General features: G+C 51.0%; 3 protein-coding genes across 13 annotated transcripts; all 3 read left to right on the plus strand.

Annotated features, from left to right (window-relative positions):
• The first annotated feature begins 2,298 nt into the window (after nt 1-2,298).
• Ccdc187 (coiled-coil domain containing 187) lies at nt 2,299-63,393 on the plus strand. Of its 10 annotated transcripts, none has more exons than XM_087899862.1 (28): nt 2,299-2,494; nt 3,530-3,793; nt 7,005-7,501; nt 11,482-11,574; nt 13,298-13,390; nt 22,464-22,580; nt 23,069-24,234; nt 24,684-24,778; nt 30,976-31,045; nt 31,187-31,547; nt 31,802-31,973; nt 35,255-35,367; nt 40,509-40,594; nt 40,885-40,998; nt 41,478-41,602; nt 41,723-41,796; nt 43,038-43,144; nt 43,623-43,816; nt 44,621-44,708; nt 45,302-45,448; nt 46,251-46,381; nt 48,535-48,677; nt 50,260-50,348; nt 50,569-50,638; nt 52,564-52,694; nt 53,046-53,140; nt 53,573-53,649; nt 54,138-63,393. In XM_087899862.1, exons 3-28 carry the CDS (start codon nt 7,057-7,059, stop codon nt 56,150-56,152), a joined length of 6,411 nt encoding a protein of 2,136 aa, XP_087755988.1. In that variant the 5' UTR covers nt 2,299-2,494; nt 3,530-3,793; nt 7,005-7,056; the 3' UTR covers nt 56,153-63,393. The 10 variants fall into 10 exon arrangements, with proteins under 10 accessions (XP_087755988.1, XP_087755989.1, XP_087755990.1 ...); XM_087899863.1 differs by having other exon boundaries at nt 3,752-3,793; XM_087899864.1 differs by lacking the exon at nt 3,530-3,793.
• A 401-nt stretch (nt 63,394-63,794) lies between these two features.
• Nucleotides 63,795-93,336, plus strand: Qsox2 (quiescin sulfhydryl oxidase 2). Its single transcript, XM_048452758.3, has 12 exons — nt 63,795-64,143; nt 74,159-74,259; nt 75,938-75,986; nt 77,205-77,310; nt 77,527-77,617; nt 79,936-80,081; nt 81,341-81,475; nt 81,635-81,764; nt 84,420-84,542; nt 85,224-85,374; nt 89,096-89,284; nt 90,759-93,336. Exons 1-12 carry the CDS (start codon nt 63,795-63,797, stop codon nt 91,289-91,291), a joined length of 2,103 nt encoding a protein of 700 aa, XP_048308715.2. The 3' UTR covers nt 91,292-93,336.
• Nucleotides 93,337-94,387: 1,051 nt separating this feature from the next.
• Lhx3 (LIM homeobox 3) lies at nt 94,388-102,262 on the plus strand. Of its 2 annotated transcripts, none has more exons than XM_048452765.2 (6): nt 94,388-94,475; nt 98,419-98,590; nt 99,344-99,546; nt 100,028-100,179; nt 100,275-100,443; nt 100,993-102,262. In XM_048452765.2, the coding sequence occupies exons 1-6, from the start codon at nt 94,388-94,390 to the stop codon at nt 101,412-101,414; spliced, it is 1,206 nt and encodes a 401-aa protein (XP_048308722.1). In that variant the 3' UTR covers nt 101,415-102,262. The 2 variants fall into 2 exon arrangements, with proteins under 2 accessions (XP_048308722.1, XP_048308721.1); XM_048452764.2 differs by lacking the exon at nt 94,388-94,475 and adding an exon at nt 96,158-96,251.
• The last annotated feature ends 38,676 nt before the right edge of the window (nt 102,263-140,938 follow it).

Consider the following 140,938-nt stretch of genomic DNA (forward strand, 5'->3'; position numbering starts at 1 on the left):
GTACAACCCCTTCCTTTATCTCTCCTCAGGGGCTAATGGGGTTGGGGTTGAGAGCCCGGGTGTAAAGCCCCACCCGCACTCCACCCACAATCCCGCACGGGGCAGCAGCACAGATAAGGCCCCTGCTGACACTGAGTCTCCCAGGTGCTGTGCAGGGATTTGTGGGGAGGAGTCAGGGTTTCTCTGGCAACCCGTGTACAGGTCCGCCTCCCTCCCTGACTCAGCCCTGGGCTCCTAGACTCTTGCCCTTCCTGGCTGGGCTTCGAGTGAGTGAGTACCTGGGAGGGGATCCTAGCAGATCCGTGCCCAGTCTTCTCCAGGTCTCTAGGGGAGGGTCCGGGAAAGAATGGTATGGCAGAGGTGGGCAGGAGGAGACTTCGGTTTCTCAGCTTCCTCAGCCTGAAGTAGTCTTGCCCCTCCATTCTGCAGGTTTGCTCTTCACTGGGTTCAGGCCACACTGTTGGGGATCCCCCCACCCCGATTGTCATGTCAGTTGGAGGGCTCTTGGCACTACGGCTTGGCTGAAAGTTCTGCTTGAATGCCCCCAGAGGGCGGGGTTCTGTGTGTTGAAGGCTAAGGGAGCACTGGATGGAAACCCAAAGCTGTGCCTCCCAGACCCCTGTTCTGACCCCTTCAGGGAGGGTCGTCCACAGGCTCCTTTCATAGTATGTTCCCTGGCCAGGACCTGGCATAGTGTAAGCCACTAGGAGCAGAGCTCTGAGGGCTGCCATTCCAGGAAGTGGTGTGGAAAGTGGATCACGGCTAAAAGCGAGGAGCCAGAGCCTGGTGACAGGCTGGAATAAGTCTGAGTGCCCCAGACGTGGCCTGCTGAAGAACTGTTGTCAACAGTAGCCGCTGAGGACTACCAGGGGCCTGGTCAGCAGGGGCTACTGCTGTGGGCTGTGAAGGTGGGGCAGAGGAAGGGTACCAGTTACTGGAGGGGTCGGCAGACCTTTGTTTCCTGTGGAGCAGGCTTGTGCTGGTGGTGGTGGGTTGGGGTTTCTTCTTGTTGTCTTCTTCACTCTTGTCAACATGGGTCCCCAGTCATCTCTCTCCTTGGGGGGCAGGGATAGCATCTCCCAAGCTTTAGTGGGGCTTCTGTGTCACGGTTGCTAAGCAGAGGGGCTTCGCGGGAGCTGGGCTCTAGGGGTGGGGGGATGGAGGAGTATTCCTGGCATCTGTGCCTGCATCTCCTGCCAGCCACCTCCTCTGAGGAGAGGACAGCCATGTGTCCACTCCACTTGTCTGCTTCATCTCCATCCTTTCAGCGCCTCCTCCTGCCTGTTTAAACGGCAGCATCCTTCCCAAATCATTGCTATTGTTCTGGCTCCTTCCCACCCTTGCAGCTGCCACCTCTGTGTGGCCTTTGTCTCCTGGGGCTCAGATCAGACTGAGGCATCAGCTGGCTTCCCTGGAGAGCAGTCGGTGTTGGAACAGGCTGGAGGGCTAGAAAGATGGATTTAGAAGTGCACCCAAATCAGACACCCCCTACGGAGCTGGCTAACCCTCGTGTGTGTGTGTGTGTGTGTGTGTGTGTGTGCGCGCGCCTGTGCTCGTAGACATGTGTGTGTGCATTTGTGTGCTATGTGTATGCTGTGTGTCATGAAAGAGAATTGTGTTTATACACAGGGTGCCCCTGCCATCTGCCTGTTATTCCCGGCTGTGACCTGCTTTGGCCTGCAGAAAGTAAGATGCTTTTGTTAGAAGCCTGAGGCTCCACTCCTTTTCCTGGCCTTCAGCACTCTGGTGTGTTCAGGGTAGGGCTGTGGCAGCTGGAGGTGTTGATCGGGCTGTAGTCCAGGCGGTCATGTTGGCAGTTGGGTGCCATGCCAACGTGAGGACGCCAGACTTGAGTCAATGTTGCTGCAGAGTGCGCTGAGGTATCAAGCCCTAGGGGCCCCCAGGGTGGTGGGTGTGGTGCCCTGCTCCTCTTCACGGTTCACTGGCTGCCCCCAGACTGCGCTGGGTTTTGCTCTTCCAGGGAGGAGGCGGTGAGAAATAAACAATGGGGCTAATTAGAGTCGTCGCAGGTTTCCAGGAGAAAGCCCCTCCCCACCCGCTGCCACCTGCCCACCCAGACTGTAGCCTAAACATAGCATATGCTGCGGGTTGAAGCTTGTGTACTTTTTGCAGTCGCAGGGGACTGAGGGGAGGTGCCTCTTGGGCTATGCTGTCGAGTAGCTGTCACGCTTAGCTGTATCTGTGTGGTTTATAGAGGAACGGGACAATGAACTGGGTCCGGGCCAGCATTCCTGGTCCTGGCATGTTTTCAATTATTATCCTATGTCCAGCCAGGTGAGCACCTTGTAATCTGTGCACTTCTGACCTCACAGGAGCCCTCCTAAGGCTTGGCCCACTCTACTGAGGAGCATACTTAGGCCGAGAGCTCTGAATGACTTGTTTGAGGTCACTGGAGGGAGCCCTCCTTCTGCTGGACAGAAGACTATTCTGCTGGATGTTCCTATCCCTTCCCTGACAAGAAGCTGCTCCTCAGGTGAGGTTCTACTGGTCCCGAGGACCCCACAGGTGGCTGCTGCTGCTGCTGATCGTGAGAGCGTGGTGGGTGGATTGTAGGGAGGATTTAGTATTCTGGACGATGACCCAGCCAGGACCTTAGAAGTGTGACCTGGTCCCTCTGGTACAGTGAGCTTCACAAGGCTGTCAAGGTATGATGCAAGGTCAAACTCACCAGTGGCTAGCCCAGTGCCTCACAGGGAGCTCTGGGAATGCTGTAAAAAGGACACGCCCAGTGCTGGCTGCTAGCGAGGCTGTGCTCATCCCTAAGGGGACCCTGCCCTTTGAGGGAGGCAGAAGGGGATCTGGCCAGTAGGATGGCAGGGGACCGCCCTCCCAGAGAGGTGAGGGAGGATGCAGGAAAGATGGGGATGTGTAGCCTCCAGAACTGCACTCGGACTTCACAAGGATGGAGGCAAAGGGAATGGGAAGTGCCAGGAGCCCAAGAGCAGGGTCCTGAGGTTCAGACCTCCAGACCTTGCGATGTGTTTCCAGGTTGACTGGGATGCTGCTGGCACTAAGAGCAGGCGTGGCCTGGGGGGGAGGGGCGTGTGCTATTCTTTTCCTGGGCAATGCTGTGCCCAGAGGCCACAATGCCTTACTCCTAGTTACCCTATGGCAGACACAGTGCAGTTCTGTCCGGTCAGCTGCCGGAGCAGTCCTGGGGCAGGATGGGCCGTTCTATGGATTTTATCCTGCCATGGACTGGGTAGCGGCAGAGGGCACGCTGACTTTGACCTTGGCCTCGAAGCTGCAGCCGAGGCCTCGGGGTGAATCTGGTCTGTGAGAATGACACAGTGGCAACCTCTACTGAGCTGTTTGCCAAGGCTGCGGGAGACAAGGGAGGGCAGAGTGCCAAACCTGTGGGGTGGCATGGGAGACAGAGGGATAGGAGCTCCTGGCCTGCAGGATGGTGGCACTGCTCCCACACGGTGCTCCCACACGGTGGGTGGGAGCCAGACTGCAGGGGCTGCTGCTGCTTTTGTTCACTGGGTTATATTTTTCTGCTCAGCAGGGTTTTGCTTTAATAACTTCAATAGTTGGAAGCTGCAGTCAAGTGCTTACTTTGGATAATCTGCTCTGTTTACGGTGTGGTTTCTTCTGGACAAGTCAAGCCCCAGTTAGTGGAAACAGCTCAGCCCTGCGGCAGCTTCCTGTGGGTTGGGAGTAGGGATGCTAGTCCAGTGAGGAAATACTGTCCCCTGGGCTCAGAACCACCCTGTTCCTCTGCCTCTAGGAGAACATAACAGGACCTCACGGGCTCCCTGGTGCAGCAAAGGTAACCATGATTCAAGGGTGTTGTGTGTCCGATCTTTTCCTGGGGAGACGCAACACTCACTCCTGATAGGGAGCCCACAAAAGACCAAAGTAGGGATGTCACCCGAGTCCAGCTTGAGGAAACAATGAGTTTTACTGGGGTTACTTATAGGAATATGGGTGAGGGGTGACTTACAAGAGCATAAATGAGGGGGCTGGAGAGATGGCTCAGTGGTTAAGAGCATTGCCTACTCTTCCAAAGGTCCTGAGTTCAATTCCCGGCAACCACATGGTGGCTCAAAACCATCTGTAATGGGGTCTGGTGCCCACTTCTGGACTGCAGACATACACACAGACAGAATATTGTATACATAATAAGAAAAAAATAACTTAAAAAAAGAGCATAATGACTCAAAAACAGCTAAATCACCAAGGCCCACCTCAGCATAGCTGACAGCTCACAGAAGCTGGGAACCTGGAGCACACTGCACAGTCTGGAGGCAGCTCAAAAGAATGTCTTTTCCAAGTGACTCTGGTCTAAAATTCTTCTAGGCTGCTTGGCTGGTTTCTGCTTCTCCCAGACAGCTGTGCTTTGAAGTTTGGCTTCTCTGAGAGAAGTCTTCTATTGCTTACTCTGGCATAAGGGGCCTGGTAAATCTGGTAGATTTCAGGGACTTCCTGAATCTATTTTGAGTTGTATGCCTCCCTACCTAGAGAGCTTCCCTTCAGGTTGTAATGTTTCAATATTGGTAAAAACTGTTATATAAACCTGGTTTGGTGGTGGTGGCACAGGCCTTTAATCCCGGCACTCTGGAAGCAAAGACAGGCAGATCTCTGTGAGTTTGAGGCCAGCCTTGTCTACAAGAGCTAGTTCCAGGACAGGCTCCAAAAACTGCAGTGAAACCCTGTCTTGAAAAACCAAAAAGACAAAAACAAAAACAAAACAAAACAACACAACAACAGCAACAAAAAACCCTGTTACATAACATAGTTCCAAGCCCCTGGAGATTTGATAGCCCTAATACTTCAGGGCTGCCCCCACCCCCAATCTTTCAGGCAGCAAGATTGGAGACAGGATAGCAAGGCTGCAGAGGCCCTTCTGGGAAGGCTTTCTGGAGCAGAGAAGTCTAAAGCAGAGTTCTCTGAACCCTAAGGGTAGTGTGGTCATTCCGTTATTTTGCTTCCTCATGTCCTGGTTTGGGGTAGCATGCCTCAGTCTGGCATAATCCTAACTGGCTCTCTCGTCAGAAGTACATGCCACCTCTTGGAGCATGTTTGAAAAAGCCTAGAAGGCTTACATGTTTTCCAGACATCTAAAAATACCCGATGCCACCCTGCAGTTTGCTCATAGAGACCACTGGTCTCTTAAAAATGTCATCTAGGAACACATGCATGGGGTTTGCTCCAGGTCTGCCCATGGGAGCTGATGAGCCCAGGCAGGATGACTCTATGCCAGCAGTCAAGGCAGAACCATGTAGTTACTACTGCCAAGAGGAATACTTGACTGTTCTAGTAGACCTGGGCCCACGGGTGGCAGGGCTCACCCACCACAACCCCCTGCCTCAGTCCCACAGCAACGTCAGACCCCTGTCACGGGTGCGCTGCTCACCTCACTAAGGGTATCACACCCGCAGACCTTTCTAGAAACAGCCAGCTAGAACGCCTCTTCTCCCTCAGCCCTGGGAAAGCAGTAGAAGGAAAAACTGGCACCAGGTCTGTCTAGGGCCCTGGGACTCAACTCTGGGTCCCATCTTTTCTGTACCAGAATGTCCTGGCTGTGAGGGAGCGCCTAGGAGCTGGTGGGATACAGGTAGCCTCCACTCACAGTCAGGCAGTCTGTCCTTGGGTTGCTGTCTTCAGGGATTTGTGTTCCTTTCCCTAGATCAGACCCGTTAGTCACAGTCTCAGGAATGGAGTATAACTCAGAGGTAGACGCTCACCCAACAGACGCAAACCCTGTAAAACCATCCCCTGCACCGTTAAGGAACAGAAGCATCAAGTCTTGGATATTTTTCATGCTGTGGTCTTCTGTTCTCTGGGAACTCTTGGGAAGAAAAGCCCCAAGTCCGGTGGGATTCCTGATTCTGTCCGCACCTTCCCTCCCCGGCCAACAGGGAGGGGGAGGTAGGCAACAAAGGGCCTGTGAGGCGCCCACAGTCCTCTGGGTGGGGCGTGGTCCCTGGTGTCCAAGGTTATCCTGCTTAGAGCTGGGCTTTGAGTTCTTTGTGTTTGGAACTGTGCTGAGCACAGGGCTTACCAACCACAGAACCCAATCCTTCCCACCATATTGACTTTCAGAAGTCTCTGTTGAATGTGTGCTCCCCAGAATGTCAGGGGCAGCTGGAAGCTGGCTAGAGCCACACATTGGGGTTGATGCCTCAGGCCCTGTCACTCAGTGACACGGGGTTATTATGCTGTCATGGGTCACCTGGAATTCTCTCTCACCCCATGAGAAGCAGCCCATTAGGAAGTCCCATAACCATTGTCTACCCAGGGCTAATACTCATTGTCCCTACCCATCTCTAATGACTGTTCTGAGGGCCAGAGGACCCATACTGGACAGTACCCAGAGCAAGGCAGTAGCCAGTCCATGATGGGTACTGGGTGGTAGACCTACAGGCTACCATGTGACTATACCGCTAGACCTGGGCCCCCAGGTGGTGTGGCTCGTCATCCTTACCCTCCTGCCTTGGTGCAATGCCAACCCCAGCCATGGGTGTGCTGCCCACTTTCCGAAGGGTAACCTGGCAGACCTGCCCCGGGGACAGCCAGCAAGAAGATCTCTACTCCCTCAAGGCCTCAGGGAGAATGGCCAATCGGAAGGCCACCATCAAGCCCAGGTAGTGTTTGTGCAGACATGAACAAAACTACCCTGTTACTAGTCCTGTGGTCACCTTCCCCCAGGGGCGGCGTCTTTGTGGGAGGTGGGAAGATGCGGAAGTCGAGTGTGTGGGTCGCTGACCAAAGCCTGCTTGTGCCTTTGGGCTTGGCCTGGCTCCTCCTAACCTCAATTTATTCATCCATAAATTGAACTTATCACGGTACCAACCTAAAAAGGTTGCGGTTAGTGTCTGAGAATGTCAGGGCATGTCCACGTGGTGGTGGCGTTTTCAGTATCTCCTGTCTTTCTCGGGCTTGAGGTAGAGATAAGGAGAAAGGGGTGCTGGGGATTACAGGACTCCACCTGAGATCTTCCTCTCTGATTGGCTGTGCTGTCTGTCACTCTCTCCAAGGGAAGAAGAGTTCCATCCTCATGAGGCCAAGGACAGCTTTCTGAGGTGGCCTATGCTTTCCCGGAAGCTGGGGACTCTTGGGGCAGCTCCTTATGTGGCCTGGTCTGATTGTATCAAGGAGCCAAGCCCCTACATGAAGACCTGCAGCCTGCCCGTGTGGTCTCCGTGCTTGGACACCAGGGATGCAAGCAGCTCCGTGTCATCTGGCCGACTCTCTGGCTCCTCAGGCGGGCATGATTCATGCGCACTTTTCCATGGGCCCTGGAAAGAAAGGCCACCCCTGGTGTTGGGGCCTCAGCGTCAGCCCAGGAAGAGCAACCCTCGTCTGGAGCAGTTGAGGGACAAGATCCGGGCCCAGGCACAGTGGCAGGCTAGCTGCGCCTCCCTGGGCACCTCTGTCCCCTCTAGTGCCTCGTGCCTCTACAAGACCTCCTCGACAGGGCTCCGGAAGAAGACCCCGAGGGTGACAAGTGACCTTCGGGTGCCTGCTTGCCCAGGTCAGTGGCTGCTTTGCCCAGGTGGTGTGGACCACAGACTGTGGGAAAAGGGGAGGGCTGGCAGGAAGGTAGTGTTTCAGACCAGGCTATGGTGGTGACTGAGGCACACGGGTCAGACAACCCTCGAGACAGAGCTACGTGTCATATGTTCCTAAGGCCCTCAAAGAGGTTTGAGGTCTGGGATGCTAGTGAAGGTTGAGGGGGAGCTTCTGCGCTGAGGATTGCACGAAGAAATTCATCGTGGTGTCAGTGAGATGGGAGGGATGGAGCCTTGGAAGACAGAGACCCAGAGGGCCTGTGGGAGATGGAGGAGGGACCTCATTTCCTGGGAGTGGGATCTTTGTTTTGTCTCTGCAGCCTTGGGGGCTGTTTAAACAGACCTGGGTGCCATCAGGTGCAGCCAGCAAAGCCCATCTGCTACCCACAGCAAGACAGGTTGTGTTTTCTGAAGTGGGAAAGGCAGGTGACAGTTGCAGAGACACTGGAGGCCAGGCAGCTGCTTAGGGGTTTCTCTGGGGAGAGAAGGATCTCTTTTCTAAGGCAGTAGGTTTGTTTTCAAAAACCGTGGTAAAGTACAGAACATAAAATTAGTCACGTCACTGTTTAAAAAATTGATTACATTTGTTTATTTGCGTGTGTATGTATATGTGTGTGGGAGCATTGCCACGGCCCAGCTGTGGAGGTCAAGAACGGCTTGCAGGAGTTAGGGGCTCTTCTATCATCTGTCCTGGGAATCGAACTTAAGATGTGAGCCTTCACAGCAAGCCCCTTCGCTTGCTGAGTCATTGCACCAGTCCCATCTTTACTGTTTAAAAGTGTTCTGTTCATTGTAGGCACCTGCTTCTTGTCATGCAGCTGTCACTACCATCCTTTTCTAGCATGACCCGTCCTTCATATCCAACCCCAACAGCTTTATCCCCTCCCCAGCCCCTGGCATCTGCCTCCTTCTGCTTCCTGTCTCTATGAATTTGATGACTCTGGGCACCGCATAGAAATGGGAGCCCATGGGACTTGTCCTTCTGTGACTTTCTTTCAAGGAGTACTTTTTTTTTTTTTTTTTGGAAAGTACAGAGGGAACAACAAAGTTCATCACCAGTGGTCGTGTACCTTATCACCAGTCGCTATGTACCTTACCCCCACGATTGCCCTACTCTGCTCTCTGAGATGTGTGTTAGTATACACTGTGACAAAATATCGGAAAAAAAGAATCTAGAAGAGGAGGATTTTCTTTGGCCTGTGTTTCAGAGGGCTCTGTCCATGGTCAACTATTGTTTCTGGGCCTGCTATAAGGCAGAGCATTATGGTGCAAGGGCGTGGTGGAGACAACCTGCACACGCGTGGTGCAAGGGCGTGGTGGAGACAGCCTGCACACATGGTGCAAGAGCATAGCGGAGACAGCCTGCAGCCGTGGTGTGAGGGCGTGGCGGAGACAACCTGCACATCACACAGTGAACTTGAAGCAGAGACAGAGATAAGGACGCAGGGATAAAATGTACCCTGCAAAGACACACTCTGTCCTCCTCTCAAGCGCCCCTAGCCTATTTTGGCTAGAAACCCATCAGTGGATTAACTCATTTCCAGAATTAGCATCTGGTCACCTCAGATACTATCACCATTTGGGAATCAAGCCTTCGACACAGGAGCTTTTGAAACCTGTTAATATCAAAGCCATACCATTCATAAATCCACTTAGCCCATCTCCAAGAAGCTCAAAGTCTCTAGCATTGCTAAAAGATCCAATCGAACTTTCCTTTGAGACTCAAGGCAGAAAGTTTTGTTTTTCTAAGATACACTGATATGGACCAAACACGTCCATTTCAAAGAAAACAAAGAAACATCAAGGAGGTGTTAGGCCAAACTGAGGTTGAAACTATCAGGAAAATATTATATCCTATAGCTTAGTTTTTTTTAACATATGTAGTTTTGCCTGTGTGTCTGAATGTGCACTACATGTGTGCCTGGTGCCCATGGAGGCCAGAAGATGGGCTCATATAAACGCATCAGTATTTGCTGCCTGAAGTGGCTGCTGGGAGTCAAACCAGTATCTTCTGTAATAACAGCTAGTGTGCTTAATCACTGAGCCGTCTGTCCAGCCCCTGTAGTATGTAGTTTGTGTCCAGCATTTAGGGTGCACGGGAACATGATGTGAGCTCCAAAGGGCTTGGGCAGTCCCACCTCTAAACCCTACTTGCTGCAGCCCCCACGTTCTCTCTCCTGGGCTGGTTGTGCTTGCTGCTGGCAGCTTTCCTCAGCACGTCTACTGCCCTGGAAGCGCTAACTTCCTAGGGTCTCTTTTGCAGTTTAGATTTCATCTGCAGAGCTTCAGACTGCATCCTTCCAAGGGCAAATAATTTGCAGGAATCTTGGCCTTGCCTCCCAAGACTTTGCTTTGAAATCTCATCAGGAACCTCCAAAGTTCATTATCTCTGTGTTCTCTGTGCCTCAAAACTAGCATCACATGGACAATGCTAAGGTCTGCCACCAGCCTAGCAGTAAGTGGGCCCACTTGGACTTTAGCTTCCGTGGCCTTTGAGTGCCCTCTGCAAGCAGGCTGCCCCAGCAGCTCTCTCCTGAAATTAATCTTCTTGCAGATCATCCTTGGCTCCAACTTTGCGAAAGGCTCTTTTCAGGTCAAACTGAAGGCTTTTCAAATCCTTCTCTGCTTCTTGCTTCTGATTTTCACTTCAAACCTGGCTAAAAGCCAGCGATACCCATGCTATAGCCTAAACACTGGGTTGCTTGGAATTTTTTTCTCTGAAATTAAATAATTCATCACCTTTAAACTCAGCCTCATACACAGTCTCAGAGAGAAAGCAAAACGGAGAGTTCTCTGCTACCATACAATACACGAGGTCTCAAATCTAACTCCTTGCAGAACCCAGACTCTCAAGAGCACAGGCTCTATTGTTTGCATTGCTATCAGTACTGTGGCCTCTGTGTTTATGCCAAAGTCACCTCATGTGATGGCTAATCTCACCTGAAAACTTGATGAGCTGTAGAATCACCCGGGCAATAGGTTTATGGGAGATGGACTTTTAAAAAAATTCCTTGGGTTGGAGAGATGGCACAGTGGTTAAGAGCCCTGGGTGCTCTTCCAGAGATCCTGAGTTCAATTCCCAGTAACCACATGGTGGCCCACAACCATCTGTAATGAGATCTGGTGCCCTCCTCTGGCCTGCAAGCATACTTGCAGGCAGAACACTGTATACATAATAAATAAATCTAAATAAATAAATAAATGGTCCTGCCAGATGGCGGTAACACATGCCTTTAGTCCCAGCTCTTGGGAGGCAGAGGCAGGTGGATGTCTGTGAGTTCGAGACCAGTCTGGTCTACAGAAGGAGTTCCGGGACAGCCAAGGCTGTTACACAGAGAGACCCTGTCCTGAAAAAAAAAAAAAAACAAACAAAACAAACCACAATAAAACAAAGCAAAACAAAGCAAAATCCTCTGTGTGCATGATGTATGTGTGTGGTAGCATGTGTTCCATGGCAAGCGTGTGAAGACCAGAGGGCAACTTCGTGGCATTGGTTCTCTCCTTCCACCGTTATGAGGGCTCTGTGGATTGAACTCAGGTTACCAAACTTACATGGCTATGCGGTTTTACCCTCTGAACCATCTTACTGGCCCTAGGATTATCTCAGTTGTATTAATTGAGTTGTCCGTGATGGGTGGCACCATTCTCTGGGCTTGGGTCCCAGACTGTGTAAAAAGAAGAAAGTTGGCCCGTTAGAGGGCTCTGCTCATAGTTAGCCTGAGAGAGCTTCCAGGACAAGATGCTTATGCTGACTTTGATGAGACTTCTGTGTGACTTCTTAGCTAGTCACTGTGGTATGTGTCCAGATGGCCTTGTGGGATGCGTTTTCTGGCCTGAGGTGTTGAGCAGAGGAACAATTTAAAGGCTTCCCAGGGCTCTAAACCAGAACTCCATTCTGGAAGTTACCTTGCTCTGATCTCTTCTTTTCATTCTGCTGGTTCAGGCATTCTTCGTGCAGCTGAACACAGAAGCAAAGACCGGGCACCTCTCAGCCTGAGACGGGGGCTGTCAAGGAATCCCCAGCACCATGCTTCAGGTGAGTGACTCTAGGTTGGACCCTGAGACTAACAAGGACACTTGTGGTTAGAAAGGACCCTGGCTAGAAAGGGGTCAGTCAGGGAGTTGACAATATTCTGCTATGCGTAGGAGCTTGGGTTCTTACTCTCTGCCTCTCCAGTGAAGGGGTCACGGTAGGAATGGGAGCAGGTGCTGTCTTCCAGCAAAGGCATCCTTTGTGCAGAGAAGGGCCAGGCCCTTCCCACAGCCTTGTAGGCCTATTCCACTCTGAACCCATACCTCGAGATCCCTTCTAACCATGAGGCTTGCTGTTCCATTTTGTAGATAGAAGGCAGTGCTCAAGATGACCTTGCCTGGCCCTGGGGGTACTGATAGATGGGTGGTGGGGCTGAAGACTTTCACATCCCGACAGCTATGGTTTGGACCACACTTCTGATCCACAAAAAAGGAGCCTGGAGAGAGAGATAGCAGGAGCCTCAACCCTGTCTGAGGATGTTGGGCTCAGGGGCTGCTGGTTAGACTTCATGTGTAGACATTTAGGAGGTTTTGTAGATGCAACAGAGGGGATGGAAATGGAGAGGCACAGGCCATTTAGGCACAGGCCAGCTAGGGTAAAGGCTGGTCAGTATTCCAGCTGGCACCTGTTGGACAGCAGGCACAGGTGTATTGGGGCCCGCCCTGCCTTGTGGTTGCAAGTCAATGGCAGAAGTAGGCAGGGTCTCAAGCTGGCTGATGGACAGGTCAGACAGAACCTTTTTGAGCCTTGCCCTATCTTCTCTCTCTCTCTCTCTCTCTCTCTCTCTCTCTCTCTTTTTTAAAGATTTATTTTATTATTATATATATAGTGTTCTGCCTGCATTATGTCTGCAGGCCAGAAGAGGGAACCAGATCTCATTACAGATGGTTGTGAGCCACCATGTGGTTGCTGGGAATTGAACTCAGGACTTCTGGAAGAACAGTCAGTGCTCTTAACCTCTGAGCCATCTCTCCAGCCCCCTATCTTCTCTTCTGCCTTCCACAAAGTCCTGTTCTATCAATTGTCAGATAAGCCATCTTTTCTTCCCAACCATGAGTGTGGCTGCTGGACTCCAGGTCAGGTACAGAATGCAGAAGTCACAGCCCTCCCAGGCCCCCTGGTCCCCAGCTCTTGACTGTCACACTTTCCCTTCCTTTTCCTCTGAAAGCAACATATGCAGGAACGCCTCGGACCTACTATTCTGCTTCCTGTCTCTGTAGCTCTGATGACGCTGGGCATGTCACATGACAGGAATCCCACAGGACATGTCCTCCTCCTCCCCCTTCTTCCTCCTCCTGCTTCTCTTTTCCTCTTTCTCCTCCTCTTAGTGTTCTTTCTCTTTCCTGTTTAGACAGGACCTCACTAGTAGCTTAGGTTGGCCTTAAACTTGTCTTCCTGCTCAGCCTCCCAAATGAACAAGTTTACTCTAGTTGGCCCCTGAACTTGCTTTGGAGCTTTGAAGAGGCTCTCTCCCATCAGAGTGATGTCAACATGTCTGTCAATCAGAATGGACTCTTAATTTCCAGCCTCTATTTTCCTTCCCTGGTAGGAGTCATGTCCAGGGCAAAGATGCTACGCCTGGATTTCCCTGGGTCTTGGTTCATTCAGTCATTCATTCACTCAGCAAACACTAACCCAGGAACTGGGATCAAGGTGAGCGTGTTGCCTGCTTGCAGGTTGTCTGATTAAGGTTCCTTGCTCCCTCTCTCCCCTTCTCCTCTCTCAGTTCCAAGGACAAACATCAAAAGGATCAGAAGTGCTTCTTACAAAAGAGAGACTCCAAAGTCATCTGTCCCCCGCAGAACTGTCAAAGGCAGAGGTGAGGTTTGCTACTTGGGACCACAGAGTCTGTGATTCTAGCTGGTGAGGGTGACACAAGGCTCTTGATTCTGTGTTGGAGACATGGCTGCCAACTCTACCACGTGCAAGGAAGCTTGGGGGTCTTGGGATCTGAGGATTTCTCGTTGTGAAGCGGAAGTCCACAACTCCCCAAGTGATGTGAGCTGTCCTTTAAGCCCCTATAGATGGGAATGACATAAAGCCATTTGGCCACACGCCAAATGCTGTCATCCTGTTGCTCTCTCAGTAACATGCTGGAAAGATGGGGAATGTGGCTCTCTCCTTTGTCTGAGGTGTGTGGACACTTTGCTGTGTGCCTTCCCTGATTTGGGATCCGGGATTATAGGTGAAAGCATGTTTGGCGGTGGGCTCTGTGAGCTGCCTGCAAGTGTTCCGCCCTGACCCATGGGGATGGCTGTCAGTTTTATGGCAGGTCCTCAGGGGATCTAGATAGTGACCTGTGGGTGGCAGGTGAACCCGGTGGGCTTCTATCTAGGGCACCTCCTTTATTGAGCTTGGATCCTTTTTTTGTTTTGTTTTGTTTTTTTTTGTTTGTTTGTTTTTTAAGACAGGGTTTCTCTGTTTCAGTACTGACTATCCTGGGACTCGCTCTATAGACCAGGCTGGCCTTGAATTCACAGGGATTTGCCTGCCTCTGCCTCTGCTTCCTGAATGTGGAATTAAAGGAGTGTGCCACCACTGCCTGGCCTGAGCTTAGATCATTATACATATCCAGCCTCCCAGTCAGGGAGTTTGTGGGGGTGAACTGAAGGGCTCCCTCCATCTAGCTGGATCCGTGAACCCCAAAGAAAGGCCACATGTGAGTGTTTTCAGATGTTGGGGGGTCAGGAAGAGTCTAGGATGTCTTTGAGACATGCTGAGAGAGAGGTAGGTTGGTTCCCATTTTGTAGATGTGGGAACTGAGACCCAGAGAGGTTTGGCAGCCTACTCAGGGTCACGTGGGCAGAGACCTGGGCTGGGCCTTGACCCTTCTAGATCCAGGCCTGTGCTCTCTGCTAGAGAGCCAGGTGTATTTAGAAACCATGCCTGAGCCCTTGTCGAGCCCTCCTGCTCCAGCAAAACCATTAAGACTTCCCAGGTTGTGGAGATCACTTCCCACTGGGGTTGAGGTCAGTTTGTCAGGACTAAACATGAAGGCCACACAGGGCCTGGGAGAACTTTCTCCTGCCTCAGTTCCCCCACCCCTATGAAGTCACCATTCTGGAGCCACCAGCATGGGTAGTATGTGCTCTGTGGACACCCTCACCTCCATTTCAGCTCAGGATCCTGCCGTCTCTGCTCCCAAGCAAAGCTGTGTCTTCTAGGGTAACAAGTTTCTGCCTAGCCTGCTGCGTCTTAGCAGAGGATACACACAAGTCTTCCATCTGGCCAGAGGTGATACAGGGTGGGGAGGACAAACACCTTTGGCACCCAAGAGTGAGAGACACAGAAACTACAAGAAGGTTCTGGAAGGTGCCCTGAAAAGACATAAAATACAATCACCTTCCGTATCATCAACATCTCCCCCCCCCTCCCGCTTTCTGTTGTTTTGTTTTAATGGCTTGCTTGAAAAATGACCTGCCGTCCGCCTGACACAGGGTCAGAGGGCGTGCCACCGGCGGCATTCATCACCGTAGTCACCTTGTCACCCTGATGGTAGTGACCATTAGTTTCTGTCAGTGACGAAGCCACAGCTGGGCTAAGGAGAGATGAGTTTGGGTTCAGGGGTCAGAGCCACAGGACTTGGGAATTGGATGAATTAGAAATTTGCTGTAGTTAACAAAAAATTAAATCACAATAGATATAAAATATTCATCCATCCGGGCCAAAGGAAAATGAAGCCCGATATTTAATTTCAGATTATATCACCTCGCTTTGCATTTTTTATCATAGATTAGGTCGGTCTGGAGCTTTGACAGGGCACTTGGGGACTCCATCCATTTCCACAGATTAAAAATCCTCCCGTAAAAAAATTAATTGCCATTAAACTGCTCGGCAGAAGAAAAAATGTGCCCATCAGGACCCATTTATCGACCAGGACTCCTCCGGTGGGCTAATGGGGAGGCTGGATAACTGTGAGAGGCCAGTGGGGGCCGTCTTCCCTACATGGGGCCTCTGGCCCGGCGCCTGGCAGGGAGAGCACATGACCAGGTGGATGCGGCACATAAAGGCAGGACTGAGAGGCTTCTTGGGAAGATCAATCATCATCATCATCATTTCCCCCCCCATCCCCCCCCCGCCCCGCCTACTGAAACCCGGGTGTGACAAGCCTGGCCAAACACCTCACCCTAAGACTGCAGAATTCCGCTCCTGTTCTCACCTGCCTGTGAAGGCAGGAACCATGCCAGGCCCTGTCAGGAGGCACTGTTAAACACAGTCCTCTCTTATAGATGGAGAAGTCTAGGCACTAGCCGTATAGCCGTGGTTGATGGACAGCAGCTGGGATTTGCCCCAGGTCTGGACTATGAGGCCCCAGGGTTAACCTTTCTTGGCCTGGTGTCCTGTTCTGCAGCAGCCTGTCTTAAACTGTCTCTGTTCAGTTATGCAAGCCTCCGCTAAAACAAAAGCACATTTGCATCCTAATGGGATGCCTGTGCTTGTTTATTTGCATATTTTGCATAAAGGATTAAATCTCTGCTGAATATTTGATAATGCAGGATGCAAAAGCATCCTTGAGGTTTTTCAGACTTGATTGATTTTCCACATAAATATGCGTCAGGAGTGTGCTTAGGGCTTTTTCAGAAATTGTTGGAAATTCTGTCCTAATCCCCAGTCAAAATCCACTTGACAGGTTTTTGTTTTTTTTTTAAGTTTATAACTTAAGTGTTTTACCTGTCTGTATGTATATGCACCATATACATTCCTGGAGCCTCTGGAAGCTAGAAGAGGGTTGCCGATACCCTGGAACTGGAGTTACAGGCAGTTGTGAGCCACTATGTGGGTGCTGGGAATTGAACCCGGGTCCTCTGGAAGAGCAGTCAGTGCTCTGAACCACTGAGCCATCTCTCCAGCCCCTTATGGATTTTTTTTAAAGTGAAACTCAAGTCAGCAATTCAAAGAGCAGTTTTTTAAATTTTTTTTTATTTCATTGACCTATATATTTTTTTCTGCTCCCCTCCCTTTCTCTCCCCTCCCTTTCTACCTCTCTCGTGGTCCCACGCTCCCAATTTACTCAGGAGATTTTGTCTTTTTCTACTTCCCATGTAGATTAGATCCATGTATGTCTCAGGGTCCTCATTGTTGTCTAGGTTCTCTGGGATTGTGATTTGTAGGCTGGTTTTCTTTGCTTTATGTTTAAAAACCACTTATGAGTGAGTACATACGATAATTGTCTTTCTTTTTTTCTTTTGGTTTTGGTTTTTTGTTTTTGTTTTTGTTTTTCAAGACAGGGTTTCTCTGTAGCTTTGGAGCCTGTCCTGGAGCTAGCTCTTATAGACCTGGTTGGTCTCGAACTCACAGAGATCCACCTGCCTCTGCCTCCCAAGTGCTGGGATTAAAGGCGTGTGCCACTGATTTTTTTTTTTGAGCTAATCTTGTTTCCTGTTATATAACTGAAGGTGTTTATGAGTTGTTGAAGTTCCTTGGTAGAATTTTTGTGACTGTTTATGTAAGCTATCATATCATCAGCAAATAGTGAGAATTTGACCTCTTCTTTACCGATTTGTGTAAATCAGTAAATAAAAGGAGATCCCCTTGATCTCCTTTTGTTGTCTTATTGCTCTAGCTAGAACCTCAAGAACTATATTGAATAGATATGGAAAGAGTGGACAACCTTGTCTTGTTCATGATTTCAGTGGGATCACTATGAGTTTCTCTCCATTTAGTTTGATGTTGGCTGTTGGCTTGCTGTATTTTGCCTTTATTTAGGTATGTTCCTTGTATCCCTCCTCTTTCCAAGACTCAAAGAGCAGTTTTAAAAATCAAATTCTCTATGGGGCAGTAGTGGCACACACCTTTAATCCTTGCACTTGGGAGGCAGAGGTAGGCAGATCTCTGAGTTAAAGGTGAGTTAAAGGGACTACAGAGAGAAACCCTGTCTTGAAAAACGAAATCACTCTACCACAATATAATTCAGCTGTACTGATTTGAGACTCATATATTGATGAATGGTCATAAGGAAATATAATTTTATAATAAAACCACTTTGTCTCTAGAAAGACAAAATACTTCGTGAGTATAGTAAAATCACTGTGGTTTATGAGATGCAATGATCTGGGATCTAGCTGAGGCACTTCAGCTTGTATCTGTTGGAGTTGTGTGGAATGACGGCATGCACAGTGTATCTGCCATGGGTTCAGAACTGAGGCTGCTGTGAATCTTTGTGATGTAACATGGGGAAGCACTGCCAGAAACATCCTGGATTCATGATGCATTGGATTTTTAAATTGATTTTGCATTAAATAGGGTTTCCATTGCTGTGAAGAGACACCATGACCATGCAACTTTTATAAAGGAAAACATTTAATTGGAGCTGCCTTACAGTTTCGGAGGTTTAGTCCATTATCATCATGGTGGGACACAGTGGCATGCAGGCAGACATGGTTCTGGGGAAGGAACTGAGAGTTCTACATCTTGATCTGGAGGCAACAGGAAGTAAACTGTTACACTGGGTGTAACTTGAACATAGGAGACCTCAAGACCCACCTTCATAGTGACACACTTCTTCCAACAAGACTGCACCTACTCCAACAAGGCCATACCTTCTAATATTGCCATTCCCTATGAGCTTATGGAGGCCAATTACATTCACACCACCACATTCCACTCCATGGTCCCCATAAGCTTGTAACAATATCATAATGCAAAATGCATTTAAAAGTCAAAAGTCCAACTTCAAAAGTCCCCATAGTCTATCACAGTCTTAACAATGTTTAAAAGTCCAAAGTTCAAAGCCTCTTCTGAGATTCATGCAACCTCCTAACTGTAATCCATTATGAAATCAAATCAAAAAATAGATCACATACTTCCGACGTTTAATGATACAGGACATTCATTACCTTTCCAAAGGGGAATATAGTGACGAAATACTAGACCAAAGCAAGAATGAAAAACAGCTGGGAAAACTCCAAACTCTGCCTTTCCATGTTTGATGTCAGAACACTCTTTAGATCTCCTTTCAGCTTTTTTGACCACAATGCACTTCTTCCTCTTGGGCTGTTCCGTTCCCTGTTAGTAGCTTTCCTCAGCAAGTACCCCATGGTTCCAGCGTTGCCAACATCTTGGGGTCTCCAAGGCAATTCAGGCTCCATCCCTGACGTATGCCTTGGTCTTGGGGCAAGATCCTGAGGTCATCACTCCCTTTATTCCATTTCCTAATCTGTTTATCTCCGTGAACACAGGATTTAGCTTCATTCCACTTCCTGGTTCCCCTTTTCTCAATCCGTATATTTTGCTTATTTCCTTTCTCAGCTTGCTTCTTTTCGTTATAAATCTACATTAGAGTTAATGCTAGTAGTAACCACATGACAGAGATAGACTCTGTCTATCTAGATGGTTTTGAGATTCCTTTAGCTGATGCCATTAACCCAGAACTCTTCACTTTCACCTCAGGTATACTTTAGGACAGGGCAAAAGCATTCTGTAACTATGGACTCTCAGTGTGTTCTATGGATGTGCACTGCTGCATCCATAGTTTACAACAAGTTCACAGCATTTTTACACAGGCTTCCACAGAGCATGTGGGCCTGTGTATGTATGTGAGTCATGTGAAACTGAGCATTATAGCTTGTGAATGTGCAAGAATGAGCCTTGTAAATATGAGCCTTGTAAAATATTACATGAATGATCTCTAGGCAACATACTAAAATTCTTCTCCTCTGAAACCTCTTGAGCTAGGCTCCCAGAGTTCATCAAACCACATTCAGTACCACCGTCTTCCATGCTCCTACTAGAATGGTCCGTTAAGCAGCACTTTCTAATTCTAATTCTTCCTTTCTAATTCTTAGTCCCAAGGTCCATATTTCTTCTAACCAAAGCAAGGTGAGGCCTCTCACAATACCCCAGTCCCTAGTACCAACTTCTGTCTTAAGGTTTCTATTGCTATGAAGAGACGTAACAACTATGGCAACTCTTTTTTTTTAATATTTATTTATTTTATTTATTATGTATACAATATTCTTTCTCTGTGTATGCCTGAAGGTCAGAAGAGGGCACCAGACCTTATTACAGATGGTTGTGAGCCACCATGTGGTTGCTGGGAATTGAACACAGGACCTTTGGAAGAACAGGCAATGCTCTTAACCACTGAGCCATCTCTCCAGCCCTATGGCAACTCTTATAAAGAAAAACATTTAATTGGGGTGGCTTACAGTTTCAGAGGTTTCATCCATTATCATCATGGCTGGCAGGACATGGCAGCACACAGCAGACATGGGGCTGGGGGAGGAGCTCAGATGTCTACATCTTGATCTGTAGGCAACAGGAAGTGAACTGTCCCCTACATTGGGTGTAGCTTGAGCATAGGAGACCTCAAAGCCCACCCCCCACAGTGACACACTTCCTCCAATAAGATCACACCTACTCCAGCAAAGCCACACCTCTGAATAGTGCCACTCCCTATGTGTTTATAAGGGTCCATTACATTCAAATTACCACAGATGCTGTGTGTTTAGAAACCTTTTCCTGTAGCCATTGTTTTCTGCCCCCACATTTCAGTTTTGCAGAGCTAGCTGGACTGGAAGTGGTATGTCTGTGTCTTTGAGTATGCAGCCCCATATGGGACCAAGACCTACAGTTTAAGAAGCTGGGGCCTAGAGAAAGCATGGCCTGGAAGCCTTGTCCCCATGCCGGGTGTGGCTGGGTGCCCAAGAAAGGTAGTTTCAGGGCTGGAGAATTGAGTAGCTTGGAACAGCTCAGTGCAGCAGAGTTCTTTCGGGCTGAAGAGATCACTCAGTCTGTGCAAAATAGGGCTTTGTTTTTCTTTGGCCTGGATAGGTGACTATTTTACAACTATCATGATTTAACTACTTTTTGAGAGGTTTTTTAATTTTAAAATATTTAATTTAAATTTTATGTATATGGGCATTATGCTTACATGTATGTCTGTGCACTACTTGCATGCCTGGTGCTCAAAAAGGCCAGAAGAGGGTGTAAGCTTCTTGGGAACTGCAGTTAGTGAGCTGCCATGTGGGTGCTGGATCAAAGCCAGGAAGCAGCCAGTGCTCTTGACTGCTGAGCCATCTCTCCAGTCCCCAATGGCTTAATTTTCTAAACTATGGCAGATTGCTAATTCAGTTCACAGCTGTCAGGTCAGTGGAGGAGGACTTAACTCAGGTAGACTGCCCTCAGGGGTCAGTACTCTGGATCATCTGAGCTGTGATGTGCTAGCCATAGGAAATGGGGCAAGTCCTGCCTGAGTCCACGTGGAGACGTGATTCCAAGCCTCAGATAGTGTCACCTTGAGCAGGAGCGTGGGTGGAGTGGCTGGGAACACACCAGGTGTGATCTGAGTTTTGCAGAGCTGGTTGGACCCAAAGTAGTATGTCTGTGAGCGTGTGTGTGTGAGAGCCTGTGTGTGCATGTGCATTGCACACCTGCGAGTGTAAAAAGCGTGTGTATACGGTTGCTTGTGCATTTGAGTGTGTGATCATGTCTGTGAATGCATGTTTGTGCATTTGAGTGTGTGATCATGAGTGAGTGCACATTTGTGAACATATGAGCATGTGCGAATATGTAATATGTGTGCTAATGTGAATGAGCATATATGAATTACATGAGCCTGTATGTGAACATGTGAGTATGTGGATTATCATGAGTGGAGAACCTGTGTGAATGTGTGAGTGTGTGCAAGCATGTGAACATGTGAATGTGTGAGTCTGTGTGTGAGTCTTGTGTAAGCCTATGTAAGAAAACTGTGAACTCACTGTGAACTATGAATGGGGCAGAGTGGAGAATGTTTGTCCCACGAGATGGCCTTCTAGAAAGAATTGCATACATTATGATAGTTGAATGCATTTTAAAGCAAGGGCATGATGGGTGTGCCCTGGCATGTCCACATTCTCTGGAGACAGAACAGTTTTTCATTGTTGTTGTTTGTTTGCTTGCTTTGTTTTATTTCTCTGTGTAATTATCAGCCTGGCTGACCCGGAACTCACTCTGTAGACCAAGGCTGGCCTCCAATTCACAGAGCTCTGCCTGCTTCTGCCTCCAAATCCTGGGATTAAAGGCGTGAGCCGCCACCACCAGGCAAGGAAGAACATCCTGTGGTCTGCCACATCCGAAATTTGCAGTAAGTTCACAACTGTCTTGCACAGGCTTCCACGGAGCATGTGGACCTGTGTGATCCTGTGAGTTATGTGAGCCCATGCGAAACTGAGAGTGTGTAAAGCTTGAGAGTGTGTAAGAATGAGCCTTTCGAGCACATGGGAAAGTGTAAATGAGTGTGGGTGAAAGGCACACTTCCTTCCTGTTTTTGTGGGGCCCCGTGACTGGGGTCGTCATGGTGGCCAATCCGTGTTGGTATTGGTGGTTGCAATCTGAGATCATGGAGTAAAACCTTGATTGGCCATGTTTGTCATATGACTGTGTCTGTTAAGGGCAGCTCGGCCACGCCGGTCATTTATTTCTGACCGTTTAGGAGGCCTAACGCCATCTCTGATCCTGGCCCCATTGCTGTGACTCTGGCCAGCTGAAAGAGTATATTAATTTCTCTGTGGTTGTGACATGGCTGCTGTTGTGGCCCTGGCAGGAGCCCCTGGCTGAGTGGCTGGTTACGGGTGTCACCCGAGGCTGCGGCCTTGCCGTTGTTCTTGGTCAAGTGTGGCCTGTGTGCCGAGGCTGGTGTGGAGTGGTTTATGGGGAGAGTTGTTGGTCAGGGAGTCTTTGTTACCCTCGCCATTGAACAGGATTCTGGGGTTCACCATCAGTTACCCTGGGGTGCTCCTCACCCACACTGGCTAGTGACTAAACATCTGGCTTTGTTCCCACAGGGGTTTAGATGTGAGGGGTTTCCCTGTGAGCCCTTGTGGGGTATGCCAAGTTGTCTCCAGAAGTGGAGTATGAACCATTGCCAGTGGTCTGAGGGCCGTGGTCCAGCTGTGTGTTTTCTATTTAAGATTCTGAGTTGACTGGTGTGTACGCCTGGAGAAAAGGACAAGCCCTGGTGAGGCGGCTGCTTGGGCCCCCTCCTGCCCTCTCTCGGCTCCAGAGCAAGGCCCCCACCACGGAATTAGGTACCTCTTGCCTCAGCCTTAGCCTGCTGTGTTTTGCTATGGCATTTGTGGGTGGGCACAGAGATTTCTGTGCTGCCCCCCCGGGGGGGGGAGGGTGGTAACTGGGCAACCTCTCGAGATTTCCCTGAGAGATGGACATTTGGGAATAATTACATTTACAAACCTGAAGAGAGCTTTTCTCAGCTTTGAGAGCAGATGTGCTACTTGGGCTTTTGTGAAGAGAGCGAATGGAAATGACCGCTCCTGTGCTGCCTTCCGTGTACCCCGCCCTTCCGAGTACTCCGCCAACACACGTGGAGCTGGTGGCTCACTCGAAAGCAGCACTTGCCCTTCTGTGCACTGATCATGAGGGCGGAGACTGAGAGGGAGCTTGTGGGGCCAAGGCCAGGGTCTCCCTGGTCATCTCTATGATGCCCCAATGGAGGAGCAGGTCTGTTCTTTCCCCCAGTCCACAGACTCCAACACTCCTTCACTGCCCGTCTTTTCAGGCTCTGACAAGGAAGCAGGAACCATCGGGGACACATCTGTCCACATCTGGTTGTCTAAGCCTCCCTGTGCCCGTGGTGACCAGATGGTTTCGGAGCACACACCCAGCCTGGCTTCCCATGATCAGTCAGGAACTATCCAGGGTGCCATGGAGATCCTACAAGACCTGCGCAAGCAAATCCAGACTGGTCTGGAGCTTGCCAGGCGCCCCAGGGTGGCAAGGAAGCTCTCATCATCAAAACCAAAGCCACAGAACCTGGCAGGGAAGAGCCAGCAGGGACCCCAGAGCTCCTGGGACATTCAGGGATCCTCAAAGAGTGCTTGGACTGCAACAGAAGGGAAGTGCTCTTCCTTGGGCAGGGCTGGAAATTTGCACAGCCAGCAACACTGGAAGAAAGCAGCGGCTGAGCGGGAGTCTTGTTCACAGAGAGCCTGGGCAGCACAGGGACAGCACACCTCCTTCCAGAGGCCTGGAAGCACCCCAGAAAAGCCAGGCTCCTTCTCCCAGCGTCCCTGGAGTGCCCTGGCTTGGCAAACCAGTCCACAGAGGGCCTGGGAAAATCTAGGACAGGATCTCTCCTTCCAGAGTTCTGGAAGCCCCCCTAAAAAGTCAAGCCCCTTCTCACAACGACCCTGGAGTGCTCTGGCTGGCCAAGCTTGTTCACAGAGGACTTACACAGCTGGTACAGACTGGGAGATTCCTGGGTACAGCCCAAGGAGCTCCGTGGCGAGGCCACATCCTGCTCTCCAGCAGCCCTGGAGTAGTGCCTCTGTTCAGAGTCCCTACAGTAAGGACAAAAGTGCTGGCCCTCCTCCCTCAAAGGTCAAGCCAGCTTGGCCAGATCTTGCCCAGGACTTCCCTCAGAGCAAACCAGCAAAGGAGAGAGACACACTGGAGACCCCACCCTGTCCTAGGCTGCAGCAGTCTCTGGGCCGGCCACGTATCTCTGAGTCTTTGCGTGACTTCATGCGTCAGAAGGCCCAGGCCCGACGCCAACAGGCCATGGAGCAGAAGGCCTTGGCCGCACACGCTCTGGAACTGCAGAACCAGCGGCTGCAGGAGGTGTATCGAAAACAGCGAGAGGCCATCCTTGGCAAGGCTGTCCCTGTGGTTTCCCAGAGGAGCCCTGGCATCGTCACCTTTGTTCCCAGTTCCGTGCAGTCTGGGGTATGTGCTGGGTGGGTGACGAGAAGGGAATTAGCCAAGACTTTGAGCCTGAGGCTCTTTGCTACCCCTGCCTGCCTACTGCCCATCAACAGGTGGGTGGTTGGGTGCCACTGGGGGGTGAGATGGCATTGGGTCTGGGCAGCTTGCCGGAATACCTGGGATGGAGCCAATGTTAAGGAGAAGAGGCTAGGCATGGGACACCTTTGTCCCCGGCTGGGATGGTGGCAATGTTGGGGGATGTTCCTAGTTGAACTTGGTTCCTCTTTGATTGTTTGGGGGGAGTTCCTGCACAGTCCCCACAGATAGACAGGACTAGAGGGACCTATTTGCCTCTTCACCCCTAATTCTTTGAAATGCCCTGAGAATCCAGGCTGAAGCCCTGGTAGAGGCTGGAGCCTGACTCTGACCTTAAATGAGGGTGTGGGTCTTATGTGTCCTCTCTGGTTTAGGACCTGGAAGCCCCTGGAAGTCTCGGGTCCCCACTGCAGAAGTGGAGCAAGGTGACATCTGGCATGGTGCTTGGGAATCAAGAGGATCCAGACAGGTGGGTGGGGTTGGCAGGGATACTCTGCCTGGGCAAAAATACAGGGAGCTCGGAGGGGAGGAGGGGAGGATGGATGTTGGGGGCTCTCGGGACATTGCTCATGACAGTGTGGCTTCCTGGGGACTGGCTGTGGCCACCCCAGTGCTTTAAAGAGAAGACACTGCTGTGTTTTGCTGAGGTGGGAAAGTCACTGTGAATAGATGCAACACATTTGTGTATATACGTGTGCATGCACATAAATGGACTTGGTGTGTATACAGTTCCACACGTTTGTGTGTTTGTAGGCCAGAGGTTGACTTCAGATATTGGCACTCAAGAATTATCAACCTTGGGTATTTGAGACAGGGTCTCTTCCTGGTACCTGTGTCTTACTGATTAGGATAGCCTGGCCAGACAGTGAGCTCCAGGAATTCTCCTGCCTCTGCTCCCCTAACGCTGGGATTATAAAGATGGAGCACCATGTCTGGTTTTGTTTTAATGTGGATTCTGGAGAGTAAATCCACGATTATATGGCAGGCATGTTGCTGACTGAGCTCTCTGCAGAACAGCCTTTTTGTTTGTTTCTTGTTTTTTGTTTTCCAAGACAGGGTTTCTCTGTATAACAGTCCTGGCTGTCTTGGAACTCACTTTACTTTGTAGACCTGGCTGGCCTTGAACTCACAGAGATCTTCCTGACTTTGCTTCCCACGTACTGGAATCTTTTTTTTCCTTTTTATCTATCTGTCTGTCTGTCTGTCTGTCTATCTATCTATCTATCTGTCTGTCTGTCTGTCTGTCTGTCTATCTATCTATCTATCCATCTATCTATCTACCTATCTATTTTATGACTGCATGTATGCCTCCTAAGTACTGGAGTCTTTTTTTTCTATTTATTTATTTATTTATTTACTTTATGACTGCATGTACGCCTATGTAAGGATGTTGTATCCTGGAACTGGAGTTAACAACAGCTGTGAGCTGCCATGTGGGTGCTGGGATTTGAACTCAGATCCTTTGGAAGAGCAGCCAATGTTCTTAACCACTGAGCCATCTCTCCAGCCCACCTTTTAAAAAACTCTTCTTCTTTCTTTCTTTCTTTCTTTCTTTCTTCCTTCCTTCCTTCCTTCCTTCCTTTTTGTTTGTTTTTGTTGGGGGGGTTGTTTTTCAAGATAGGGCTTCTTGGTGTAGTTCTGGCTGTCCTAAAACTTGCTCTGTAGGCCAGACTGGCCTAGAACTCACAGAGATCTGCCTACCTCTATCTCCCAAGTGGTGGCTGCCCAGAACAACTTATTTTTAACATATAAATGCATTTAGTTATTATTGTATGTATGGAGGTGAGGACATGCTGTATAACTTGCCTGTGGAGGTCAGAAGACAACTTGGTGAAGGTGGCTCCCTCCTGCCACCTTCACATGAATTACAAGGCTTGAACTCAGGTTGCCAGGCTTATGTAGCAAGAGCCTTTACCCACTGAGACATTCTGCCTGCTCCCAGCCTATTTTAAAATGCACAGGATGAGAACACTGTGGTCTGCAAATGTTACCTGTCTGTTGCCTCCAGCATCCCTATCAAAAGGTAGCTTCTGACACTTTCTGGCAGTGGTGTCCTGAATGTCCTTCCCTTGGCTCCTTGTTGGGAAGATGCAGATGCAGCTTTTGTAGCCTGCTGGTGCACCAGGGTCTCCTCACATTTCCTTTATCCAGTGCTGTGACTCAGGTTAGTCTCCCATGCAGCTACCCCAAGGGATGCTCCTGGGATCCCTGCACCTGTCTGAACATCTGCCTTTGTTTTTCCTGATGCTCTCCCTGGTGTTTGTGCCATACAACAGTCCAGAGCAGCAAACCCCTAAATGCCGAAATACCCAAAGGAAAACAGATTCCTTTCTTTTTAAGGATTATTTATTCATTATATAGACAGTATTCTGGCATGTAGGGCACCAGATCTCATTACAGATGGCTGTGAGCCGCCATGTGGTTGCTGGAAATTGAACTTAGGACTTCTGGAAGAGCAGCCAGTGCTCCTAACCTCTGAGCCATCTCTCCAGCCCCCAAAACAAATTTCTAACATTGAAAATTAAATTCTGGAAACACACAAAAATTAGAGTCTTTAAGAGACATATTGACATTTCAAAGGGAGATTTACTTGAGAGACATAAACGTAGCAGAACATTTCAGAGGCCACTCTATACAATATAATAGGTAAGCAGGACACAGGCACTTAGTACTCAGGGACCCTCACAGTGAATACATGGTGGCTGTGAGCAGGCAGGCCGCACTCAGTAGGAGACAGGGCACTACTTGTGTGGCTGGGTACCCAGCCTTCTCCTCTTAGTCATCTGGATAAGGGATAGATAAGCCATCCCCTGGGGAGAGATGCCACCCAAAGGAGTGGGTTCCAACAGTTTAATCTTTCACCGAAGTGGGTCTGTAGGAAGGACATCTCACAGGCCAAGGGGGCCTCGGTGTTTCCTGAGTGCACACTTTGTGCACCCAAGCCAGTGTATGAACGTGCTCTTTCCAGAGCCACACTGGCAGAAAGCGCCAAGCAATGATTAATTAGAGCTCTCTAGACGTCTTTATGAATTTACATCTCCCGCCCTGTGGGGATGTGAGTGAAGAGAAAACACAAATGAAAGACAACATTGACAAATCGGATGTGGGAAAAGAACCACACAGAATAAAATGAGGCAGAATGTGAAGGGTTTGTGATGAAGGCCACAGAGGCCACAGGGCGGACATGGACAGCGTATACAGGCCATCTCTGAGAGATGCTACCTGCCTGGCTTGGGCTTGTTTGGGAGTCTTAGTCATGGTGGGACGCTTCTGTTTTTCTGTTAGGGCCTCGCTTCTTGGGGACCGTTTTCCCGTTCATTTCTTTCAAGGATCTCCCAAATACTGGACTTTGGAGAATCCCTTGCAGGCACAAATATGTCCCCAGGATTCTAGGCATTCTTCGGGATGCAGGAGTCGAGGCCATGCAGAGAGCAGAAGGATCCGAGTCGCAATGCCTGGCTTGCCACCCTCTCATGCAGGCTTCCCCCCTGAGGTTTTCCGGACACGAGCTCCTAGGACTTTGGTTTCAGTATTCAGAATTTTAATATTTCAGGGCCAGGATTTTAGACTTATGAGGAATTTATTCTTTCAAGATTTCAACATTTGGGGTTGTCATTGGCACTGAGTACCTGGAAGAGGATTTCACCTGTGTGTCCAGCTCCTAACCCATTACTCCTCTCCTGGGTAGCCCACCTGCTCCCATCACAACAGGCTGGAAACACATGGCCCAGTCACAGGAACCCAGAGGTCCACCCCAGGATGATGTATGGGGTTTGTTGTGCACTGTGTTTCTCTATGGAGTTCTTTGAGGAATCTGCAAGCTGTTTGCTACCGTAGCTTTAGCATCTCCCATCCCTGTCAGCAGCGTGTACCCTTCTTTCCTTCCTCCTCTCTTCCCTCCTTCCCTCTCATTCCTTTCCCTCACCATCAAAACAGGACAGCTCCTCCCCTCCTCCACCTCTGGATCTTGTCAGCCACTCCTTGACCTGGTCTCATTCTGGCCACCTGCTAAGGTACTGTGGCCAGCACAGGAAGTGGGGGAGGAGGAGTCACAAGAGATTGGCAGCTCCTCATAGGAAATGTCCTGCCCTAGGCTCACTAGGGATGTTCGTGGGTATGTTTTTGGCAATAGTGTTGGGAGGAACTTTGAGATGGCCTCCTTGGTGCCTGCTTCTATCCCTCTGTATGTACCTTTAGTCGGATGGGATGGATGTTCCTCCTCCTCTTGACGCCTCTCCCCAGCTCCCTCCTTTCTTCTGCTTAGTCTTTCCCTGGCTGTATCCTGGGATATCATACCTGAAGCGCAGCCCAGATGCCTGGATCTGTGAACTTCTAAAGCAGCTTCTATCTCCAAATAGAGGAGTACTCAGGTCCAACCAGTTGCCGTACCCGTGGGTAGCCCTGAGCAGCCTGCATAGCTCCTCCAACATCCTGCAGTATTAGAGGGGGTGTCCCCGTCACTGTGGGAAGCTGTAGACCTGTCTCTCTTTACTGCATCCTGGCCCTTTTTTATTCCCATTTTCTAAAACTCTACTAAAATACATATAACATTTACAACAATAACCATTTTTTTAAATCCTCAATCCATCTGGATTGTGTTTTAAGTTTATGCTTAACTGATACATAAAAACATAAAAATTGTACATATGGATGGATGGGGTACATGTGGTGTTTTGATACATGCACACATTGCATGATATTTAAATTAGGTTAAATGCATCCATCTCCAAACATTTATCATTTCTGTATGATAAAATATATTTAACATCCTTTTTTTTTCTAAGCTTTTTGGTATTGTACGGTATGTTATCATAAAGGGCGGTTAGAATAACTTCAACTGTAGCCCAACTGATCGGCGTCTCGGCTTCTTTCCGCTGGAGTCTCACACACCCTCCCCTGGTCTTCTGTGTTGGGAACTGAACCCAGAGCTTCACATCTGTTAGACAGCCCTCTACCACTGAGATATATCCCTCGCTTTTGTTTATTTATATATTTACTATGCCCTGGCTGTCCTCAAACTCACCAAGATCCACCTGCCTCTGTCTCCCGAGTGCTGGGATTAAAGGTATTTACCCCCTTCCCAGCCTTTAAAACAACAACAACAACAACAACAAACTAAAACAGCCCCTTATTAAGTTTTATTAAGTTTATTGAGTTGCCCAGGCAGGCATTAAACTCTTCCTTCCTCGGTTGCCTAGGAAACTGGCTTTTTCAGGCCTGTGCCTTCACCTAACTTCTTTTGTTGTTTGTTTTTATTAGATTTTTTAAAATTATTATTTGTTTGGAGACAGGGTCTCATTGTGTGGCTCTGACTGGTCTAGGGCTCAGAGAGATGCCCCTCCCCTGCTAGGCGGGATTAAAGGCGTACGCCATCACATTGTGCAACTCTGACTGATCTGGGGCTCATGGAGTTGCTCCTCCACCTATCACATCAGCATTTGCTCTTTGTTTTAGGTGAGGGTCTCACTGTGCAGTTTTAAGTTCACAGTCCTCCTACTTCAGCCTCTCAGAGTGCTGAGGTTGCAGACACATACCACCATGCCTGGTTTAACTTTTAGGGGCACAGCCAGGGGCATCAATTCGTATTACTGTGCAGTCATCACCACCATCCATCCTCAGAAAGTTCTCTTCTTCCCCCAGTGGATCCTCTGTCCAATTAACCCCAACCCAGAAGCCCTTGTCAGTCCCTGGCATCATCTGTCTGCTGATCTGATGGCCTATCTGAACTCAGTCATGTGGACTCCTGTGAGACATGTCCTTTTGTGACCGATGTTGCTCAGCTTGATGCCTCTGAGGTTCATCCCTAGTGTATAGCAGGGACCATTCCCTCTTCCTTCTTAAAGTTGAGAAACATCCCATTGTGAAGCACGATTAATGAAAACCCAGAGACAGATAATTAAAGGTCAGAAAAACAAAACAGCCAGCCACTGACTATGACCACTACCTCAGTCCAAAACGGTGATCCTCCCTCCAGGAATCTCAGAATGAGACTGCGTGTAAGAGCTGTCTCCTCGCATTTTATATTCCTCTCTAGGGTTGGTATTAAAGGCATGCACTGCCTGGTTTCTATGGCAAACAAGTGTGACTACTGGGAGGAAAGATGTGTGTCACCACTGCCTGGTCTGTAAGGCTGTCCTGTGGGGCTGTTTTACTCTTGATCTTCAGGCAAGCTTTATTTATTAAAATACAAATGAAACATCACTACACCATTGTGTGGATGGGCCTCGTGTTGCCAAACCATCATCTGCTCCTGGACCTCCTTTGTTTGTTTGTTGTTTAGCATTGTCTGTTGGGAGCATTGCTGCTGGAAGCAGGGCGTGCAGACATCTGTTCACACCCTGACTTCTGGTAATTTTACCCAGAAAGCAAATTGCTGGCAGTTGTGTTCATTTGGTGTTTGGTATGTGAAGACTCACCAGACTATTTCCCAGAGACTGTGGAGTCTGACATTCCTGCCAGCATGTGTCTCCATACCTCACCACATTCTGTGGAGCCACGTGTGATCTGATAGGTGGTGTCCTAGCCTTGACCTCTGGTCCGTGGTGAACCCTGACTCCCTCACAGATGACCTCATTGTCTCTCCTTGCTGCACACGTGTGTTTTGCACATACGGTTCAACGCCATGGTGCTGGAGATGAGTGTCCAATGACTCTCCTCTCTCTGCAGCTTCTGTCTGTGTTTGAACAAACCATGGAACCGTGCTGAGACCCAGGACACTGGATGCTCCCGGGAAGGCGTGAGTGGTGCCCCTCTGCTACTGTCTACTGAATCCTCCCCTGACCCCATGAAGCTCCAGGACCTGCCCGGGGGGCTATGTGTCTACCTGGACCCCCAGGACACTGAGCATCCTGGCCCATCGGGCCTCCCGCACTTCCAGTACAAGCAGGCCCGGCTGCAGGCACTGGAGACCATGGCCGATGTCCTCAAGCAGCGTATTGACATCTTAACCACCAAGTTACACAAGTCGACATCGCCGGACACAGCTAGTGACCTGGCCTCGGACGTGCCGCCTTTGGGCCCCCGCACAGCGCCCACCACCCCCACTCTCACGCCTCCCTCTTACCTCAGAAGTTTAGTGTCTGACGGGAGCAGAGGCACTCCCCAGGACTGGGTGGACATGCAGGGCAAGCCCCTTCTCCCCAGCACCTACTTCCAGGACGGTGAGGTGCTGCCATGGAGCCCCAGCTGGAAGCCTCAGAGCTCAAACCTGGGGACTCACACTGAGAGCCAGCCCCAAGGTGGGACTGGGCAGTGGGCATCATGCCTATTGGCTGATCCTTGGGCTGGGAGCAACGGGGCCCCATTCCTTTTCCTGTCTGGGAAGCAGGATGGGAGTTACCCAGACAATGAGTATTGGCAATAGCTGATACTCCCTGAGTGACATATAGCAAGACCATGTTGGGGGAGGGGGGAGGTTCTTCCAAAGCCTGCTGCCTATCTGCCCTACCTTCCCAAGGGGCAAGAAGGCCAGCAAGGCCTCGATGCTCTGCAGGTCCTGTATCCAGCACCCCTGCCTCAGTGTCTCAGGTTCAACCTTGCCTTGCCGGCTCATCAAGTCATGGCGCCCTTTCCAAAGGTGCCATAGAGGAGAGACACCGGGAGCTGGAGAAGAAGCTGCAGAGAGAGATGGCTACCCTCCAGGCCCTCGGCGCCTGCATGAGGAGGTGAGTCCGCCCCTCACGTCGCCTGTGGAGGGTCCTCGTGTTAGCCTAAGGTCCACAGCCCCCATTCTGGGTGCATCGGGCCGGTGGAGAGGGACATGGGTTGTGCTGATTCTGACGCTGGCCCACCTCACACATCTGGTTTACCTCTGGCCTGAGCCACTCTGGTCAGGGAGACATACTCACCGACAGACACTCCTTTGTGCTGGCCCGTAGTTAGTGGGAGATGCATTTGTCCTAACTTCCTTGTTGATTGCTAGCAAGATGACTGTGTCTGAGGATGCTGACCCAGGGTTCGTCAGCCTGTCTGGGTTCACCATCCCAGGAGTTCTTAGGACTTTTCCCTGTATCATCTTCTGGCTTTGTCCCCATCCCTGGCCCCAGCCTTTTCTCAGTGCGGTCCACACAGGAGCTTAAGATGTCCCTTCTGTAGTCTTTATGACCCTCACAACCATCTCACCCTGTTTCCTTCCCATTTCTGGAAAGGTCTGTTCTGCCCCCACCACACTCAGCCCTTAGTGGCTCCACTAAATCCAAGGTTAGAGAGGACCCCATAGGGCTTTTCCCTGTAGGAATCAGCAATTGGCCACCAGAAAGCTAATGGCTTCCTCTATGTGCAGCCGTGGTTTCTGTCCTTTCAAGAACTTGGAAGTATGTTTGGTCACTCTCCAGAAAACATTCTCTGCCTCCAGTATTTCCCAGCACCTGCCTACTGTCCTTCCGCCTGGGCCTTACCCAGGGCCGCCTCCAGCATTAGAAGCTCTGTGGTCCCCAACCCCCACCCACCCCCCACCCCCCACTTCTTGGGACTCTTTGTGCCATGTGCTGCCCACCAGAGGGACAACCTATGTCCTTCTCACTTTGCCGTCCTTAGACTGCGGTACCCTCAACAGGTAACTCCAGCCTCTCGGCGGAGCTGTGGCCAAAGCAGAGGTGCATAGTCTGGGGGAGACCGGGAGGCCCCTGTCTCCACAGGGCTCAGCTGGCTCTGTGTCTGTGCTTGACAGAGTTCACCAGAATAACCTGTGACCTCGTCTTGGTTCCCGGGCACAGGGGCTATGTTGTACTGCTAACTACAGCCTGAGCTGCCTTCCACTCGGCAGCTGGTTGTCTTAGAGGGTGGCCCCTCTCATGCAAGCAGAGGCTCTCATGCCAGGGGTGAGAGCGGAAGCCACATACGCAGAACAGGGAGAACGAACTGTAAAGGGGGCTGTGGTTAAGGCAGCTGCTGCGTGGAAGCTTCTTCACTTCTGGCCCAACCCTGGGGAGGGTGTTTCTGTCAAATCTCACTCAGCTGTGTGTTTACCTTGATCAAGTTCATACTTTCCTCCCCAGGTCAGGTAGCCAAGCACATCCACCTACAACAAAAGATCATGTGATCTCCCCAACCCCCACCCCTGCTCTTCCTGGAGCTGGAACACTTCCTTCCAGACGCCTCCCCTGCCACCTCACTAGGAAACCCACCCCTCCTCTAATGAACCTCTTGATAGATCTGGTGTTTCCCAGATGGTAGAGCCTGTGTCATCATTGATGCGTAATGGCCATTAGGGGGCAGCATTGTGCTGAGGGTTTCCTCAGCTAATGCGACAACCCCATAGACTGTTCCAGAAATTGGAAAGATTTAATTTCAGTATCCCAGGTTCTTACAGGCTAGGTGACCCCAATGTCCCAGACTCAGGCCCAGAAGGTCCTGGTGCCGATATTCCTGATACAAAGCCACATGGGTTGTGGCTTCCCCTCTAGGGGTATCCCACTTGTAAAAGTCTCTGGGCCACTTTATCTTCTCCATAGTTCACCCTAAGAACCACCAATAGAGTTTCCTAAATGCTAAAATATAGCTCTCCGGGTGGGCACATACTGTCTGTGGGCTGAGGCTGGACATACCTGTGCCATCTTCCTCCGTGTTCCTGCCCCAGAGGAACACACCTGTGTGGGTCCCAGAGTTCTACAGGACCAGTACAAACAAGCCCCATAGCCAGGAGAGACCAGAAGAGACAGAAATCATACTCAAGTTCTGTTTCCCAGAAAGGTGGGGCCCAGGAGAGCAAGAAGGTCACTTGCTGGCGGCAGCCAGATGGCCCTGCCGTGTTTCTTTTGAGGATCGAAGTCAGCCTCCCTGCGTTCCAGGCTGTGTTTCCCCTTCTGTTGCCCTCAGCTGCACAATCAGGCTGAGTCTGCAGAGGTGGGACCCTCTCCCCCACCCCACAGGCACTTGGTGATGGGTGAGGGCCCAGTCTGTCACCATTTTCTCACAGTTAAGGACACTAGGGGTCTAGCCAGCTCTCCGTGGGACTTGGTCCTGTTTATCTTCACACTTAACTCCATCCCATTGCTCCTGCTTTCCGGAAATTCCTTCCATGTCTGTGTTCCCACAGTGCCTTGCAGCCTTAACATATGTCCATATGTTCAGAAAGACCTTTACTCCAGGCAGGGGTTGGGTATGGTCATGCCGTACCGTCGCCTTGCACAGCACCTGAACTGAAGAAGGCCAGAAACAGAGGCCTGTGGGCCTCAGGGGCTGCTGGACACATGCATGGGTGCCATGTTTGGTGATTCAGGTGGAGTCCAGGTCACTATGTGCTAGGGACAGATGTGCCTCGGGGAGAGTGAGCTGAGGCTGTGTCCACCGCCCACACCAGCCAATTTACATACTCATCCTCTGTGTTCCAGAGCCTTCTAATCCCTGCACCTGCTGCAGGCCCACCTGGACCAGACAGCTTGCTGCCCACTGTGGCCACTTTGACCTGGGTAAAGGCCATAGCCTTTCCCATCTGAGGAGGGCAGCTGCCTGAGACCATGCAGAGGAAAGAATTAGGGTCCTTCGTCATGGCTGTACCTCTCCCCGATGGCCCAGCTCTACATCACAGGCACATCAGTAGGGCAGAGTCACAACACTAGGCGTGAGGTGTCTCCTCCTTCCACACAGCCTTGTGGGTGTGTCCGTACCAGCCAACAGGGATGAACGGGATAGCTACATTGGCACAGTGGGCTGTGATTCCACCTGCAGAGCTGGTGGTGATGGAGCTAACGCTGCACACTGGTTAGGCTGCTACACACACACACACACACACACACACACACACACACACACACATTGTGACCATACTTGACTGATGGACCAGACCTTAAGCCCCTCAGGTCTGGCTCTAGTCACACTGCCTGGGTCCTAGAGCTGCTGGCGGCCATAGGAGCCCAGATTCCTGCCGAGTTAGGGTACTTAGGCTCATCCTCCCCCCCCCCCGTCCTGATCCTGATTTACTCATCACCTGCTCACTGTCTTCTAGCTCACTTGGGGTACCAGCTGCACCAGACCCCACCTGTGACTCCCTTTGGCAGGAGGAGAAACTGGAAACCAAAAAGGCAGGCTTGGTAACACCCTGGACCACCCAGAGCTGCGGTAAGGGCGAGCCTGCAGATAGGCCCTGGGCTGGCTGGTCGGGTGGCCAGGGGGGCCTCCCGTGGGCCTCTTCCACTGCCTAGCTTGAGCTTGATCTCGCAGGGTTAGAGACCTTGTTCTGTGTGGACGGCAGCCACATGCCCGTATTAAAGTGTTTTGAGGCTCTCCAGCCCCCACCGCCGACTCTGCTCCTGCTGCGCCTGTCATGACGTATGCCATCACTGGTCTCCAGAATAGCCACACTCCTGCAGCCCGAGAGGGCCACCCTTCTTTCCTTCCTTATGTCTGTCACCCAGGTTATTCCTTTTGCTTGGTTCTTAAGTGTCCTTGTTCCTAGATTTCAGCTGAGGGAACTCAGGGCTGAAGAGCTGGCACCTGGAAGGGGTATGAGGCATTCTCTTGCTGACCACAGAATCCCTGGGGGAGCTTCCCCGCCCTCAGGGTGCATCAGACTAGTGGTCTATAGGCTGCAGGGATAGTCTTCCTGCACAGCATGGCCAGGAGATGGGTGCCAGGTTTGAAGAAGCCTGAGACTCTGTTCACTCTTTCATTGCTATCTGCTTATTTTCCGCAGAAAACAGGTTTTGAATATGGTAGTAAGATACCCCGTAAGCCCAGCCCTTAGGAGACCGAGGGGAGAGGATCACAAATGTAAGGCCAGCCTTGGATGCACAGTGAGACCTAACGACCAAACAAGTAACAACAAATGCACACACACACACACACACACACACGCACACGCACACGCACACACACACACACGATAGGTAAACGTGCCGGAGATATAGCTCAAGCATAAAGAGCTTGCCTAGCATGTATGATGCCGTGGGTTCAGTCCCCAGTACTGCACAATGGAACTGAAGCAAATAGCAACAACAAAAGTGATCATGCCTGTCTTAGAGAAACATTAAATGTGACTCTTAGTTCTGACCAGACTCCCCAGTCAGACAGCGTTACCCTAGGGGAGTGTAGGATAGGCGTCAAGGCCTGAGAAGGGCCCAGGCTTTCCCTCCAAGGTAGAGCACCAGCAGGGTGGGTGAGGAGTGTCTCATATTGGGTTCAGAGCTATGGACATAGCTGGTAGGAGTGAGTCAACTCATATGTGTGAGCTGAGTGTGTGTGTGTGTGTGAGAGAGAGAGAGAGAGAGAGAGGGAGAGGGAAAGAGAGAGAGAGAGGCTACCAGCTCTACACAATGTGAGAACCAGCAGGTAGAGTCTTCTGGCCCCTGGATCCTAGGGTAGGATATCTGAGGGTCTTCAGGCAAGAGCTGCCAACTCTCCTAGACTCCAGGGCTACAATAAAACCTCAGGGGTCCATGGACTTAATTGCTCCTGCCACACAGACTGAGCATGACATCACACTTGACACAGATCAGAGCTCAAGCCTCTTTTTTTTTTTTTTTTACTCGCCTCATTGCTGTGACAAAATGTCTAACCAGAATTAAACCTAAGGGAAAAAAAAGTTAGGTAGAGACTGTCGTAGTGGAGAGCCAAGCGGCAGCAGCTCAAAGCAGCTGGTCACACAGCATCATCGGTTGGGAAGCAGAGATGACCGACGCTGGCGCTCGGTCCAGAGATAACTGGTAGGGAGGGATGTTAGGACCCACAGTCAAGGTGGGTCTCTCACCTTAGCCTACTCTGGATAGACCCCACAGATTTGCTGAGAGACTTGTCTCCCGAATGACTCCAGGGCCTGCCCAGTTGACAGTGTTACTTGGCTCTCCAGTCTGTTTCTGGGAGGCTGCTCTAACAACCTGGACTTTCGATGAGCAGGGAAGTGTGGGCTCATGGTTCAGAAGGTGGGAAGTTAAGGGCACAGCTGTGGGCTCCTGCAACCCCATCAGCAAAAGGCCACAGAGCTAAACACCCCATTGGTGCTTATTTCTTTTCTTTTGAGGCAGGGTAGCCTTTATATAACCCACCGTGTAGCCAAGGGTGACCTTGAACTTCTGATTCTGTTGCCTCTATTTCCCAAGAGATGGGATAACAGATATGTGCAACCAGACCTTGTTTATGGGGTACTGCAGATGGAACCCCAGGCAAACACCTAAGGCACTACCCTCACGCCAGCCCTCCCCTTTATAATCAGTCCATTCCTGACTTTCATGTAAGGCTTCACCGCTTTATAGATAAGGCTTCATCAGTTATTCTGTTACCATGGCTACTAAATGTTTACATGCATTTGAGAAAAATCATTTAAACCAAAGGAAAACCCTATCTCTCAACAGAAAGTGTAGTCCAGAGAGTCAGTGAGATTTCCAGAATACCCTGGGCTCTGCCCACCCCGGCTGCGTTTATACGCTCTCCTCCTCCAGACTGACTGGGCAGGATCTGCTTTTGTGCGGGAGTCAAGAGCAATTCCTGATCACAGCGAGGTGGCCCTCTCCTTACAAGGCGGGTATCCCGTTGTATCCCTCAGCCTCATTTGCTGTTCCCGAAGCAGAAGTGCTGGTCAGTCACGGGAATGGCAACGAGAGTTCCAGCCTTTAATATATACAAGCAGCATTGTCTGGCGGAACTTTCAGAACTTCAACACCCGGACATCCCTGCTCAGTGGGATGTCTGTTGATGGGGGATATTGTGGTAGCTGTCAGACATGTGGCTGCCAAGACCTGGAACTATGAAGAGGTGGGGCAGAAAATGTTACATTTTAGAGAGAAAGAGAGAGAGAGAACATGCTCACATGCATATGTACAGGCCAGAAGCCAACCTGGGGTAATGATTCCTCAGATACCCCCAGCCTGGTTTTTAAGACAGAGTGTCTCGCTGGCTGGAACTCTCCATTACAGGCTAGCCTGACCGTCTCGTGAGCCCAGGCTTTGCTTTTGCCCATCTCTGAAACATTAGGATTACATGTGCAGGTCACCACACCCAAGTTTTTTTTTTCTTTCTTTCTTCCTTTAATACATAGGTTTTGAAGTCAAATTTGGGGCCCCATTTTTCTCCCCTAAATGTACAGAGATAGACGCCATCTGTGCCTTTGACTGCTTCTCTGGGGGCAAAGCTCTACCCTCAGGCTCAGCGGCTCTGCCAGGGACAGAGAAACCAGAGTCTAAGCATTCTTGCTGTCATTGTCCTTCCTGCCATCATCCTGCTGCCATGGGTGCTGGGCTCTCATGAGGCCAACTTACTGGGTTCCGCTACTTGTAGCAAAAGGAGCGGAGGGCTGCCTTTCCACCGCCCGGCTCACGGATAGCTTTACCCGAAATAATTACACGGAAACTGTAGTCTTTTAAACACTGCCTGGCCCATTGTCTTCAGCCCCTTATTAGCTAACTCTCACATATTAATTAACCCATTTTTAATAATCTGTGTAGCACCACGAGGTGGTAGCTTACCGGGAGGATTCTAACTCACATCTATCTTGGGCAGGAGAAGCATGGCGACTGCCTCATTGTCTTCTTCTTCCCAGCATTCTGTTCTGTTTACTCCGCCTACCTAATTTTCTGTTCTATCAAAGGGCCAAGGCAGTTTCTTTATGAACCAATGAAAGTAACACATAGACAGATGACCTTTCTCCATCAGCTACTGGCCTTAGGAGGTGCTGAATTCTGGGAGCTCCTCCATAACTGTCTTTTGAGGGGAGTTAGGGATTAAGGCACTGGTGATCTCAGCTGGGGGCCTGACCTAGTTTTCTTCTGGGTCACAGATCAGTACCCAGGGACATGCAGTCTGTGACCTGTGGGGTGCTGGTATGGCCCAAGAAGACCAGGAGATACCCCCTCAGATGCATGGCTTAGAGGCTTTGGGCTTCAGTCTTTTTTTGTTTTGTTTTGTTTTGTTTTGTTTTAGTTTTTCGAGACAGGGTTTCTCTGTGGCTTTAGAGCCTGCCCTGGAACTAGCTCTTGGAGACCAGGCTGTCCTCAAGCTCACAGAGATCCACCTGCCTCTGCCTCCTGAGTGCTAGGATTAAAGGTGTGCGCCACCACTGCCCAGCTGGGCTTCAGTCTTTAGGTACGTGGAAGGGTGATGGAGTTAGGTACCTGCTCTGGCCTTAGAATCCTCAAGGGCCTGGACATAGTAGTGACACCTCTTCTCCAAAGGAACTAGAACTCAGACAACCCAAGAGTTGTGCCCAATTACACAGGGGTCCTCCAGGAGTCCTCGAGTGCTCGTTGTAGGTCTTATGGCTGCACCCTGCTACCCCCTGATCTTTTCTGTCATTGGCAATGCCCAGGGACTGTGTAGCTGTTGTTCTCGGCTTTTCATCTGCTCCTTCTCTGTCCATGATGGCACGCAGTCTGCCAGGGAAGACGGTTCTCCTTGGGCAGAGGATTGGGATTCTCTCTGTAGCCCTCCCTGTATCATGACTAGACTTTGACTGAGGGCCATCGAGGACCATCAGGAACTCATCCAGGCCAGAGGGTTCAAGTCAACCATCTTCTGAACCCTCCCCTAACAGATAACTCTTAGCACAAAGGAGGCTGAGGATAAGAATAAGGTCAAGAGGGAGACAGAGCCAACCCCTGAACTCACCGCTTCCGCAGAGCTCCCCTGCTGGAACCCTCTACAGGGTAGTGAACACCAGCAATGTGTAGAGCCTTGGCCATGGGGGCATCAGAAAGAAAAGAAGCCTGTTCTGCTACCTTGGAGATTTTGTAATCTAAGGGGGAACACCCTAGAATTCCAAGGAGTACCCTGAACTCACCTCTGTAGCACATACCCACCTGAGCACCACTGTCAGCTACCGTGGCTTTCGGGCCCTGTTAAGCTATTGTGGAATCCTTACATGGGTAAGCTGCATCCCCCCACACACAAAGGCTCTGTTTGGTCAGTGATCTGGGGTCCTCTAGAAAGTGCAGGACGGAGCGGAGACTGGTACCTGGGTCTGTCTGGTGGCTCCTGTCACCTATACTAACTCGATTCCTGCTTCTGAAATGAATGGTGGGAAGAGGGAGGCACAGCGAGCTTGAGAGAGGGAACACAGCCACGTGGCAGCCACGCCATCTCGAAGGGCTGCAGGGAAGGGGTCCTTCTTGAAGTGCTGGATACCAGTGCTGTCCTTGCGTCGTGTGGGCTTTCCCTCCCGGCCTCTGGCCTCAGTTTCCTTGCAGGCCAAGAAGCTGTGAGTGCTGAGGCTCAACCAGGAGAGAGGCTCAGAGCATACCTGCCACTCAGGTGCCCTCCTCCGTGGTCCGCAGGTCAACAGGAGCCCAAGGGGCCACATTCTGGAGGGCACCTGACCAGTTTTCAGCTGAAATCCTTGCGCTTTCTCCAGTCACTGAAGGTATGCCCTATCCCATGATACTAGGCCAGTGACCGCTGTGTCCCCTTTGGGCGTCTTCTGTTTGGAGATTAGCTTTGTCCCTAAGGCTGATTAGAAGGCTCCAAAACACAGAACTGAGGGTTTAGAAGCAGCCCCCACCCCTGGTGCTCAACCCGGATAGGGAAGTCCCAGGTAGAAAGAGTAGTCATTTGCTAAGAGGGGCAGGCAGGCGTGGGATCTACCAAAGTGATCCTCATAGTCTGTCGCCAGCAAGGTACAGGTGAACCCTGGGGTATGGGTTCTCATGACAGCTGGACCAGCAGAAGCAGGAGCAGGCGCTTGCCCTTCTGCGACAGCGGGCAGAGCAGGAGGTATGGGAGACGCAGATGGCGCTAAATGAACTTCTCTTCAAACACCAGCTGAAGGTCAGTGGGATGCCCCTTCTGAGGCTTTGACTGGTGTGCTACGCCTGCCCAATGGTCCCTTCTACCCCACCCACCCTGTCTGAGGTCCTTCTAAAGTGGGCACCATCGCATGGATACAGAGAGGCATCACTAATCTAGGAAGGAGCACAGAGCCACATGAATTGGGGGCCGTGGGCTTGTTTGAAGGGATTGGAAGGTTTGGCCACTAACGTCCTGGGAGCACCCACACTGGGGTGCCCATGGCTGGTTCCAGACCTGGGTCACAGATAGGGGTCGTTCCCTCCCTCTCAGCCCAGTCTGGGGTCTGTTAGGCCCTGAGCAGCGAGGTCTCTGTTGGAGCTCAGAGTTTATGACCTGTGGTATGTGTGATATACAAACCCCAGTATGCCTCTCTTGCCTGATTCTGGGATCCAGTCTGGCCTGCCTGGCTGTGAAACCTCCTCTCTCATGCTTTCCAACATCAGACTCTTTCCTTGCAGCAGCGGATGGAGAAACCCCTAGTCCAGCAAAAGCCAGAAAAGGCTTTGAAGCTGGAACAGCAGCAGACGTGTGGTGGCCTAGAGCCAAGCACACCGTCTCTCAACACAGTGACAACCAGATCTAGGTGAGGCCAAGGCTGACACCAGATGCCACCCCACAGGGTAGAGGAGGCCGAGGGCGGGCTTAAATTCAGGTTTCAGGTGCTGACAATGACAGTGACCTTTGGTGGTTTCCTGACCTTCAGATCACCACCCTTTTCACATAGAGACAACGCGGAGTCCTTGAAGCATCCTGAGGAGGCAAGGGCAGTTTCTGCAGGTGAGCATCCTGTGTGATGTGTGCTGGCAGGTAAGGGGTAGGACAGGGCTAAGAACCTTGTAAAACCTCCCGGATGAGCTTTGAGCCTCGAGGAGCTAGGTATGCCAGCCTACAGCTTCACCCCTAGCCTGACATGGCCACTTTCCTGGAAAGCTTGGCCCCTCTGCTCATTTCTGGTGGCCATAAAGTATATTTATAGACTTTTGATGATCTCCACACTCAGGCTTTTGCTGGAATATGCCACATGCTCTGTTGCTAGTTAGACCAGTTGGTGACAGAATTGCTCAGATCTACCCCCATGTTCGGTAACCTTTCTTCTTTGTTTCTACCTATTATTGACTGGGAGACACACTACAGAAACTTCAGATTGTAGGGTTGACTAGACCCCTGGGCAGTTCGATTAGTGCTATAGCACGTAAACGTTTAGGATTCTGATAAGCTCTTGATGAATTGATCTTATTGATATGGAGACACTTCTGTAGTGTGCTTTGTTCTAGAGTTCACTTTGTATGTAAGTTTAGTTGTGATTTTGTTTGTTTGTTTGTTTGTTTGTTTTGGGAGGTGGGTGGGAATACTATGCTTGCATCTCACCTTGGGCCTCCTAGTCTGGCATGGAACTCACTGTTAGCCAAGATTACCTTAAATTTCCAACCCTCCTGCCTCTGCCTCCCAAGTGCTGGTTATAAATGTGCATTATTATGCCAGGCATGGTGGTGCATGCCTTTAATTCCAGCACTCAGGAGGCAGAGGTAGGCAGATCTTTTTGAGTTCGAGTTCAGTCTGATCTACAAGAGCAGATGCCAGGACAGTCAGGGCTGTTACACAGAGAAATCCTGTCTCAGAGGGTGAAGGAGAGGGGCACCTACTCTATGAAACTCACTATAGCAGGGTGGTAGGCAGGGGTCAGCAGCAAGGGAGCTGGGTTAGCAGGGAGTCTGGATTCTGTGTGTCCCTGTGCCAGCTTAGTGCTAGACTCAGGACATCCTTCCTCTCTGGCCTCAGTGTCTCTTTCTGTGTGTGAGAGGAAGGGCTGATATTCTGAGAACCTTGTGTTTGGTCTGGTCCTGTGTACAATTGTGGGATCCATTTCAGAGTTTAGGAAACAAGAGGCCACTAGTCCCTTCCAGCATTGCCTTGAGATCTGGTGGGAAGCTGTGTGTGTATGTTCTTGCCTCGGACATACTTCATTTGGGAGGCCCTTCTTAGGAAAGGCCCTAAGCACAAGTTAATGGTTCCCTCAGGACCTCACCAAGGCCTGCTTTCTGTCTCGGAGCCGGTACAGCAGGACCCAGCCCCCTCCCAGCTGGCTCTAACCAAGTTCTACCCTTCAGACAGAACCACCTACAAGGTACAAAGAATGGGGCATGATTTTAAGGCTTTATGATACTGGTGGTGGGTAGTGGGTCCCCGCTGGCCCTAATCTGGGGAGGGTCACCCCGTCATCCCATTGTTCATCCTTGCAGTTGGTAGCTACCCCAACTCTTCCTCTCACCCTGGGTGATAGCTAAGGGTGGGACAACAGGGTGCTTTGGACAGGGCAGTGCACAGCCCAGCCTGCCTTGCTAAAACTGCAGAGCATTGACAAGTGTCCTGCCTAGCTTGGGATGGGCGTGAGTCCAGGATGATGAGGACACTGCCTGCCCTCTGGGAGCTTACAGTCAGGAAGAGGTGCCTTGCCAGGAAGGGAGCATTATGAGGGGGGTAAGCTGGTGGGCATTTAAGGAGGACTTCTTGGAGTCTGTAACATCTTCCTGAGAGTTGGGACCACTCCCAGCCCTTGAGAGGATCCAGCAGTGACAAGACTGGGTTGGTCTGTATCTCTGCAGTGGAACATAGAGAGACCAGAGCCAGGAACAGAAAGGTCCAGAACCTTCCACCGCTTCACTATTGCAATGCTCGAGCAGAGTCTGAGAGACGAAGAGCTGCGTGCCCAGCACCAGGCTGCAGTTCTCCGACTGCGTGAGATGGCGCTGGAGGAAAAAGCCCGTGCGGAGCTGGCCTGCCTGGAGCATCAGATAGGGTGAGCTCAACGTGTGGCTGGTTCTGCCCCACCCCATCCCTGTGCCCACCCACCCACCCACCACACCCAGACACAGACACAGAAAGATGGTTGTAGTGATCCAGGCAGGGGTAGGCATTGGGAGAAATTTAGGGAAGATAGTAAGTGTCCCCAAAAGACTAAACGAACAGCCATTGTCCCTGTCTCTGTAGTGTCTGCAGTATTTCCAGAGTGTTCCATAGTGTTGCTGGGGGCTTAGGCTTCACACGTTGCTGCATGCCAGGAAGCCTCACGTCACCACATACGTGCCAGCACATGGGCATTGCAGGTCATCAACATTCCCTTGGCCCGTCTCTAATTACAGACCTTCGCTGTGTAGCCAACGTTTTGCTATTATGACTACCGAGAAACTTTTTCCTTAGAGTGATTTCTTAGACATAGGACTTTCATATAAATGAGATGCATTCAGAATCCTCTGGTCTTGCTGAGGCCGGCCTCCGGGGGTTCCTCTATTCACAGCCCACCACCACCCTGGGCATGACATGTCCTTAGTGTCAGTGGGGAACCCCTTGTCTGGATGTAGTCTGCAGGTGGGAGACTCCGTCACCTCAGGCCTTTGCACCCTAGACCATGAGACAGTCCTCACCTCACCATGGTGGGAGGGAAGATTGACAGCCTAGGCTGAGGCCCCTGGGGCTCCCAGACTCTGCTCGGTGGAGGGACATCTAGGTGTACCTGGCTGCTGGAGCTCTCTGGTCCTGCTTTGTGGATCTCCCAGTCTAAAGAGACTCTCAAGACTGCCTGTGGCTTTTTTTTCTTCCCTAGGTGTTTGGGGCTTGTGGGTCGCGAAGCGGCACGGACCACTTTGTGGGAAAAGCAACAACAAGCCCTCAGCAGGCTTGAGAAGGAACGGGTAGGCACGGGCAAGGAATGATCACACAGAAGCAGGCCTGCAGCGCCCCCAGTGAGGGCACCAGAATGCCCCTGTGTCACAGAACACCTTTGAGCTCTTGCCACCCTCCAGTAATGGGGCCTGGAAAAGCCCACAGTCAGAGGTCTGCAAATCTAAGTGGCACATGGCCCTATGTCCCTGAGTCTAAACCAAACTTAATCTCCTGCTAACTGTGGCCTGCGCCGTGTCGCTTAGCCTCTGGGAGCTTCAAGTTCCCACTGAAGAGCAGTGTCTGTTTCCGAAGTCTTGTGAGGCTTTTATAATAAAGGGGTGGTGCAGAGGCAAGGCAGTAGCCAACACCTCGGGGGAGGGGAGGAGAAGGAGAAGGGAGGAGGGAGAGAGGACTCCATATGGAAGTCATTGGTGCATGAGCACCCCAGCTTCATGAGTTCCCTCCTGCCCAGACCAAACCCAGAGAAGAGCAAAAGCTAAGAGGCTGAGCAGGGAGGGCCAGGAGGGGAGAGGTGGGTCAGGCAGCACGAGAGGCAGAGGCCCCTGGATGTCCCCTCCCTGCCCTGGGGTCCTAACTGGAATTTTCCCCTCCGGAACTTCAGAGGGAAATCCAAAAGCTGAAGAAGGCGTACGTGTCCCTGCACCGTGGCAGAAAGCAGCTCCTGCAGCACCAGCAGTCTATCCTCGATGTGCAGAAGTCCGTGGCTCACTTGCGGCAGGAGCTGCAGGCTCGGACCCAGGTGCTGCAGGTGAGCGCTCCCAGCGTCTTCGCCTGGCCCCTTTGTGTCCCACCTGCCACTCTTGGTGGAGAGGGTCTGGGACAGGATGCTGGTGCTGAGGGAGAAGATGACCTGCCTGGGGCCCCCGGCGGGAGGAGCCAGACCTCCAAGCTATGGCAGTTATTATAGACCAGGGGGAGAAGAAAGGCCCTGTGGGAGGTGGAGAGCCTAGTGGGAGTGGGGGTGAAGGGGTAATGATCTAGTTCAAGGAGGTTCAGGTACCACTCAGATGGGCCAGCAGTAGCAATGGGGACCTCTGTGTCCCTAGCAGGCCTGGGGTGTGCTGGAGAGGCCAACCGCTCAGACAAAGCATCTACTGTGTCTGTGGAGCTGAGTCCCTGCTCCCCTTACCCGGATAAGAGCATGAGAGGGTATATGGATGAGAGCAAGGGACCCTTGGGCACTCTGTGTTTCCCTAACTCTGTAAACAGGAGGATAGTGACCTCACTTCTCTCTGAAGCACCTGCCATAGGCCAACCTTCAGGAGAGGGGGCTCTGGACTACCTGACTCTAGAGTTCTCTATGCCTCTGGGCGACTCTGGGCAGAAAAACAAGCTCTGTCTTCTGTCTGTTCCTATCAGCAGGTGTATAGGCCTGGTAAGGGACAGGGCAGCTTGTCTCAGCTGGTGTCTACTCCTATGGGAGTGTGCCATCTACAGTGCTAAGGGTGCCCTGCGGTGGCCACTGCCATGTGCTCCTGCCTCCTGCTTTTCTGCAGAGGGCACTAGCTGAAGGTGGCCATCCCAGGCTTGCCCTGTGCTATTTTTCCTAGACTTCCAGCTCCAGCATCAAGGTCGCCTGGGAAGGGGTCTCTGACCCAAATCAGAAAACAGAGGAACACAGACCTGGGAGCCCCCAAAGCCACAACCCCCAGGAACTCTCGGACAGCTTGAAAGTTGCAAAGTGAGTAGGGGAGGGTTGGAGTGAGGGAAGATGGCCCTGGCACATGCCATGACAAGCCTTTCGTGTATTTGTTTTCTGCTGCGTGGTTCCATTTCACTCAGCTGCTCCCAGGAGGATGGGGCGGGGGGTAGAAGTCATTGGAGGACAGGCCTGCCCTGAACTCCAGGAGGATAGGGGTAGAAGGCATGGGAGGACCAGACCTGCCCTGAGCTCTGGGAGAATAGGGGTAGAAGGGCATGGGCGGACAGGCCTGCCCTGAACTCCAGGAGGATAGGGGTAGAAGGCATGGGAGGACCAGACCTGCCCTGAACTCCAGGAAGATGGGGGTGGAAGGCATGGGAGGACCAGACCTGCCCTGAACTCCAGGAGGATAGGGGTAGAAGGCATGGGAGGACCAGACCTGCCCTGAGCTCTAGGAGAATGGGGGTAGAAGGGCATGGGCAGACAGGCCTGCCCTGAACTCCAGGAGGATAGGGGTAGAAGGCATGGGAGGACCAGACCTGCCCTGAACTCCAGGACAGATCAAACAGCCGCCACAGTTACTGGCTCTGTGGTTGAGGGATATGGGCATGTGGAGCTCCCTAGAGCACCTCTGTGGGGTTAGGGTGACAGCGCACACAGATAGCCTGGCTTGGGGCAGCAGAAAGCATGTGCGTGACCACTCCAGCCTCTGGGACTGCTATAGGAGTTGTTCTATGGCCAGCAGCAGCTGGATGTTCTTTGAGGCCTGGCCATTTGCAGCACAAGGCGGTGAGGTTCCTACCTATGTTCAGAGGAGGGACATGAAGCGTGTCCCTTGACCACTGATGGGTGAAAGAAGCAGCAGGCCTCTCCCCAGAGGATTTTCCTGGCTTCCCCATGCTGGAAACTGTGGCAGACTTTCTCAGACCACCAGCCCACAAAGCAGGACACAGAAACTTATTATTAATGAATGCTTGGCTTTATCTTATGCTTGTCCCACTAGTTCTTAGAACTTAATTTAACCTGCTTCTCTTCGTCTACGTTTTGCCTTGGGGCTTTTTACCTTTCTTTCATTCTGTTTGTCTTACTTTCACTGCTTCCTCCTGGCTGGCAGCTGCCTGGCTGGCCCCAGGTCTCTCTCTCTCTCTCTCTCTCTCTCTCTCTCTCTCTCTCTCCCTCTCTCTCCTCTCTGTCTGCCAGCCCCTCCTATCCCTCCACTGCCTTGCTATTGGCAGTTCAGCTTTTTATTAGACCAATCAAGTAATCAAGTGCCTTAGGTCAGCAAAGCAGCACATCTTTACGTGAACAAATGCAGCACAGATAAAAGCAGCATATCTTTACAACATTAGACAGACGCAGTGCAAACAAATGTAACAGCTTGTACACAGTTAAAGTACCAGTCCGCAGCAGGAAACACTCTGCCCCACCCTGCCCAGCAGCACTGTTGGGGCGGAGGAATCTATAGATGGTTCTCATCCTGGCAGACCCCTCTTCCCCAGGCACCCACTGCCAGTCCTGGGAAGACTGTCACCACCCAGGTTCTAGCGATTAGTTGCTGGGCTTTCTCCCTCCACCTTGAGGGTGGGGTTGGGGATTGAATGAGCCCGTCTCTATGAATCACCTCCCTCAGTCTGGCCTGTAAGAAAGAGGATCCTCTAGAGCTTTCTCTGGTACCTCTCAACAGCCTTGGCAAGAACAGTCACTCTGGACCCTCCTCTCTGCGCCTGTCAGCAGAGTACAGACTGGGCCAGGATAGCATGCCTGTCCTGGCCATGAACGGGACCTACAGCACTTGATGCTGGTGAAACTACCAGGACCCAGAAGCTGCCCTCAGGCAGCTGCCCCTTCTTTTGAACCTCTAGAGTGTCCCCAGGGCTCTAAGAGGCAGGCTGACTGGTACCCACATGATGGTGGGCCCAGGCAGCAAGGAAAAGGATCAGAGGCTCCTAGGCCCCCATCCGTGCCCCATCGCAGCTGCTCCATCAGAGGCCCAGGCCCTGCTTGGGAAGCTGCTGGATGAAGAGGGACCAGGAGCCTGTCTTCTGCTTGGCCACTGGTCATAGTTGCCCCTGGATGTAGCTCAAGGTGTTTCTAGGGACAAGGACTTGTTGAGTCTTGTGGTCAGGGATGGGCACCCTGGCTGGAGCGCTGGAGGTCCACTCACATCTAGTCTGCTCTGTCTTGTCCTGCAGCCTTTCTCCAGAGCAGAAGGAAGTGGCACCTCCCCAGGCAACTTCAGCTGCAGATAAGCTCCTGCAACCTCGGAGGCTGAAGTGGGCAGATGTCACACCAGGGACAGGAAGCCCATCTGTGGAGAGTGGACATGACAGCCAAGGTAGTCCAGGGCAGCGGCAATGACCAGCCAAGAACATATAATCGCTCAATCTGTCGGTGCCAGTCTTCTGTGAGGGAACATTAAGCTTGGGGCGAGACAGTCCTACATACCAGGCCACCAGGCCAGTGTGTGACCTGGGCTACCCAGGCCTCCCTGAGCACATCTGAGTTGCAGCAGAGTGCCCATTGGACCACCTCACCACACTCGGAGACACAGAGCGTGGGGTGTCACAGGAAATTGCCCAGGCAGGCTCTCCTGCAGCAGAGGGCTCCTGGCAGGAGCAACTGCTCAGAGCTAATGTGGCCGGCCATCACTGCAGGCCTGGGACTGTCAGAACACAAACCTGTCAGCAGCAAGGCCTGGCCATGTCCCCCTGCTGCCAGGTAAGGACTGAGACTGAGCATGCCCTTCCCTGACATAAAGGGAGTTCGTTTTCCTGGTTCAGGGCAGAAACATAGTAGGACGCAGTCTAACATGATTCCTGGCTGTCCCTCCCCATCTTGCCGTGGCCTGGTAGATTTGCTTTCTGTCCCCCCAAGGAAGAATCCAGGAAAATGAGGGTGCTGCCTCCAGCACACTCTGCCTCCATCAGTCCACGGGCTGCTGGTGTGACCACTTGGCCTGTGCCCCATTCTGCCTCCACATTTCTCCTCCCCTCCCCGACCTCAGTCTCTTCCTTATGATGAGATAAATGTCGTATTCACTTTTGGAGGCTGCCACACGGAGTTCTGCAAGCTGAATGACTCAAGCAAATGTGTGCTCTTGCATTCTGGAGACCAGAAGGGGAAAAAAATCTATGTTCCCTCCAAAGGCTCCAGACAAAGGTCCTTCTAGCTCCTTTTGGTTCCAGATGGTCCCCGGATCTCTCCCTGTGCCCGTGTGCCCTTCTCTTTTCTCCTGTGTCCATTTCCTCTCCTGTTTCTTTTAGAGTCACGACCTGCCCAACTCTAAGATGGGCTTGTCTAGAGATTCTTTTTTTTAATATTTATTTATTTATTATATATACAATATTCTGTCTACGTGCATGCCTGAAGAGTGCACCAGGCCTCATTACAGATGGTTGTGAGCCACCATGTGGTTGCTGGGAATTGAACTCAGGACCTTTGGAAGATTTGGCAATGCTCTTAACCGCTGAGCCATCTCTCCAGCCCCTTGTCTAGAGATTCTTAATTATATCTGCAAAGGCCCTCTTACAAATAAGGTCTCGTTCCCAGGTTTGCAGGTTATGAGTTGAGCACAATGTTTTTAGACCCCAGAATACTTAAGCACACAGTTTGGGGGACACAGTGTGGAGCTATCCCCACCCCAGACACTAGCATCTATGGTCAGTGATGGTGAAGAGGTTTGGGCACAGGGGCAGAGAACTAGACATTATGACCGGAATATGAGGCAGGTGTGGAGGGGAGGGTGTTGGGAGCAGCAGCGCGAGCCCTAGGTTACGTGGAACTCTGGCACTTAGAGATGGGAAAGCAGTAGAGAGCCTCATCTAGCCTCCAAAACAGCAAGCCATGTGGTGTATCTTAAGTCCGGGGTTCTACACAGGCTGATCAGCGTGAGTGACCCCAGGAATTGTGTTTTTCAGGGCCTGGGAAACAGCCTTGTGTCGCTCCCCCTGGTCTGCTGTGCTTGAGCTCTCTGGACTCCGAACATCAGAGACACTCAGCCTTTCCCGTATGCAACTCTCAGGAAGTCCCTCTCCCCAGCCCTGCTGGTTTGGGACACCTCCAGTACCATTCTCCTAGTCTATAGCTTGATCTTGGTTGGGACTCCTGGGTACCCATGAGCTAGCGCCCGTGGTGCTGGTGGCCCTGATCTTCCTAGTCCTTGGAGTTCTGTCCCCAGGTGGCTCCTGGACTCTCGTCATGTCTCTCCTTCTATCTTGTTGACACAGGTCATCGAGAAAGATGATAACCCAGTCTCTCAGCCGAAGCCACAGGAGGCCAAGGAACTGCCGCCTCCAGGTAATGCCCCTGGACACTGTCTGTGGGCCATCCCTGTGTGGATCTTTCCAGGAGCTTCCCCCACATCCAGTGGACCCTGTCCAAGGCTGGTGTCCGGCGGTCAAGCAGAGACAGGGAGGTCCCCAGGGAAAGCCGAAGAGGACGGATGCTCATATCCCCTTCCCAAGACCACAGACTCTTTCGTGGCTAGAAGACTGGCTGACTCTATTGCCTGTGGGAGGTGACTTGGCTTCTCCTCTGGGGACATTAAAGACAATACTTGGTCTGGCTGTTTCAGCTGTAGCTTGGTTTAATCTAGATGTTTCCAAGAGCATAGAAACCAGCCCCGCCAGAAGCATCCTCATTAGCGGACACCAGTTGTGTCCATATCAAATTCTTTACTTTCTGAACCATGCACTTGGCCCTGAGGCCTCCCTGAGGGCAGAACTCCTGATCTTCAGGGGGGTAGGAGAGTCGACTTCTCACTCTGGGGGTTGCCCTGGGGCTGACATTGAGGGACTGGCATGGCCTGGCTGGCTCTCTGTGGGTTGATTCCACCTCTGAGTTACCCTGGATTGCAGCCCTAGGTTCAGAAGCTCCACCCCTCCACCCACTACTCAGCATCGACCCTCAGAAGCCAAATCTTGTCAGACTCTGCGCCACTAAGGCACTCTTTGTATCTGGGGCTGGAAAAAGTGAATTCCAAGTCTGTCAGGATAGAAAGAAGCAAGACCTTCCCAGTGCAATAGGATTATCCAAGAGGGTGGAGACAGATGGGCTTTCCCAGGGGTCCACAGGTGACCAGGGTGAGCAGGGGACAAACAGAGGACATTTCCATGGCCTTCCTGTCTGCTGAAGCCACATCTCTGTTGGCTGTTGTTCAGGGCTCTGTGGACATTTGTTAGGCCTGGTGCCACTCGCCGTTCGTGTCACCGGCTTCTGTCCTGTGGCCATGTGTAGGCTAGCTGTCATGTACTGAAGCCAACCAGTACTTACACCACACCCAGGGAGCCAGCTGTCTCTTGAGGTGAGCACACTCATTACCCACCCTGCAGGAGAAGAGACTGAGAACTGAAGCACCTGGACCGTGATGGTGAGCTTGTTAGTAATGGTTCAGGATGCAGCTGTCTGACCGGTGCTAGCTGCTCTCTAGTCAGAAGATGGCTCCTGTAAGGAGCACACCAGTATGGCCATTAGAGAGTCCAGGGTCCTACCTGCAATGACCCTGCCACCTCAGCCTCCATCCCAGGCTCCGGATGAGCGTTTAAGGCAACATAGCTCTGGTCCCATAGGCCAGTGGCCTTGGGTCTCAGGATCCCAAAAGTCTACCAGGGTCCAGGCAGGACTCAGATCTAGGAATACGGAGGTCTAGCCTGACTCTGCTGTGCCCTGCCTTGTGCCCACTTGGCTGGTCTTTTAGACTGCTATGGAAGACCCTGCCATGGCCAAGCCCTACCCTTGCCTGAGTGCCCATGCCCCTCACAGCGCTAAAGGGCCTCAGCACAGTGCTAAGATAAGGAGAGGAAGAGCCCTAGCAAGGGTTCCCAGCCACCTGGGGGAGGTCCCCAAAGGTGGGAAAGAGGGCTACACAGTTCTTGTTTGTTTTCTGAGACAAGGTCTCACTATATAAACCAGGTTGACCTGGAACTCATTGTGATCAGCCTGCCTCTGCCTCCCAAGTTCTTGTTTTAAGGTGTGTGTCACCAACTGAATTTAAATTTAAAATGATTTTTTCTATGTGCTTCACCTCACTCTAGGACTTCATATCACTAACTATCTAACAGGACAATCTGGGAAACACATGATCACATCTTTTAGGTACTCACACTAATCAAATGCCACAGTCCAGTCTTGCATCCATTTTGAATTTTCAGATATTTTTCCTGGGAGTCACCCCCCCCCCAAGATCTATACATGCCAGTATTCACGGTCTGTTTGTCCTGCAGGAGACCTACAGACCAAGCCCAGTGCAGCCTGGGTAGTAGAGAGACAGCCTACGGACAGCCATGCTTGGAGCTTGCATGGACCATGTGAACAGTCCCTAAGTGAAGATGGTCCTTGTCTTGAAGAAGCCAAAGTGAGTCAGGGTGTGGTCATGTGCTGTCTGCAGGCTCTGGGGGCATTGGCCTGCTGTGTGGCCTCCGGAGGCTGCCTTGTACACCCACGAGGCTCTCATGGGATGAGGGCTCAGAGGACATTCCAGGTGCTCCATACAGTTCTGCCAATTGCAGGTTCTGTAGGTTTTACCTCGCACTCAATGCTTGAGCAGAAAGAAAGCCTTCCCAGGGTGGAAGGAGGTATTTGATGATTGGAATCTTTGGGGCCCTCTTCAAGGACCCCTTTTGTCTCTGGAAGCACACACAGCCTTTGATCCCCAACAGAGGAGGTGGAGGAGGCCCTAATGTGTTTTCCAATGTGTTTCTTGCAGGTGGCTGAAAAAAGAACAAGTCAAGGCCTGGATGATTCCAGAAGCACAAAGGGGGAACCCCAGGAAGAGGCACACTGGAAGTCAGAGCGGCAAAGGTGTGGAATGTGGGTAGGGTAAGGCACTGAGGCGTGGAGAGAGACAGTCTCAGTCAGCATTTGGGACCTCTTAGTGCCTAGACCTCGCCCCCATCCCTCCTGAACTGGGCCCAGCTGTACACCACTGGCTCTGACTCTCTCTTGGTATCAAAGTTGTTGCCCAGTGAAGGCCCAAGACACAACTGGGGGACACAGGTGTCTGGAAGTGTCTCCATCTGATGTCCCCCACCCCCTCACTCACACTCCCACTGTCCTCACCCTCCACCCACTTCCCAGGCAACCCTGTGTGGTAATGGTTGCTTCCAATGGTGGGTGATTGGCAGGGCTGTTCATAAGAGTGTCATGGGGGTCACTGACTGTGAGCCCTGGGGCCAAGGCAACGGGAAGGCAAGAGTCCTTCCCTAGTGCCAGGACTTCACCATGTGCTTGCAGGAGAGAAACCTGTCAACAGGAGAACCCAGACATCCCCTCCACCTACCTGGAAGCTGACCAGGAAGCTGCTTCCCCAGGTGAGGCTCCCATCCCCTTAGGACCCTCACCCCCATCCCTGGGCTATCCAGAGACCCTTAAGTCTTCACTTAGAGGTTATTCAAAACCAGTTCTTAGATCAAAGTGAGGCTTTTCCATACTGCCTGGGGTGGGATGGGGAACGCTGCTGACTCCTCTTCACCCCCTACCCCCCGCTGTAGTCTGAGTCTAAAACTTCAAAACAAGCCAAACAGAGCCAACCACCAGATCTAGCAACAGCTGAGGTGGTATAGGCTGAATCCAGACACTGAGGGGTCGGCACATGATGACCCACAAGTAGGAAAGGGGCTGGGACAATTACCTAGGGGTCATCAAAGGACTGAGCACACTGGCACCGACTGTCACTGGTACCAGCGCCCTTGTTAGTGTCTTCTCTTGGACCATCTTTTCGGTTTGGGACTGCTTCGGGGATAGTCTACTATGTGGGGTGTGGCAACTGTGAGCCACTCCCTAATTCAGTTCCTCTCAGCAGCTCCTGTGTCCAGCGAGGAGGAGGCACAGCCTGCCTGGCACCTAGACAGCCCTCCGTCCCAGCCTGCTGCCGTATTGGACACGCATTCTGAGTCTGCTTCTAGAAGCTGCTCAGGGTCATCGGAAGCCCCCGCCTTATCCCTCACCCCCTCAGCGGGCTCAGCAAGTAGCCTTTCCTGTTCATCGCTCCAGGAGTTCCAGAAAGCCACAGCCACCCTCGTCCATCTTTCTAACAGCTCCACATCCTTGTCTAGCTTGGAAGCTGAAGATACCCTGCATGCTGACCCCAGCTGGTCTAGGGAGCTTTCTGCTCATGATTCCTGGGAGGAACCCGGCCTGCCTTCCTTCTGGGGCCACCAGGGACTTCCTCGGCTGGAGGGGGCTCCTGGGGATGTAGGTCCAGTGACCCTGCAGAAACTGGAAGGCAGGGGGATCAGACCCCTGAGTGGCTTCTCTGAGGAGGCAGCTGTGGCAGGAGACTTAGAGCCAGGGTACAACTCACTTCAGGCAGGCTGGCTGTTGTCATTCCCACGTGTCCCTTCTCCAAGACTGGGGTCCGAGTTGTCAGAGTCCTCCAGTCAAATTTGGGATGAGAACAATGAGGAGAACCTTGAAGAACCTAGCCCTGGTGTTGAGCCACCTTTAGGGAGCTCCTTGGCTGCAAGTGGTTCCCTGGACATGGAAGACAATGGAGGGTCCTATGCCACTCATACCTCCCCGGGATCTGGGGAGGAACAAGAAGCTTCCAGAACCTGTAGAAGCCCAACTGGGACATCGAATACAGGGAAAACCATGCAGATATCTCCTGTGGCCACCTTCACAGTGTTCCCACATCAGACCCCTTTTACTAATGACTCGACTCTGCCACTGTCCTTCTGTGTGGACACGTCCACCTTGGAAAAAACAGATCCCAGTAAAGAAAACACGCCTCCTGAGGCCTCTGTCGGCCACCAGGAGGAACCACAGGATGCTGACACTGGTCCATCCGTACAAAAGAAGCCCCTACAGGCCTTGCCTGATCCTAAGGCCACCATGACCCCAAAGGCTCCTTCTGAGGACAAAGCTCCCCTGGTCACAGAGGTAGCCAGTCCCTCATATGTAGAAGGATTCCTGACTGAAATACTGTCTCCTGTGGATGAAGAGCTATCTTATGGCAGTGGGGACCTTCCATCCTCCATCCACAGGGACGTTCATCTCCCTTCGCCTCCTCCAACTCCCCAAGCAAAGAGTGATATAAATGAGCCCAACCCCAGCTCAGAAGACTTCCCTTCTCCGCCTGAGGAGGCCATGTTTCCAGGTGACTCACTGGACACCCTAGGAGAGGATATGTCCATTACTGCTGAGGATATGTCCTCCTTATCTGAGGGGGCTCTGGAGGAAGCCCTTTTTCAGGGTCCCCAGAAGTCAGGGCACTGCCTGGGAGCACCTGGGCACAGTGGTAGCCTGGATGACTCAAGTTCAATACCTCCCTTGAGTAATTGGGTGGTCGGTGCCCCTGAGATGTCCCCAAGATTGTCAACTCAGCCCCTGAGTCCATCCCCAGTGACTTGTGTGGCTAGAGAGAATCTTGCAGAGACCACAGGCAGTCAGGGAAGATCCTGGGAAGCAGTGCAGTGTTCTGAGGGTGCAGAGCATCAGAAAGGTATGGAACATCTCTTAGACAGAAAGGCAGCCACATGTTCACCCTCCTGGTTTGGACTCTCTGAAAGCCCGCCCTCAGACCCAGTGCCCTCGGTGGTCAGTGGCCAGGCTGAATCCCTTAAACACACCAGTGTGAAGACAGAAGGCCAGAGCTGCTGGACAGAGGACCAGCCCATGCTCCAGGATTTGTTGGACAGACAGCAGCTCTGTAGGAGAGACTGGGCTTTTAACCCTGCCTCTGGTGCCTGTGTTGATTTTCCAGGGACAGGAGATGCTGGGCCAGTGGATGTGGTGTCCACCCAGCTCAGCAGGAGGATCTTATGTAACTCTCTGGCTGCACTGTCAGGGCTGGGCCCTGGAGACAGCCCCTAGGTGATGGGAACTCATAGACATCTGACATGTGACTGTGGTTGTGTGTGTGTGTGTGTGTGTGTCTGTCTGTCTGTCTGTCTATCCTTTCTATACAAGAACCTGACTTGAGAAAGCAGGTCTCCCCATTGTGGACTGTCATACAGAATGCTCACACTGCCTTTGACTGGCAGGATGGTTACCTGAAGCAGTCAACAGTCATGGGTGAGAATCTCTCATGTCCCTTACAGGCTGGCTCTGTCTGTATTTCCCTGGGCAAAGTGTCCACACTTTCTATCAGGCTCTTGAAGGGTCCAAACCTCAGAGATTGAGGCATGTACATCAAAGGCTGTGTGGGATGGTGTCCAATGGCTGGCCAAGGGAAGCCCAGGAGGTCAGAGGCTCCAGCTAGGCAGTGTGGGAGGGGGAGTGACCAGAGTGCATGGAGGAACTGTCCTGGGCTTTGTCTCAGCCTGTGAATGCCCAATGTTCACCTACCTTTGACGTGGTGTGTGTGTGTGTGTGTGTGTGTGTGTGTGGTGTGTGCGGTGTGTGTGTATATCTGCTACATGTGTGCAGGTGTACTTGGATTCCCAGGAGAGGGTGTCAGAAGTCCAGAACTGAGGTTACAGGTGGTTGTGAGCCACCTGATATGGGTGCCAAGGAGCTGAGCTTAGGTCCTCTGGAAGAGCAGGGTGTGTGTGTGTGTGTGTGTGTGTGTGTGTGTGTGTGTGTGTGTAAGCGCATGCCATGGTCCCTGTGTGGAGGTTTAGAGGACAACCTTTGGGAATTGGTTTCTTCTGCAATGGGTTCTAGGGATCAAACTCAGCTCATGAGGCTTGCATGGCAAGGGCTTTACAGGCTGAGCCGCCTGTGCCCAGTTTGTTTTATAAACACTGGTTCTGGGAACTGAATGTAGGGCCTCATACTTGCAGGGCAAGTGCTCTATCAACTGAACCATCTCTTCAGTCCCGTCTCGAGCTTGCTATGTCTCCTGTTTCCAACAGAGTGTTTGTGACTGGGGGACATTAGTTCATCCCATGGAGATGGGGAGTGGATACCTGGTCACCCTTGACAAACAAGGCCTAGAGCTTGTCCCCAGGGACTGAGAGTCTCTCCTGCTCTTGATATTTTTGCTCTCATGGGACTGAGACAGTAATTTTCTCATGAACACAGTGAGTGGGCCCCGAAAAGACATCTTGTCCCTTAAAGGCCTGGCTGACTAGACAAAGGCCTAGACTGCCTCCTTTCTTCCCTGGGGCCCTTCCAGGACAGAATGACCAGAGTGGTTATTGAGAGTGTGGGCAAGTGACACCGGTGGCTCTTGTAGAAGGGAGCAGTGGCCTTTCATCACAAGAATGCCGCTTTCCCTCAGGACACACATCCAAGGACTTGTTGATCCAACCCCGCAGGATATGCTGTGTGAAAAGAAGTCACCGGCTTAATCAAGAGGAGGAAATCTGTTTGCAGTGTCCAGGCTTCATCCAGCTTGGGGCTGGGCTCACCAGGAGTCTAGGGTACAGGATCTCTACAGGAAGTGCAGTGGCCCAGGGATGGGCTCCTTTAGTCAGCCCCCTAGAAGAACAGAACAATTTGGGGGCACATATGGGGTGAAGACAGGCCGCTAAAGCAGTGACTTCCGTCAGGGAAAACCTCCTCCTCCCTCAGTGGTCTCTGGCGTGTTCCTGAGGGAGAACAGGTGCCTGCCACTTACTCCTAGCAGCCCCGTAGCCAAGTGCTGTCCCAACCAACTGTAGTTGCTGGGTGCTGGCACACAGCCTCAGACAACAGTGGAAACATCTCTGCTTTTTTAGTTCCTTCGGAGGCTTTTCTGGGACCCAGAGTGATTAGGGGCACAGGCTGTCTTTAGGGATTCTAGGGTCTCGTACTAGAAACCCTGTAGACTCCTCTGCCTGGATGCCCCATGCAGGTGGGAGTGTCCCGGTACATCTTATTCGCGCAGCTTTGTCTCCTTGTCTTCAGTACCTGGGGAAGTGGTACTGTGTGTATGTGTTTGTATATAACTGGGTTTTGCTCTATAACCTAGGTTAGCTTCGAATTCAGTAAATCTCTCTGCCTCAGCCTCCCAAGTGCTAGGATTATGGGCATGAGTTGCCACACACCCCAAAGGAAGTGGCTTTTACACAAACCCAGAAGTCTTTTAGAAGAAGCAGCTTTTGACTCTGTTTTCTGAATCAGGCTTGAGCAGGATTTCATGAGATGGGACTCACATACATGGTTGGAACTCCTAGAGGTTACTTCTCCGTGTCTTAAATCAGCATGTGCGTGCATATGTATGTGCACAGTGTGTGAATGTTTGTATATACATAGGTGTACCTATCTATTCATCTATCTATTCATCTGTCATCCATCATTTACTAACTTTGTTTTAATTCCCTGTTTATTGATGTTTGCTGGGTCTCATAAAGGCGTTGTTTCCCAAGTGCATCATGTACTTCGACTATATTCATCCTTTGCCCTGATCTCCTCCCTCCCCCACTCCCCTTCTGTCCCTCAGTCTCGCTCACTTCTTACTTTAATCCTGAACAACTGTGCTGAGGCGTAATCTGTGCCGATGACATTGGTTTGTGCTCCATGAAAAGGCTGGGTCACTGAGCTGGCGTTCAGTTCATGACCATGGGAAATTTAGTTCACTGATCATGAGAAATTCCACACGTGAAAGCAGTAGAACACTTAACACAGTAGCCAGGTAACATGTATGTTTCTGTTTGATATATAGTTTTTTTAAAAATAAAGGGACTATTGAGTAAATAGTCTAAAATAAGAAGAAATTATCTTCAGAAATTTTTTTCTCACCTTTATACTTCTGTATATACCAAGATAGCCCCTGCCACCCGGTACTGAGGATTGGACCAGGGCTTCAGCACAAGCTAGGAAAATGTGCTAACACTGAACTACATTTCCAGCCCCCTTCACTTTTTTTTTTTAAGCATTCATTTACTTGTATGTGTATAGGTGCCACAGTGTCTGTGTGCGGTCATGGAACGATTGGCAGTCAATTCTCTCCTTCTACCACATGGATTTTGTGGATCAAATTCAGGTCGTCAGACTTGGCAGCAAGCACCTTTGCCCACGGAGCCATCTCAACGCCCATTTTACTTCTTATCAGCACCTGGAGAAAGAAACTTAAGACCTAGAGGGACAGGTTCTTAGGAAACACCCAGGCTGGTCTTGCACTCCCTCAACCTCCAATTCCCCCTTTCTCAGCCTCCTGAGTAGCTCAGGCCTGCGGTGCTCAGCTTACATTTTTAACACTGATTTCCAGTGTTGGGAATGGAATATAGGGCCTAGTATAGAGCCAGTGAAGTGTTCTACTGAGTCCCATCCCCCACCTCCACTCCTGCCTATCTGCTCTTTTAAAAAATTTGTACAAAAAGATTTTAGTGCGTGTCTTTTGTCTGCATGGATGTATGTGCACCATGCATGTGCCTAGGTGCCTGTAGCGGTCAGAAGAGGGTTTGAGTCCTTGGAACTAAAGTCACAAACATCTGTGAGCCACTAACATGGGTGCTTGGGAATCAAATCCTGGTCCTCTGCCAGAGCAACAAGTCCTCTTAACTGCTGAGCCGTCTCTCTGGACTCTTCTAACCAAGTGGTTTTCATTTTTGACTTTTTGGTTTTTTGGGTTTTTTGGAGACAGGGTTTCTCTGTGTAACAGCCCTGACTGTCCTGGGACTTACTCTGTAGATAAGGCTGGCCTCGAACTCACAGAGATCTGCTTTTGGCTCAGCCTGTAAATGCCAATGTTCACTTATATTTGGCAGTCATGGGTGAGAATCTCCCATGCCCATTACAGGCTGGCTCTGTCTGTATTTCCCTGGGCAGAGTATGCACACTTTCTATCAGACTTTTGAAGTGCTGGGGTTAAAAGCACGTGTGCACCACAATCTTTGGGCTGCTAATCAAATTTTATAGATTATAATTCACATACCATAGTTTTCTTTTAAAAATGTACATATTAGCGACTATTAGTATTGTCACAGAGTTGTGCAGCTGATTTCTTGGGTGAGAAGAAGGCCCCTTGTGGGTGTGGATTCCCGATAGGTGAGCATCCTGCTAGCCTTAGGGACGTGAGTCCAGTGCAGATCCATCCAGAGCTTGGCCTCTCCCACCAAGGCTCAGATTCCCAGCTGTAAGGCATGATCTTCTCTGACTAGCTTACGGCCTCTGGGGAACCCAAATTTAACAAACAGGTAGAATGGGCAAGCCCCTTGGTGCCAAGCAATCAGATTTGTCCTGCCTCTGCTGCACACTTTGGTGCTGGTTTTCAGACCACTTAAATTCCTTTGAGCCCCTTCTGTGAAGTAGAATCCCTTTCCCAACAGTTCCTTGCAGACTCACAGGGGCATCTCAGTCTCTTAGCTCCAGTGAGCTGCTTGGTAAGTTAACTTTTGTCCAGTAGGCCCAGTAGATACATGGCTCCAGGGATCTGCCAACTGAGATCCTGCACTAGGTTTCCCAGCTGGTACCAGAGCACAAAAGAGGTTTGGCCCAGTCTGGGAATATGTACTCTTCTGTGTACATAATTTTTTTGTTTGTTTTTGGTTTTATGAGATAGGGTTTCTCTGTAGCTTTGGAGCCTGTCCTGGAACTCGCTCTTGTAGAACAGGCTGGTCTTGAACTCACAGAGATCCGCCTGTCCCTGCCTCCCAGGTGCTGGGATTAAAGTCACGTGCTACCACCGCCTGGCCTGTGTACATAATTTTAAGACACATTTCTGACCTACAGCTTTCCTATTGACTACCCTCTGTCTTTTTTTTTTTTTTTGAATGAGTTGGTCTGTAATTTTTTTTTACTTTTTTTTCTGTTTATCACTAACCCCTTTGGATTTATGAGGCTGAGTGAGAGAAATTATGTATTTTACACACACATGTTTGGCATGGTAACAAATCTTCCCCATTAAAATCTTGCAAATTTGCCTCAAATTTCATAGCACCCCCGTGCCCCTGCCTAGTCTAGCTTCATGGGGGTTGGTGGGGAAACCTAGGCCCATTAGGACTACACATACCGTACAGCCAGGACCGCCCCAGAGCCACCCTCCCTGGGTACGGAGCAGGTGCAGCAGACTATAGCCTTGGCATGGTGTCCTTGAAGGGAAGCTGGTGACAGGAAACTAATGAGAATCAGGCCAGGCTTTCTAAAGGCTGCTGTAGATGCAGGAGCCAAGCCGTAAAATTACTCTTGTGGGCGGAGAGAAAGTATATCCACTGAAAGTGCTAGACACATTTCATCTAGCTAACATGCGTGAGCAGAGCGCTTTGGCATTCATATATGTATTGACCCGGGTGAGCTTCAGCCCAAGGTCCCTCCCTCCAAGGTCTCAGGCTGTACCCGCCCTGGTTCTGATCCTTTGTAACCACTTGGGTCAATAAATCTTGACTCGAGCCTCAGGAGAGGTCACTATTTTTCATAGAAAATGGTTATTTCTCTGTTAACCCGCACTTTTGCTTTTCCTGTCATCTGTCTCCATCGGTGACCTGCTAAGAAGTTTCCCTTAGACTGTGCTTTCAGCTTTCCACACCAAACTGTCACATGACTTTCCCAAACCCCCAGGGTTCCATTGCCCTGCTCCACCAAGACAGTTACTCTCAAACACACCCGAAGGCCCCCGGGCTTTTACAAGTGGATGAGAGCCGTGTCCTTCCTGGATCACAGGGTGTTCTAACTGTGCCTCTTGTCTGAACCCTGCCCCAGGAGCTTGTCATCAGTGAGACTCAGTTGCAGCAGGAGACCCGCAGCCCTTGTGGTCCCTAGCAAGCCGAGGAGTCTCCTTTTCCTTCAAGGATTTCCATCTAGGTAACTCCAGATCCTTGACTTTGCCATAGATAAGAATTTCAGGATTAGCCAGACGGTAGCGGAGTCGGAAGAAAGCAACAAAATTTTGCAAAATTTTGCCGTAGTGGTTAATAGAGAGATGCTCAGCGAAAGAACAGGGCACACCTAAGCCAGGGTGTTGGCTTCTCAAAGACAGTCATAGCCAAGTGGTTTAGCAATAGCCATGTATAGGATTTCGGAGGCTGCCAGGGCTTCTTGCTCAACAGGTTCCTAAGGGATTTTCCACTTCTCTCTTTCCCCCTTTTCAACAAGTGAGATTATAGGATGGTTCTGATGGCACGTTGTACGGGATTACAATCTGTTAAAAACAAAACCTTGGGCCACAAGGGGTTTGAGACACATCTTTTCTTGTAAATGGGGTTCCTTGTGAGATTCCTAGAAACCTGCAGGTTTAGATTGAGAAGACCAAACAAACATGGCTTGCTACTACTTTAACATCTTTATTTGAAAATGTTGTCTGTGTGTCAGCAAAAAGGTTAATTGCATTGGAATTCTTATCAGTCAAGACAGACTTCAGCCAGAGTCACTTCCTCATATCCCAGACGCTTTCCCTGTCCTATCCTGCCTTGTCGACTTTCTTGCCTTCTGGTGGAGTTGGAAGCTCTACCTGAAGCTCTTCTGCCTCAGACAGGCCTTGTCCATTCCCACAGACCAACCCAGGCTTAAGCAGCCAGTCCTCTCAAGCCTGCTTCCCCCAGGCAGTTTCCACAGCAGTCCTGCTTGCTCACCCTCTGGGGGCCATTAAACACCAAACAGCTTCTCTGTATTCGTCTCCCAGAAAGTGTCTCTCTCCCTTTGCCTCAAGCAATTCTCCCCACTCCACCCCCAATTCCCCCCACCCTCACTCCCTCTGCTTCCCAAGGGCTCAGCAGCCTTCCCCTCAGGAACTTTGTACAAAGAGATGCCTGCATGCTCACATATACCCACCACTCGCTCTCTTGATCTATACGACCCTGGGCACTGGGGCTTGGGTTGGATTATATGTTCTCTCCAGTGTTTGGCACAGAGCAGAACATTAGCACGTGGAAATAGACTAAGTAGCTGTGGAAGCCAGGCATGGTGGTACACATCTGTAACGCCAGGGTTAGGGAGGCAGGAGGACAAGGAGTTTAAGGTCAGAGTCAGCTATATAATGAGTTCCATGCCAGCCACAGAACCCTGTCTGAAAAAAGAAAGAGTCAGGTTTACTTCTCCCTTCTACGATCTTAGCAGGAGGCCATCTGATTTTGCCCTGTGACTCTCCCATATCCTCTGGGTTATAAAAAGAGCCAGGTGATCATCGTGGACGTTTGAAATTGACAGATAAAAATCACAGTTGGCTTATAAATCCAGGAGTAAGAATTTCAGGTACATAGAGAATAGTTTCTGAGTCTACTTATGCCCAATTAAAAATGCATTTCAGGCTGAAACTTCTGGCGTGGTGATTACTCAACCTCAACTTCATATTCATCTTGGCATGGGCTATGTCCCCCTGCTAAATCTGGCTACCTAGGCCTAGGCCTCACAGTCCCTTGGGTGAGAAGTACCTGTCCTTGGGAGCTAACTAAGATTGGGGCAGTGCCAAAAGGGACCCAGAGCAGGGGCGGGGCCAGAAGTACGGGGGCGGAGCTGGCCTAGGGAGTGAGGCGGGGCCTGCACTCTGGGGCGGGGCAAAAAGAGAGAGCGAGGCCGGACCTGGAACGATCAGGGCTCGGGGTGGGGCCAGATCACGAGGGCGGGGCGAAAAGGACGAGGGGTGGTCCTTGAGAGGACTAGCTGATTGGGGGCGGGGCCAATGCCCGGGGGCGGGACCGGCGCGCGCAAGCACGTGATGGCGGTTGCCAGGGTGAAAGGTCGGCGCGCCGGCGGCACTCCCAACATGGCGGCGGCCCGAGCTGTGGCGCGCGGCTCCGGAGCTGAAGCGTGGCGGCCGCCCTCTCTCCGGGCCGCGCGGCTGCTCCTGCTGCTGGCGGCGGTGGCGGCGGTGGGGCCCCGGGAGGGTGGCGCGGCGCGGCTGTACCGCGTGGGCGTGGACGCCGTGTGGTTGCTGGACAGCGGCAGCGTGCGCTCGGCCACGGGCAACAGCACGGCCGCGTGGCTCGTGCAGTTCCATTCGTCTTGGTGCGGCCACTGCATCGGCTACGCGCCCACCTGGCGAGCGCTGGCGGCGGACGTGCGAGGTGAGGGTCCAGCGCGCCGGCCGACGTCCCTCCCGCGCGACAGCTGTGCGGGTCGCAGCCTCCGCGGGGGCCGATGGCTTTCCTGAGGTCGCCAGCTCTCAGACTTCATCCTATCCCCAGCCTCTTATGCTGGCCACTTCCTGGCCAGCCTTGACCTTCCCCGTCCCCAGCAATTACTTTCAGAGCCTGCCATCGTCTCCACTCTGGAAGCGTCCCCGTTCCTGTCAAACCCCAACCTGATTTGCTAGGTAACCGGCCATATGGTGGACTTCGGGCCGAGAAGCTTAGAAACCCAGACACTAGGGACTGCTCTGCAGAAGCAGAAAGTTTGCAAAGCGTCTTCTTGCTGGACTTCTCGTTCACTAACCATAGCTTTTGAGAAATCCTGCCTTTCTTGGTGCTGAGTTACGTTTGCAGACCTCAACCTCTTCCAGCAGCTCCCGAAAGTGAGATTTAAGTGACTGTGCAGTAGCTTTCCGAGCACTGGCTGAGGTTTGGCTCCAGCCGCTTGCTACTGTTGAACTAACCTCTAATTACAGATCTCACAGGGCAAGACAACAAATTGTTGCTCTTCTTCCTGCACCTTTGCCTTTAGGTCTGCTGTTGAGCACTACTGTGTTTTTCTTTAACAGATCTGCAAAGAGCCTTTCCCAAGTACACAATTGCAAATGACTGTTTTAAGATGTTTACCTTATCTTTCCTCGCTGTTGGGGCACTTTATTTATTTATTTATTTTTTTAAGAGTTTCATAGTATAACCTAGGCTGGTCTGGAATCCACTGACTTCCTGCTTCTTGAATGCTAGGCTTTTATTTTATGTAGAATCTAAGGGAATTGTTCTCTTGGGTCTGAAGGTTTTTTCTTTCTTCCTAAAATTTATTTTGTTTTGAATTATGTGGGTGTAGATGTGTGCAGTTTTTTTATGGAAGCCGGAGGTGTTGGATCCTCTGAAGTTGTAGAATGTAGGTGCTGGGAATCAATTCCTGGTCCCTGCAAGAACAGAGTGTGTTTTTAACCTCCAAGCCATCTCAAGTTTTCTTAAGTCCCTGGCAAGCACTAGTCGCAACTGAGACCAGTGACTGAAAAGACAGAGTTTATATTGTGGTTTTGGTTTTCACTTTTTTTTTTTTCAAAGCCACTCAGTAGTAGAGAGGACTTTCCTGTTCTTGATACTTGTCAGTGGACGTGCAGGTGACCCTGGCAAGACTTGTTGACAGCTCTTTTGTCTATTTTGGTTCTGACTTTCAATCTAATAACGGGCTTGTAAACATCATAAGCCACGCCAGATGTTATGAGCGGGCTCTTCTGTAACCAGACCAGCAGGGGTTAAGATGTCCCTGGAACTTGAAAGGAAGACCGTTCCGAAAGTGCCACAGTGAACACCCACAGTTAATGCTGTGGTTGACTTAATGAAGTGGAGTTGCCTTGAAAGAGTGGCTGGCTGCCAAGAAGAAGGGCCTGAGACTGACTGTAGGTCTGGGGAAAGAGCTGACTGGCAGGAACAGGTGAGAACCTGAGGAGGGAAGCAGGGCCCTCAGAGTATGTTCGAATGTGAAGCAAGTCACCTGGGGATTTGGTAGACACCCATGTTATCGGGCTCAGCCTAGGCTGCTGGGTGGGTCCCAACATCCTGTCAGCACAAGCTCCAAAGATGTCAGATCACCTTTGTAAGGGATCCTGCGTAACTGCTAGATACCTGCAGAAGTGACAGTGTCCCACTTCCTGGAAAGGTTTTGACTCTCACCCCTGTCCTCCTGGGATTCTGAGTTCAGTTCCTCTTCTGTACCTTGTCTTGTGGGATTCTGTGCAGAATATGGGAAGCACTAGACCCTCTGCCCCGGCCTTCACTTGCCTATGCTCCCTGCTGGGGCTCCCGGCCTGGGTCATCCAGCAGCAGGGAGTATGCTTAGCCACACAGTCTATGGGCCTTGCATTGGGTTTTCCCCAGGTATCTCTTTCTGTCCCCCTGAAATAGTACCCAATGGTTTCCCCCCCCCACCCTCTGCAGTCCCTACCAAGACTCTGGTTGGATTGGCTTTGCTGCCATGGGTGGGGATTGGAACTAGATGGTGGCCTACACCTGCTTTCCTGCCCCTCAACTTATCTAGTTGGAGTAAGCAGCTAGAAGGTCTGTAGAGGGAGGGCTTCCCCAGCTATGTGTCTTTGGTTCAGGATGCCTTTCACTTCCTCAGAAGCTTATGAAGGTGTTTCTTTGGCTCTTCACTGACTTTTAGGGGAAATAGTGGTTTTCCTTGTGACAAATAGGTTAACAAAAGGTCTGTTCATTGGACCCAAAGGCTGTTGTAGTACTTACGTGGCCCTGGCTTAGGCCTATCCCATCTTAAGTATTTCCCAGAACAAAACCTGCTAGAGGTTTTGAAATCTTTTATCCCAGGCTGTTGTGTTTGTCTCAATCTGGATTGGCAGTTGGCACCTGTGCTTACTCTCCTGGCCACTGAAGGATTTGTGTAGATGCCTAGGAGAACAGGAATGTGCCTGAAGAATGAGCCTGTGTCCCTCTGAGCTCTCTGTGATCTTGGGGCTCTTCTCTCCCCTTCGGTACATCTTGGAGAGTAGAGCAGATCTGTTGTTGGCCCTAAAATTCTTGGTGAAGGTCTTGAAGGGGCACAGGAGACCTGGCAGGTCATCATCACAGCATCTAGGATGAGTCTAGAACTGCTTGGCAAGGAGGTAGCCAGTCTCTATATTGCAGGTGTTGGTGCCTAGGTGATAGGCCAGGGCCCAAGTGCAGGCACAGGTGATTCAGAGCCCCACTGGCACACTTCCTATGTCTCTATGGAGGAAATTGGGAATTGAGAGTGGGTGGTGTTAGACAGATAGATGGGCACAGAGTGTGCCATCCACAGGTGGAGGGCTGAGTGCTCTGTCACTGTTGCCAGCAATAGCTGAGTCTTTATGCCTTCCGCAAGGTTCCTCATTCCCATGGTGTCTGGTGTCTTCTGAGTGCTTAGGACACAGACTCTTGAAGATGACTGCTTAGTATTTTTTTTTAATTTATTTATTTTCATTTTATATACATTGGTGTTTTCCCATGAGTGTCAGGTCCCCTGCAACTGGAGTTACAGACAGTTGTTAGCTGCCATGTGGGTGCTGGGAGTTGAACCTGGGTCCTCTGTAAGAGCAGTCAGTGCTCTTAACCACTGAGCCATCTCTCCAGCCCCGACTGCTTAGTATTTACGGGGTGCCTGTTATCCATTTACTGAGAACAAGTAGAGAGGGACACTGGTGACAGTAATTGCTCAGGGGTGTGGCAGGACTGGCAGGGCCCAGAATCCTGGAAGCTACAAAGGGCAACCACTGTTTGGTGGATGTCACAGCCATCTGGTCACTTTACCATTAGCCAGGGCCAGTTGCCAGCTGGCCAGAGAATGTGCCTCTCCAAGGCAGCTGCAGTTAGCATGCAGTTAGCATGTGAGGGACCTCAGCTGCTCGTGTGTTTTCAAATAGCCAAGGGGGTTTTACTTAACAAGACTGGCCATCCACTCACAGGACTGTCCCCACTGCATATCAGGTCCCGGGCAGTGGACTGGACCCAGTCATCACAACAGTTCCTTCCTTGTCTCTCCAGTATGTGCTTTACTATCTCACCAACAAGGCTTGTTACCCTCATTCCCGTACACCCTTGAATGCTTAGGGCCACATTGTTTTTCAGCTTACTAAGACTAAATAAACCAAGTGCTAAGAATGCAAAACCTTGAGACCCAGCCACTCCTGGTGAGGCTGGGGAAGAGTGAGGGCCTGGTTCCCACACTGGTGGTACTGGTGGGTAGCAAGTGTCAGAGAGAAGGTTCTAGATGTCTGGAATGTAGGCTTGGAGACTTGGCTGTCCAGCATTTTGTGAGGGTGAAGAAGCCATAAAAGAGCTAGAACAGTCCTGCCTTGTCTTTGAACCTAGAAGCTAATTCACTTGTAATCATTTTCTAGAACCAATGGTACTTGCTCACAAATCAAGATTTCCTCTGCTTTTCCATTGAGACATGGCAAGTGATGGGGAAAGTTGAATCTGTTCATTCAGCAGTAGAATTACTTGACAAATAAATATTTTACAGATATTTCTAAGCCTATAGTACTAAAATAGCTAAGCTGAGTACAAGCCAGAAATCACTTGTAATTTAGTTATCCTTCCCTCTCGCAACCTCTGCCTTCCATGGGGTCCCGTTCCCACAGAATGGAGGGGACAGCCTGGCTGGTGCAAACAAACAATTTGCATTTGATTTCTTTTAGTATGACTTAGTATGGTGTCCTGGCTAGGCAAGGCAGGCGCTGCTGAATGAGGCACACACCCCATAGCCAGCCTTTTCAGGGTTCCGAATCCCATTTTTGGTGTAGTAGGTGCTGTGTCTTTTGTTTGCTGTGAATACTGTCCATCTGCCAGCCTCAGGCTTCAGGCCTCACAGTTTCTAACCGTCACTGCCGTCTGTTGCAGCTTCCGCAGGGTGCATAAGCTGGTTTTTCCCTCATGAGATACCAGGACACATGCCCTTTTCCCTGGATGCCCTCTGTCAAGGGGCACTTTATCCAAGTGTGGCTCTGCAGGTGCCTTATCAGCTCACCAGGATCTGGAGAAGCAGCTGGACAGGTGATGCTCATGTGAGCGTAGAGCTGGACTTTCTCTCAGCGTTGGCAGTTGGCAGTGCGGGCTCTGAGCTAACTCTCACACCTCTTCACCCAGCTCCGCTAGACTGAAGGGAGCAGTGCACAGTGCGGGCAGGGCCCTGTTCTTAGAGGGACGTATAGTACTGAGAAAGTAATTGTAGGACTAACCTGCCCGTGCTAACGGAGCTGGGTTGGCAGTTGGGGAAGCCTGGTGCCCTCTGAGGAGTTGTCCCTATGACTGGCCACAGCACGGACAGAGAGTCCAGACAGGGCACCAGGTCCAGAGAACGTTAAAAGGGTGGTGACCTGGTAAACAGTGCCCATCCTGCTCCTAAATGACAAGAAACCAAAAACAAACCATGGTTTTATACGACAGAGCAGACTGCTGAGAAGGTCTGGATAAAAGTCAGAAAAAAACTGGGACCCTAGGAAAGGCAAAGTAACTCTTCGTACCCTTATTGATAGAGGATAGTAGGCATTGCCCCCCACAACCAAGGGTCTGGCTGGTGGTGGGGAAGCAGAAGAAAGTTATACCTTCTAAGGTCAGCTCAGGGGCTTTGCAGCCCTTTCAGGCCTGTGAGGTTTCCTGTAGACAGAAAAGAGGCAAAGCATACTCGTGATGGTCCTTTGCACTTTTTAATCGTAGAAGGAGGGATGATTTGTTTGAGGCAAGGTCTTCAAAGTAGCCATCCTCTTGCCTCTGCTTTTTGATGCTGGGATTCCAGGTGTGGTGTGTACCACTTCACCCAACCAACTGTATAGCTAGATTTGGGCCAATGCTTACCCTGAGGCAAGGGTAAGGAGTGATTCTTACAAGGAGACTTAATGACCCATTGCATCTGAGCCCAGGGTATGGTCATGCTCCCAGCCTGGTCAGCTTCTGCCTTCTGGCTGCTTTCATCTTCAGCCATTGTGGGCCTCGGGTCCTTTCCGTCTCATACTAGAACTTCATTTCACAGGAACTGGTAATCCAGGGGTGTCTGGGTGACTGTTGTTCGTTGCTCACTAGCCCTGGCTACTTAATGTGAACTCCACATTTACCCAGTCAGTAAGATGCTGATGGGGTAGGTCAGCACTGACACAGCTTTGTCCTAGCCACATGCTGTCCCTAGTAGTCTTGTAGTTTGATCCTCCAGTGTCCCTCTGCCCACACCTTCAGTGATCTACTGAAGGACATTGTTAGCGTGGTGACATGGGTTCCCTCAGTGAGAATCTGCGCTCTCTCTCTCTCTCTCTCTCTCTCTCTCTCTCTCTCTCTCTCTCTCTCGGTTTTTTGGGACAGGGTTTCTCTTTTAGCCTCAGCTATTCTGGAACTCAGTCTGTAGAGCAGATTGGCCTCAAACTCAGAGATCTGCCTGCCTCTGCCTCCCAAGTGCTGGGATACAGCATGCACCAGCACACCCAGCTTGAGAGTCTGCTTTTATTCTTTGGAAATTATGCTTTGATGCTACAGGGTGGACTCATGGTAAGTATTTCCATCACTGGCAGATGACCTTGTTACCGATTGTGTCTGAAGGAGATAAGCTCCATGTTCATTGCTCCTTCTCAGTGCTGCAGCAATGGCTTTTTACCATGCTAATGAGTCACCAGACTGTTGAGACAGTGTGGGCAACCCAGGGCTTTCTCATTTCCAGCCAGCAGTTGCCCCATATGGGACCAGAGGGTAGCAGATCCCATATGATTGAAATGATTGTTGTGAGGCTGAACAAGAGAGAGCCAGTGGTGTTTCCATTGTACCTATGTGTGACAGTTGGAACTGAGGAGGAAGACTGGGCATTTCAGGAGAAATGCTTGGACAGCCAGCTGCGGTCACCACAGAGGCAGGGCTCAGAGCAGGCCAGGCCAGAAGTGGACATTGTGATGCTTCAGTCCCATTGCTCCAACAACATGGGAAGGAGGACTTGTTCCCGGCCCTTGTCTGTGATGCACATGCACTGTGTGGTAGAATTTGCTCTCAAAAGGCCTGCTCTTCTGAATCTCTGAGGTCAGAGGGCATTGTCATTAGTAAGTATCCTACAGATGCTTGGTAAGAAGACCTTTCTCTGAACTAGAGAGGTCTCAGCCTTGCTTCCATGGCCTAGCCATGTTGTTGCCCTGGGACAGTCTGCAGCGCTCACCGGCTGATGACTGCTGTGCTGCTCATGGTCCTCACCTTCACCGTCATGCACCTGAGTGTCGTGGATGCTGTAGTGGTGTCCCCTTAGGGACCTGGAGGGAGACAGGAAGAGGACCCAGCCAAGGGAGCAAAGGGGGTCCAAACCCAGGATGAGAGATCTGACAGAGTGTTGTGTGACCGTGGAGACCTGTAAAGACTGTGGTTTGAAGCCACAGAGTTCTGTGAGGTCCTGTGTGAGCTCCTGCAACTGTTTGCACAAGGCTATACAAACTTATTCTCAGGGGCACAGCTGAGCTAAGAGTCTCCCTCCATCTTGATAGTATGGCTCACTGCGCCTTGCTGCTTCCCAGAACCCAGGTAGTAAATTAGCACTCAGAAGCATCAGCTTCCCCACATGCCCTCCTCCTTCCTTGTCTCTGTCCCGGTATCTTTGTCAGGAGAGTTGGTTCTGGAGTTCCCTCTTTCTTCCTCATCATGTGGGTACTTAGAATTCAGTGTCCTCTGTACAGAGTAGGGCCGGGTTGGGAAAGTGTGGATGAAAAACCCACAGCAGTGTTCTGTGCTGGTTATACTGCAGGGCCAGGAGGTTGCTCATGTATCTGGGGAGAGAGCCGACCATGGCAATGAAATCTGTGAATCAGCATGGAGGCCTTGCTCTGATGAAGAGCCAGGGTGCAGTTGTCAGCGAGCACTGCTCTGCATTCCCAGTGGACTAGGCTCTTAGTGCCTTCAGTCTTCCAGATGCCGAGCCATATCAGGAGGGCTCCTGTGTTCAGTCTCTAGCACTGGCCTATATTTAGGGGTCTTGAAAGAGCATAACCAGCCAGTCTATGATCTCACACCCAGGAGGCTGAGGCAGGAACATTTCAAGTTCAAACCCAACCTGGGCTACCTAGCCAGAGCCTATCTCAGACAAAAGCAAACAAAACAAATAAACAGACAAACTACAAAGCTGGCTCTGTAGTTTGTCTTGCTGAGCACTGTCCCTTACAGCACTAGGAAACCGTCTTTTCCGGTGCCTTGTGTTGGAGTGGCCTTCTGCTTCAGATTCTGGAAGGCAGAATCTGAGAAACATAAAGCTAGTACCCAGTACCAGCAAGCAGCTGCCGCAGTGCCAGGATCAGCCTAGGGATTGTCCTCTGCCACTGAGCCCCCAGCCCCTACACTCAGTTCTCCTGAATATGCATGCTTAAGAAAAATCTGAAAAACGAAAACAGGACCAGACCCCACCATGCAATCCCAGGTGCATCCATCCCAGTTCTGGATGGGTTTGGTATTTCAACTGGCTGGGAGACTGGTTCCTGCATTTTACTCGTGGAGATTTTTCACTGTTACACTCTTACCAGGCAGAAGGTGCTTTTCTAGAACATGGAAGAAAAGTGTGGGTGGGAACACTTAGTGAGCAGAGTGAATTGGTTGAGTCTGTGAGTCAAATCAGGGTGGTGGGAGTGAGCTGCTGTGCCAGATGCAGGGCATGAATCTGCCCTCGAAGCACCTTGAGCCTCAGAGTGCCTTCTGTGCCATCTGCCCCTAATTGGATGGGAGTATTAACTGTTCTTCCTCAGTTCTGTGCCATTTGAGACTCCAGGAAGCTATGCTTGTGATTCAGAAATACTGGAGTTCTCTTCTACGCTTTTAAAGTGGCTTTGTGGCAGAGTTGGCTTTCCATAGCCAACAGTATTTGTTTGGTTACTATCTGTGAATGACCTATTCTTCTTTCTTATTCTTAATAAAATAAAGAAAGGGTGTGTATTACAAGTCAGGGTGGTATGTAGGAAGGACACTGGGGCAGTTCACAAAGAAGACAGTCATTGAACTCTGGCACCTGGTGTAAGTGTCCTCTGACACTGCCCCTTCAGCTCAAGTTAATCCCTATATGCAGCCTCTGAGGTTTTTGAACATTACTTGTCCTCAGAGGAATGGTTTCGTGTGACTTTTAGCTTGGTTGCTGGTGAAAACAGAATAACACTAGCAACACAGAGCATGCTGATCGCCTGTATGAACTGTATGAGCTCCTGCCCAGAAATCAAGCGACTTCCAGGCAGCATATACAGGGTCACCCAGGTGGCTCTTCTATCGTTCATGCGTGTTCCCCCGGCCTACACTGTGTATCTGTGAGCTATGCTGTGCTGCTGACCATGCACAGGCCACCAAGCAAGCTCAGCACTTCTGGGCCTGGGCCTAGACAGGACCCCTGCAGGACCAGATGCCTGGAAGTATGCATGATGATGTGACTTAAGACCCTGGAGATTTTAATGCACGGCTCTTAGAAGGACCGCTGCTGGTGTACCAGAGGGCAAGGCAGAGAGAGCTAGGCACTTATCTCGGCATTACCAGGAGGCAGCTTCCCTTGCAGAGTGTCTCTCCCCTGGGTGAGATAAGAAAAGAGGCTACAGGCCTGATTTAATGTGTATTTATTCTAGTAATGATGGAAGTGCCAAGCTCCCCCCACCTCCATCCTCCTGCAGAAGCACACTTCACTTTTTTTTAAATCCCTAGCTGTCCTGGAACTTGCTCTGTAGATTAGGCTGACCTCAAACTCAGAGATCCACCTGCCTCTGCCTCTGGCGTGCTGGGATTAAAGGTGTACCTGATTTACACTTCGATTTACATTTTATTAAGACTAATCCCAGCAAAAGAACCTGATAAAAATCTCTACCTATGCCCCCTTTTAAGGAGCTCTAGGGAAAGTGTTGAATGTGGGCAGGATGGGAGATGTTCAACTAGGTGCCTAATGGCATTAGGAGCATGTGTCATTTGCTATGGCCATGGCAGTGTGTTGGGCTGAAGAAGACAGGAAGATTTATGATGGATTTGGATCTGAGGTTGCTTCCTGAGTTCTAGAACCGAGTAGGGATTGGGATAAAACATTCACAAGAATTGGTAATTACTGACACCAAGACAAGGCACATATAGGGCATCTAATCACCATGCATGCTATACTTGGTATCTCCTGTGTTCCATTACCATCTTTCAGACAATGCTTCAGGTTCCTACACTTCCACCCATCAGGTGTGTTTTAATAGGAAATGCTGTATAGCAAGCCGCTGAGTGATTTGAAAATTCAACGAAAATCAGTTTTCTCAGTGAACAGTGGTGGAAGACACTTTGTTTTGGTTAAAATGCTACTCCATTTTCCCAGCTCAGCACAGGCTCACAGACAACTTAAAGGGAGGTACATGGGTGGTTTTACCGGGGCAGCTGGTGCTCATGTAGATGCTGCCTAAGATGGAATGGCGTGGTGCTGGCAGCTCTGCTCAAGGTCCCATTTCTTGCCTTGTAGACTGGGCTGCTGCCATCCGAGTCGCTGCTCTGGACTGTGCAGAAGAAAAGAACCAAGACGTGTGCCGCACATATGACATCCACTTCTACCCCACTTTCAGGGTGAGCCCCCAGCAACCTTGACTCTGCTCCAGTCCTGTTTTTTTACAAGGGGCTTTTTAGGCAGAATTCCTGTACCAGTAACTCCTAGGTTATCATTAGAAACTTTGTGGGAATTTGCATGCCCAGCACACTGTCCTTTTATTCCTCATCTTGAGTCGCAGAAGGCTCTGATCAAGAGCCAGGTGCTTTATGAAGCCCCTGACCACACAGAAACCTGATGGGTGCCTATCTTTGTGGGATATCACGCTGCTTGGTCCTGTTACTGGCAGAAGGCACCAGCAGTGTTGAAAGTGGCTTCCTCAACACCTTACTGCCTGGGCTGCAGTTGGACCTGCCACCAAACTTGTACATATTTCTTCCACTAGAGGGCAGAGTTACTACCTGCAATCCTGCTGAAGGTCTGCTGCTTAGTGTGTGCATGAATGTGTGGCCACATGCTTGCATTTGAACATCTCAAACTCATGGGCATTTCCAAAACCATGTAGCCCCCCATTTCTCCTCTTCCTTTTTTTCCTCCTCCTCTTCTTCGTTCTTTTTTCTTCCTCCTTTTCTTTTTTCTTTTTCTTTATTTTGGAGACAGGGTATCTCTGTGTAGCCCTGGCTGTCCTAAAACTCACTTTGTAAACTAGGCTGGCCTTGAACTCAGAGACCACCTGCCTCTGCCTCTTGAGTGCTAGGATTAAAGGTGTGAGCCACCACTACCGAACTCAGAGATAATTTCTAAAGAACCTGTGACCCCATCTCTACACTTCTGTCCTGCTAGTACTTTGCACTGACAGAGGCAGAACCCAGCCCAGTGGTGTCCCCTGTGTTTCCCCACCCATTCATTGACTGGGCTTTGCTACCCTATGACCGCCTGGCTTCCCAATGTAATGCTCTGTGGTACCAACCCCAGTGACCTCATAGGCCCTTGCTGCTTGTTCTCTTGCTTTCTAGCCTTGGACTGATAATGTCACATGTATCTCTGTCTTACTTGACACTAACTTCATACCCTCTATTAAACCTGTGTGTAAATGTCTGGGCCTTCTTTCTTATACTTCATATGACTTTCCCAAGATTTGCCCATGGTGCTGGGCACTGCTGTGGCCCATTGGGTTTGGCTGTGCAGTAATGTCTCATTGAATGTGATGGCCCTCTCTGCTGAGTGTTGAGGTATCTCCTGGATTTTATTATATGGACCAGTGTTGCTGTGAGGGCCCCTACCCCCTTCATACACACAAGTTTCCCTGGCTGGGTCTGGGAAGAAGGCCAGAGGACCCTGTGGGGCCAGCCCTTCCCACAACATGATGCATCTGCCCATGGTGCAGGGCAAAGTCCCTGTGCTCCCTATTTTCCTGGTGAGAAACACTTCTGTGTCTTTTATTCTTGAGGATCTGTTAGATGTCTGTCACTTTTCTCTCAAATGCATCTGCTTCCCCCACTGTTTTAGGATTCCTCTGCATGTCTCTGCACTGTTTCTGCTGTGGCCTTTGTTGGAAATACTACCTATTGTGATGTGCTTCTGATGAGGCAGCCCTGGTTCCTCAGAGGCTCTGGATAGCCCCTCTTGTCCAGTCAGTGTAACTTTGGGAGGGACTTGACCAGAGCTCCTATTTGAGACAGCAGTCATCTTGTTTAAGAATATGCACAATTCCCCCAAGCTGTTTCTTATTTTTGTGTGTATGTGTTTTTCCTTTAGTATTTTAAAGCATTTACGAAGGAGTTTACAACTGGAGAAAATTTTAAAGGTAAGGATATGCAGTATTCTATTCTCATCCCATAGACTGACTCCATCAACCTGGTAAACTGAATATGGTCCCAGCAGATGGAGCTTGAGGGCCTCCCCTTCAGTCAACATATTTGCACCAGTGCTGCCTGGCTTTCTATTAAAAGCTTAGACTTTTAGTAATTTGTGTGGGAATAAGTTTTAAAAACATTTTTTAAACTATATGTGTTTGTTTGTGTGTGCACACCTGTCTGTCCTTGGAGGGCAGACGCCCTGAAACTGGAATTACAGGAGGTTGTGAACCATCTGACATAGGTTTTAGGAACTGAATTCAGTCCTCTGAAAGAGCAGTACATGCTCTTATCCACTAAGCCATCTATCTAGCCACAGAAAACTCTTTATTTTGTGTTTTGCCCTTCTTGGGAAATGTGGTAGTAATTTTTATTTATTTATTTATTCATTTATTTCATTTTGAAACAGGGTTTCTCTGTGTAGCAGCCCTAGCTGTTTAGGAACTAGCTCTTATAAACCAGGCTGGCCTCGAGCTCACCGAGATCCCCCTGCCTCTGCCTCCCAAGTTCTGAGAGTAAAAGCATGTACCACCACTGCCCAGCTGGTAGTAAATTTTTTATTACAATTTTTATTAATCTTGCCCTTTGGCTGTTTCACAGTTGTATATCCTCCATTCTGGCCGTTCTCGCTCTGCACCTTCCAGCCTGTCCTGCTACTTGCAGTCCTTTTCTCACTTTCATGTGTAACAGCTGTTACTGAGAAAGTGTCTAGTGGAGTATGCGTATATATATGCATGCAAGTATAGGACTCGGCTCATAAATTTTAAAGTGTGAGCATGGCCAGGTGAGCAGTGCCCTAGTGAAGACCAGCTGACTGTTTCACAGGCTTCTCCCCCAGGAGACACCTGCCATTTCTGGCATCAGGAGTAGTTTGCCCGTGTTAGCAGTGTATATGGAGTTGTTGATGCGCCTGGCCACCTCTCACCACCATGTACATGAGATTTGTCACTTTGCCAGGTATCCTGTAGCCTGTCACTTGCTCTGGGCTGTGTGATCTCTCGTTGTATGTACCTGCTGCTGACCATGCACAGCCTGTCAGTGAGCAGCTGTGCACCCAGGGTTGTGTGAATGGTGCTGCTGCCTTCACTGTCATTGGGCTCTGGGCTTGGGATGGCTGCTGAGGTACATAAGCCTGCAGCCACAACCATGACCTAGATTTGCTTTTGTAGGACCTGACAGGGAACTGCGGACAGTCAGGCAGACAATGATTGACTTCCTGCAGAACCACACAGAGGGCACTCGGCCTCCTGCATGCCCACCCTTGGACCCTATTCAGTGAGTAGTTCCATTGAAAGATGGCCTGTGGGGTGTAGAGCATCATGGTAGTAGAGCTCAGCAAGTGGGAAGCCCTGGTTCATACCTCTTCCCAAGTTGCATGGTGCATATTGGGCATGGTTTTTAAAATCTCTGTGTGTAAGTGACCAGGGTGCTTGCATGCTGTGACATCTCACTATTACGGAAAGCACTGAAGGTTTTGCTTTCTCCTGACAGGCCCAGTGACATCCTTTCCCTCATGGACAGCCACAGTGGCCAATACCACGCTGTTGTATTTGAAAGCATTGGTTCTTATGTTGGACGAGAGGTATTGTGTCTTGTATGTTCTGGGGCTGCAGCTAGTGTGGTGGGAGTAGGCTGTAGTTAGTGCGGTGGGGGTAGGCTGTAGTTAGTGCAGTGGGGGTAGGCTGTAGTTAGTGCAGTGGGGGTAGGCTGTAGTTAGTGCAGTGGGGATAGGCTGTAGTTAGTGCGGTGGGGGTAGGCTGTAGTTAGTGCATTGATAGCAACAACCAGTGAGCCTTGAGCTATCGTTAATTACAGAGACCCAAGTCACTGGCGTATATAGCAAAAAATGCTGGAGTGACAGGGCTTGCCTTTGAGGGTCCAGCCATAGCTTTGTCTTCCATCAGTGCCATTATTGTGCAACGCTTATAGATCCCCTGTGTTACCACATCCAGGAGTCTGTAAGACCTTGCTTCTCTGTAAGATGTTGGTGTCATGTGGGTAGTTCAGAAGCCTTTAGCTTTGGCTAAGAATCAAACCAAGGGACCAGAGACCTAGTTGGTAATACCAGGATCCCTTGAAGACAAGAAGGAGGCCTCCCGGCCCACATGGGAATTCAGCACTGACCCCTGGGCTCTTCCCTCCTGCCACTTGAGTGCAGTTCTCCAGGTTGTCTGGGTAGCTCAGGAAGGAGGAAATAGTACTGCCCTCAGTAGGCCCTGAAGGGTGTGAGGCAGACTCCAGACAACAGTGTGGCAACTCAATGTGCCTGCTGCCCTCCAGGACCTTACTGTCCTCCCTCCACGTTTGGTGATGCGTCTTATCCTTTGCTTGATTGTTGGCAGGATTCTCAGTCAAAGGACTGAGAAGCAGTGGAGCCTAGAACTCCTTCATGCCCAGCTCCTTTCCCAGAGCCACTGCATGCCAGATCTTCCCGGCATTGCCCCTGTGCCCTTCATACATATGTACACTTAAATACTTATAAACCAAAAACAGGACTTCGTCCCTGAGAAAATGGCTGAAGGCCCATTTTCTTGTCAGTTACCCTGTCCCCATGGTACTAGCACATCAGTGCCTTTGGGTCAGTAAGGCCTGGCCCTCTGGGTAGTACCTGTAACCAAGGGTACCCTAAAAGTCAGCACCCATTATGACCAGTGTGGTGTCACACACCTTTAATCCCAGTACTCCAGTGGCAAATTTCTGTGAGTTTAAGATCAACCTGAACTACTTGTGAGTTCCAGGCCAGTGAAGGCTACAAAGTATCTCAACAACAACAGTAACAACAACAAACAAACAAAAGGACTACCACTACCACCATCATCACCACCACTGTGATCCACCTCACATGTAATCCCTGGAAGTAATTGGCTTTGTTGACATCTAAGAGCAGCAGAGACAGACTCCACTTGCCATGTGGTGAGCACAGGAGGGGCTTTTTGACATTGAGATGCCATAGCTGTGGTCTCTCTCTCACTAAGACCCACTGCAGCTCCTTCAGCCTAAGCAAGTCCGTTGGGTTACAAGTCGCCTGTAGGAGCTACCCCAGACTTCCTGGCTCAGAGCTGGAATGATGTTGAGTTTCCAGTTAGCCCAGAAATGTGGGCGCACAATAGCCAGTGTGTTGGGAAAACAGGGCTGTAGCTGATGAATGGTGGAGGTACTTGCTCAATTCATGTAGATTCTATAGCAGACAAACTGGTTCAGAAAGGTAAAGTCTGGTAACAAATGTTACATTTGGGTCTAGGTTACTTTATGATTCAGCCCATAGAGTGCTTATCTTGAAAGCCTTAGGACTTGAGTTCCATCCCCAGTGGCATACTGTAATCCCAGTGCTGCGTAGCTAGAGTAGGCACATCTCTGGGGTTTGCTGGCCAGTCAGACTGCCTACTTGGCAAGCTCCAGGCTAATGAAAGACCCTGTCTCAAACACAAAGTGAACGGTACCTGAGTAATGACACCCTAGGTTGTCCTCTGAACTTCACATGTGTCTACATACACGCATGCACTTACACATATACATGAATGTATACACACACAAACAACAAATGTTATTTTTGATTATTTTGGAAAGCTGCTAAATGAGAGTGAGCATGTGACTTGGAGAGCTGCTTAAAATGTAGTAACAGTTAAGGTGCACAGGTTGCTTTTGATTGCAGAGGGATGGATGAGACTGATTGTGGTACTGTGCCTCAGTCTTGTATAACTGGTACAGCGCTGCATGTCACACCACCCAGCTGTTTGCAGGTGGAGCAAGGTGTCCTATGTTGTGTGTCCAGGTGGACAGTGCTGTTCTGAATAGTTCAGCACCTGCTGGGTGAAGGTTGGCCTATGAACTGGTGGGTCTACATACTCTGGGATGTTTTCCAAGAAAAGCATGAAGGTAACATGACTTCTTGTTCTGCAGGTGATCTTAGATTTGATTCCATATGAAAACATCGTGGTGAGCCGAGCACTGGATAGGGACAAAGCATTTCTGGGAACACTTGGCATTTCTTCGGTTCCTTCCTGTTACTTGATTTACCCAAATGGGTCTCATGGACTGGTTAATGTGTAAGTGCCAGTTTATATAATGAGTAGATGAGCACTCATTAGTAGATTAGTAAATGAGTCTGTGGAGACTCAGACTTCATTGGCATACTGAATAAAGACTCAGAGTCCACATGACAGACTAGGTGGCCAAGATGCAAGGCCACCTTTCCTGACCTGTTGTGACCATGTTCCAGACTCCATGATCTGGGGTGGTCATTGCCTCTGGTTGTTTCTGTGGGTTTCTGCACAGAACTCAAGTGCAACAGGTGTCCTTCTATGCTAGTCTGGGTTTTGGGTTGTGTCTTTTGTAGCCAGCAAACCCTGTTTAGAGTGAAAGGTGGGGGTGGGCACCAGACACCCGGTCAATAGAGTGACCATGAACAAAGGAGAGTCTCAGATACACGTCATAATTCTTGAGCTGTGCGAAGGAAGGGTTGTGTGGCAGAGCACTTGGTTAGCATGCAGGAAGCCTAGGTTTGATCTTATCATGCAGAACTAGGAATGGTGGCTCATACCTGTAATCTTACATTTGGGAGGTAGGCAGAAGGATCAGAAGTTCAAGGTCATCCTTGGCTACATAGGGACTACATGAGATCCTCTCTCAAAAAGGAAAAGAAAAAAATAGAAACCAGGGCACCCAAGGTCATGGAGCTACTTGGAATGGGCCCTGAGCATCTGGGCTGCCCTAACTGTTACCCAGTAACTGCAGTTGGGTTCTGAAGACAGGTACATGTAGCACCAAGAGTGTCACATGTGCAGCCTCTAACACAAAGCCTTGGTAATATTTTACAATAACATGACTGTATTCTTTGTGGAAATGACACTGAGCTCTGGGTGCACTGATGACTCCTGAATGGCAGAGAGTTTGGGATTGGCCAATCCCAGACCTGGCCTCCAGATATGGTTCAGCAGGCTGAGCAAGCATGTCATGAAGGCCCTCTGGCACAGTGGATTCATAGCTGGAATGAAACTCGTTTTGGCAGATGCTCAAACAGCTTTACAAGCATCTTGCAGTCCCAGCAAGTGTGGATGAGCTGTGGTTACTTACTGTAGCTACATCAGTGATTCTCTGGATTTGGTGTTCTGTCTTCTCATCTCAGATGGGAGGGCAGCTCCTGAGGCCCAGCTGAGGTGAGTGTCTGTCCTTCACCACCTCTGTCAGTATATGCACAGGGTCAATAGTGTGTGAGAGTTGAACAGCTCTCTTCCAAGCTGTGGCCTGGAGAAGCTGCAAAGTCTCGGAGGACAGCCATAAAAGCATCCCCTCCTTCCTTTCACAGCGCAAAGCCTCTTCGATCATTTTTCTCCTCTTACCTAAAATCTTTGCCAGATGTGAGGAAAAAGTCACTTTCCTTGCCTGAGAAGCCCAACAAAGAAGAAAATTCAGAGGTTATGGTTTGGGAAGAATTTGACAGGCAAGTATGAGTGGGACTGGGTGCAGCCAAGAGGCTACCCTCTGGGGCAGCTCCCTTAATCTGCCTCCCACCTGGGGATGGTGGTGGAAACAAGAGGGGCCTTGTGCAGGAAGTCAGGAAGTATCCTTCCTCACTCTCACTCCTCACTGTTCTTCTCAGGACCAAGCTGTACTCCGCAGACCTGGAGTCGGGACTTCACTACCTGCTGAGAGTGGAGCTGGCTGCCCACAAGTCCCTGGCTGGAACTCAGCTAAAGACATTCAAGGACTTCATGACTGTCATTGCTAAGGTGTGACTGGTTCTGCTCAGACTGTAATACTAGGTCCCATTTAGTATGGACTTGGGTCATCTGTCTGTTGATGTGAATGGTTGGCTAGCCTAGACCCCCTGGTATTGACTGGTATTTGCCTGTGAGGGAGGGGCAAAAGAGGCTGAGAAGAGGAGCAGAGCACACTGAGCTCTGACTTTTCTGCTTAGCTTGAGGCAGTCAGCAGGCTGAGGGAAACGGTAGGTGAGACATGAGGAATGGGTGGATTGTACAGATAGCAAAGGTGGGGACCTGCTCCTAGGCAGCTTCAGAATGGGGTTCTAGGAGAGTTAGGTGTCCAGGGAAAGGGAAAGTCATGACACAACACAGCCTAGGTCCTGCCGTGCCAGAGTCAGGTTGAAGACCAGCCAGCATAGCCATAGTCTCCCAGAAGTCATGTGAGGAATTTAGTTCTATGCATAGGTGCTGAACAGGACTAAGGAGAAGTGAAGGATATCTAACAAAGCTAATGCAGGAAGGCCACTAGGTGTGTAGTCTGTGGCCATTCAGCCCTGGTAGGAGGGCTCCCAAGGGGTTGAAAGAGAGGCCCTGAGCTAGTAGTTTCAGGTGACTGGCTTCTGAAAAACAGGATTCATGCTGTACAGAGTGGGAAGGAGCAGGTAGAACTCCAGAAGACAGGGCAGCATGCTTGACATTCTCAGAAGACCTTCTAGATGGGCTGGAACCACCTCCACCTTTAGTGTTGAGTAAGTAGTACAAGCTAACACTCTTATAGCTGGCATAAGAGTGAGAAGTGTCAGACTTAGTTCCCTGCCAAATGTTCATCTTCAGTGCCCAGAGCTGGGGAAGATGATTGCCCTGCCCTTTGGGAATGAACATCATAAGCCCTCCTGTTGGTTGTAACGGCCCCGTCCGGTCTAGCTGTGGTCCTGTTGCTTTCTGGCCTTTCAGATACCACCACCACTATTGGCACAAGTGCAATATTAGACCCACCTTACCTTGTACTGTGTACAGATGAAGCAAGGTATTTTATAGGCCTTCTTTCACTAAATGAAAAGTCCCTTAGGCCGGGCTGTGGTGGTACATGCCTTTAATCCCAGCACTTGGGAGGCAGAGGCGGGTGGATCTCTGTGAGTTCAAGGCCAGCCTGGTCTACAAGAGCTAGTTCCAGGACAGGCTCAAAGCTACAGAGAGACCCTGTCTCGAAAAAAAGAAAGGAAGGAAGGAAGGAAGGAAGGAAGGAAGGAAGGAAAGAAAGAAAGAAAGAAAAGTCCCTTGATAGGACTGCTTTTGTCTAGCTAGTTAGATTGTAAACATTTACATTTATAGTGTAATTCGGAGAAAACAAAGGAAATAGGATTTATGTTTCAAGGAATAGTGGGTCAGATATTTCAGTGAACACTGCTAGGTATTTAGCTCACTGTGCTGCTCAGGATTTGAGATGGCACTGGATGACTTTGTTCTTTTAAAAGTGTATCCAGCTAGGTTTGGTGGCACACACCTATGATCCCAGCACTTGGTTGGCAGAGGCAAGCAGAGCTATGCAAGTTTAAGAACAACCTAGTCAGCCGGGCAGTGGGGGTGCACACCTTTAATCCCAGAACTCAGGAAGCAGAGGCAGGCGGATCTTTGTGAGTTTGCAGCCAGCCTGGTCTACAGAGCGAGTTCCAGGGTAGACTTCAAAGCTACACAGAGAAACCCTGTCTTGAAAAAAACAAAGCAAAAATAAAGCAAACAAACAAAACCATAAAAAAAAAAAAAAAGGATAGTCTACTTTTGAGTTCCATGTCAGCCAGGGCTACATAGAGAAAACCCTGTCTTTGAAACATAAAGCGTTCAGCTAAACTATGTATTTCACTAGACCTGCTACCCTGGAGTGACCTCCAGCCAGAAGACTCACCCAAGCATATAGTTGTGGGCTTCTAGGAATTAACCTTGTCTCAGTGGGTAAGCCTCTCTGCATATTGCCCTCCTGCCCTTCTTTCAGCCAGCTCTGGTGTTTGAAGATGTGTGGTATGATAGTGACAGCTCCTTAAATCATGACAAAAAGTTACTGTTGTAAAATTTACTTAACATCTAAGAACAAGTTCAATGCTGCTTAACTGAACAACTGATGTTGTTACTTTGCATAAAAATATAGCCAAAGAAGCCTTTATCTTTGCATGTGTAAAACGGAACAATATACTAGCCAAAGAGAACAAAACCACCAGGTTTCTCTTAGCTACTCACTCTCCAGGCTCGTGTATGTCATCACTGCCTGTGGTGGGTCTCTGTTCCCACACATCTGTAGGGCAGTTGGTTAGAGACCAGAAGAGAAACTGTTGGAACGAAGAATTGCAGAAAGACAAGATCAGTGTGCAGGTGGTGCCTTCTGGAGGGCCACTGAGCCCTTGATGACTTGGTAATATACCATACCCAGTAGTCTCCCTGTCTGACATTGTGAAATAACCATCTGCTGTCCCCATAGTTCTTGAGGAACTCCCAATTCTCGGCTGGCCCTAAGGTTGAATCCTTTTCCTTAAAGGACTGTCTGAGGCAGGGCATGTGTAGTGTGGGACTTTGACCCTGTTTTGTGGACTTTGCCACAAGGTCATAGCTCTCCATACTGCTTTCAAACTTTGGGAGGTAGTGGCAGTTTTTGTCAACGTCTTATAAGATGGGCTCTTCTTCTCTTAGCTGTTCCCTGGTCGACCACCAGTCAAGAAGCTTTTGGAGACACTGCAGGAGTGGCTGGCCAACCTCCCCCTGGACAAGATTCCGTACAATGCCATCCTAGACCTAGTCAACAACAAAATGCGGGTAAGTCCCCAGTCCTGGCCTTGGCCAGTGTAAATCCTGCCATTTTCCTTCACCTCGCATGTCTCCTCCTCCTGCTCTGTCCTAGGACCCAGAGTCTACAGAAAGGAAGAGTAAATCTGTTCACCTGTGGTGTCTCCCTGGCTTTTGTCGGTGCTTGGTTCCCACAGCACAGGCCCCATCTCCCTGCATGGAGATAGCCCCTCTCCCTGTAGAGACAAGCCTGTGTGGAGAAGCCTCATGTCCCTAAGTAGAGAAGCCCATGTCCCTAGGTAGAGATGCCTCATGATTTTTGCTATCCTGTTTCTGTGATGACTTCATGTCCACTTCTTACCTCAGTAATACTGGTAGGTTATGCTGGAGGCTTCAATTTTAGGGCAGCTCGCCAAGAACACACTGTAAGAGCTGCCCTCAAGCAGCACAGCACCCAGGGCTTTGGGGTTTTATGTTGTTGTTTGATTCTTTTGTTTGTTGAGATCATGTCTAATATAGTCCAGGCTGGCCTCAAGCTTGAGATTCTCCACTCTTAGCCTTCTAAGTGCTGAGACTGTAGGCATGCAGCAAGAAGCTTTGATAAATACATACCCTTGTATGATAATCTCCCCAACCAAGGCCCAAGGCATCCTGCAGCTGGTGTTAATTTTAACACTTGTCTTGTATTCTTTGTGGATGTTTTCCCTTCAGATTTCTGGAATCTTTCTTACCAGCCACATAAAGTGGGTGGGATGTCAAGGAAGCCGATTGGAGTTGAGGGGCTACCCATGCTCCCTCTGGAAACTGTTTCACACTTTGACGGTTCAGGCCTCCATCCATCCAGAAGCACTGGTTGGCACAGGTAACCATCTGCCTAACCGAGCTAGCATGAGTGGCCTTCTGTACTCACTGTCTAGTTCCAGTGCATGGCATGTGCTACCATAAGTACCTTCAAGATTTTGCTTTGCTGTCTATTAGATGTCGGGGCAGGGAACATGCCAAGTCTGGAGGTGAGCATCTCAGAATTTAGACACCATGAGCACAGCCTGCCTCAATGTGGAAGGCAGTAGGGAGAGTTCTATACCCTTTGCCAAAACAGCCTATAAAAAGAAACCACTGAGAAGACAGACCATCCAGGAATCTTTGTATGTAAACTCACCTTGATTTACTTAGGAAAATTAGGCAAGTGAACCCTGCTTAGTGAGGTATATTATTTGTCATTTGTTCTAGAACAGTTTAGCAGCTTAAAACATCCTACTTTGGGCCTGGAGAGATGAGTCAGCGGTTAAGAGCACTGGCTGCTCTTCCAGAGGACCATGTTCATTTCCAGCACCCACATGGCAGCTCACAACTGTCTGTAATTCCAGTTCCAGAGTGTATGGCAAAATACCAGTGCACATTAAATAAATAAATCTTAAAAGCAAACAAACTCCTACTATCATAGTCTTACAGTTTGTGGGTCAGGAATTTTGAGTGTGGCTTAACTTAGGTCCTCAGCTTCAGGATAATAAGACCCATTTCAACTTGGGATAGCCCTCCTACCCTGCTTTCTCAGTGCCTGCTGGCTGCTTCTCTGAGATCCAGTCAAATCTGGGTAACTGACTTAGTAGAAGGGAGCTAGCAAAAGAGTGACACTCAGCACTTCTGTCATCTTGGTCTCACTGGGCCCACTCTGCTCCCAAGTGAACAAGAACCTGTGAGTCCTGAGTCTCAGAGGCAGGGACCAGGGACAGTCCCCCCAAAGGCTGCCTGCCACATGGAGGTGAAAACTACAAAACCTGAGGATAAGGACTGATGGCTGCCAGTGACAAAATAGCAAGATGAGAATTGCATCTGCTCTCCCCACATCCCCTGTGGCCGTGGCCGTGTGGGTCCTTCCCAGTCCATCGAGCCCTGGAGCTGGGGAGCAGTGTTTGTCTCTCAGCCCTGGTGCTTTAGTCTCTTCAGTCCACACTGTCACTCAGGCTGAGACCAAGCCTTAGTGGGCTCCATGCGCTCCAGTTTGCCTTCTTGAAGCTGGCCATCCAGGACGGGGCTGGGGCTAACTCACTTCTGAAGGCCACCCTCAGCTGGTGTAGGAGTTCCTTCTGTTTATGTGTTGCTTTTATTGGTTAATGAATAAAGAAACTGTCTTGGCCTATTTGATAGGGTGGAACTTAGGTAGGCAGAGAAGACAGAACTGAATTCTGAGAGGAAGAGAGACACCATGGAGCTACCAGAGACAGACATGCCGAATCTTTCCTAGTAGACCACGAACTCGTGGTGATATACAGATTAATAGAAATGGGTTAAATCAAGATATCAGAGCCAATAAGAGGCTAGAACTAATGGGCCAAGCAGTAATTTAATTAATACAGTTACTGTGTGATTATTTTGGTTCTGTACAACCGGGACAAACAAGCGGCCCTCTCTCCTCCTACACTCAGCTTCCTAGCGGGTGGTGCCAAGATCAGGAAGGACCCTAAAGGCCTTGGCAGGTTGTCATTGAGCCATATCCTGTTTGTACAGACTGAATTCAGAGATAGGGAAGTGGACCTACCTCGTCACAGAGGCATCTGAATCACTTTGCCAAAGGGTATGTCCAGGAAGAGAGAGGATTGATTAGTCTCAGTCACATTCCCCTGGGAATCAGGAGAAAGAGGAACACACACTAGGGAGAAACCCCAGAAGCAGTCCAGACACTGAGGTCAGACCCAGGGCATTATGTAATTTAATGCGTCAGGACTACTAAAACGGGCTGACTCCAGAGATCTCTTGTCTCTTTGGAGAAAGTTCTGTGGAAAAAGGAAGTGAGTGCTGACCCACCATGCTCCTGCTATGCTAGCTCCTCAGAGCACTGCTGATGTTTGCTCAAGGAAGGATGCTTCAAGACAGTTTGAGACAGCCAGAGACACAGGCCCAAAGACACACGCTTGATGTCTGCTTGACAGACTGCATTCAGGCAGGCATCTGTAGCACTCTCTCCTCCTCTTGACACAGCCTGATGCAGCCCTGAGGAGAGTAGTCTCCTGCCAGTGGAATTGGGTCAGTCGAGGAGCAGGATTAAGTCTTCGATGTTTTCTTTTCTCCCTGCTGATTTAAACCCGTCTACTAAAGTGCTGACTACATGGTCTAACCCTCCCCCAGGTAGTGGTTTATGGTTCTTGTCCACTTTAAAGATTAGGACTGGAGCGAGCGGTGGTTTGGTGGGAAGAGGAGGGATTACTGTGATGTGAGGCAGATGTTTGGAGATCTGTGGGGAGAGGAGGCAAGGCAGGCTGGTTACAAGAGCAGTAATGGCGTCTCACACCGGGCGTTGCCCAGCTACCCATGGGCATATTCAGAGCCATCATGAACAGTAGTATGCTGATTTGTACATTCCAGATATAAAGGTTCTAGTATAACTCCCCGTTGTCCAAGAGCTTCTTGTTGACAGACACCTGGGTCAGCGCCTATTGAGAAGCAGACACCCATGCAGGCTGCTGTGGATGGAAAGCCTCCCTCCCTAGTGGGAAATGCATTTTCTGTTCAGTCACTGTCCTTCCTGTCTGTGCTACTGTCTGTTACTTGTATGCTCATCTGCATTGGGATGCAGCCCAGCCCCGTACAATTGGGTTGCTTGGCTCAGGCTGCTTGTTTCTGCCTTTAGGATGAATTGCTTTCTGAAAATGCTGTATACCCTTCATATCTGCTGCTTCTATCTATGTCTAGAAACCCCTGTGTTTCTGTGAACTGTGGCCCTAGATGCTAGATGGTTGTATTTTAAAACCACCAGCAGCCGGGTGGTGGTGGTACACACCTTTAATCCCAGCATTTGGGAGACAGAGGCAGGAGAATCTCTGAGTTTGAGGCCAGCGTGGTCTACAGAGCAAGTTCCAGAACAGCCAGGACTACTTAGAGAAATCCTGTCTCAAAAAAACAAAACGAACAAAAACTCCACCAGTTAGATGTGGTGGTTTTATAATCCTATAATTCCAATACTTAGGAGACTGGAGCAAGAGGATAGCCTTGAATTCAAGGCCAACGTGAGCTCTTTTGCAAGTCCTAGGTCAGCCTGGATGGCATAGCAAGATGCTTTTTCCAAAAAATCAAAACAAACAAAAGAATAAAACTGTCACCATTTGGAGAAGCTCAATACTGTGGAAAGAGTGCAGCCTTTGCCAATCTGTTTCCCTGTTCATCCTCCAAAAGGGAGCCCTGGCAGCTGGCCACCTGGTAACTGTTGCTGGAGTTAGGCTGCTCTTTGGTCATGAGGTCAAGGGCAGAGACAACCAGAGGCATGACAGAGGAATGTTAGAACATCCCTTTTAAGGCTTATGGGGATTGAGGCATCTGGATTATTGGGGCTTGTTTCAGTATTGGCACCCGTACTAGCGTTGTATGCTCAGTGTGATTTCTACTGTCCTCATGCAGTGGGAGCAGCCTTCACACTCCCAGTTGCCCTTTGTTATCGGGGAACCCATACCATGGGTCCTCTGTGGGGACACTTGGAGCCATTCCATGCTCCTGGATGCTACCTGAGTCTTCCTGTTTGAGCCATGTGACAGGTCCAGGATTTGGTAATCCGTAGGCTTGCATCACTGATGACCTTCTTCCTTTTTCAGGTTTTGAAGATGACCCCCAGGCTGTGTTGCAGACCATAAGGAGATACATTCACACGTTCTTTGGGTGTAAAGAATGTGGTGAACATTTTGAGGAAATGGCTAAGGAGTCCTTGAGTTCTGTGAAGACCCCAGACCAAGCTGTCCTCTGGCTTTGGAGAAAGCACAACATGGTGAACAGCCGCCTGGCAGGTACGAGGGCTGCCACTTCCTTGCTGTTCCGACATTAGCCAGCACATACCCTGGGCCTGGATTTGGAGGGTCCAGCCCACTTCAAGGCTGCCAAGGGTGCCTGATCAGTGTATTTGGGCACAGTAATGTTGGTTCCCTCTTGCCATTGCTTGTTCTGGATGTCTCAAACCACTGTGTCCTATATATTTTCAGGGACTGGAGATTTAGTTCAACTTGTAAAATTCTTGCCATGCAAACATGAGGATCTTAGTCAATCTCTTAAAAAATCTGCACCAGGTGGTGCACATCTTTTATCCCAGAATTTGGGAGACAGAGACAGGAGGATCTCTGTGAGTTCAAGGCTAACCTGGTCTACAGAGGGAGTTCTAGGACAACCAGGGCTACACAGAGAAACTCAAAAAACTAAAACCTGTGTGCAGCACCACATCTATAATTCTGGAGCTAGGGAGTTGGAGACAGTCCCTGGATCTTGTTGGCCAATCTAGCCTAATCAAATCTGCAAACTTCAAGTTCAGTGAAAGACCCTGTGTCAGAACCTAAGATCCTCAGGGAGTAATTGAGGAAGACCCTCTACCAGAATGTGTACACACTGACACACACACAATCATGTCTATGTGCACACAAGTCTCAGGTTGTTAAGCAAAACTCACAAAGTGATTTTGTTTTAAGAAAACTAAATAGAGGACACTTGTAGTCTGTCAGAGTTAAGTAATTCCTGCTATTCCAAAATCAGTGGCAGATTAAAATTAGACTTAAGAGTAATTCTACTGAGAAATGAATTTAATAGAGATGAAGGGGAAATGTTGCTAAACTCTTGGTTTTTGTTTAATCCGCTGTATTATAAAACATATTACAACTAAAGCACTAAAGAAAATTGGTTTTTCTTGGCACCAGAAGCAGACGGTGCCTTTCGTGTGGCGGATTTGCTTTGTCTCAAGGCGCTGCTGCAGTGGCCCTAGTAAAGGGATTTCTCCCTAATGCCCTCCTGGCTCCCTCCCGCCTCGCCACCAGCTGGGCCTGTCCAGTCTGGGGCCTGCTGTCATTTGTCCCCAACCCCAAATGCCCACATCATGAGTCCACGGTGGAAAGGGGCTGTATAGCCTGGTGTGATGTTGCTTATAAGATTCCTCACCTGCTCCTCGGTCTCACCACCAGCCTGGAGTTTGGGTTCCAGGACAGCCAGGGCTGTTATACAGAGAAACCCTGTCTTGAAAATACCAAAGGGATTGGGGAGGAAGACACACAAGGGAGAATTTCATGGACCCATGAAAGAGGGAGGGTCTAGGTGAGTTACAACAGAATGCAAGGTCCCTCTTTTGTGTGCAGATGTGGGTGCTTGCCAGAGAGAAGAGACATGCATTGGGTACCCAGGAGAAGGAGGAAAACAGGGACACAGCTAGTGGTGGATGGGGTGAGACCTAGCATCCTATGGCTGAAAGGTTTCTCTGTGGTTCTCTCCTTGCCTCCCACCTAGGCCATCTGAGCGAGGATCCCAAGTTCCCAAAAGTTCCATGGCCCACTCCAGACCTCTGCCCAGCCTGCCACGAGGAAATTAAAGGCCTGGACAGCTGGAATGAGGACCAGGTGCTTGTGTTCCTGAAGCATCACTACAGCAAGGGCAACCTGGTGGATACCTACACTGTGGACCAGGGCAGGCCTGGTGACAGGGAGCAGGAAGAGGGTGAAGGTCTTAACCCCTCAGGGAAGTCCTGGGGACATCAGGATGCTGAGAGTCTCCGTCCACCCCACATGCTGGGCCCCAGAACTGACCTTTCCAAGAGCCTGCACCACAGGCTGGATCTAAAACTTCAGAGCCCTCAGAGGCTCCAGGCACTTGAAGAAGCCAAGGCAGCTGTGCCCTTCCTTGGGGTTGGCTTCTCCAGTCTGGACATGAGCCTCTGCGTGGTGCTCTATGTGGCCTCCTCCTTGTTCCTGATGATTATGTACTTCTTCTTCCGAGTGAGGTCCAAGCGATGGAAAGTTCGGCTCTACCACCCAGCTGTGTAGAACACCTGGGACAGCCATGGACGCAGAAGAAGCCTTTGAAATCACCCATGTACCTGCAGCTTTAATGTTGGGATCAGGGATTTTGGAAATGTGCCCAGCATGGTGCCTGGAGGAGCATGTTTTGTTTTGTTTCGTTTCGTTTCATTTTGACTGGAACATTTTGCCTTGCTGGTACCTTGTCCTCACCTTCCCAGCCTCCATGTCAGTCTTGTTTGTATTTGCCCTTGTAGGCCAGAAGGAGGCAGGTCCAGCACATAGCCATCCACGTTGTTGCTCTCTCATGAGGCCTCGCGTCTACAGTGGCCAGGGATGAGCAGCCAAAGCACAGAGGCCTCCAGACTTCACACACCCTGCCACAGATGTGAGCTGTGTAGCTGTTCTTTCATAAGCCTCAGGTGCTTTCATGGGAGCTCAGGGTGCTCTGAGGTTGAGCAGGGAGGTCTGGTCACCCTGTGGGATTTATGTCCTAGAGGCCACTGGTTGTTTTGTAGCTTCTCTCTTTCTTAGGAAATAAGGTTGGGAGTGAGACACTTAGAAACTCAGAAAGGCAAGGGTGGTGACAGTAGATAGGAGGGCCATCTTGATCAGGCTGTAGTATAATTCTGGTCCTACATGGTGGGGTTCTGCCCAAAGCACAGTGTTGAGCATTGGTCTGTTGAGAGAGTTTCCATCTCCGGGAAGCCTCTAGAGCCCCTGTCATGTCTCATGTACACTGCAGAAGGCACTGGTGGGGGCACAGGATGTTGGGCACATGCAATGGCCCCTGCATACAAAGCTTCCTGGCCTTTAGGGTGACTTTAAAAACAAACCAACTAAAATTAAACCATTTAAATACATTATTTGTAAAATCCCAAAACACTGAAAGGTAAACTTGTGCCTAAAGACTTTTTTAAAAACATAGACTAAGACTACATTTATGGAGACATTCCTGCTGAGACCTGTCATGGCTCAGGAGTTTCTTTTTATTTGGATAAAGCAAGCTAGCTCTCTGTGTGTGTGAATGCATGAGTGTGTGCGTGTGTGTGTGTGTTTCATGAATATGTGTACCTCTGAACCCACAAGGGTATGACTTGGTTAGTTAAATACACATTCCACTTTGCATAATCTATATTTTATATTTGCGTCCTTCCCAATGACAGCTGATCACATAGGTATCATTTAAGACCCCGTATTATCAATGTTCCTGCTGCCACTTAAAAAAAAAATGGACAGCTGTCTCCTTGGTCTGTTGTTACCCCCCTTCCGTCGCATGGGAGAATCAGTTCTGAGAGCCAGGCCTCCCTGTTGGGGCAGGCATAGCCTGGGTCCAGCCACTTGAACCTCTTGCTTCACTTCCCTGTGGCAGGAGGTTTCTTTGAAACCTGGAATCCTGTGCATTTAAAAAAACAAACAAATGGAAAAAAAAAATGAGCTTGTCCGTATTGCTAGCTGTGTGTCTAGGTTGTTGAGACACCATTGGTCTGTCAGCTTTAAAACCAGGCCTGTGTAAGCACAGCTCCAAAGAGAAATACTTTGAGGCCATGTTAAACTGCATCTGGGGACATTGCTGAAGGGGACTTCTGTAACTGTGACCCTAGAGCTGCCACAGTACCACACCACGCCTGACATGCTGATGTCTGAAGAAGCCCACACTGGGCAGAGCCTACTTCAAGCTGCTCTTGTAGAGTCCCAGGTCATCCCTTCTGGGGGACAAACTTGCCACATACATCCCTGTTTGGACTGTCCATTCTGCAGTGAGAAGCCTTGCATTCCTCCTCCAGGACCTTGCTCAGCCCTGGGATCTACCTTTAGACCAGGTGTACAGTCTGTTCTTCTTCAGTCTGAAGTATTAAGAGATGTATTGCAATTAACGGATATAATAGTTCAGTAATTTAAATGTTTATTTATTTTTATTGCAAAGATTTTGATTAAAAAGGCAGTTGGCATGAAAATGTCAATGAAATTTCTTACCTGCAAAGAAAGGGTACCTTTTGTATTTAAGTAAACTCTACTGTGCACATTTTAAGAATAAAGAAACCTGACATTTAATAAAGCTGTTAACAGTTTTGTTTTTTGTTTTTTTTTATTTGAGGAGCTATGTTAAGCTGAATTCAGGGAGTGCTCTAAGCCCTTTGCTCCCTTCTAGTTTGAAGTCCCAGCTCTGAAATTCTAGAATTTCTTGTGTAAAAAAGCTAGAGGCTTTGGGACAGACAGCTCAGAGGCCAAGCAAAAAATGAAAAATGAGAATGTACTATGGCTGAGAGTTGCAGGATCCTGTATCCTTGTTAACAAAATATAGAGATCAGGGCAAGTGCACCCTCACGCTGATTCTGAACCTACAGAATTGCTCCTCACTGCCAGAGCCTGGAGGGACCAACCGACTCAGGAGCTGCTGAGGCTCTCACCAAGTTTCCCATCTGCTCTTTGTCCCTGCTCTGTCATCCTGGGGCAGCTTGTGGATAGGAGATTGCCCTGCAGGGATTTGGGAGCTTCTGCTCAGGGATCCCTCACAACTTCTGTGAGGAGTCTTGCAGAAGCAGGTGGCTTTGCACACATGATCGTTTTCTAGAGGTGGAGATTGGAGAGGAGGGTCTAAAATCTGCCTGCAGAGTACTGGATACAGGTGGTTGAGTATGGAAAGTTCTGAAGGTCATCCACCAGCAGCAGTTGGAGGCCTCTGACCTTTGCTTGCAGCAGACAGCCTTTGGACCTAGAGTCTACTCCATAGGAGGAGGACAAAGTCCCAGGCTTAAAGTCCTGAGGCTCCCAAACCCGTATACTGCGAACACTGCACCTCCAGCCAAGGCATAGAGCAGAACAAGTTGGAGCCGCTAAGCTACTATGTGGCAGGTAAAGGAAGGTCCTGGAAAAGGGCTACCACATATCATAGACTGGTCAAACCCAGCCCTGGAGTGACGCCAGCTTGACTCCGCCTGCCCAGGCCTGAAGGGGGCCAAGGGCGGGGACAGAGGAGGGGCGGGGCAGGTTGGAGAGGGGCCCCAGCGCGCTAATACCTCCTTCAGCACCGCGGACAGCACTGGTCTAGTGCGTGGGCCAAGGCCTGAAATCCAGCACTCCAGGGAACACCCTTCACCAACCTCTGGATTAGTGACTGCCATGCTGCTAGAAGCGGAACTCGATTGTGACCGAGAGCGACCTGGTGCCCCCAGAGCTGCTGCCCTCTGTACCTTCAGCAGGGCTCGAGGTAAGAGTCATTGCAACCTAGAGGCCTCCTCCATACGAGGCGGGAAGAAGAGAAAAGAGACAGAATTCAGAAGAATGGCTAGGAGGAAATAGCATAGGAGTGACTGCGGAGAAAGAAAGTACAAGGTGATAACCGGCAGGGGGTACAGGGAGACCACAGGGTCAAGAGTGACCCAGGAATATCTAGGGCTGGTCTGAGACGATGTCAAGAGGGGCAGAATAAAGAACATTAAGGACCCTAGAGATCAAATGCCCCTCAGCTTCCTGAACTGCTCAGGCTTACAGCAGGGGTCCCAGGCCAAGTCTCCCGCCTGAACTCTGATCCCCAAGGGCCATTTCATTGCCATGGACGTTAGAAAATAATGGAGGCATTGTTGGAGGCAAGCCAGATGCCCAGCAGTGCGGGGCCGCCCCTTCCCTAGTCTAGCCACACAGGCCCCCGCCCCACAGCCTCTAGCAGCTGACACTCAATGGCTCACATCCCAGCTCACCCAGCGCCCATTTTACTCCAAGCTGGTGGTCTCTGACCTCCTTGGAATAAAAAGTACGGAGCAACACGAAGGGATGAATGCGGGCACCGGGCTCTTGCTGTGGCAGCAGGTGTGCTGCCGGGAGCAGGTGGGAAATCCTGGGTTCTTTCACTCATCCTTCCCACCCCGGGCTCTGAGAGTTCACAGTCCAAGGGACAGAGGCAGATCGGGAGCAAGCAGAGGAACCAGGAGGGTGGCAGGAACCTGCTGATACCTCAAACACTTCCTGGGTGTCCCTGACAGTCGTCAGGGTCCTACAACCTACTGGCTTCTACTTAAGGCCTGTCTCCTGACTGGATCCTGTGAGCCCTCAGTGAGGGTACATGCAAGAATAGGATGGGGTCTGGTGGGCTCACCTGTTCTGATGGGGCAAGATGTGGAAATCCAGCTGCAGGGATTGTTCTAAGAAGTAAGGATAGATTCCAGGGTTTCCACACCAGCTCTCTTCCGACCTAGAGACTTGGCTCTGTGTTCCCCCAGGGAACACCAAGCCCGAGGTCCTAAAATTCGTTCCTTCTCCCTGCACTAGCTCCAGTCGGCAGTTCCAGAGGTGGGGTCCAGAAGTGTCAGAGGTGGAGAGGGGACGTCAAATCGGGCTCCTGGCAGCTCTACTGTGGCTTCTTTGTAGCCTCATTCCCTCGGCGGTTATCAGGTTGCCCTTCGGCTGACCAGGTGTGGTCCCCAATGCTTTCCAGCTCGGGCTGAGAGACTAAATAGGAGAATGCAATGCGTTTGCCCTCTGACACTTCTTTCAGGACCTCAGCCCTCCTGGAGCTTTAGTAAACTTGCTTCGGGGCAGGGACGAGAATCTGTGGAAAGCAGCCTTGACTGGGTTACAGCGCTGTGTCCATCCTCGAGAAGTGCAAGCCGTTTGGCTTCTGGGCACCTCGGATTCCGGCTCAAAGGCGCACAGAGCCTGCAGTGGCCTCGGGAGCGTCTCTGCGACCCCGGCCCAGCCCCGCCCCGCGGCCCCGCCCCCCGCCGCTCCGCCCTCCGCGGGCCCGTGGCTTGGCGCCCCGAGGCCTCCCGTGGGCACAACGCCCAGCAGCGACACGAGTCGCTCCGACGCCAGCTTGGAGTCTCTGTAGCGGTGGCTTCGCCGGACCCAAGAGAAGTTCAGGGTCGGAAGGCAGCAGCACCCGGCCCCGGCCCCATGGAGGCTCGAGGGGAGCTGGACCCGGCCCGGGAATCGGCGAGCGGTGACCTGCTGCTGGCGTTGCTGGCACGGAGGGCTGACCTGCGCCGAGGTGGGTGCCCGACGGAGCGGCTGCACCGACAGGCTCAGATGTCCTCGGTTTTGTTTTTTTGTTTTTTGTTTTTTTCCTGGCCTGTGCGCATAGGCCGGAAGAAGCCAGGGTATTCCGGCAAGGGTTCTGGCCCGGCTAGGCAAAGGCTCCTCAACCTCCAAAGTGTGTGGGGGCCCCTGCTACTGTGTTGTCCTGGCATTTGGTCCTCGGGCTCGGGAGCCTTGATGACTCAGAAACGGTTTAGGGGAACCCAGCTCTGAGCTGGCTGAGGCCCTTGAGCTAGAGAGAGCATATGAAGCTGTTTCAAGAAATCCAGGAATAAGGGAGCAAGGGTGTCTCCAAGGGAATTGCCTTTACCCAGTCCCTCCCCAATTTTCAGAGGGATCAGGGCCAGGTCATGCTGAACAGCACATCTCCCCTGAATTGGGTCTTGGTGGCTGCACTCGCAGCTTACCAAATTAGACTGGTGGCCAAGACCTGTTTGCAGGGGAGAGTGGGGCTTGTCCGGGTCCCCAGTTTCTTGGTGGTACCAAATCTCTTTGCAGGGGAATAGGAGCGGAGCGCTTCCCGGGTTTTCGGGTTAATGGGATACAGGACGGGGAAAGGGGCAATTAGACTGGCAGAAAGTCGGAGCAGGCGGGAAAAAGATTCTATCCCGTCTGGGGGTCGGATATGACATACTTGCTTCTTTATTTATTTTCCGATTGTTTATGGGAGGGGTTGACCGCAGGGGCTGAGAGGAAGAGGTGGGAGGGGAGGAAGAGAAAGGAAGGGGACTTTGGTAAGCAAGGTTCCCGAGCTCTGGGAAGCTTGCTAGAGCGCTAGTGGCTCCCGAGGCTCCACAGGGCCCTCCAACTCTGTGCAGGAAATTGTGCGGAGGCTGGAGTCACCATGCAACGTAAGCAAGCGGAGGTCCAGGGAGTCTTGACCGTGGGCGAGGACTTTTGTAGGAAGCGGGTCCCGTGAGTTTCTTGGCTGAGGCGCTGTCCGTCCCTGGGTGCTGAATAGGCGTTGCCTGTCCGGCCACCCCACTCTTTTCTGGATATCTTTGCTGCCCTAGGATGGTTCTCGTGGTGTGGTGGTAATTCTGATACACTATAGACGATCTCCATGTCCACACTTGGAGATGTGGTTTTGCTTAATGCGGGACAGCATCCGTCGCAGGCTCCAGGCCAGTGCTGGAGGGTGGTAGGACACATTTCCTCCTTTTCTAAGCCCTCCCACCAGCTGGAGGCCAGTCTGAAGCTAGCTGTCTGTAGCCAGAGAGGTAAGGACACTGGCGTGGGTGTGACACTGTCCTATGAGTGGGTCCTAGGTCCTGCACATGGATCTCTCTTCTAGAAATCTTTCCTAAATTATCAGGGACTCTTCATCCCATGAACATGAAGAAGAGCACCTCCCCCCGCCCCAGGGGGGGTTTCCCTGGCTCCTGAAAAGCAGCTTTGGATTTCTCCAATCCGATTCTCCTGAGGCCGGAAGTCTGGTGGGGGTCAGGGATCAGAACTGAGGAGGAACTGAGGGTGTAGAGGGTGAGGCCACCTTATGCACGTCAACTCACACCTGAGCAGAAGAGATCTACTCATAAAAATGTAGCCAGTCACTCCTAAATACCTGCAGCCACTCAGGGTGATGCCAGGGTTCGTTTATTCCTCAGATCTGCAGGCAGGGGCCTGGGCTGGACAGCCTTATTTGCTGGAATTCTGTGGAGTGAGGCCAAGGCGCTCCATTGAGAAAGTCACAAAGGCAATAAAGTCCTGTGTGTGGCCTTTTGCCCTTGCTAGTAAGGATGTTTCCTATTTTCTGTCCCAGCTTTCCAGATCACCCAAGGGGCAGGATTTTCATTTGAGATGGACATGCCCTGTTTGGCACTGGGGACATCTTGAGGAACAGTTATTCGGCTTTGGGGGACAGCTTGGTCACTTTTCCTGTTCAGACACATTTCTAGGCCTATTTGAGTTTCCTTTGACAGCAGCGCAGCGAGGCCAAGGGGTGCCGCAGGATACAATATCCTTCTGTTGTCCTCACTGGGGAGCCTGGCAGCCCAGATAGCCTGTAAGGGAAGGTGTGCAACCCTGAAGTCTGCAGGACTGCCAGCTGGTTCCAGCCAATGAAGGGGCCATCACCCTTCTTTGTGGTCCCACGACCTGGGTTATTTTTGTACCCACAGAGATTCCGATGTGTGCCGGCTGTGATCAGCACATCTTGGACCGCTTCATCCTTAAGGCTCTGGACCGACATTGGCACAGCAAGTGTCTCAAGTGCAGTGACTGCCACATACCTCTGGCTGAGCGCTGCTTCAGCCGCGGGGAAAGCGTCTACTGCAAAGATGACTTCTTCAAGTAAGCAGCCTGCCGAATTGCTCTGCACCATGTGGGGGAAAAGAGACTGAGAGCAAGTTTCGCCGATAACTAGGTCCCTAACCATGTAGGGCACCCTGCGGTCTGGCTCAGCTCAGGATGGGGCTCCCTGTGATATTTCTTAAAACCATTTTTATTTTATTGTACTGTAACAGGCCACATGTACGTGTTATGCACTACGTGCATGCCTGGTGCCCTCGGAAGATTGAGGAGGGCACCAGATCTCCTGCAACTGGAATTAGAGATGGCTGTGAGCTGCTATGTAGGTGCTGGGAACTGAACTCGGGTCCCCTGGAAAAGCAGCCAGTGCTCTTAACCCAGCCCAGCCGAACCTCCAAACCCCAGCGTTACTTTTTAGGATAATTAGTTTTGCAAATCTTGAAAAGCAGTTATTAAGTTAAAAAAAAAGAAACAGATTAATCCAAATACAATTGTAGAATTGTATGAGACATACTCCCTCTTAAAATGTGTTTTTGTTCCTTAAATATCTGGGGAGTGGGAAGCTCGGGCTTCTTAGAGCCGAGGGTACTGACCCAGGTAAGAAGATGGCCTCTAAACCGACCTTCCCCAAGAGCAGGGAGCAGGCTAGGCTACCCAGGGTACTGTGGCTCTGCGGAAGCTGCGGGAGTCTTCCTGACCGCGTCCCAGGCGCTGGGAGCTCGCGGCTTTGCGACCCGCTCCGGGCAAAGGAGCTGCTGTACGGCTCTACTGAGCCGCACTCTGTACATCCCGCAGGCGCTTTGGGACCAAGTGTGCCGCATGCCAGCTGGGCATCCCGCCCACACAGGTGGTGCGCCGCGCCCAGGACTTCGTGTACCACCTGCATTGCTTTGCCTGCGTGGTTTGCAAGCGGCAGCTGGCCACGGGGGACGAGTTCTACCTCATGGAAGACAGCCGGCTGGTGTGCAAGGCTGACTACGAAACAGCCAAGCAGCGAGGTCAGTGGGCGGGGATGGCCCTCACTGCAAAAGAGGGAAACGCTCAGTCTTGGAGGCTGGGGACGGGAATTGGTTTGTGGCTGGGAGGTGGGGCGACCTGAAGCCCCAGGCACTAAGCAGGCTGCTCCGGGAGCCCGAGTAGCAGTTGCGTTGGCGGGAACAGAAGGTTGCCCGCTTTGGGAGAATTAGCAGCCTTGACCATGAAGAATTAGCAGCTTTGACCACGAAGACCTAACTCACACAAACCCTTAGAATAAGAGGGGCAAGGACTGTGTCTGGCTACGATGCGCGCCACGGCGGGTTCTTAATACAGAACCCATCTGCCGGCGCTCCGTGTTCAGAGAAGCGCGTGGGGCCACGGGCATCCTTAGCCTGGGAGCTAGGGCACCATGAGCATCCGGAGAGCGATGCGGGGCTCTTGGGGTGAGGCTGGTGCGGCCCTCCGGAGAGGGCTGCCGGCCTCACCGTCTGTCCCGCGCAGAAGCCGAGGCCACAGCCAAGCGACCGCGCACGACCATCACCGCCAAGCAACTGGAGACACTGAAGAGCGCCTACAACACTTCGCCCAAGCCGGCGCGCCACGTGCGGGAGCAGCTCTCCTCCGAGACCGGCCTGGACATGCGCGTAGTGCAGGTCAGCGCTTGGCCGCGTTCCCCCGGGCCCGCGGGCGAGAAGGGCCATGCGCTCCAAGGGCAGTCGGGCGGCCACTCACCATCCCTACCCTCCAGGTGTGGTTCCAGAACCGCCGAGCCAAGGAAAAGAGACTGAAGAAAGACGCGGGCCGGCAGCGCTGGGGACAGTATTTCCGCAATATGAAGCGCTCCCGCGGCAGCTCTAAGTCCGACAAGGACAGCATCCAGGAGGGACAGGACAGCGACGCCGAGGTCTCCTTCACTGGTAAGCCCTCCGCGTTAACTAGCTGTGGGCTGGGACTCTTACCCCAACCCCATCCCACCTCCCGGCTGCTTTCCTGGGAAGGATCTAAGTTGGCCCTTAGGCTCCCTTTTTCTGATGTCCTTGAGACAACGGACTGCAACTTTGGAGGGCAGAGAGAAACTTCCACCCTCGTCTGTGGAACCCAACCTTATTTCCCACACCTAGAACACCGATACCCACTTCTGTTCGGGGGCTGTATTGTGACCTCGGGTTCCTAACACAGGCGCTGGGGCCCTGAATTTCCTCAACAATAAAACGAGTCCCTCCCAGGGTCGCCTCATCCTGAGCTCTGGCTGGAATAGCAAGCCTCTGACTGAGATCAAAGCCTCCTTGGAAGCGCTCCTGGTAGGGCGTGGAGGAGGAGCCAAAGGCTGTCCGAAGTTACAACAGAGCCGGAGAGACTTTCTGACCGCTTCGTTCTTTACTTAGGACAGTCTCCCTTACTCCATCCGGGTAGCAGACTGCAGGAACCTCAGACCAAGGGATGAGCTGAGCTCTTTTCTATTGCAGATGAGCAGTCCATGGCAGACATGGGGCCTGCCAATGGCCTGTACAGCAGCCTCGGAGAGCCCACCCCTGCCCTGGGCCGGCCCGTCGGAGGAGGTCTCGGCAGCTTTGCGCTGGAGCACGGAGGCTTGGCAGGTCCAGAACAGTACAGAGAGCTGCGCCCAGGAAGCCCCTATGGCATCCCCCCATCTCCTGCAGCCCCCCAGAATCTTTCTGGTCCCCAGCCTCTCCTCTCTAGCCTGGTATACCCAGACACCAATTTGGGTCTTGTCCCCTCAGGGCCCCCAGGTGGGCCCCCACCCATGAGGGTGCTGGCTGGAAATGGACCCAGCTCTGATCTGTCCACGGAGAGCAGCGGTGGTTACCCCGACTTCCCCGCTAGCCCTGCCTCCTGGTTGGATGAGGTAGATCATGCTCAGTTCTGACCGAGGCCCCCAGTTCCCCTTGGCTCTAACTCAGGGGTCTTGGTGCTGCCTCTGGGTGGGCAGCTAGCCCTACCCCATGTTGTCCATCCCAAGGACCTCTGAGGGAAGGACAGCGTTCCCAAGTGGGAGATTAGGGACTGCCCCACTGCCAGGCTCCCTGGCTCTTCCCTGGGCCTGAGGGGTTCCATAGCCCTTCCTTGGCCACACGGTGGCCTGCCTGGTGGCTGCCCACAGGCCAGTGACTCTTGACCACGTTTTGTAAGCATTTCTCTCCCTTTACAAACCAGTCAATGGGGCCCCTGCTACTGTTTCAAACAAGGTGGGAGGCCCAGGCCCTGGCCCTAAAGTCCTGGCAGAAAACAATGATGACAGCTTGTTTCATTGCTTTGATGGAACTTGGTTGGGGACCATGCCTGTGTCTTCCCCTGCCACTGACAAAACCTGGGAGCAGACCTCAGATGCTAGCTCTCCCTCCCTGGAGTCTCCCGATCTTTCTGCTCTGGAATGCATTGAGGAAGAGGAGCTTTCTGAAGTCCCTTCTCCAGGGTAGAGTCTTTAAACGTGAAGAGTTCCCTCTTCCCCCAAGGCACAGCCTCTCTCGGGAGCAGAACGGAGTCATGCGCCAATGACAGATATCATTGCCAAACAGACTGTGATCCTGTGCAGGAGGATGGGGTGGGCTGAATCTGCCAGCCCAGACTTGGAGGTCTCCCCAACTAGAGGAGGCTGGGCTGGGGGGGTCCTCGGAATCCAGTCAGTCTCAGACACAAAGCTTGGCTGTGCATAAGTCAAAATCATTCCTGAAAACCAGGACCTTGGCCACCTGTTGGTTCTGTAAATGTCCCGTGACTTTTATTTATTCTCTGGTGATCCGCTCTTTCCAAGACTTCAATAAATTTGTCAGTTTCAGTGCTGGAAGGCCTGTGTTTCTAGTGAGCCTGGAGGGTACAGCCCAGAGCCTCGGCAGTAGAGGACAGGACGACCTCTGAAACCTGAAGTGTGGCTGTACGGGAGGAGGGGCGGAGGAGGGTCTGTTAGGGCTCCCTGAAGCTGGACCTTGCTAGGAATTTGGCCTCCTTTCTCCCTGAGTTTTGTCTCCCTGGAAATAGGCATGGGATTGTCTGTCCATTTGTGGTGGAATTGGTGGGGAGCCCTAGGGTCTCTACCATCTCAGGCCAGGCTGGGATGTCCAAGGAGTCGCAGCAGGAAATTGGATTTCCAATCCTAACTACCCTGCTAACATGCCGTGTCACATAGAGCCAAGGACTTGACTTCTGGGAACCCTAAACAGAGATAAAAAAGGCTTTTTGTTTGTTTGTTTGTTTGTTTAGTTTTTAAAGACGGGGTTTCTCTGTAGCTTTGGAGCCTGTCTTGGAACTAGGTCTTGTAGACCAGGCTGGCCTTGAACTCACAGAGATCCCCCTCATCTCTGCCTCTTGAGATTAAAGGCCTGCGCCACCACCACCCGGCTGACAAAACTCTTGAAAAGAGATATTTCAAGTAAGGATCAAGGCCGGTGTTCCAGCCTGTCAGGTTATGTTCTGCAGAGGCAGAGGCTAGTGGCTGGGAGAGCATTGGGAACTCACACTCCAGATGAGGTGGACTGGAAGTCTGGACAGGGTCCTTGATTCTCAGAGGAGGAAGCCAGATCGGTTGCTCTTATGAGGGCTGGGTAAGTGGATTCGTGGGTACAGAACATTGTTGGTGTGTGGTCAAGGGGAGCTGCTTGAAACTGGAGACCCCAGCTCCCTAGCTAGACTCCCCCACTCCTGGTCTCTTGGAGTCTTGGGTCTCTTGAAGGGGCATGAGCTGAAGTTGTCAGGACTCTGTGTTTTAAGGCAACCCTGTCTGTGTCTCCAGCACCCATACTTCTCACTAAGGAGACAGCCCTGCCCCAGGGAAAGGGAGGGAAGGAGAGACAGGTGTGGGGAGTGGTCTGATAAATGGGCCAAAGGGGGATAAGAAGAATCTTAAAGGGCTAGCCTCTGGCATTCACCGGGCATTCACAGACTTGTAGTGAGTGAGGATTGGGAACTCTCATTGTACTGGGTATCCGAACCCTTTCTCCTCTCACCGATCCACATGGTTCACAGGGAGTCTGAGGCCCAGAGTGGAAAGGGTTTATCCTGGTGGGGCACCTGCTGTGGTGAGGGAGGAGGGGGCCCTGCCCAGTGTCACTCCCCAGCCCTGCAGCTCTGGCCTGAACTGCCTGGAACTTGGGAGAGGCTGTGTCACCATGCTATCCAGTAGAACGTGCAAGAAAGAAGGCTTCCATCACACCCTCACCCCCACCCAGAGGCAGGGCTTCTCTGTGTGTCCCTGACTGTCCTAGATCTCTCTCTATATCTCAAGCAGGTCTCAAACTCAGAGATCCACCTTCCTCTGCCTCCCTAGTGATGAGATTAAGGGTGTGGGCCACCACACCTGATTTGAAAGAAGGGCTTCTAAGGAAGTACAGGTGTCCTAGGAGGGAGGGGGGCACACACTTCAGGATCCTGCAGAGCATAGCAGAGGCGGGGGAGGTAGGGGAGTGCTGGCCTGAGGAGGATGCCGTACAAAGGGGAGAGAACTGAGGTGCATGGAAGAGAAGAATTTAAATTCTCTTTTAGGGTGATGGCCACCGAAGAGACAGCAGCTCAAAGCCCACGTCTGATTCAGGATTTGGGGCAAGTATAGATAACTGTGGCTGCTCTCCAGTCAGACCCTCAAGCTCCGCCCATCTGGCCAGCCTACAGCCCCTCCCACAGGGCCACTTGGGACCTTTTAGGCGTTGACAGGTTAATGAAGTGCTAAGCGTCCCCTTGGGGGCCTTCTCTCCTCGGCTGAACCCCGCTGGCTCTCTCCAGCTGGCCTTGTCGATAACTTTAGTACAAGAGGAGTGGGAAAGGGGCAGTGCTGAGGGCCAACGGCCGGGGTATGGCCCACATACGCAGGTCCTGAGTGGGTAAGGTAATCCTGCTTACCTCAGTTTCCCTACCTGAGCATCCCTATCAGAACTGCTCTCTAATTATCCTCCCCAGCCCCCCAAAGGCCTGGAAGATAGCTACTGAGTACACAGTAGCCAGGATCGAAATGCTTGCCCTCCACCCCACCCCGCCACACTCCATCCTCATCAAACTGCAGCAATTTGAATCCAGACTCCGACCTCACAGTTAAGCCCCAACTCACCCTGTCAGCCCAACAGGTGTCCTGGGAAGTTCCAGACCTGAGGTAGAGAGAGAGAGCTTGGGCTACCCGCTGTCTTCAGGCCCTGGCAGAAGAGGTGAAGCCCTGCCCGGTGGTTCCAGGTGGCATAGATCTGCAGGGACTTACTGTGGGTAGTGTAGTGTATGAGGTACCCATCTGAAATTTAGGATCCCTGCACCCCATCTCCCCAGGGCCTTGTCATCTAGGAGACTCTGGCTTCAGTACCCGGCTGGAGGAAATGCTGCAGACAGGACCTAGACTGAGGGAGCCGAGTAGGGAGTGTGCAGGGTCCTGCATCCCTGCCTGTGCATCCCTGCCTGCCTTTTGAATGTATCTCTTGATTGATCGCAGAGACGCCCCTGCCCAGGGATGGCGTGGGTCAGCCCCGTGCCCATCTGCTCATCAGCCATGATGGGAGTCCCATGGGCTTTGGGTGGGAATGTCAAAGGAATGGCATAGTGGGGGGGGGCTGAGATTACCCACTTGGGTTTGTTAACTTTTGGTCTCACAACTGTAGTTTATCTTTAAATGGAAGAACCCAAATGATTTGGGGTGGGGGAAGCAGCAGTTTTAGCTGCTGGTTTGGGGCACTTGGGAAGCTAGTTCAGTTTGAGGATATCCTGAACCATGTGAAGCCCTGTCTAAAAGGGGTGGGGGCAGTTATTTCGACCAACAGACACATTTTAAAAAAAATGCTTCTCTCTTCTTACATTGTGAAATTCTTACTGGCTCCCATGACTTAGGACCCCTTCAATCTAGGGCACCTGGGGACACACTCCTCCCCTTTCTCCCTCCCCACCATCTGCCACTGGATCAGACCCCAGGCTGCTCAAGTAGCAGGGAGAGTCCAGCTCCAGGGCTGGCCCTGTGGAGTAGCCACCACGATAAATCAGAAGGGTTTCAAAAGCTCCGGTGTGGAGTGCTGAGTCCCAGGGGCTGTAATGATCAATTCTTTAAGCCCATAATTGTTCAAATTACTCTGAGCAACATAAAACATTAATTTTAGGAAATTTAATAGAAAAAAGCTCTTTAAATCCACTGCTAGATAAATGACACCCAGTATGGCCACCTTCTTCCATACCTTGATGACATTGAATGATCTGAAAGCTATTCACATTTTCATTCTCCATGGAAAACGTTGACAAGCGTTTGGCCACTGGTGAGGTCTGCTTCAGTGTGGGAGGACCCCTCCCCCCTAATTAATAGGGGAGCAGTGACTTCATAAGAGGGGTTTTCATCCATCTGCCTGGGCGACCTCAGGTGATGGCTCCCACCCTCCTGAAGCAGATGCAACTGCGGCTCATTTTTTATCATAAAAATATTCCGTCCTGACCTGTGATCCCCCTCTTGGCAGTTCAAAACTATGTTTGACACCAGAAGGCAGCCGCCAGATCTGGGCATATGGGTTGAGTCCAAGATCCTGCCTGAGAAAAGTGCGGGTTCTGCTGCCCCGCAGAGGTAGGGGAAGTGGAGCTACCCTGATGCATTCCACAGGGTATACTGAGCCAGAATCCTCAAGTGCGAATTCTCCCCCACCCCACTGTCATGGGGGTTGGGGGGCAACTCTGCAAGACTGCATGAGTCAGGCAAGAGTTGGAGCAGGGCAAGAGGGGTAGGGTGGGGTGCTGGATGCAGGGTGGCTTGCCCTGGGTTCCCTGCATGTCCAAGGGTCTGTTACTGATGAAGCTGGACATAAGGCTGCAGGGTGTAACCTTGGGACAGCTTTTCCCCTGTGTGGGAGAAGATGCAGATGTGTGATCAGGGGAAGTCCTAGAGAAGGAGGGGAAGTAGTTTACGGAGGACTCTGGGTCTCAGCTCCCTTTTGGTCCTCTCTGAGACCCAGCAGCCACTGGGCCAAGCTGGTAGCAAACTAGACCACAGCAGGATGCCATCCATACCTGTGGAGGTTGTACCCAGTGATGTAATGCAGTTCTCTAAAGTGTAGCACCCTGAAGATTTATTTGTTTGCATATTTTATGTACAAGAATGCTCTGTCTTCATTCGCACAAGAGGGCATCAGATCCCATTACAAATGGTTGTGAGCTACCGTGTACTTGCCGGAAATTGAACTCAGGACCCCTGGAAGAGCATCTAGTGCTCTTAATCACTGAGACATCTCTCCAGCCCCCCAGCGTAGCGCTCTTACAGTAAGTTCAGCACCCTGGGTACAATCCCCAACACCTCAAAAGCAAACAGCAAAACCACCACAAATGTGGGGAGATTGAGCCTCCGTGTGCAGTTGTCATGAGAAAAAGATGGTGCTGCTACCGGGGAAAAACAGTACGGAAGTTCCTTAAAAACAAATAAGTCTCATCTAGTCCACGCTAGGTTCACACCCGAAGAACTGAAAAGCAAGAACCCTAGCCGATACCTGCCCACAGATGCAGCAAGCACTGTCCACTGTGGGCAGACAGAAGCAGTCCAGGCATCCACCAGTAATGAATGGATACCTCAAACCCTGGTCCTCATACCGAGGGGATGTTTCCAGCCGCACAGAGAGAATGATGCAGCTTGGGGTCCACATAGGAAGAGGAAAAGGCACATGACCCCATTACATGAGAACATGAAACGTCTGAAAGATCTAATGCAATGTCCAAAGAGGACCCCCAGGGTAGTAAAACTTGAGATAAGGAAAAAAAGACTAAGGGCTAGGTTCTGTTCTGGGTGATGGGATTTCATGGAACCCGGTGTGGGGGAGGGAGTTTAGCGTTCATTTTACAGCATCTGATGCTGTTACATGGCTCTCACCTCCTTTAAAAAGGAAGGCTCCCTCTCCTTGACATGGGAGCCTGGCTCCCAACAGAAGGGCAAACTGGGTGGACTGCGATCAGCAGAGTCCACCTTAGCTTCCCCCTAAGGTGGACCTGAGCCCTTTGGAAGCAGACAGGGGACTCGTTCTTTCCATTTCAGGGGCCCTCCCCACAGCCTGCTGGGTATCACCCTGGGCCTAGGCTCCAAGCCGTTAGTGTAAGGGATATACACTCTTCTCACAAAGAAAAGTTAGAGTTCCCACAGATTTGCCTTGACCTTGAAGTGCCCTTCTTGGTGAGGAGGGTCAAGGGACCCCCAGGCCAATGGCCTAGTGATCATTTATAAAGTGGCTCATTTCTGTCCCCTGGTATCGTCCCTGGCTGGCCTATCCTCGTCACTGACCTTATCTGACCTCTCAAAGGTCAGAGGTTGAGTTCTGACGTAGGGATGATGCATGCTCTTTCACTTGCTGCCTCCCTGCTGTTTCTCTTTGCTTAGGGAACAACAGGTAGCATTCACCCATTTGGAGGGGTGGGCATGGCAGCCACCTGCTCCAAGGGGCCGCATTCCCTGGACCCTCACCATGGAGTGCTCACTGAAGACACTGGAAACCATGAGGCCAATCTTGTTGAAAGGGAGCCAGCTACTGAACCTGGACATCCTGGACTGAGGATGTGGTCAGCTGGCTTCTGACCATCTTGTCTCCAGAACAGCACCTGGAGCTAGGCATGGCCCAAACTGCCTCAGGAATTTGGGGATGTGGGGCTTCTATACTTTCCAGAAGATTCCTGTTTGAGCTAATCCTCCAAGCAAGTTTACTCCCAATATCCATGCCCTCCTCCATGTGTCTGGTGGGACGGAGTGAGCCCCCACCTAGCTCCTCTGAGGAGTACTGACCGCCCCTCTCGCCCCTTCCGCCCCTCCCGCCCCTCCTACCCCTCAGGGCTTTGTTCAGACCTCTAGCTAATCCTGGGAATGACAAGGTTTAAAATTTAATTAGCAGGTTTCTCTTATGCAAACTCTCCTCATTAAACTAAGTGTCCCATTAGTTAAAATGGAGGCTGGTGGGGGCGGGGTGGTGGGGGCGGAACTAAAGCCAGCAGGCTTGTCTGAGGTAACTGGCAGGGAGGTTTATGAGCAAACAGACCCCTTTCTCACCCATCCCAGGCCTTTGCTACCTCTGGACGGTCAGAACAGAATTGATGTCCTTCAGGGAACGTTAGTAGGACGTTCAGGATAGAGTCAGGCCACTTCTTGGACAGACTGTCCAGTGATAAGAGGTTGGTGTCTAGGACCTTCGTCCCCTACTCCAGATGACGCCGTGGCTGACAGGGTCATGGAGTCTAGACACCACAAGGCATTTAGAAGTGGGGTGGGTAGGTAGTGTTTCCCCCTCCCCTCCCCCACCTGCCAGGGATTCAGGACCAGGACACCAAGCCTGGTGGCCACGGTGCCTAGGACTCTCACTGGGCTCCCTCCCATACATTTCCAAATCCCAGTGGCAGAAAGAAAGGGGCGGGGCTCAGTGTTGTAGGCCCCTGGAGTTGGCACTCCCTCGGGAAAATTTGGAAAATAGAAGGTCTTGCTTGCTTAGCTCTTGTACTCAGAGCTTCTCTCTCTCTCTCTCTCTCTCTCTTTCTCTCCTTCTCCCTGTGTTGTGTGTGTGTGTGTGTGTGTGTGTGTGTGTGTGTGTGTGTATGCGCGTGCGTATTCTGCCCAGGGAAGGGTTTACCTCAAAACTTCTGCTTTGAAAACTGCCTCCTAGCTGGGTATGGTGGTGCATGCCTTTAATCCTAGTACTCAAGAGGCAGAGGCAGACCAGTCTTTATGAGTCTAGGGCCAGCCTGAGCTACATAGCAAGTTCCAGGACAACCAGGACCTCATGGAAAGACCCTTTCTTAAAACAAAACAAAACAAATAAAACAAATAAAAACAACCACACACACAAAATAAATAAATAAATAACTGCTTCCTTAAGAAATGTTCAGTATGATCACATTCCTGATCGTCGTTGTCAGCGACCCTCCAGATATGTCTGACAGCATCTGGCTTTGGGACTGCCTGAATAGCTCAAAGTAGATGGCAGAGTTGAGGCCACTTGGGGACCACAGGTCTGAGGTCACCGAGGGAAAATCCTCAGGCTTCAGAAGGACCCTGCAGGAAGGTGAATTAAAAGCTGCACAAACCATGAAGAGACTTCTTGGTGTTGGATAACAGGTAGCCTAACAGGGCCTCCTGATCTAGGATTTAAAAGACCAGTATTGCAGCCCGGTGGTGGTGGCACACACCTTTAACCCCAGCACTCGGAAAGCAGAGGCAGGCAGATCTCTGAGTTCTAGGCCAGCCTGGTCTATAAGAGCTAGTTCCAGGACAGGCTCCAAAGCTACAGAGAAACCCTGTCTCGGAAAAACAAAAACAAACAAACAAACAAATACCAGTATCCTATTGCTAGGAAAGAAAAGAGGAAGTAGGTGAGCAGTCAGTATGCCCCACCTCCCATCCCAGCTCTGGAGTTCCTGCATTTGTCAAAATAAAAAGTTGGAGAGAATGATGCTCTCTAAAGAATCTAGGACCAGGAGTCAAGGCTATAGAGCTCGGCTCATCCAGGAACCTGGCGATCCTTCCTGCAATTTGGGCACACATAGGGGCTCAGCTGTTTTGGTTCTCTGGTGCAATTATGGACAACGTATTTCTTAGACCCAGATATGACTTGGAATAAGGCAGCAGAGTCTCTAGAGGGACAGAAATGTGGCTGAGCTGGAGCAATTTTGTTTGTTTTTGGAGACAAGATTTCTCTGTGTAATAGCCCTAGCTGTCCTAGAACTTGATCTATAAACCAGGTTGGCCTTGAACCTACAGAGATCTGCCTGCCTCTGCCTCCCAAGCGCTGGGATTAAGGTGTGCACTGTTTGCCACCACTGCCAGGGCCTGTGATACCTTTTAAAGCTGCATGTGCAGACTGAGAGTGCGTAGAAACCACAGTCATGGCTCAGATGCTGATACGCAGGGCTTGCCACTGTCCTGGTCGTCACTCTTGCCGCTCAGTTATGGTGCCAAACTGTTTCTGGCCAGCCAGACCTCACAGGCAGGCAGGCTTTGGGGATCCTTCTCTAGATTGCCTCCCTTCCTGGGAGCCCTGTAGTCTTCTTTGGATCACATGTATCCACCACTGGCTCACTTAGCCCTAGACACAGGCACTTGGCTTCACTGTGCCCATGAAGCAACAAGCTAATGGGGGACACAAAATGGCCTGGAAGCTGACTGCAAATGATGGACGTGCATGGTCGCCTGCACAGCAGGTGGAACCTGGCCTGCGACCCCATGCTGCAGCCAGACTCTGTCAGAAGGGCAGGCCCCCTCAGTTGCGCGTCTTGTCCATCCCACACTCGCGTAGTGGCCAGCACCTCACACGCTGTATCTGGCTTTCCATCCGACCCTTTCGTGTGGGTAGCTGGGGAGGGTGCAGCCTACAGGAGGGTCTAGTCTAGGAGGATCAGGTTGCTCTTCCCCAGGTCTGGCAGCCTGTCTCCCTGTTTCTAGTCCTTAGCAAACTCCCTGAGGAATTTTCAAAAGGTACTGTCTCAGGCAGGCTGTGAGGGAGTCTAGCAGGCAGCTGTGAGGGACAGGGGAGCCAAGCTGGCAGAAGGCCCTACTGTGACTTCCTTCTATGCTCTTGGGAGCCCCAGTCCCCCCTGCTATGTTACTATCTGGGTTGGCTGCCACCACTAAGCACGCCCAGCCTTTAGGCAGTCCAAGGAAAAGACTACAACAGCAAAGTCAGACTTCGCCATTTGGACGTCGCCTTGGAGGTTAGCAATGCGAAACTCGGCTTTCTGTATCTTGGGAAAACAGCACAACCCATATTGATCCTTTAACAGTATCGCTGTGTGGTTTGACTCTGAGACTTGGAGAGATGCTACCATGGTTACGAGTGCTTGCTGTTTTTGCAGAGGACTCAGATTTGGTTCCCAGCACTCACCGGGCCATTCACAGCCATCTGCAGCTCTAGTTCCCAGGGACCCAAATCACTCCTCCGGCCTCTGCAAGCAGTAGATGTGCACACATGCAGGCGGAACACTCATGCATGTGAAATAAAAATAAGTAAGCCTTAAGAAAATGTTAAGCCCAATTATACTCCAAAATGTTAATTAAAAGTTAGGAGTCATCTATAGTCATCGCAAGTTTAAGGTTAAAAGAATCTGTCTTTTATTTTGTTGGTTGGTTTTTTGAGGCAGGGTTTCTCTGTATAGCCTTAACTGTCCTGGAACTCACTCTGTAGACCAGGCTGGCTGCTTGGGCTCAAGTTTAATTTTTTTAAGACTTATTTTTACTACTTTTTAGCTGTGTGTATGTGTGCATTTGCGTGGATGCCTGCAAAGGCCAGAGACATTGAACCTGCTGGAAGAAGAGTTGCAGGTGGTTGTGAGCTACCTGATGTGGGTGCTGGAATCCAGCTCATGTCCTCTGGAAGAGCAGCAAGTTTTCTTAACCACGGAGCCACCTCTTCATCCCTCGCTTGTTTTTCTTTTACGGTTTTGTCTGGGTTAAAGGAGCTTGTCCTTTAACAGCTGGTCATCCTGAGATTCCACTAATGTGTTTAATGAAATGATGGGGCAAATTCAGCAACAACTGAGGCACCTGCTTGCCAGTTGTGTTTCTTAGAGGCATAAGGGCTTTCTCTAGGTGTGTGGTTCAGGACAGTGAGCTTTTTCTTTGTAATGCAGAAATAATAGGCGGACTTGGAGGTGATGTCTATAATCTCAGGAGGCAGAAACAGGAACATCAGGAATTCAGGACCATCCTTGGCTACATAGCAAGTTTGAAATCAGCCTGTGGTAACATGAAACCCTGTCTCAAACAAGAAAACAAATAATTTAACTGCTACAAAAGTTCCTTACCATTGTTCTTCAAATCTAAAACCTTAAAGGAGAATTCCTTCGTCTGTGTGGGAAGGTCCTTTGTGACGCAGGATGGCCTGTGTCCTAGGTGCTACCTCAGCCTTCAGTTTACAAGTTTGGGATGCCACGCTGAGGTTAGAGGGTTGTTTTTTCAGTGTTGTTATTGTTCTTATATAAATAATTTATTCATTTTTATTTTATGTGCATTCATGTTTTGTATGCATGTATGTCTGGGTGAAGTGTTGAACCCTCTGAAACTGGGGTTACAGTCGTGAGCCACTATGGGATTGCTGGGAATTGAACCCTGGCCCTCCGGAAGAGCAGCCAGTGCTCTTAACCGCTGAGCCATCTCTCCGGCGCTTGTTATTGTTTTTACATTTTTTTTTCATTTTTAGTTAGCTTTTTAAGGGTACAAAGTGATGAGTTTCTATTACAGTTTCAACTAAGTTCTGGAAGCACTAACTAGGGGTGGAGAGAAGTGGCTAAGAGTGCGGCTGCTCTTGTAGAACACTGCAGTTTAGTTCCCAGCATCCACTTCTGGCCCCTAGATTGGAGGGGTCCTAAGTCACAGGAGCCAAACAGGAAGTTTTCATTCATATTAAAGCATTCATTAATATGTCTGTTGGTTGAAATTAAATGTTCCACCCCCATTCTAGGCCGGGCCTCACGTAGCTCAGGCTATCCTCAAACAGAGCTGGGTTTGAGCCCCTGATCTCCATACCTCAGCCTCCCAAGAACCACCAAGCCCACGGGTAAAATGGCTGCATTTTTAATCATCTGGGTTCTTTGTTTAAAGATACAATATAGTTGCTAGACTCAGAAGTTGACAAGTGGGTGGTCTCAGGATATCCCCATCACTCAGTGCGGCACAGTTGCATGGAATAGAGACAGAGGTGGGGCGAGACACCACCCTGGGGCTTCACAGAGTATAGCAGAGCCTGGGCTGATTCTCCCTCTGAGCCAAGAAGGGAGCAGGCTTACCGCACCTGAGCCTGGGCTGGAATATGCATGAACTGTTCAACTTGCCGAGTTGGTGGCCCTTTCTTACTGTAGCCCTCATATTCCCAGGATAACTGAATTGCTCAGACTGACTCCCTGCTGGAGTTGAGGCTCCCAGGACAGCGGTGTGGGGGCATGCAGGTCCCTAGTTGGTACTGAGAACATGGTAGAACAAGTTCTTGGGGAGCCAGCACAGGTGCCGAGCAAGCCTAGAAGTCCCCCTGTTCCTAAGACCTGGGTACCTTCCCCTGCCTCCTGCAGCTGTGCTGCCCCACAGCCTGGGCACGGTCTGTTGCTGCCCCTCGTGCCCAGCAACGCCCCCCACCCACCATCCAACCATCCATCGCCTCCTCATAACCTGACAGGGGTGGGATATGAGGCCCTTGGCCCCAGTGACCCTGCTCTGGCCTCCCAAATCCGACAATATTACAAAGGATTTGTGTCCCTGATGAATAATGCAGAGTTAAATTACATCCGCTCTGGCTTAAATTTTCATATTCCTATCTCTCATCTCCATAAAGACTTTCCACTTGAGGCTTCATGGGGTCGCCTCTGCCAGCTGCGCGGCGTTCCTAATGAAATTATTCCTGCGGCGGGCGAGGTGGGCTTCAGGGCGGCCCGCCCACTGGGGGAAAAGGTAAAAAGCCAGAGTTCAAATTATTTATCTCCCTAATAACTTAACAGGGCACATGTATTATGTGTCAGAGGCCGGCAGCTGTCGGGGCCTCAAGCAGCCCTGGCAACAAGCTGTGAGGAGCCAGGAGTGGAAGTCACCACCAGGGCACAGCGGGAACAAAGGTGGCACAGCAGTGGTAACCCTGACACGGACTGGGAGAAGGGATCCCCGAGTTTCAGCTCCACAGCATAGGATAGGGATCACAGCCTCCTGTGGGTGGCTGCACCCGCAGCCCCTTGCTGAGTGCAAGGCCTCCCCCGAGGCTGCCAGGAGTTACAAGGGCTCAGTATCCCCAGGCTTCCTGCCTAGGCAGGCATAGCGCAGGTGCTCAGAAAATGAGGAATGAAGAAAGTGGCCCAGCCCAGGAGCAGGGCAGGAGCGCTGCCCCCAGGGACCTGAGGTCCAGCCAGCCGGAAGGAGGTGGGATCCCAGGCAGCATCAGAAGAGGTCCTAGGAGACAGCTGCCCAGAGAGCATGAGTGGGAGACTGGGAAGACACCCAAAGCAGGGAGCCTTTGAGCCCAGAGGAGGCAGAAGCTTTGGAAGGGAGCAGCCAGGAAGAAGCAGGGCAGGGTTAAGGGTCCTAAAGCACACACCAGGTGTAGACCACCTTCTGGGTTAGAGGCAGTCTGCCCCTGGTTCTCTTCCTCCAGACACTTCCAGCCTTGGCAGGCCTCAATAGCTCTTTCATTGGGCTCCCACACTGCCCAGCTGAGCAAGGCGAACAAGAAGAAACTCCAGGCTTAGCCCAGCTCCTCAGTTGGCCTTCTTCTGCATCTTGGTCCGTGGCCCCCAGACTGCAGCCCCTCAGGAGACACCAATGGCCCCCTGTCTTGTACTTATAGCCACTTAATCTGTTTGAGCGGTTGGCCCCCAATATATCTCCAAATATTGATCAGCGTTGGGCTGATAGAAGTTCAAGCTCACAAGGTCTCGCTCTTTGACCCCCAAATAGGGTATGAATCTCAATCGAATAGACTGATATTCACACTTGGTTTCTACGCACAGGCCGGAGGCTGCGGGAAAAATCAATGAAGAGCGCTGAAGACTCAGGATTTATAGAACACCTGCCATTTTAATATTAGAATAAATGTTATATTGCACAGGGGGAGGGGGTCACGGGAAAATATTTCTTAGAGAGCTGTTTCTGTTGGAGAATGATGTGCATGGGATTTTATGAAGTTAAATTTATAGACCTCATTTGGGCTTATAATTTAAAACTCTTGATGAGAAAGACATTAAGTAGAGTGCTTGGGTGGGGGGGAGGGGCTGGACAAGTGGGTGGGCCAGAGCCAGAGTGAGTACTGGCTGGGGCATGGGGCCAGGAGGCCATCTCTGCCAAGACCTATGCAACTAGACATGGGGTCACAGCAGGCTCAGAGAGCTGGGCTGGATGAGGGCCAGCAGGTCAAGTGGCAGAGCAGCCCAGGTATCTTCTTCCTATGGTCTCAAGACTCCAACCCCAGAATTCCTGGCACGGCAGACCCTGGAGGGTGAGCCCACTTGCAGAGATTCTTACACACACAATGCTGATATATCTGTGAGTGTGCAGACATCCACTTGAGGTGTTGTTGCTCATCCTGAGTTTGAGTAAGTGTGTGTGTGTGTGTGTGTGTGTGTGCACGCACACACATAGTTACAGAATATCTATTTGCATGCATGCATGCATATAGATACATTCATAGACACACATACTCTAAATATACACATGTGCAGACATGCTCACACGGAGTGTGCACCCAAGTACATGCTCACACTCACAGGAGCACCCAAAAGGACATTCATATACGCAGTTATGCATGCATTCACTCGCTTGTGCATGCATGCATGCGCGCGCACACACACACACACACACAAGCACAAGCACATGTGCCCGTTTTCTGCCTGAATATCCTCTGGGTCTGAACATTCACCTGCTGCTCCTCAGGTGCCTCGTGTTACCCTCGTCAGAAGGACATCTCAATGCTCTTCTTCAGACAAACTTCTAGGAAAGGGGCCTGGGCTTTGGAACCAAGTGCTATTTTGAAGGCCATTGAGGGAGTGAACTGTTAGGGATGGTGCTGCCTCAGAAGGGAGCAGACTTCTACCAAGACAGCGGCATGGAGACCAAACCATCGTCTCACTGTAGCCCGATACCTCACAGAGGGGACCCACAGTAGCCTGAATGAGCAAGAACTGAGCCTGGGAGGTCGGTACAGGGTCCCAGAGGGTCTCGTCGGGACACTTGTCCCTTCAATAGCCTATTTCTCAGCTAGGATTAGCCAGGACCTTCTGTGAACCCTCTGCTTATTTGTGGCTCTGAATACAGCCCTCGCCTTTGAGGCTGCTTCCCCACATGTAACTAGAGAGGTTTAGCTATCTATCCTTCTGTGCCTGTTGGTCTGAGAGTCTAGAACTCCAGGTCCAGTGTCTGATCTGGAATCTCCTGAGGGCTCAGCTCAGACTTCATCCTGCTCCTTTGAAGATCCTGCAGGATGCATGCTAGAGAGCCCGTGTCAATTTCTAAAACAGAGATTCTCCAAAAGGGTGGCTGATAGCCAAATCTGGCTTCTCCAAAGGAGTGGATGATAGCCAAACCTGGCAGGATTCTGAAAGGGTTAGGGGATCCACAGACAGGAAAGTCACAGACAGGGGAGTCACAGACAGGGCAGCCACAGACAGGGCAGCCACAGACGGGGAGCCACAGACAGAGAGCCACAGACAGGGCAGCCACAGACAGGAGAGCCACAGACAGGGGAGCCACAGACAGGGAAGTCACAGACAGGGAAGTCACAGACAGGAGAGCCACAGACAGGGCAGCCACAGACAGGAGAGCCACAGACAGGGGAGCCACAGACAGGGAAGTCACAGACAGGAGAGCCACAGACAGGGCAGCCACAGACAGGAGAGCCACAGACAGGGCAGCCACAGACAGGAAAGCCAAGACAGGGGAGCCACGGACAGGGGAACCACAGCCCATTCTCTTTCATTACCCAGAAGCCATTTCAAAAGTCTAGGCCCAACCTGCTTACCTACCTACTGTCTACTGTTAGTGTCACACTTAGAGAAATCCAGCGCTCACACCTCATTGTCACACTTAGAACTAGAAGGGAAGTCCAGCGCTCACACCTCAGAGGGAAACTATGGTAGGAAAGAGCAAGCCCAGAAGGTTCAGCCCTGGGTTGGAGGCAGTAGCCTCGACTTGAACTACCATCAGCTCTGCTCCAACTTGAGAAAAGGCCTCTCACTGCCTGCCTAGCTTATCTCTGGTCCTGCAAGTACTGGCCACTTTCCCCGGTTGGGGGACCCACTTTAACTGCCCAGCAAGGAAGTCTGCATCCACAGTTGGGAGATGGACCACTCACCACCACACAGAGACCTCTGCCCCCTTCTCCCAGCCTGCCCCAATGATTAGGGATGACTCTATGTGACTTGCAGGCACCCAGGGCAGCAGGGCAAGGAAGAGAGTGGGGATGGGGGTGGTAAGAGTGTCCCAAGTAACAATTGGGTCCCAGGACTGCAAGGGGCACCCTATGAGTGGAGCATCTCACATGGGACCTAGCTGACTCTCTGAGCACAACACCCACATCGCCCCAACAACATAGAAGCCCACAGTGCTGTCTTTATCCTTCCTCCAAATGCCACCTGCTACAGGTTCCTGCATCTGGGAATGTCACCTCCTCTCTGGCTCTGTTTATAGGTGATCAGCTGCTGTCTTTGCTGCGCTGCAGCCCCGGGCTCCAAAGCCCCTGGGGTGTGGGAACGGTGCCTCCCCACCCCCATGCAGCGCTGGGCTCTCTAGGCCGCTGGTAGCACTTTAATCACAATCGCTCTGGCAGTGGCCTGGGAGCCACTGGCTGCGTCTCTCCTTCTCTCCGTAATGAGATGAGGGCTCTGTCGTGTACTTCCGTCTATAAACCCTGCCCACTGCCCACAGCACTGCACGGGGTGGAGCAGGCATATTTTACATTTTCAACTTTATTAAAGGAGTGGGTTGAGCTGGGGAGACTGCCCCCTCTCCGTGGTCCATTCTGCCCCCGGAGGCGATAAATCTCCAAGCCTGTGATTTGTGGCTCTGAGCTCCCAATAAATTAAATCTTTCTCGATGAAAAGGTTGGCGCTCTCGGCTCAACACGGGTCACGGTATTCGTCCGAAGTCAGCGTGCTGGGAAGCAGGCACGGTGCCCAATCTGTACTGTCCGTCCCCGCCAGTGCTCTCCCGGAAGCGAGTAGCTTACTCTGGGTCCTGAGTAAAGGGTGTGAAGAATTATTCAGATCATGAAGAGAGCTGGGTCCTCTACACCAGGGACCCCCAGACAGGACTAGGGTCCCCCTTTAGACCTTCACTACCAGGGGACATTTGGTTCTTAGTCTAAAAATTCTAAACTAGACCCCAGAGATGAAGTAAGCTGTTGTTGCCAGCAAAGAAGGTATGAACCAGACAGGCGCCAGGGGAGAAGGATGCTGCGCTGTGGCAATTCTCTCTGTAGCTCCCCGCACTCTGTTCTCCACCTGTGAAAGGAAGAAGTAGCCACCCAGGGAGCTGGCACCGTGCCCCACGTACAGTCCTCTCTTGGGGCCATGTTTAAGGCTAGGATCTAAGAGGATGAAGCTGTCAGAGAAGAGAGAAAGAGTGAACCCCAGCCTCGGGTCCTGATGCCAGCTGGCCCTTCGCTAGTGGGTATCAGTGCCCAGGACAGGTTGGTGCTAAGCAGCAGAGCTCCATCAGCTTCCTCTCAGACCAAGAGAAGCCCATGCCCGTCAGAGCTGACCTTCCTGCCTTTCCACGGAGGGGCAATGAGGGCTGGGGGGCTGGTGATAGAGATGTCACATAATCATATAAGACTTTAAACACAGCTCCCCACTGTGTTTAAACTTCAAATCGGTGTCAGCGACCAAAAGGTCTTCATTTTGGAACAAAAAGATTTATGGCCCTAGTTAACACCTGACCCCCAAGGAAAGTGCCCGAATCACTCTGTACAGAGTAGCCTTGTAGAGTCTGAGAAAGCTGGGGCCCTGTCCAGGAGCCAAAGTCAACACTGCTGGGCCCTGGTGCTCCAGTTTCAGGTGGTGGGATTGACTGGGGTCCGGGAGCTCACATTCTTGATGGGCAGGGGCTTAGGCACTGGCACCGGACACAAAAGCCTTAACCCCAGCTTCCTGGACTCAGGTTGCAAAACCATTACGTTGATTAATCTAACCACTTGCAAAGCTCTGGCCTCTTTGGCTGATTGCATTGGGCGGCCCCTCCTGCAGCCCCCCTCAGAAGTCTTGACTATTTATTCTGTTTTGATTGGAGGAGTGAGGGGCTGGGCCAGGTCACCCTGCTTTGGGGATGGTCGGCGTGGGAAGGAGGAAGCGGCCGATAGACACTTAATTGCCATAGAAGATACCAGCATTGATCCTCAAGCGGGACAAAACAGACACACCTTGTCTCCTGGTCTAGGCCCTCCCTGCTCAGCGAGGGAGCAAAGCAGGGAAGAGCCTGGGTCAAGGGACTTTGTGCTCAAACTCCATGGAGCCAGGATTGCACTTCCTGCTCACTTATTGCCTGAGCCAGCCACCTGGACACACACAGAGGGGAGGCTTGGGATGGCCTCTTCCCGGCTTCCATAAGCACAGGCTTTGCCTGCTGTCTTTCCCGTCTGAAGTAGAATCAGGCCAGCCTGCACCAGCAGCTGGGCTCACAACTGACAGCAAGTCTCCAGCACACTATAAGGTCCCTGCTGCATGCTCCTCCCGCCCTGAGTGTCAGTCTCTCTTCTGAACGCACTGCCCCACACCCCTGCAAACCTGCTCTTTTCTGAGACCACGCATCTCCATGCCTGCTCTGCCCCCAGGGCTCACCCCACTGGGGTCACACAAGTGGGCTGCAAGTCTGGGTGTGATCTCGTAAGTCAGGGCAGGAAAAGGGGTAAGGGACAGAGTGAAGCTGGCATGGGTCAGATGGCAGAGCCAGGCTGGGGGTGGGGAACAAGAAACAGACAAGGATGTGGTGGCCCATGCCTTCAACCTCAGCACTAACTAACTAACCCCAGCAGAGGCAGGCGGATCTCTGTGAGTTTGAGGCCAACCTGGTCTACAGCGTGAGTTCCAGGACAGGACTGTTTCACAGAGAAACCCTGTCTTGAAAAACCAAAGAAAAGAAAAAGGGAGACATGGTTTTCAGGGTCGCACACCAGGTCTATATAGAAGTAGCCTGAGACTAACGCCACGGTTACCCCCATTATGGTCCAACCCAAAGGGAACTATTAGCTCTGGACTCAGAAGTCAGCAGCCTAGGTGTGGTGGGACCGTGTTCTCTGCGTTCTGCCTCTCCCGGTTCCCCATACTCCGTTATTGGTCAACTCATGCCCCATTCCAACCTCTGCCTCTGTCATCACGTGACAGCCTCGCTGTGCTTCTCTAAACTTTCTTCCTCTGCCTGTCCCTTTAGAGACAGCTGTCATCAGATGAAGCTCGTCCTGATACTGCATCTCATCCACAGAGAGCCTTTCCTATATAGGGGCTGGGGTGAGACTTGGACAAATCTTGGGGTACAATTTAGCACATTGCTGTGGGAGCCTCCATTCTGCTGTGGGATGAGCTCATCCTCCCATCTACCTAGACAGACATTTCTGTCTTCATTTAAAGTAATGGCAAGACACTACAGAACCAGGGGCTCTAGGGGCCCCTGCCCACTTTCTGGTCTAAGATTTTGGGGCTCCTTCCCACTATAGTCAGGCAAGCCTGGGACAAGGAGGCCATGGCCTGTGGGTACCTGCATGTGTCTGCTCTCCTAAGCAGACTTGGTCTCACAGAGCCTTGCTCCAGATGTCTTTGGTGGCCCTGAGTCCCTCTTCAGGTGGGCGTTCTTTCTTACCCAGTCTCCGTCACTGGCACATAAAAAACTGGGTATGTGGCTCAGCTGGCAGAGTGTGCCAAATAAACATGAAGCCCTTGCTCTGACCTCCAGCACTGTTCAGTCTGAGTGTGGTGGGCACTGCCTATGACCCCAGCACTCAGGAGATAGAAGCAGAAAGATAACACATTCTAGATCATCTTTGCCTTCAGAGTGCGTTCAAGGCCAGTCTGGACTATAAGAGACCCTGTTTTAGAAAGGGAGAAGGTGAGGCGGATCATGGAATGACTACTCTTTTTGGTTTTTGGTTCTGGGTTTTTTTTTTTTTTGAGACAGGTTTCTTTGTGTAGCCTTGACTGTCCTGAAAATCACACTGTAGACCAAGCTGACCTCAAACTCATAGAGATCGACCTGCCTCTGCCTCCCAAGAATTGAGATTTAAGGCGTGTGCCACCATTGCCTGAGAAAATGGCTACTCTTAAGTGTCCTGACTGCCTCTTGGGGTCATTAGTAAGGTACAGGTAATAACTATGTCTTCTCAGGCGTGTAGGCTGAGGCCTGCCCCGGCCAGAGGAGCCAACGACCAACACAGCCCCACTGTGGGCTTTGGGGGGGCTCACTTGTACATCAGCCTTTCTGGTCCTCCTCTTTACTCTGCATAACGTGTAAGGTCAGAGGCCACCTGGTCAATCAAAAAGACTGAGAGAAAACCTCAAACTCTCTCCATCAGTGCTGCAGCAAGGCCTCCCCTCACACTCCTAGGAGCCTCCACAGCTTTGGCCTCACTGTTGGCAACCTGGAGCTTCCTACAGCTTGGCAGGGCCCTGTGAACATCTGTGCATTGGGGACCATGGCCTGTTCAATGAGTCAGCTGAGCCTCAGAGGCCAGGCAGTTTGCTCAAGGCCACATGGCACTAATGTCATAGACCTGTTTGTCTTCCTGCCCTTCCTCCCACACCCACAAGTGAAGTTCAACCACACACAGCTCTGGAGCCATGGGGGCAGGGGCCTGACACCTCCCCAGAGATCCCACTAAGCCTGAGGCTGGGGAATCAAGTTCCAGCATGCAGGAAGTAGATTCCACAGACTTCTGCAGACCATGTACAGAGGCAGGGGAGCTTCCTCGACTTTCATCTTGGTGCCTCCTCCTTTGGTGGGGGTGGCTGGTGCAGGTGATGGGCGGGGCTCTGAGAAGAGTGGGCCATGCCGATCCAGGACTGGCAGGGGAGAGAGGGCTGCCAAGGGGTTTCTGGTGGCATTGGGTTGCACAGCAGGGAAACCGGACCCGAAAGAGCAGCATCTGAGAAGGGCAGAGCCTTTGTTTGCTCCAGGGGTGAGCCGCAGCCGCTGGCCTCACTCTGCCTTCCTGCTGACTTAACCTGGGCTTTTGTCTGCGAAGCCCCCTAGCAGGAATTACCTGGGCTTTGGTTACAGTTCCCGGGCCTCAGCCCTGCTAATGAGCTCAGGGACCGGGGACAGGTGGTGAGGGCAAGCAGGAGATTGTTTCTGTGCAACCCTGGGAACTTTCCCATGAGCCCCGCCCCTAACTCTGAGAGGCTTCCTGGGTGCCACCCTCTGGGCACCCAGTGGGTGAGTGGGGAGGTGCATGCTCACAGGTGGATCCCTAAGCTTGCAAGCTGGCAGCCCAGCAGAGAAGGGGCCACAGACCCCAGATAAGTGCTTTACAGACACCAGATGCTGTGGTCCTTGTTCCTCTCTCTCTCTCTCTCTCTCTCTCTGTGTCTCTCTGTGTCTGTCTGTCTCTCTCTCTCCCTCTTTCTGTCTCCCTCCCTCCCTCGCTCCCTTCCCCCACCCCTTTCTTTTCAGCTGAGCAGAGGGCAGGCAGGCATCAGCCTTTACAATGAGACCCGCTCAGTGGAACACAGGCCCCAAGGAGGAAACTGAGTGTCAGACCATATCCTGGTGACAGAACTGGGGGTCCACCTCAGCTCCGGACTGAAATGACATCTCGGACCCACTTCCCTAAGAGTCCCATATCTGGCTGGTGACACTGCCAGGCTTCCAGAAGGGTCCCTGGCATCGCTAGACAGCCTCTGCTGCCCCCTGGCTGTCACCCTGGCCAGGGACATCAACTGGGACGTTCCCCCTTCCTGTCCAACCTGGGGTTCTGCAAACAGATTCACAAAATTGTCAATTAAGTGGAAATCAATTCCAGGCCATTTATCATAGGCTGCCGGGACTGAGCACAGGATGCCATTGATCGGGAGGGGGGTCCCTAGGGAGTGATTGAGGCCAAGTACAGCCCCACATCTGCTGCACCAGAGCAGACACTGCGATCCATCACCTGCAGAGGTTACCGTGCTGCCCCAGGTTCCCGGCCTCCTAGCAGGGAGGGCAATGTACATTTAGGCTCACAAGGCTCTCCATCCTCTGACCATGATGCTAAATTCATAGGCCCCTTCCGGCTCTCCAAACCGTAGAACCTGCGTGGGACACTTTGTAGTCTCTGTCAGCAGGGACCATGGTGCTGATGTCATGGCTGCTGCTGTGGCTGCACAGCAAGGGCAAGCGACCATCCCTGCCCCACTCAGCCTCACCTCCAGAGATAGCCTCTCCTATCTCCCCACTACCATTGGCTCCAGCCCTGGGCTCAGACAAGTTCCCCTAGGCACATTCCCCTCTCTACCCAATGAGCTTTCTGCAGTGTCGGGGCTGGTGAGGTTCCAATAGAAGGAGGTATGGTAGCAGAGTGGGGGGGGCTCCATCAGGACCCAAAGGCTCCCCACTGCTCCCTCCAGGACTCTGCACACACCCTAGGAAATCTTCATGGTCCAGAAATGCTTGGGTTTCCATAATTCCCCCATAATCCAGGGCATTGCTGCCACTACCACTAAAGGAAATAAAACGTCTGCTCCTCCCTCACCCTGCGACTGTGCACTCCTTCACACTGTATCTGAGGCTCAGGGAGAAGCTCCCCACAGGGAGACAGGGAGAGTGACAATGGCCATGCAGCAGGGCTAGAGGGGTGGAGCAGTGATCAAGAACACTGGCAAAGTTCAGAGGACCCAAGTTTAGTTCCCAGCACACACATGGCAGCTTACAATTGTCTGTCAATACAATGCGGGAGGCTCTGGCACCCTTTTCTGGTCTCAGCAGGCCCTAGGCATGCATGTAGTATTCATGCATACATGTAGGGAAAGTACCATATACATAAAATAGATCTTCAAAAGCTTCCTGGTAATATGTGTGTGTGTATTTGTGTATATACATACATATATGTGTGTATGTATATGTATATATTGCTTGTTATATATGTGTGTATATGTATACATATGCACTGGAGACAAGAAGCAAAAAGAATTATATAACCTGCTAAAGTGGAACTCCACTGAGTTTGAAAAGAACCTAGAGGCAAAGACACAGAAGACGACACAAGAACCAAGGACCCAGTTTTATGAAATTTCTAAACAAAGTCCAAGAGCCTCCAGAAACCTCAAGCGGAAGTTCGACAGATAAAGCGGCAATGAATCACGTTAAAGTCGAGGGCTTCAAACCCAGGTGCTGTGGAACAATCTTTATACACTGTAAGTATGGATTACTCTCACTGGTTAATAAAGATCTGACTGGCCTATAGCTGGGACGGGAGAGTCAGCGTAGGAGGACGCTGGGAAGAAGGGTGGAGTCTTGGGAGTCACAAGCAGATGCAGGGAGAAGCCAGATGGGCATGTCATACCAAGCCTTGGGGCAAAACATAGATAAGAAATATGGGTTAGTTTAAATGTAAGAGTTAGCTGGTAACAAGCCTGAGCTATGGGCCAAGCATTTATAATTAATATTGAGTCTTCATGTTAGTTTTCTGGCAGGCGGGAAAAAAAAGTTCACATACTCAGGGATAGAGAAGAAGCCAGGCCCAGATCAGAGGCAGAGCCGTGAAAGGCTTAATGATGAGTGCTTGTCACCCAGGAAGGGGGCCTGGGCTCTGTCCCCAGCACTGTGAAAATAGCTGACTATTAAAAAAAGTAATAGCCGGGCAATGATGGCACATGCCTTTAATCCCAGCACTTGGGAAGCAGAAGCAGGCAGATATCAGTGAGTCCGAGGCCAGCCTGGTCTACAGAGTGAGTTCCAGGACAGCCAGGGCTATGTAAAGAATCCCTATCTTGAAAAAAAAAAGTAATAGTCATAAACTGGGTGTGGTGGTGCACGCCTTTAATCCCAGCACTCAGGCTTGAGGCAGGTGGATTTCATAAGTTCCCAGCCACCTTGGTCTACACAGTGAGTCTCAGGCCAACTAAGTATAGTGAGACCTTATCTGCAAAAAAAAAAAAAAAAATTATCATGATTTTTTTTTGAGATTTATTATGCATGGTGGCTGGAAAAGTAATACAGAACTGCGCATGGAAGTGGCCTACTTCACTCTAAGGGAAACTGTGTGACATCTCAGACACTAATCCCTATTGCAACACAACAGAATTGCACATAAACCAGAAGAGAAATGAAATGAGCTCAGAGGTTTGACTGGGGCTGGGGACGTGGTTCAGTCAATAAAGTGCTTGTTTTGCAAGCACAATGACATGAGTTCAATTGCCAAAGAAACATGTAAAAATGCCAGATGGAGTAGAACATCAGGGGAGACAGAGACAGGTGGATCTTTGGGGCTTGCTGGTCAGCCAGTCTAGTGCAATTGGTGAGATCCAGGTTCAGTGAGACCCTGTCTCAAAGGAAGTAGATGGCTCTCCTGACCTCTGCAGTGTCTAAGGTTCCCACATACATATCACACATGTTCCTGTACACATACACACATGTTCCCGTGAACACACACAATAAAACACTTGATTATTCCAAAAAGCCAGAAAGGGGAGCAAGGAATAGAGGCAAAGAGAAGAGGGAGAGATAGAAAATGGATCCCTATGCTGCTGGTAACTCTACTGTGTGTAACAGCCTGGACATCCAGTACAAAGGTCATAGTCATAGTATGTGGCCACATCACAGCATGGAGAGCATTCTGTGGCCTCCTATGCTGGCTGTATTCTTGTCAACGTGACACAAGCTACAGTCTAGGAAGAGGAAACCTCAATTGAGAAAATACTCCCATCAAATTGGCCCGAAGGCAAATCTGTGGGGCATATTCTTGATTAATCATTGTTGGAGGACCCATCCCATTGTGGCCAGGAGGTCCTGAGTTGTACAAAAAAGCAAGCTGAACAAGCCATGGAGAGCAAGCCAGTTAGAAGCACTCCTCCGTGGCCTCTGCTTTGGCTCCTGCCTTGAACTCCTGTTTGACTTCCCTTCATGGTGGACTGTGGCCTGTATATGAAATAGCCCTCTCCTCCTTGGTGGCTTTTGGGACGGCGTGGATCACAGCAACAGAAAGCAAACCAGGACACTGCAGCAGCGTGGACGGTGCTTAAGGATGCTGTGCTCTGTGACATGGTCATTCATGAAGGAAGGTCCCTAGGATTGTCCACCAGAGAGGGATGAAACGAGAGCCAGGCTGTGAGGGGTGGTTTTGGTGGTTTGAGGTCATAGAGTACAGTCTGGGCTGGCAAATGAGCTGCAGAAAACCAGCCACACTGCGCAGCCCTGAGAGCGCTTTAAAGGAAACTGAACCCTGCAGTTCGAAAGGGAAATAGCAAACACACGTGATGTAGGTGGGCCTTCTGTATTTCTGTTGCTTTCATTGGTTAATTAAGAAAGAAACTACTTGGCCTGATAGGTCAGAACATAGGTGGGTGGAGTAGACAGAACAGAATGCTGGGAAGAAGGCAATGAGGCAGATGCCATGGCTCTCCAACCTGAGATGGACATAAGTTAGGATTTTTCCCGGTAAGCCACCACCTTGTGGTGCTACACAGATTATTAGAAATGGGTTAGATCAATATGTAAGAGTTAGCCAATAAGAGGCTACAGATAATGGGCCAGGCAGTGTTTAAAAGAATACAGTTTCCATGTAATTATTTCAGGTAAAGCTAGCCAGGCGGACAACGTGAACCAGTTCCTTTTACAGATCGGGAACCGGCCCACTGTTCCTTTTACACACATGTGTACACATTGTGTATGGACATGCATGTGTGTTCGTGTAGAGGCCAGAGGACAACCTCATTATCACCCTCAGAAAAACCATCCCCACCCTGCTTTGAGACAAGGTCTCTCATTGGCCTGATGCTCACCAATGGCTGGCCAGTGAGCCCCAGGGATCCACCTGTCTGTGAGGTTTGAATAAGAATGACCCCATAGGCTTGTATATTTGAATGCTTGGTCACCAGAAAGTGGCACTACTTGAGAGGGAATAGGAGGTGTGGCTTTGCTGGAGTGTGTCACTGGGAGTGAGTGGGCTTTGAAGTTTCAAAAACCCAAATCATATATGTAAGCCCAGTGTCTCTCTCTTCCTGCTGCCTGCTGATACAGATGTGAAACTCTCAGCTACCTCTCCAGGACCGTGTCTGCTGCCAGTTGCCTTGCTTCCCGCCATGATGTCAATGGGCTAACCCTCTGAAACTGTAAGCCAGCCCAAGTTAAACGCTCTCTTCTCTACGAGTTGCTGAGGCCATGGCATCTCTTCACAGCATGAACACTGACTAAGACATGGACCAAACCATTAAGCTCATTAAGCTATATATGTTTTAATCACCATTTTAAAAGTGAACAATATGGTCTAAGTCATGACTCCACACAGTTTTTAAATGGTGGGATTTTGGCAGGGCAGGGAATGTGGTGGGTCACTCCAGCTCCTCGGGAACAGGTGGTGGGAGCACAGCTGGGGTCTAGGAGTTTGACATCAGCCTACACAGCACAGCTCTCCCTCTCGGAACTACTACACAGAGAAGTATTAGTATCTTAATAAATGAATAAATGGGATTGTGCGGTACGAGAATTATATTTAAATAGACATTTTAATTTATTTGTTTTTCAAGACAGGGTTTCTCTGTGGAGAGTTGACATTTTAAAGACAACAGTTATTAAAATCTATTTTTTAAATCCTGAAGTCGGCCTGGGGTGGGTGGGTAGAACATCTACTTAGCATGCACAAGGCTCTGGGTGTTATTTCTGGCACCACTGAGAAAAAAAATGGGGCCCAGAGCAAGCATTGATGTGCTGATCCTGACCTTGACCCTGGCAGTAAAACTCAGCCAGCTCCTGCTGGAGCTACTGTGGGAGGACAAGGGGAGGGAAGGGGAGGAAAGTGGGGGAAAGGGGAGGAAGACAAGAAGCAGGAGGAAGACTGGTTCCAGAACAGGAATGGCCTCCGAGTGGACATGAGGTTCCTGGAGAACCCACAGTATTAGATATGCAGACAGGCTGAGGTGGTAAAGAAACAGCTTCCCCAAGATGCCTGAAACACACAGGAGTAGTTAAGAACAATCTGCCACAGCAAATCCTTTGAGGGCTTTTCCCTTGGTTTGGTTTGATTTCTCCTGCTGGGTACTGTTCACTAAGACTTTTATTACAGACATTTAAACACGTTTCTGGAAAGACAATTGAGTAACTCAGGGAAATTTCTGTTGTATTGGGCTCAAAACAGGGAAAGCTAAGTGTGAGGCATGGTGTGACCATTCCACAGCACACACATATATCTCATGTGCCCACCACAGCACACACATATAACCCATGTGCACACACCACACACACATATAACCCATGTGCACACACCACATACACATATAACCCATGTGCACACACCACACACACATATAACCCATGTGCACACACCACATACACATATAACCCATGTATACACGACACACACATATAAACTATCTGCACACACCACACACACACATATAAACTATCTGCACATACCACAAACACATAAAACCAATGTGCACACCACACACACACTCATAACCCATATGCACACACCACACACTCATATAACCCATGTGCACATACCACATGCACTCAGAGAAACAGGTCATATCACACACATTGTCTCCACATACTTGTCAGGTATGATGTGATCATCCCACAGAACATACATGTAATCCATGTGCACACCACACGCACATACCTGCACACCCGTCGTCCTCCATCTGCCTTTGCAGATGAGGGACTGAGACCCAGAGATGTGACGATCGGCCTCAGAGCTGACTCATGACCAGTAGGAGGCTTCCTTTTCCTGCAGGCTCCCCCTTGATGACTTCTAGGATTGACCCAACCCCGGAGCTGTGGGGGCAGATTGCTCCCTCACAATTGAGATTCTTTGGTGACCGAGCTGCTCCTGAACACCAAAGACCCTGCCCTGGTTCCTTAGCCACTAGGTGAGTGGGAAGGGCCATAACCTCATGGAAGGACGCACAAACAAGCAAACCTCTACTCCAGGTTCTGCTGCCCCAGGAACAAATTAGAACCTTACTGAAGTCCTCATAAATCTTCCACAGGAAAACCAAGGCGGAGGAAGAAGGGGGGTGGGGAGTCAGCTGGGGTCCCTTGCTAATTCTTCCAAACTGCTGTTTATTGAAATGAGGCTCCAGGGATAAACAGGAACCAGATCAATAGCAGCCTGTCTAATATAATCAGAAGTGGGCCTTCCCGGTGACACTGAGCCTCCCCTTCCCTCTGCAGAACTGGAGGCACAGGCAGCTGTCCTCTGAGCCTGTAGGACTGCCCCCTTCTTGTCTGTACACATGCATCCCCCTTTTCAGGAAGATTCAAACAGGGAAACACTGTCACAGGCCCAGGGACCAGCGGGAGGGGAGCAGGATGGCTCCTGCCAGCTCTGATCCCCCAACCTCACCCTGAAACTCCTGGTCTGTTTCTACAATGCCACATTTCATAATGCTCCCTGCTCATACCACTTGTCCAGGCTGCACACAATGCTTCCGGGACTATTCCCTGCCCGGCATAACCCCTGGACCCAAAACTAATTGGCCACTTCCGACTCAGACCCCTTCCATGCAGCCCCAGACTCCTCATTCTGCTTGTGCAGCCTCGAACTTACTATGTAGCCCATGCTATCCCTAAACTCACTGTTACCCTGCCTCTGCTTCCCTGGGCATGAGACTGCAGACTTGAGCCACTGTGCCCAACTCTTTTCTGTAATTTTTATGAACTGGTGTTCCAGAAGGAGGCTGTTGACCCGAACATGCAGAATAAAGAAGGCAGATCGTTGGGGGCTGGAGAGATGGCTCAGTGGTTAAGAGCATTGCCTGCTCTTCCAAAGGTCCTGAGTTCAATTCCCAGCAACCATATGGTGGCTCACAACCATCTGTAATGAGATCTGGTGCCCTCTCTAGCCTGCAGGCACACATGTAGGCAGATATTGTATGCATAATAAATGAATAAATATTTAAAAAGAAGAAGAAGAAGAAGAAGAAGAAGAAGAAGAAGAAGAAGAAGAAGAAGAAGAAGAAGAAGAAGAAGAAGAAGAAGAAGAAGAAGAAAGCAGATCGTCCCAAGCTCCAGGCCTTGTGGTTCTAACTTTTTGGTTAGCCGATCCCTGAACCGCCATATTCAAAGCCCTCCCCGTGAGCAATGGGTTAAGACCTCTGCCTGGGGATGGGGTAGCTGGGATGTGCAAACATACCACCTCCTTGAAATGGTTTTGACATTTGAGAGATCCCTACCCACAGGTTGTCCTGGTCTTTATGCACCTCCCAGAGAATGATGCAGAAGACCTTGGACAGCTACCTCCTTCTACATCTGGAGAATGCAGAGGGAACCTCAGTGCAGGAGCCCCTTATGGATTCCTAGGAGATTTGAGCCCTGTAACACCCCTCCCTTCCTCAATGGCGGTCCTATTTCTCAGCTGCCTCCGACATCTTCTGTTGCATAAAAAATAACTCTAATCAATGGTCTCATGGAGGTTCCGCGTCAGTCTTTTCAAGAGTACTTTCCTAGTTTCCCACATTGCTGCAGGACATTATGGGGAGAGTCACTGAGCTCATGGCCAAGGTGATCTACAGCATGGCGTGGCTACTGAGTGCATCACTTGTTTGGAAAATAGGTTTGTGCCGCGGACATGTGCTGCAAACCTCACCAAGGCCCCCAGGCCCGCCTTGTGCGTCATCTAGAAGGCACGGGAATAGATCTCAGTGAGATGGCCACATCTCACCACCCATGCGTGAAAGCATCCTCCATGAAGACATCAGAGGAGGTGAATTTCACCGTGACAAGCCAGGCAGGGCCATTCACAGTTATTTTCAGTGAAAGGCCAGCAAATCTTTCACCCTCGGGAGAGAGTAGAAGGAAGGTCAGGACCTCTGCCCAGGTCCACACTGGGTGTGGGGTCTCTAAACATTAAACTGTTCTAGGAAAAGATCAGAGGCAACTTCAAGTCAGTCAATCAATCCATGCCAAGCTTTGCCTGAATTTGAGGCTAAACACACTTGTACCCTGTGAGAGCTGGAAGGTTCAGTCACCTTGTTTCAAAGGGCTCTTTTCCAGAATATACTTTGGTGTTCAGCTCACGCAGAACTGCTGATGAGGGGTGACGCATAGACCGCCTGAGGAAGCCAATTTGCTGGCACTTCAGAATGGACAGGGCAGGATACAGCTCTGCTCCCTGACAGCAAAAGCAAAAAGGGAAACATGTCGAACCCTACTGGGTTCTGCTTTCTTCCACACCTGCTTCACACCTTTGCCAGTGGGTTCAGCCTCCTCTTGGGACTGACCAATAGCAGGGCTTTTTATGTTATATCTACCAGGGTGTGGGAGCCTTGTGGGCAGCAGCCGTCAGGATAGGAACCAACAGCAGGCTTTTTCATCCTTTGAAAACACCCCATGTATGACAAATCAGGCAGACTGTCCCCTTAATACCACAATGCCAGTGGACAGAGGCCATGTGTCTCAGGACACATCTGAGCATCTATCCAACCACCTTCAAGTTCCTACTCCCGGGAGGTTGGTCCTCCACAGCCTGCCCCCAGGCTCTCACCTTCACACCCACAGAAGTCCTTCCACAGAGACAGAGCCACCAGGGACACCTCAAGGCTCTGGGTTCACAGTTCTGGCGCATTGCCTGAGGATCATCTGGGGAGGGTCACACATCTATTATTGAAGTGTGCCTGACTTTTGCTCAGAGTGCAGCTGCCCAGAGAAGGACAGAAAGCAGGGCTAGAGGTGTCCCTGGCTTGACCTGGATGTCAGTCTACATGAGAAGGTAGCTTGGGGGCTGAAGAGGAGTCACTGTACCAATGGTTTGTACCCTCGATGGAAGGCAAGTCCCTACTCAGTGGGCCTGGGAAGCGAGGTCTAGGTTCTTCCAAGCTCCCAGCTTGTATTTGGATCCAGTAGCTGAGTGGCTATGGCCCTGGGTCTGGGGGGGGGGGTGGAGGTTAGAGGGGTGTCACAGCTCTGTCTGTCATGGTGTCTCTGCTGAGTCCCTGGCTATACACACTTCCCTTCTGTCTGTTTCTCAACACCCTCCCCTCTGGCCTCAATTTCCCCACTTTGTAAGGCTCCCTGTTTTTCCAGCGTATCGATATCATTATCAGGAACAACATTTCCCTGGGGAGCTCAGGAGTAAAAAGACTTTTCTAAAAACTCAGCGAGGGATCAAGGTTTTTTATTCAGACATCATTGTCCCAGACCGTTCAGGTGTCCTAGCGTACCCAGAACAGGGGACTTGGGAAATACTGAAGTAGGCTGGAGGGGCCTTGGAGGCAGTGAGCCAGACTCACCCAAATCAGCTCTTTTAGCAACTGGGCAGGAAAGTGTGGGCAAAGATGCCCCAGCGAGGGCCACTTGGGGGCTGTTCCCCTTCACACACCAAGCAGGGGGCCCCTGGCTCTCACATGGGGAGGGAGAGGAGTAAAAAGAGCTGCCGAGGCTAAGAGGAAATCAAAAGCAAATTATTTTCGGGATTATAGCTTCGAAGCCCCAGCGAGGTATTACCCATTTTTCATAGCAGACAAAAACATTTTCTAAGGGATCAATTTTGCCTGTAGAAGTCGCCTTCTTTCAACCCACAATCCATCATATTTCCCCATTTGCAATTTCTTGGTGTCTGAGTGTTTTAAGTTTCCTATGAATTATTTTATAAAGCTTTCTTTCCTCCTGCTGAAATGAGGTGATCCAGCCCAGCCAGGAGGAAAGGACACCATCAGGCCAGGGCTGCGACTGTGGGGGGTTGTGGTGCCTGGTGGGGGAAGGGCCGTACTGCAGGCGAGAGGCAGGAAGACATCTTTGTGGGAGATCCCACAACCCTTAGACATAATCAAGGGACCCAGAATGGAGGTGTCCAGTAGAGATACTCCCCACAAAGGTGGGGAGGGGAGCCTTGGGGAGACTGGCCGGATGGGCGGGGTCACCGGCTCCTGGGACTGGGATGGTGGACGAAGGGAAAAGTTCCAGAAGAGATTTATTCTGCTGCCTTGCTGAGGGTGGATCATCCCTCACGAGGCCATGTGTGTAAAAGCCCCGGCCTGTTGATTGGTCTGTCAGCGTGATTTGTGGCTCCCCCTGAGGTAATGGGGAGCAGTGGGGCTGGCGAGAGGCAGTCGGACAGATTGCTGAACAGAGTGGCCACCCTGAGATTTATTGACCTTGATCCACAGTGTCCCTCCAGGGCTTTTAATCTGCCTTTTCTGCTGTCACTGGCTATGGCGACACCCCCCCACCAGGGGCCCTGGGGCTTGGAGGGACAGGGACATGGGTGACATATCCTGAGGGCTGTACCATCTGTCCCTGGGGGTCTCATCTCAGAAGAGCAAAGGGGGCCTATCTTCGGTGGGCCTGGGTGGTTGCTTTTAAAAACAGCTCAAGGAGGGCTGGAGAGATGGCTCAGAGGTTAAGAGCATTGCCTGCTCTTCCAAAGGTCCTGAGTTCAATTCCCAGCAACCACATGGTGGCTCACAACCATCTGTAATGGGGTCTGGTGTCCTCTTCTGGCCTGCAGGCATACACACAGACAGAATATTGTATACATAATAAATAAATAAATAAATAAATAAATAAATAAATAAATAAATAAAACAGCTCAAGGACTAGCATTATAGCTCAATGGATAAAGTGCTTGGTGGGCAAGCATGAAGACTTGAGTTCAAATCCCCATGGCCTATATCAAAGCGGGAAGGTATGGTGACTGCTTGTAACCCCAGCGCTTGGGAGGCAGAGATACAGAGCAAGCTGCCTATATAGACTAGAGGGAATTAGTGGAGTCCGGGTTCAATTAGAGTCCCTGTCTTAATAAATAAAATAGAGGGTGATCAAGGAAGATGCCCAATGTCACTTTCAGAACACCTCCCTCCTGGGCTCACCTGTGCACAGAGTGAGGATGCAGGCAGGCCAGGGATGACATTCAGGACCACCTCCTCATGTATTCACCTGTACAGAATGGGGAGGTGGGCAGGCAAGAGCTGAGGTTCACCTCAGGGGTAGAACACTGGCCTGGTGTAGACCAGACACTGGACTCTATCTCCATCCTGGGATCAAGGAGAATCACAGGGTCTAAGCCGGCCTGGGTTACATAGGGAAACCCAGTCTGAAAGACAAATGAACATTTCCATTGCTTTAGAAAGCATCCCTCTGCCCCTCAGCTGTCACCTCACCCTTGCCTGCATCCCTGTCTGATTTCTGGGCCTATAGGCCTTTCATATAAACAAAAGCACGAGCTATGTACTTTCTGTGTTTGTCCGGCTCTTCTGCATGTGTTTCCAGGATCACCCTGATGCACTGTGTGTCATAGCTCCATAGCTGGGCCATGGCCCACTGTATGGATGGAACGTTTCTCTTTTCCTGTTTGTTTGAGATGGAATAGCCTTGAACTGGTGATCTTCCTGCTTCCTCCTTCCAAGGCTAAGGTTACAGGCATGTCCCACCATGCTCAGCCCAGACATTCCTTTGTTAGCCCATTCGTCTGTCGTGGGCACCTGGATTCTATCCAACTTTTGATTGGACATAACACTGCTGGGGCCCTGTTACAATTTGAATGTGGAATGTTCCCCAAAGCCGCCTGTGTTTAACACTGGTCCCCAAGCAGTGGCAGTGTTTTGAGGGACTGTAGAACCTTTGAGGGATGGGGCCTCCCAGGCAAGCTCAAAGCAAAGGGGCTAGAATCTGTGGGGCTAGAATCATAGTGGCCTTTTGACCTTAGCCTCTGTTTCCTGAGCCATTGACCTTTGAGCTGGCTAGTTTCATGTCTACCTGACACAAGCTAGAGTCATGTGGGAAGAGGGAACCTCAGCTGAGAAAATGCCCCCACTAGACTGACTGACAGGCAAGCCTGTGGGGAATTTCTTGATGGATGATTGATGTGGAGAGAGCGCTGGCTCACATGGGCAGTGCCACGCTTGAACTGGTGGGGGAGAGTGCTGGCTCACGTGGGCAGTGCCACGCTTGAACTGGTGGGGGAGAGCGCTGGCTCACGTGGGCAGTGCCACGCTTGAACTGGTGGGGGAGAGCGCTGGCTCATGTGGGCAGTGCCACCCTTGAGCTGGTGGGGGAGAGCGCTGGCTCACGTGGGCAGTGCCATGCTTGAGCTGGTGGGGGAGAGCGCTGGCTCACGTGGGCAGTGCCACCCTTGAGCTGGTGAGGGAGAGCGCTGGCTCACGTGGGCAGTGCCACCCTTGAGCTGGTGAGGGAGAGCGCTGGCTCACGTGGGCAGTGCCACCCTTGAGCTGGTGAGGGAGAGCGCTGGCTCACGTGGGCAGTGCCACCCTTGAGCTGGGGTCCGAGGGTTCTAAGAAAGCGAGCTGAGCAAGCTAGTAAGCAGCTTTCCCCAGCAGCTTCTGCTTTTTACTTCCTGCCTCCAGGTTTCTACCCTGCTCCAAGTTCTTGCCCTGACTTCCCTCAGTGATAGACCAGCTCCTTGAAGTGTAGGATAAAACAAGCCCTTTCCTCCCCAAGATGGTTTTGATCATAGTGTTTTATTAGAGCAGTAGAAATTCTAAGACAAGGTGTGAACCAGCTACTCCTGTGGCTCCTGCCACCCCCACGGGCCCAGCTGCTGTAGCCACCCTGACCCCACCCACCATGATGGAGCAGAACCTCCTTCCTCCTTTAATCTGTTTCTAGTCAGGATCCCCTTACAGCAGCAAGTCACTAACATGGGCCCAGTGTCTGCCTGTCCTGAAAGACCCGTTCCCACGACTCACGGGCTGGTCCCTGGCAGGAGCTTTTCTGGTTCGCAATTCTCTGCATTTGATGAAACAGCCAGCTTGCTAGTCCATTTTCCCGCTTTCTGTTTCCCTGATGGTAAAGTGAATGCAGTCCTCGCCTCTACAATGCAGAAAGCCCCAGAGAAACACAGCTTGCCCTTCCGTGAGCCCTGGAGGCTGAGGCCGCCCAGGCTCTGTGCTGCCACACTACCCCCTCTGTAGATTTGGTTTCCCAGCTGATCTTGGAAGCTGTGGCTTCACAATCAAGGTAAAGGTTGCTTCATATTCACAAACTCTCCCACGTATCATTAGCCGCTCTGTGTAGCGACAGGCCTGTTGCCTGCCTGGAGGATCTTTCTAGGAATTCCTGGAGCCATGTAGAGAAGTGCCAGTGCTCAGGGCATTGGAGCAAAGCCTCCCAGAGCTGCCATGCGTGCCTTACCAGCCCTCTGGCCATGGCATCTCCCTGCTCAAGGAAGAATGATGAATACCAGGCAGACATTTAACACAAAACCAACCAAACTCACCATCCCTCCCTCTCTGCGCATGCCCTGGCCCCATAGAGGTCCCATCCTCACTCTGGACCTCCAGATGCCCTCGGACAGATGCCTGTCAGGGCCTAAAGGGCACCTGTATCTTCCTGGTCCTACACAGAGGGTAGAGGGGAAAGTCTGACCACCCCTCTTCTTTCTTGTTTATGGGACCTTGTGTTTTGTGGAGACATCCTGCGACTAAGCTTTTCACACCCCACTCCCACCCCACCCCCACAAGAGCTGAAGGCACCCCCACTTTACAGAGCAAACTTTGACTCAGGAAGATTAAGCAAACTGTCCAGGGTCCGACAGCTATCAAGGGACAACATCGTCTTCTCTTCTCAGTAGCATGTCTGGGCAGTGGCTTGGCCACCTGCTGAGTGGCCCATCTCTGAGTGAATGCCAAAGGCCACCCAGAGGTGCTCAGTGGTTAAGAGCACTTACTACTCCTGCAGAGGATCTGAGTTTGATCGTAGTACCCACATAGTAGGGGTTCCTCCCACTCACTCCAGTATGGTCAAAGGATTGATCAGCTCTCATGGCTTCTTCACAACTCCGTTCTTCATCCTAACTTCCCAGCCCCTCCAGCCTTCCTCCTCTCTGCTCTGCTCATCCATCCCTCCCCGGCCACATTGAGCCCTGAGCCAGTGCTCATCCCTAAGCGGAGCCCAGGTACTAGGGAGCACAGTGCTGTGCAGGCTTCTGTCCAAAGTGGTGGTCTACCAGTTCACCCTACTGATGAGTGATACCTCTTCCAGGTTCAAGGTTTCCTAGGGTGGTCAGAGTGAGGTCCCACTTAGTCCTTCCTCAGAACCTTGATGATTAGACTCCTGTGTCCAATACCCCCATTCTGAGACGTCTGTGAGGGGCACCATGCACAGCCCCCTCAAGACCCTCACCCAGAACTTTATAGTATGGAAGATGGGGGTACAGAACATGGCCACGATGCACAGACAGTCACCACTTTCCTTTCGTAACTTCCAAAGGAGGGAATCCCTTGAGTTCCAGGCCTGTCTGAAAGAGCCTTCCAGTCCAGGCATTCTGTAAACACGGGGATGCTCTCCCCCTACCTTCATGTGAATCAATTTCCCTTTCTGCAGACTGCCAATGTTTAAAAATCAGTAAGAACTCTGGGTAGAGCCAGTGGCTGGGCAGACACTGTGAGGAAGTGACAGCAAATGGCACTGCTTCTCCCAAGACACTTTACAGGGACTCCCCCGCCTGTGGCCGTGGGGACGCCAGCACAGCAATCTGTGCTGCCTTTGCACCTGGAAATTAAACTCCCTCAGATGAAAGGAGCCTTGGCTTCAATCACCGGGAGCCCCGGCCTCCCATCCCCCCCCCCCTCCAGCAGCAGGGGCTTTTTAAGTATGCAAATGGCGACACCTTGCTAAATGGTCAGCGGGATTGATCCTGCTGTTTTCATCCAGGGAATAAAATTAAAACGGAATTGGGCAGTTATTGGGCTGCCCAGAGCGCTCCCCAAGGGCCTGTGCCCTCCAGCTGCTTGAGCATTCTCAGGACAGCTGCAGCCCTGGCCCCTGACCCCCTTCCTGCTGGGACGTATTCTGACCTTGAGAACTTCTGAAAGACACAGGTGAGCCTTGCTGATGGTGGGAAGTTGGGAAGTGGAGGCATCCGTTTTTGGTCTCAGCCGGTTCTTTGTGGCCTTGGGGGTTAGTGTGGTTCCACCTCTGTCATTCATGGTCCCCCTTCTCTGAACTGTCATTCAGCAAGAGAGCCAGGGCTCCCCAGCTCTGCCTCTCTGGTCCCCTTAAATCAGACTGACTGAGAGTAACAGACATCTGAACCCAGAGTCCTGGGCAGAGGTGGACCAGGCATGAAGTTACTGAGGCCATGACTTCCCCTCATCCTTTTACACAAGCTCCTACACCCCAAGTGCTCTGGACTCTGTACCTTACCCCAAACTGACTGACTCTATCCACAGACAGGACAGAGGCTCCCAGAGTTCTCTGGCCACTGGCGCCATGAGCTTGGACTTCCAGGAAAGAGCTGGCAGAATATGGAAGGAGTCCTCATGGCCTTTGAGAGTGGCTTGGCATGGTAGGAAGATGGGGAGGGTGGCCAAGCTTGTGGCCTGTGGCTCAGCAGGTCCCATGTCCAGGCATCGGAGATGGGATAGACACCTGTGTTCCGGAAGGGCGTTAGGATGGGGCATAGCCTGAGGATGCTGCTCCTTGGGAACAATAGCACGAGAATTCTGCCATGTGTCTGGGGCAAGGATGGCCAGAGAGGGTGACTCTGAGGATTTCCAAGAAGGAGACAAACTTACCGCTACCCTAGTGTACTGACATCCCCCATTTCAAGCTACAGGTCCTACTCTGTGATAGGGTTTCGAGGCTGGAGGTGAGAGTATGGGCCTGGTGGGCAGTAAGGCTGGACACATGGCAAGCAAACCCGTGGTCTAGGACCCTGTGCACAGACCGAGCCCTTGCTAACTACCCTATCCCAGGCTTGACTCAGCCGTTTCCATCTCTCAGGCTTTACGTTCCTTAGGAACCGACTCGAAGGCCACTGGGTAAAAATGCTACTTCACGTTCCTTTAACGTTTCTCCAGCCTTTGTGTGCGCTTCTCTTCTCAGGAAACCGAAGTTATTAACTGTCACAGGAGGCCCGTCAGCTCCACAGAGGGACACTCAGTTCTATAGGGAGAAGTCAGCTTCACCGCTGGAAAGTTCGCTCCGTGGGGTAGCCAGCTTCCTTGAAGACCAGCTGTCCTTACCATAGCAAGCAAGCACCTGGAGGCCAAGCCTTTACCAAAGCAGAATGTGTGGCTCCACGTAACGGGCTTTGCACTTCCTGAGGGGATTCTGTCCCATATCCCTGTGGGAATCTACTGAACTCTCCACAGCCTCTGACTGGTTCCAACACTGCCTACACTTGGATGAGACGTGCCAGCTCCCTTGGTAAGGCTGGGGGCTTTGGCTCCTCCTTGCTATCATGTAGGTAGTCTCGGTGCTTTCTCCTTTTGAGATCCTGTTTCTCTGGTGCCAGGGTGGATAGCGGGAAGCTCCTGTCCTCATCTTTGATTTAAAATGAGAATGTTAATTGTGATGTGGATTCTCTTGTAATTAAACTGGTTCCTTCCCAATAACTGAGACTACGCTGCATAATGTATTTAATTAGGCAGATCTCCGGCGCAAGTTGGCAGAACAGCCCTGGAAAGTTCTAGATGTAATACATTTAATTATGAAATAAATCTCTGTTTTGATTGATGCACATCTAGACCTTCCCAAGGACCAGAGCCTGTAGGGTGGGGTCTGGCATCCCTAGTCTGAGCAGGGATGGTGGGGTCCTCCGCCCAGTCCTCCAAAAAACAGAGGGAGCACGGACCGCTAGGCTAGAGGGAAGAAGCCAGACACAGGCTGGAATTTGGGCTGCCTTGTGTGCTGGTGGACACCTGAGCCATGTCCTGTGGCTTTGGAGGTTTACAGAGCACTGGGCACCTGAAAGGCAATCTCATGAGGGTCAGTCCCGGGGAGCTTTGGAACCTCACGCCCAGAGTGCTCACTATTGCCTTCCAAGGTCCCTGAAGGCTGCTATGCTTTTTTCTCTCAGCCCTTACCAAATTGGTCTGCCCAGTGAAAGCCACCCATCTCCAGCGACAGCCTAACATAATTTCACGTACCACTGGGACTGGCAGAGGAATTGGTGAGTTTTGGCATTATAAAGAAAGGTGTAGCCGGAGACCCAGCCAACTGAAACAGACATAGCCAACTGGGGCCATCCCAGTGTGAAGCCCCTATCAGGCCTATGTCCCCTCTGCTACAAACCAAAGCCCCCACCTCACCCTGTCTAGCCCTCCCTAGCTAGGCAGATCCCGGCCCTTTGGCACACATACACCGTCTTCCTGTTCTCTCTGCAGAGCCCAGCTCTAGCGATTGGGAGGAGCGGAAGAGCTGTGACACCCGGCCATCTGGGACACACAGAGGGACACATGCAACTCAGGGGGCCGTTCCTGGGACCCCAATTATGCGGCTCTTTGTCCCTTGCAGTGGAATCCCTGGATGGGAGGGGCTCCCTATGTGCACCCTTGGCCCCCTGGGAGAGGGGCAGGAGAAGGGGAGGTGCCTGCCGACAGGGCTCCAGTTACTGTGTGCGCTGCCATCTGCCGCCCCGGTGGCTGGACCTCGTGCATAATTCAGATACCTTAGACAGGCCCCAGCGAGGCCCTGACAGCTGGAATGGTCTGATCGGATGTCATGACACTGGACACTGGCTGTCCAGGACACGTGTCCTTTTGCCCCCTCTTCACTGTGGTGACAGGCTGGCTGGAGAACTACATGGGAGGTCTCTTACACGGACTGGGGGCTCTGGGGTGTCATTAGTCAACAGCAGCTGGAGGGGTCGTGGTGGGCTTGGGCCCGGGTCTTTAACTTATTTGTTATGTGGCACGATGATGAATTCACTGCACCCTGAGACCCCCAGGCCTCAGTTTCCTTCTCTGTTAAAGGGCAGCACATGAGGCTGGTGTGGCCTGACCAGTGAGTGACCTCTGAAGACTCAGGATCACTATGGTCAGTTCCCAGCTGGAGTTCATCGGGAAGGGATCCTCGGTCCTGTTCTAGCCCTGGCTGGACCCTCTGTTCCAGTACACCAGAGAGGCAGGACCAGCCTTACATCTGAGCCAGCGATAGGCTTCGTC

Source organism: Myodes glareolus, chromosome 21 (genome assembly GCF_982192425.1).
Source record: "Myodes glareolus chromosome 21, mMyoGla1.1, whole genome shotgun sequence".
In the NCBI taxonomy this organism is placed as follows: Eukaryota; Metazoa; Chordata; class Mammalia; order Rodentia; family Cricetidae; genus Myodes; species Myodes glareolus.

Bases quoted from the DNA above. Each gene is read 5' to 3' on its own strand.
- Ccdc187 (XM_085681535.2), top strand. From the start codon at position 6,469: ATGCCAACCCCAGCCATGGGTGTGCTGCCCACTTTCCGAAGGGTAACC. The intron at 46,382-48,534 runs GTGAGTAGGGGA...CTTGTCCTGCAG, and splicing joins GACAGCTTGAAAGTTGCAAA to CCTTTCTCCAGAGCAGAAGG. The intron at 48,678-50,259 runs GTAGTCCAGGGC...TGTGTTTTTCAG, and splicing joins GAGTGGACATGACAGCCAAG to GGCCTGGGAAACAGCCTTGT.
- Lhx3 (XM_048452764.2), top strand. From the start codon at position 96,158: ATGGAGGCTCGAGGGGAGCTGGACCCGGCCCGGGAATCGGCGAGCGGT. The intron at 99,547-100,027 runs GTCAGTGGGCGG...TGTCCCGCGCAG, and splicing joins CGAAACAGCCAAGCAGCGAG to AAGCCGAGGCCACAGCCAAG. The intron at 100,180-100,274 runs GTCAGCGCTTGG...CCTACCCTCCAG, and splicing joins TGGACATGCGCGTAGTGCAG to GTGTGGTTCCAGAACCGCCG.
- Qsox2 (XM_048452758.3), top strand. From the start codon at position 63,795: ATGGCGGTTGCCAGGGTGAAAGGTCGGCGCGCCGGCGGCACTCCCAAC. The intron at 75,987-77,204 runs GTAAGGATATGC...TTGCTTTTGTAG, and splicing joins AACTGGAGAAAATTTTAAAG to GACCTGACAGGGAACTGCGG. The intron at 81,765-84,419 runs GTGTGACTGGTT...TTCTTCTCTTAG, and splicing joins TCATGACTGTCATTGCTAAG to CTGTTCCCTGGTCGACCACC.